Below are 144,179 nucleotides of genomic sequence, written 5' to 3' on the forward strand. Positions count from 1 at the left end.
AGCCCAAACAACCGCGAAACATATCAAAAAATTTATTTGGGAATTTATTATTTGTCGTTTTGGACTTCCACAGAATTTGGTGAGCGATAACGGCACCAACTTTGCTGACAAGAAGCTACAACAGTGGCTGAAAGAACTTCAAATCACCCAAACCTTTACCTCAGTGGCACACCCGCAATGTAATGGTGAGGTGGAAAGAGCAAATAAGAGCATCGTCGAAGGCATAAAGAAGAGACTCTTGGAACACAGATCCGGCTGGGTGGACGAGCTTCCGCACGTCCTTTGGGCAAACAGAAAGCTGAAGAAGGCCAGTACGGGAGAAACCCCGTTCAGTCTCACTTATGGCACTGAAGCCATGGTCCCGGTCGAAATTGGTTTACCCTCACCAAGGATCTTGATTCAGCCAGAAGACAATGATGCTGAAAGACGGTTAGACCTTATGCTAACCGAGGAACGCAGAGACTTAGCCGCAGTGCGTGAAGAGAACTACAAGCGACAAATGCAAAAGTACTACAACACGCGGGTAAAACTCTGCAACTTCAATGTAGGAGACTACATACTGCGTAACAACGAGGCTTCGAACCAAGAACGCCCAGGAAAGCTGGCCCCGGTCTGGGAAGGGCCATACATTATCAAAGAAGTTCTGGGAAAGGGCGCATACCGGCTCGAAAGGCTCGATGGCACTCCCATCCCAAGAACATGGAATGGAGCTCAATTACGCAAATGTTATATGTAGATCAATTCCAAACTTGTAAAGAAAAGGCCTAGAGCCACTTCTAATGAAAATGATTCTCCTTTCACAATGTGTTGATAGCCTTACCTTTATACTTATGAACTTCCCACACTGATGTGCCGGTATTCACCGCATAAATAGGGGAAGAAGTAAGTCGTTACGTGTGGAAGGCGGCAAAACCCGCATAAACATAACGGTAAAAATTTCAAGTTTTAAGGAAAACCTCCACGCAGGTCAGATGTAAGTAAAGTTTAGCCATCCTTGTAAGTGCAAGTGACGGTCTTACCCGCACAATCACGAACAAGGAGGCAAAACTTCAACCTATTATCTACCACGTCCAAAGGTTAACTTATTCTGAACACTTAGAAACTTTCAAAGGAAAAGATGAGGAAAACTTCCACGCAGGTCGGATATAAGTAAAGTTAAGCCATCCTACTAAGTGTAAGTGACGGTCATACCCGCACAATCATGAAAGAGGAAGCGAAACAAACTTATAATTTGCCAAGTTAAAAAGTTAACTTATCTAAGTACTAAAGAAATTGCTAAGTTAGATCAAAACATGCGTAAAATAAACAAGGCAAAGAATTAACACAATCTGTATTCCATCAAAATTCAAATATTACAAAGATTGCTGGGTGCATACCCGCATACAAAAGAAGCTATACAAAAAAATAAAAATCTACGCTAATGGTGGAAAGGGATCTTCAGGATCATGCTTCAGGACCACTTCCACTTGGACCCGCACCATCAGTAGAGCGTGGCGGTTCAAGGAAAACTTTAAGGATAGCTAGCCCATCATCAGCAGCAGCGACTTCGTTTACCTTCTCCACCACCGGATGCGGGAAGGCGGCATACTGATTCACTGCTTGGTTATAAACAGCTTCAGTATCCACATCATACAAAGGGAAGTTGGAAGGCGGGATGTCTTTCTCAACAAACCCTAGACCAAGCAGGAAGCCGGCCTTTTCCTCATCCTTATGAGAAGCGTTAAGGGCTGTGCTCATAGCATCGTCATAAGACGTCTCCGTGAAGACCCGATGCACAACCTACAAAAAGAAAAAAAAATACAAGTATCAAAACCTTTTCTATTTACAAAGAAAAGCGTAAAGACATGAAAAGCTTACCTGAGACAACGCTTCTCGAAGAAGCCATTCCTTGGCAACCAGAGCTTCTTGGAGGGCGGCTTGAGCTTGGTTACAGGCGCGTTCGGCTTCACTTTTATTGAGGTTGGCAAGCAACACTTCCTTTGCAGCAGCCTCTTCGACGCCCTTTAGCTTCCGCTCAGTGTGGTCAAGCACGCCCCTCTGGTCCAGGATCTCTTGGAGCTTCTTCGCGTCCTCCATCGCCAAGGCATCATGAGCCTGTTGGAGCGCCTCTAATTTAGCTTTAAGTTCCTCATTCTCGAGGCGTAGAGGCTCAGCAACAGCTTCAGCCTTGGTGGCCCTTTCAGTTGCGTTCCTAGCAGTTTCCTTAGCCAGCCGAAGCTGTTCGTTAACAGCTTGGGCAGCCTTGGAACGGGCCTCGAGACGGGCCTGAACCTCAACTTCAAGGGCCTTGAACGCCTTCTCCTTCTCCGCAGCCGCGGCGGAGAGCCTCCTATTCTCCTCACGGACAGCCCGCGCCTGAGCTACTTCTTGAATGCGAGCTGCTTTTAACTTGTCGTTTTCACGACAAAGCAGCTCGACGCGCGGCTGCATCCGGGCCAGGAGAACCCGAAGCTCATTGGTTAGCCTACCCTCCTGGTAGCTAGCCATGGTTTCCCCCAACGCACCACTGGGAGCTGCGTGACGAGCCCACTCCACGCACTCCACAGGTGTGCGAAGGGTTGTTCCTCGGCGGATGTTCCATCGTGGAACATACACTTCATTGGAATCCGACACTGCAAGAAACAAAAGGCAGTTAGGAAAAGATGATATATAAAAAAAAATAAATAATAGGCCAAAAGAACCCTACGCACCTGTAGGGTCAATAACAGGCCGATAGCCGCCAAACCCATCACCTGAACCCAAGGGAAATCCGTCCAAGAGGTCAGGTAGATGGGAAGGAGGCAGAGGTTGGCGAGAAGCCCCATGCATACCTGAAGGATCGGCCGTCGTTGCCGATGACGGAGGAGGCATGGTGAAGGCCGCCGCGGTCGCCGCTGCGGAGTCCGCAGCAAAAGTAACCGCCGGCTCAGTAAAAGATGCGGTAAATATGGCACTGACGGCCGGCGGTGATGTCATCACAGCTGGAACAGTTTGCTCAATGGAGTGAGCAACTGAACCAGCGGAAGCAGGCGTAGGCGCAGCCGCCTGGGTCGTTGCCTCAGGTAGGCTGACCAAGCCTACCGTCATGGGCGGGGAGGTACTCCTCCCCGCTCCACCCTGGAATGCGTCAACATCCACGCCTGCACAAAGAAGATAAGTATTAATGATGGAAAGCTATGAAGTTAAAAATAAAGTTTGTACTTACGGGTTTTCTTGAGCCTAAAAGTGCGGACAGGCGGGGATGAACCCGATGGAGCCGGCCTCTTCACGCCGCTCACCGTTGTCATCCTGGGCTCTCCGGAGGTGACAGTCGTCGCAGCCTCCGGAACGGTGGTCTTATCACCACCGGGCTTCCCCGCCACCTCCTCGCTCTCGGCCTCTGAGTCAGACCGAGGCACCGGATCGGCAGTGGAGGCCACCTTCTCCTTCCCCTTCCCGCCGGCAGCCTTCTTCTTCCGCACCAACGGAGGACCATCTGCGGATTCCTCATCAGAACATAAGATTAGAGGAATTCCAGCAGAGGTTTCAGCATTGAGGGGTCGAGGGTTGAATAACGCCTTACCTGGCCGCCTGGCGCTCAGAATTTCGTGGCCTCGCGGGTAGACCTCCACGAACCGATCCGCCGTTTGTTCTAGGATGGGCAACTCGTTCTCATCTAAAGCACGAGTACCCATCCGAGCGGGACTGTCAGCCTCCCGCGGATACAGGAGCGACTGCAAGTCGTTCCCCTCTGAAATAAAAGAAAAGCAGTTAGAAGACAAACCTATATAAACAAAGTAAACAGAGCATACCGTAAGGAACAGAGTTCAAACCGTATTCGAGGACGATCGGGATCTTTTGCGCATCCGCATCTTTCCACACCCGGCTCATCCCGAGCATCACCATCCCGGACTCCGCAAACCGGTAAACCGGAGATTGGACTCGGGAAATCTTTGAAAACCATTCCGCCTCCTGGTAGTTGGAGGCGTGAAGGCTGGGGAGAGCTTGCCCATTCTTAAATTTCATGGCAAGGGGGATGGCGCGAGCGGAGATGAAAAAGAACTCCCGCTTCCACGAACGAAGACTGCGCTCGGTTGCGCAAATCTTCAAACCCTTTATACGGGTTATCAGAGTATACCACCCCTGGATACACCTCCAAGAGTAGAAGGTCATCAGGCGGTCGACGAAGGGCTCAATGCCCAGAATCCGGCACACCCACTCGAAATGGCGAATCTTCGCGATCGCCATCGGGTGCACCTCGGACAGGTGTACACCGTGCCTCTCTAGGACACGGTACACAAACTTTGTCAATGGGAACCTAAGATTCCCATAGACAAAGAATGCAGCATATACCCCGATTTTGCCTCTGGGGGCATCATACACCGTCTGATGGGGTTCAGGAAACTCAGGCTCGAGAGACTCGAGCATGAACTTCCTGACGATGTACTGATATAGATCGACAGGCAGAGCACACTGGCACTCGCCAGCAGTACTCTTGTCATCGGCGTACACCCCAGCCTCCTGGGCTGTAGCCTCAAGATCGTGAGACGACATCTTGCAGATATGAAAGAAGAAAACGATTTCAAGAGAATGCTTGACTGAAAAGATGAGTATTCGCCGGAAATCGTTTTGAAGATGAAGAGAAAAGTGAAAGTGTGGATTACAAAGAACCATCTCCCCCTTTATATACTAATCGCAATTAATGCGATGAATTTAATGCGGAAGAGAGAGAAATCGCAGGTGCAATGAAACTATGACACGTGGCAAAAAGCAAGCTGACAACAGCTGTTGAAAGGACGCGTACCATTAATTTCGTGGCCACGCGCCCGAAAAATCGCGCCCACGCGCCTGAAAAAGCGTCTGGAATGACCAGGTACTGTCACGTCACCATAACTTCCTGCACGTCCTGACACAGTTAGAAGAAACCGTCGCACGACGTTTCAGCAGTTTGGACTGTTCTTATCCTTTCACCAACTCTTCGAATTTCAAAAAATTTCAAAAAGATTCAAAAGTAAGCGGGAAAATACCCCTTACCTTGGCAACCAAGTAACTGTAAGACAGGTGCGGGTACAGTGTTAAAGCAAAACCCTTCACATACTTAGCACCCGCAGGGAATTAACGCCAGGAACACCTTGGAAGTAAAGTAACCGTAAGACGAGTGCGGGTACAGTGTTAAGGCAAAACCCTTCACATACCTAGCGCTCCGTAGGGAATTGAAACCAAGAAGGATCTTCTGGGCAATGCTTGCGGAAACGGGAATAACATCCACGCATAGCGGGAACGTCGAGAACTACATTGTTTGAAGCTCCATGATGGAATTGGTGGTTTTATCATAATTGATCACTATGTTCAAAACTACCAAAACCTCATGGAGAATCCACACGTGGGACTCAACGCTCCTGACTTGCAAGGAGGTTACAGACCTACCCGCATCATACCCAAAGATCAAGCAGGAAAGTCGGGAATTTCTGCAAGTGACAAGGACTTCCGCGGGAAGAATCCCCATGGAAAACCTTAAAACTAAACCCTTTTCAAAACCCTTTGCTTAAGTCCAAAAGTTCACCTCACTTTATTAAACATTCATGAGAAGAACATTGGACTGGGGGGACTTGAAGAGGTAGGTCCCAGCAGAGCCCAGTTGGACCCGCAAGACTCACCCTGAAAAGAGACGTCTGCGCAGAAACCAACTGGATCCGCAGGACCCACCATGCTCAGAGACGTGACGTCCTTACGCGCAGTATGCAAGCTGTTCCCGCAGGAAATGCCTCCCAATGGTGAAGTACTCTGCCTGTTCCCGCAGCTGCGGATACAAGCCATCAGGGAAGGCCACCCGCGCAGCAAGGCTACACGCACAAGGCACTTAGCTATCAAATACAGTTGTCACCTGAAGGAATGAGCAAGGCGGGAATACTCCCGCCCAAATGAGCCAGTCCGTATGCTTCTGGAAGATCTTTTGTACTATACCTACCAAGGTATGGGCAAAACAGACGATCTGACCAGAGCAGCCCATGAACCAATCACAGGGTGACAGCTCACCGACAACAGTACGAGGAGGAGCACCCTCTAGTACTGTTTCACTATTAGCCGCTGCCTACTCACCAACCCTTACTGTGGGACGTGCGCAGCCTACAGTTGGTGGAACAGTGCATAGCCGGCAGTAAAGGAACAGTATACAGCCGACCTTGTCACTGTCGGCCGCAGCCTATCCACCAACCAGCATGGCTCGTGCGTAACCCACTGTTGGTAGAACAGGAATACTATTCAGCCGGCTGTACCTTCTAGGAAACCTACCTTCGGCTATAAATACTCCAACACCTTGGAATGGTAAGGACATCATCTGATATCTCGTTATCTTATCTAGCAATCTCTTGATATACACTTATATTCAGAGCAATCTAGTCTGATTCTCACGCCGGAGGGTGGTCACAAGGAGGAACCCCCCCCCCCCCCTTCTCAGTGACGAGCTTACGGTGTCTGTTTTGCAGGTCACCTGAAGAACAACCTTCTCTGCTGGACCTCATCCTCGTGGGAAACATTACTTAACCCCCAGATTATCCGTAACGATGCTTAGTGATATCTATTTGTAGTGGTAACAATGAGTAATACTAAGAGTTCTAGCGTTGATGTTTCTAGAATACAAGTAAAAAGTTATAACCATCATACCTTTTCATGAAGAGTTGCAATTCTTCAACAAAATGATTGTAACGGTTGAACGCCCCCCCCCCCTTTCTTGCGGGCGCAACCGCGTATAAAAGAGTTCGCTTGATTAGTTAACACGTGAACTTGAATTTTCGATTTCAAAGATAATATATCAAACTTTATGTCTTTTTTGATTATAGATTTCTTACAAACATGAAATACTTTAATCTGAAAGTAAGTCCTATGATTTATAAATTTATTAGGCTATGTGTAGTGCAGGGGCTACAAAATTGGGCGTTTTGCGCTATGTGGCGTCTAGTCGGCAAATGGTGGGTTTTTATTTTTGGGATGTAATGGTGATGTGGTCTAATATATATACACACACATATATATACATAACACAAAATAATAATAATAATAATAATAATAATAATAATAATAAAAAGAAAAGGGAAGAAGCAGATAAACAGTTGCCCCCCCCCCCCCTTTTATCGCCCCTAAAATCGCCGAGGGTGTGGGGCGGTGTTCTTGCCGACCATTGCCTGAATTCGCCCAGAGATCGCACCCACTACGGGTGGCCTTAGGACGTTTAACATTTTAGAAACAAAAAATGTTTTTAAACGAAGTTAGTCCGTTCAAATGTGAGTAAATTTGCCTGTTGCTAAAAGTACTCTATGTTTGTTGGGCCCAGCATCTATAGTTTTGGGCTTGTTACCATCATGAAAATTGAAACGTAGTGGGGTCGGGGTGGGGCCGGTGGGCTGATGAGATCATCTCTTATTGGGCCTAGGACAAACAATTCGAATCGTCTTATATGAAAATCCATATCTAAGTTAATGATATTGCGTAAAAGGTTTAAAACGTGACATTTATATTGCTTAATTAAGCCTTAGTTTAAGTTGATTTTGATTAATAACATAAGACCTTACCAATTTTGGTTATATTATTTAATTTGTTCATTTTTAACTTTATAAACACCATTATTTAAAAATGCTTCGAGTATGTGGCGGTTGGGATTAAATCGTATATTCGTATATCCCTTCTTCAAAAGTTAGTCCAGTATTGATCACATGTATCTTTCTCGAGTATATGCCTCTTCATCGCGGGCATCTTTGTTATGACCCATATACGTTTCGTACATACATTTCTTAGCATGTTGCCTAATGCCTACCATGTGACGATTTTACCCCAAATAACAAAAATGTAACTTACTCTAGATAAGTACAAAACCTCAACTATATCATCTTATTTTAAGTATATATAACATATTAAATCATACAGCATATCCTCCCTGGCTTTCCGAATTGGTAACATACAAATAATGTTAATCAATATATAAGATTTGGTCTGCTAGCTAATGGCCTACTGAGCAAATATATCCCAACATCATTGCAACGATAAGAAAATAAAACTTCTATAAATGGCAATTTATAAAGTTAAAGATACATGATATTCTAATCTTATGTCATCTCTTAATATCAATCTTAATGGTCCTTGTTGTCAAATTTTAAACAAAATCATTGAACAAACAGAATATCCTGATTTCTTTTTTATTAAATAATAATAATATTTGACATGTTTAAAATTGCCAGCCGCCATTCAGGTTTCGAAACTTCTTTAAAACATCTTCATTCATGAGAACATTCGGTTCCTCGTACTCTTCTTCGTTGTTGTCGTATTCGTCTTCCTTAAACGATGTTGTCGGAGAAAAGCTTGAAGTAGAGGCTAGAGAGGAAGAGGAACATGGAGGGTGGTCAATGACTGAGGTGTTGGTGGTAGAGAGAGGTGGTGGGTTGATAGTTATATTATTATCGGTGTTGAATTTATTACTCCTGGTGGTTCCAGCAAGCGAACTCCGGTGAGTAGGACGAGGGTGGATGTGTTCGCCGGAGTACGAAACAATGAAGATGTTTGAATCCATGAGACTTCGTTCCACTTGTTTTTTGGCACCACAAGCCTTTGTTGTGCTACACCTATAATAATTTCTGAAAATATACAAAAACAAAAAAATTAAATTCCAATAAATATATCCTTTTACATTTTTATTTTTAGTGACCTCAATTGTCAATGACAAGTCACATTGCAAGTCTATGTGTTTGAAGAGGTGTGGAATTAAGAGTGTGAGTCGTGTCATATTAATTGTTGAATCCCTAAAGTGAATACGTCTGATTAACTAGTTGAATCCTTAAAATGAATATGATTCATATATCTAGTTAAAAAAGGAAACCGAGTTGTAATCAAGTTGTATTGTGTTAAATGAGTTGGTAATTCGAAATAAATATATGGGTTAAATAAACCATAACTAATTTGAAATAAATGGGTTAATTAGCACAAACTATTTAAATAAAATTGTTAAATATCATGACCCGAAACATAATTATTTTCGTGTCGTTTTTCAAGTCGTATAACACAATTGTCAATCCATAAAAATTGTCAATTTGAATAAGTTCATTTTTTTCAATAAATATTAAACTAACAATAAATACATACGTAAATAGCAAGAAATAAACCTTGGAAAAGGAGAGCCTTTAATGGGTTTTTGCCCATATTTCCTCCATGCCCATAAATCATTATTTAACTGATCTTGTGTCAAGTGAAACACCGTCTTCTCCTGGTTTTTCCTTCATATACAAATTTATTTTGCATTCAATAAATAAACATAAGTAACTAGAAACCAATAATTGTATTTTATATTTATACAAAAATTGTAGTAAATTATATTATTATGTAAATCACTAACTACCTTTTTCTATGGCGTGTGGACTGAGAACTCATAGAAAAAGAATGAGAATCAGTTAACATTGGCAACTGTTGATCGTGACTGAACCCTTCACCATCAATACCCGTCGCAATGGCAGCAGTAGTCTCTCCAGCAGCCGACACTAGTGGCTGACCACACCCCGCTTTGTAAACATCCTCCAATCCACCAGAAACATTTCCAAGACTCGGAAATACAAAAGGGTTGCTTTCATTTCCTGAGGCTAAACTTTCCAAGTTATAAGAACCATCATCATAATCCATGGGGCTCACCGCGGCAGCCGTTGAAGCACTTGTGGCGGCACAACTCCTCACCACCGCATGCAAATCCCATTCATCATCCATGTTTAGTTAAATACAAGTATGTATGAATAATATCTTATTGGCGTTGACTTTGTAGAGAGAAGAGGTGTGAGGTGATGGTGTATTGTGTGTATATTGGGGTATATATAAAAGGGCGTGTGGAGTTATAATAATGCAATTATATTGTAAATAGTTTATGCGATTTGGCGTTGACATTTTGAGAACAAAAGTCAAAAGGGGCCGCTTTCTGCTTGGCTTTTATCAAGCCAACAATGTGATTGTATGTATGTGCTTTGGTGGGCATGGACCATATAACCAATTGCAATATTTTGTTATTTCATATCAAAAGATCTATAGCTTCTTGTTTAAAGCAAGTAATTAAAGGTTTTTTTTTTTTTTTTACAAGAGTAATTAGAGGGACCATGTTAACATAGCACAAGAACTAAAACATAGCACAACAAAGCACAAATATATATATTTAAGAATTACAAGTAAAACAATTATACTTAAACTGTATAACCAAACACTCATTTCTGCTAACTTATTATTTTACTATGACATATTTACCCGTCATAATTTTGTATATTAAACACCTTCTGGAAGATATAAAATTAAATGGATTAGCCATAGACTGATCATTTATCTAAACGTGTGTATATCGATCAGAAACTAACCCAAACTTATGTAGACTAAATATGAACCTATAACTTTTGCGTTAGATTTATGTCTATCAAAAATTAATAAATTATGCCCGTGATTAATTGATATTATTAATCCGTGATGTTTTTTTTCAGTTTTTTAGTCTTCTTGCTTATTGGTTTAAAACTTTAAAGCTTTTCTTTCTTTATTAATTTGTATCATTTTTAAACTTTTCAAATTTTCCAAGAAAAAGTAACACCTAATATAATAATATATGATTAAGCTTGTAAGTTGTTAATATCATTCCTTTCGTCAGTGGCCCGCTAACATGCTTTGTGTTTTAGGGCCCACTTTATATTGCTCTGAACTTTTATAGATTTTTCCGGAACTAAATCCCACCCTATTTGTGACAATCATTTCCTCATTTGTGTAAAAGTCCATATGTATACATGCATCAACTCTACACACATTTAAAATATATATATTAATCCTGAATGCTCCAATAGTTTAAAGTAAGATTGACCACTAACTTTTTTCCAATTTTAAAATTAAACTAAATAATAATAATAATAATAATAAATAGTATGTTGTCATGTAAAGTTGTAAACACTACTATATACTTTTTTTGGTTGATCTTAATCAATAGTTTTACTCTTTAGTTAAATAATTCTCTTTCATATATTTATGTGCTTCATATCCCCCAAAACTTTTTATAGAAACATAAAAAGAGTAATTTAGGATATGCAATATATGAATCAGAGAATTTATCGAATATATGAGATTTGAGAATAAAAGTTAAAAATAAAAAGAAGAAAATTTAGAAAACAATGATGATAATATTTAAGTATCTATCTGGAAAATTTAAATATGTAAGGTTTCAAATTGACTGGGATTAAATCACCAGTTCATCATTCCCTTTTTTTTAGTTGGTATCCTTGACCTATTTAAATACTATTACTGATTTTGGACATCAAATATAATATACTTAATGGTTATCTTTGATTCTTCATGTTCTGTTCTTATCAAGTTCTTGAAATGAGCTATTTCAATTCATACATACATGGTTTACATACATGCCGTCTCAATCTTTTAAAAGACGTAAAGCGCATAGTAATTTTTGGGTTTTTTCTCGTGATAAATTGATTTATATCATGCGATCCCTATATCATCAATGCATATGTATAATTATAGACAACAAACTATTGTTAAAACAAATTTAAACTAATAATTATCTACATATAATTTGTTACCTTTTAAAATTTGAAGGACTTAAAGAAGTTTTTTTAATGGGTGGGTGGGTGGTGGTGGGTTTTTTGTTTTTTTTTTTTGGGAGGGGAGGGGGGTGGCAGGCGGCGGAAAGTCCTAGTTTTAATCACTCCCCCAAGACGCATGTATACATATATGAACTAAACCAACATAGGTCAAATGAAGAGGAGAAAGAAGGGACATACCATTTTGCACCTCTAGTTTTTAGGCTATTTAAATTAAGATGAAAATTAAGGTTAATAGACGAAGAAAAAGTGGTTCTATTGAAAAAAAACTAAAAGGAAAAGATTATGTGTTTCTTCAAATTCAGCAATTGAGATGTACATGAATTTCACAACATGGGGACTACATGACTTGGTTGACTCTTTCGTTTCAAAGGCTCCTAGTCTTGTCAAGGATCGGAGGGATAAGATGGGGTTGGGCCACGTTTAGTGGTAAAGGGGTTGTGTCAGGGTAGAGACCACTTCATGGGTAATTGGCGTGCACTGACTAAGTGAGGTTTCTTAGTTGGTCACTAACAAAAGTTGAATTTTATAAATTAAATATATATATTAAACATGCTTTAATATATATAATAGTAACATTTATAATTTATCAACAAACAGTTTTTTTTAAGTTGGATTATATTCATTTATACCTTTAATTTCTTATAATTTGGGTTCCAATATGTAGAAACATAGATATTACATCAATATAGCAGGTAGGCGGGCAACAAGCTACGCCGCCACCCATTTCTGAATTGCAAACCCTAACCTGCTAAAGACATACCCCTGCCTCTTTGGAGTCGACACATTGCTATGCACAACCTGAATTGCCCCTTTTTTTAAATAAATATTTAATACTTTTAAGAAAAAAGATATTTTAAGAAGAGAACAAAAGGCTTAACTACAAGTCTACAAATCTACAATATAACTATCAAATCAAATAAAATTAATGCAATTTTCCATTCCTTTTCTTGTAAAGTTTTATACTCTACTCTAAAGAAAAAATATATATATTTTTATCTCTATGTGAAATATAAATTGATGTGCAATTGACACAATATTCTTCTGCCCAATAATAAAAGGCACTACTTAATTGTTTGTTTTAAAAAATGTCATAACATTTACCATGATAATATTTGATGAACCTATATTAAACTAACTATTTTAAGGGTTTCATATGTATGTTTTATAGCTTATAAGTTGATATCAGATAACATCAAATTTGCATTAAAAACATAATATATATAATGCCAAATGACTTCTAGCCCAATGATACTAATGGCGTGTTCGTTTCACGGTCGTGGGAATTCAAAGTAATTGGAATTAAAATTCCATGACATGGCGTGTTCGTTTCATTGAAATTAGAATCTTAATTCCATTTTGGTGTATTCGGTTCAAAGAATTGGAATTGGAATTGGAATTGGAATTGGAATTCAATTCCTTCAAATTCCTTTAAATAAAGGAATTTCAAATCCTTCCAAAATGTGGAGGAATTCAAGGAAATTCATTGGAATTTTATATCGATTTTTTTTAACAAGGACAACGAACAAAACATTTTAGTTTTTTTAGATTTTTTTTCTTTTATTTATATTTTGAGTTATGAATTTTTTTATTATTATTTTTGAATATTTTTTTGAGGGTTTTTAATCTTAATGAAAACCCATAAAAAATTCAAAAAAAATAATAAAAAAGTCATAATACAAAATATAATTAAAAGAAAAAAAATCTAAAAAAATAAAATGTTTTCGCCGTTATCATTGTTATTAAAAAAACCTCGATTTCTATTCATTTGTCAAACGAACACATTAAGAATGTATTTGGATTTCAATTCCTCCCAATTCCAATTCCTATTGGAATGTTCATATTCCAATTCCAATTCCTAATTCTAAATCCTATGCAAATTCCAATTTCAATTTCATTCCATTCCATTCCGTAAAACGAACGAGCCCTAAGGTGTTTGATAAAGTGGAATCCTTTGTAAATATATATAAGGGCTGTCCCATTATGGATACAAATGGTGTAAATTTAAGTCGTTCAGTATATATCATCAAACAATGCCCACAACAAAAATACACAAATCTATATCATAGTTGGTGAAAATCAAAGCATGATAGCAGATTATAAAAATATGAAACTATAACTTATTGAGTTATTTGGTCCTAACAATTTTTAAATCTATAATCTAAGTATTTAACTATAAGTCTATAACTTATTGAGTTACAAGGTCTAGGTAATGTTTTGATCCATAATTCAAGTATCCAATTATAATTTATTGAACTATTGGACCCAAATTAAAAGTAAATAGAATACAAAATATATATAAAAAGAAACAGAGTAGCGACGAGCAAGGGTGAAGATGAGTAGTAGACTGTCGAGTAATCAACCACCTAGTCCGCCACCAAACTACCATTAGCCACCGTCTCCACCAGTAGACCACAATTAACCATCAATAGGCCAACGATGGCCACCAATATTATATTTTAATTAATTAATTTTTTTAAATTCTTGATGTGGTCAGTTTGGCCATAATTTACAATTTTCAATTTAGTCGTATTGGGTGTTTTGTTCATTGTTGAGCCCCTAAATTAGATGTATTGTTATAGCTGTTTAAAAAATTAGGTTATACAATTCATTACTCGTTAGGGCTAACGGATCTTTTTTATTTTTGCTCGACCGATGCATTCAAATCCTTGGGACCGACCCTGCATGGGAGGGGGTTGGCGACGGTGTACCCCGATCAAGTTCTTGCTAATCAATTCCAAACCTAGGAATTGCCCTAAGGGTGGCGGGGTAGTAGTGGGTACAATGCTTCGGGTAGTTCGGGTATAACAGCAACCCCCCCCCCCCAAAGACACACACACACACACATTTTCCTTTCTTGGGTAGAAAATGCGGGGGATACAATCCGATAGTTAATAATTAGTATGTTTGTGATAAATAGTATGCGATTGGTTGTAATTTGACTAATTGAGTATAGATGGAACACCACCTTCATCAATTTCAGTAGCTTAGAGTAGTTTTGACTTGTCATCGTGTGAATGGTTGAAAGCTTAGGATAATTTGTTTATTTCGGGTTGGGTTGTGCCCCTACCCTTAAAAGCAATATCTAATTAAATTAAAATGAGGGTCTTGCTAACCACACCCTACACCTCTCAAACCGCCGCTTATAGCTCTATCCGCGGCATATAAGGATACTTTCTAAAAAGGTTTTTTTTGTCTTTTTTTGTTAATTTTATTTTACTTTTAATTTAATTTTATTTATTTTAATTATTGTTTTTCTTTTTGTTGTTTTATTAAAAATAGATTTTGTTTTATTTTCTTTATCAACAATTATAAAAATTATAACGAAACTATGTAAATAAACGATATATACATACGAGTTTGTACAAATAATAATAAAAATCTATCTTAATGGCAGTGTCACGAATGGCATCGTTGCCGTCGTGCTATCAAACCTACATCTGAATCCCGGTCTATCGTCGTCCTCGCGGCCACGCCTGACGCCCGATGTGCTCGCTTGATGGTCAGAACGTGATGGTGGTTTCTGTGCTTTTTATTGTCACGTAAATCCTAAGATTTAATTATATTTCGTTAATACGCAAATGGCGTTGTCATATATATATATATATATATATATATATATTTCTACATTTCGTTATTATTTGTACAAACTAGTTGTAATGGTGGTGGTTTTCGTGTTTTTTATCGTACAACGTCGTCGTTGTGCTCGCGCCACACCTAATGCTTGATGTGCTCGCTTCATGGTCAGAACGAAGTGGTGGTTTTTTGTGTTTTTTATCGTCACATAATCCTACGATTTAAGCATTGCCTGCTAACACACCAGTGACGCTGTCATTTAGATAGATTTCTACATTTTGTTATTATTTGTACAAATTTGTTGTAATGGTTGTGTGTGTGTATCGTTTATTTACATTGCTTCGTTATAATTGGTGTAATTCTTGATAAAGAAATTCAATATTTTTAATAAAACAACAAAATAAAAAATAATAATCAATTAAATTAAATTAAAACTAATATACATTAAACATAAAAAAGACAAAAAAACACGTTTTTTAAAAAACACATATGCCACATATAAAGCTATAAGCCGTGGTTAAACAAAAGACAAAAAACACATATTTTTAGAAAACACCTATAAGCCGTGGATAGAGTTATAAGCAACGGTTTAAGCGGTCCGGATTTAGAAAAGCCCTTAAAATAAATTGAATTTGTACGTTGAACTTAATGCCCCCTGGACATATTTAGTATTAACAAAGGAAAAGACATAACATAAGACTTGATTTCCCTAAGGACGTCAAAAGTCAAACAATAAACACACGACTTCAAATGAAAAAGTCAGCCTTTATAAACCAACCACAATCATTACATCATTATCATGCAATTGTGCATCAACGGCTGTCAATTACATAATTTCTTGTAAGAAACTCAACTTATAAAACCAAGTTAAGAGTGTGTGATTTGTTAATAAAAAAAAAAAGGTTTTTATTATTATCTTATCTTTAAACTCTCGTATAAAGGGCTTTCAACTATTTACTAGAGTTTAAATTGATAAAAAAATTAATAAATACCTAAAAAACAATGATTTTCTAATATTTTAATATTCGTCTTTTATATCCTAATAAATACTTTTAACAATAAAATTGAGATAAAAAAAATATGAACGATTAAAACTTTAATAAACCAACCTTTGTACAACTCGTTTTTTGGCGTGGACTAGTCGTTATTTATCAATTTAAAAGAACGTTTTGTTTACCTAACATCCATGTTCTTGTAATCTTTATAACTAACTTAGGGGTGATAAGTGTGCCACATAATCATATTGGCGGGTTAATTTGATAAAGAACATGACCTATACATTTATTCATATCAAAGTTATCAACCATATTTTTTCTAGAATTTCTTTCTTGCAACGGCTACACACATACAATAATAATAAAGATGGTCCAAAGCATACTCCCTTCTACCAGAGCAAATTTTTAATGAAATAATAAGATATGTATATGATGCACGCCTGCACGGTATATGATAAATGTACGTATTAAAGCGCTATAAACGTACCTAAAAATACAACTAACAAATGACACCATCAGCTACAAATTTGATTGGTCTAACATACCCTATATCGCAAGATCATATGATACAATGATACTAATACTAATCACACATAAAAGTCTTGACACCAGTGTAGAAAAGAAGATATTTCATATTTCAACAACTTCATCCACATCAGATTCATCTGAATTTGAGCCCTCATCATCCTTTCTAACCTCATTCATCTCTTTGTTAGCATTCTCAGGTTGTTTAAGATTTTGTGACCGAATTTTAACACGTTTTCCTTTAATGTACCTATACTCCCATTTAGGCGGCGGGTATTTCTTCTTCAACTTCTGGTACTTATCCAGCATACCCAACTTCTGAAATACATCTCCAACCATATTAACTATCGAAACAGTTGGTCGTATACCAAGTTCTTCCATGTCAGCAAAAACCTAAACAAATACCGGTGTCAGATGAATATAAAACATATTCGGTGTTGATTCTAAATTAATGATACAACTACAAAAGTACCTCAAACATTTTGTCATGCATCTCTCTCTTGTAATAAATGGAAATCATTCTATCGAAGAATATTCGAGGCATACTTTGTAAATTATCAGAAAATAGCTTTGTCCATAGCTCTTCAGCTTCATCAATTCTTCCGTCTTCAGCTAAAGCGTATAGTAATAAATAATAGCTCCCCATTGTTTTTCCTTGGCCTTTACTTAGCATCCACTTGGTTACCTTTAATCCGTGTGATCAAGAAACTAATTTGAGATACACTCAAAAGGTTTAAAAAAATGAAAAAGATTACAATTTTTTTTACCTGAATTATTCTTTTCCATTCTTTCTCATATTCAAGTGATTTTAAAGCCTTTTTCACAGTAATTAGAGGAAATTCCAAATCCCATGCAATGAACGAATCAAGAGCCCCGTAGACTTCCTCTTTGACATTCGATAATCCCTTTATCTGACACGCGATGGAGAACATGATAATACGATATCACTCAACAGATTATGAAATCATTTACTCTGAAACTGACAGGAATACTGAAGTAAATAACTTACACATTCGACAAGTTTTAAAGATTTAGAAACCGTTCCTATTTTTGTTCTTGTTTTCCAAACTCGTGGATATCTTGGTCGAGGACCTTTGGCTGCACATACCTGGAAATTTTTGCAGCTGATGTGAGAAAAGAGAGAAGAGGTTAAGAAGATCAAAAGTAGCAACTATTGGACATAGTTATTAAAAGCCCTCGCTTCTTGCACCTAGGCCCATGTTTAGGCGAGGCTCAATAAATGCGCTTCTAGTTCCTAGTCGAGCGCTTCAGCATTGTCTACGCCAAGAACATGAGAAAATAAAAGCCAAGCAAAAGAAACACAAGGAGTGCTAATGTGCCATTGAAACTAAGATCTAGGAGAGGTCAAAGACATTATATCGATACATATTGTTATTCAAGTTCTGGAATTACATTTAAATCTTGACTATTTTAGAACTTTTGGTACTAATTAGATGATATTAAATGTTATATAATAGCTTTTGTTTATTTTTATTTGAAGAATAGTATTATTTTTCATATACATAATATATTTAAAAAAATTTTATCTAAGTGCGCTTTTTTTCCTCAGACCCTCACTTTTTTTGCACCTAGACCTTAGGCAAGGTCTAAGCGCCTTGAGTGCGCCTAGCGCATTTGATAACTATGCTATTAGATGCTTCACTCAAGGATACATCCTTTCAAAGTTTACGTTAACAATCAAAATAATTAAATGACATTTAAGCGTGCGACCATTTAGCTTTTCTAAATAAAAACATAAAGAAAAAAGTAAACATTTTTATTTTCGTCTCTTCTTCTATCAACTCAAACTGTTCTACCATGACACGCAAATGACTAAAGAAAACACAACTTCAAAACAAAGTTCACAAAAAAACATGCCATACTACAAGGACTATGACAAACTACCATGGTTCACCATAAGCATCACCTAAACTATTTAGTAATATGTAAACCGATGCGGCAATCAATCGTGTAGTTTGAATGGCTTACGAGTGACAACAAAATAATCAATTTGCACAGAAACACTCTTAAATTCATTGGCAAAGTCATGAATACAGTTAAGGTTAGCTTACCACAAAGTTGCAAACTTTCTTTGGGGGTTGAAAACATGGCAATCTTCCAAAGACATCCAGTGGAGAGTAATGCCTTAACATAAGCATCCTAATAAGAAAACTGAAAGAAAAAATATAAAAGTATTGAAATTTTTTCTCAGAGGCAATACGTCGAACACTTGATGTGCATAACCATTTTGCACAGCAAAGCTTTGAAACCCATTACTTAAAACAACAATTAAAGTCCTAAATTGGTTGAATCTTGAAGCAATTGAATGGAATTACAATATTATACCTCTGAACAGATGAAAAACGGAGCTTCAGTCGGCAACCATTAAAGTGTTTTAGCTTTAAGTTTACAAAACCGAATAAAGGGTAAGCTTTTATCGCTCTGAATTCAGGGATATAACCGAAGAATTGAGCCGGTGAAAATGTTAAGGGTTTGGTTTGTTGGATGGTGGTATATCGTTTGGTAGTGTAACTTGTATCAGTTTTTTGGAAAGTTGGGATAGGAAAACTCGGGATCGTTAAATTTATCGAATTTTACTTACGGTATCGGTACTGAACCAAACATTTTCGTGTTTTTGGTACCAGTATCAGGTTTTTGAGAAATTCGAAATCTGTATCCCGGTATTATACCGAGCTCATCACTGTTTCGTGCAATCGACAAGTTTTATGGTTTGAATATGAGATAACCAAAAGTAAATAAGTATTGTATCAAAATTTGTATTTATTTTAGAAGCTTAATTTAAATAAATATTTAAACATGCTCCTAAATCTACATCAATGTAAATTATATATTAGAATTCTTCTTAATAGTTAAGGGACTGATATGTTTACTACATTTATTATACCGTTAGGCTATAAGTACTTTCTAAACGTTAGTTGTATGATTATGAAAGGTGAGGGGTCAACTGTTTTAATCTTGAAACTTTGTACTTATAAAAGTTGAGGGATAAAGAAGTGTAAACGAATCACGCTGCTATATATATATCGACCAGTTTAAATATAATTTATTTAAAAGTTGTTGTGATGTGATTTGTTAATTATTTTTGCATTCATCTTTAAGTTGTATCTTCCTACATACCAAAAACTGTGAATACAATTTCGTCACATTACATGTATATCTGTATATGATATGTTGCACTTCACACCTATTGAAGATTGGTGTGGGGAATTTGGGTTTCTATAGAAATGATGATGGTGTAGGGTTTGTGTTTTGTCAAACCCCAGTTTTGAAGGGGTGATTTTTGCTTTGGATTCATATAAATCTTTGCTTGGAACATATATTTTACTAACATACAAAATACGCATACACTACGTTAAAATTCAATGTTGCGGATATTCAAAACCTTGTTAACACGTAATCATATCAAAATAATATTTTGGTGTTCAAAATCCACAAACTTATAGCGTTTCGCGAGAAACAAACATCAAATTCTTTATTCTTAAGGAATTTCAACATACACAACACTATTAGACGGCCGCTACCGGATGGATGTTACCGGACATTCATAACCTCTTAATGGTTAAAAGGTAGCCTTAAGTCTGAATGGTTAAGAGATTACCTCTTAATGGTTACCTCTTACTCATTTAAACTTAAGACTACCTAGAGGTTATGAATCATTAAAATGTTATCTTTTAATAGCCATTAAGAAGCCACCAAACAACTCTTAAACTTAAACTTGCAGACTTACTTCGTCAGGACTTATTTTCTCCATCAAACTTGATTATAGTTAAGTAGCACCATGATCACTTAAAAATTCAAAATAAACATACACAACAATTTAAGGTATCTAGACATCCTTAAAATAAATTTAAAAAAATTATTAAAGAAACTAAGGGTGTGTTCGTTTAACGGAATTGAATTGGAATTGGAATTTGCATATGATTTGGAATTTGAAGGAATAAGATTTAGAATCTGAACATTCCAATAGAAATTGGAATTGGAGGGAATTGAAATTCAAATACATTCTTAATGTGTTCATTTAACAAATGAATAGAAATCAAGAAGTTTTTTTAACAATGATAATGGCGAAAACATTTTAGTCTTTTTAGATTTTTTGTTTTCTATGTATATTTTGCGTTATGATTTTTTTATTATTTTTTTGAATTTATTAATGGGTTTTCTATTAAGATCAAAAACCCCTCAGAAAATATTCAAAAATAATAATACAAAATTCATAACTTAAAATATAAATTAAAATTAAAAAAACTAAAATGTTTTATTCGTTGTCCTCGTTTAAAAAAAAACTCGAGATAAGATTCCAATGAATTTCCTTGAACTCCTCCACATTTTGGAAGGGATTGAAATCCTTGTATTTAAAGGAATTTGAAGGAATTGAATTTCAATTCCAATTCAAATTCTTTAAACCGAACACACAAAAATAGAATTAAGATTCCAATTTCAACGAAACGAACACGTCATATCATGGGATTTTAATTACAATTCCTTTGAGTTCTCATGAATCTATGAAACGAACACACCCTAAAGGTAATTATAGAAACATCAAAAGAGGCTTAGCCAAGCAATAGATTCGGCCTATATTTTGAATAAGTAGTAAAAGAAAATGCACGTTAATAAATTGTTAAAAACTATCTATTATTCTATTAGCCCACTGCCGTTATATTCAGCCCAATCGATAAAAAATCCAAAATTTCTTTATGGTCCACAAGAATTAAAAGGTGGCCCAACAGAAACAATCACGCATTATATTGGAAGAAAATTTGATAAGTTACCCTACATTATTTAGATCAATGTTTTTGAAATGTTGGTCGACTACCAATGTCTAATGAAATATATATTTACTTTGCTTTGTGTGTCACATGGATGTTTAGAGTGAGTACTGTAATGGGGTGACAAACCCCCATTTTTGGGCGATGTCGGTAGGGCCGCTTAAAAAGCCCATGGCTCGCGGCTCGCTCGAAAATAGCTCGGCTCGAAAAAGCTCGATTCTAAATTAGCTCGGCTCGACTCGGCTCGTGGCTCGGTTTTGGCTCAACTCGTTAGCTCGGCTCGTTTAGATTAAACCCTAAATTTTAATATCTATATATAATATCATACTTATACATACATTATGTCACTCGATACCTAAAACCTTATAAATTTATAAATCCTCTAATTTGTAAATTTTATATAATATGTATGTTAAAATTATATTTTTCGTCTTTTATATATCAAAATTTGTAAAAAATCCTCTGTATTTTATAGTCCTCCAATACACATGGCCTAGTAGTTACAAAATTTGTATTGAATTCAAGTGCTTACTAGCAAAAATGAAAAACATTTTACCATTTCGTGTGACAATTTATTTGACGCAGGGTTTCAATCATCATAAATAAAATCTGAGGAGAAGAACCGTATTTATTATCAAATCTAAAAGAAGGATTCAGTTTTATGTTATCTTGTTTTGGTTGGTAGCATTAAATTCAAAACTCTAATGATATATGCAAAACCTTATATTCAAACTTTATATTGTATAAGGGATTTTAAATTACGGTACTTATAACTTATAAGGGATGTTATATTCAGAAACCATTTTCATTTTCCAAATACCAGTTTGTCAAGGTCTATACGGCCCGTATAGGCATATTCGAGTCGTATAGATAACTCATACGAGTGTTTACATGACTCGTATATGTGCATTTTGTATGGTGCCTATATGACTCACTACTCATGTAGGGTATATGACTCATATATGTGCATATATGACTCGCATAGGTGCCTGTGTGAGTCATATAGGGCTATATCACTCATATAAGCATATACAAGACGTACATTTTACTGGTCAACGTGTTCTCACACACTTTGTCATCTACATGATTCGTGTAGATACCAGGCAGTGTCCTAGATATAACATCTTGATGTATGAATATCGCATGCCTTAATCAACCGATGATGTTCAGTTGTTCACAATGATAATTGCAAACATGAGGTGTTACATGCGACTAGATCACACGATCTCATATAGTTCCAATTTCCAAACCATGTTTGTTTTTCCTCTTATTTTTATAACAATCATTTGAAGAAAGAAAACAGGACGTTGCATGTGATAACTCTTACCATGTGACAAGAACTTGTTAAAACTTTAAACTACCAAACCGGGTAAAGTTGTTTTTTTAACATTTCTTTTGTCTCTTTCCCTATATATCACTCACTTTACACTTTTTGGTATTTTAAAATGAATAAAAAATTTAAACTTGCACATTAAATAATATTATTCACTGATAGTAATTAGAAACTACTACTAAACAAATTTATTATGAATTATTATTGTATAATGGAATCAATTTGGAGAATTCAAAAGTGAGTTTATTATATTACAATAATATCAAGGATGTTATTCTCTACAAGTAAATGACATAATAAATGTAAACAACTGCCTTTTATGAAGACTTGATTTCCTGCATGATTTAAGGTTAAAATTAATTCAAAATATATGATTTAAATGATATTATTCTCAACACTTGTTATTGATATTGATAATGACTAAAACTCTAAAAGCGTGAAAAGATTCAAATAAAGAGCATTCTTCGTAATTATCTTATCTTAAGTACGCAACACGCATGCAATTTTATTTGAAGTATACTTCAATTTTTAAAGTTATATTTGGCTAGTATTTGTACATTAAGTCAAGCAACAGAGTTTAACAAGTTACCTAGTTGTCAGGAGGTCATGAATCACACCACATTTTTTGTGAATTCTGTTGTGACTCTCAAAAACCACGCCATCTTTGAACAATATAAATAAATAAATACCTATACCTTCGGTTATATATTATCTACAATTACTGTCATTTTCTCAGGATTTCATCTAACAATGAGAAACATCAGTTTTACAGTTTTACTCATCACTGTCTTAACATGCATTGTTCTTCCATGTTATCATGGTGGTGGTTTAACCATGGCTATAGGCACCAAAGATGGATCAGAGCATTGGGGTTATGTTGAAGTTAGACCAGGTAAGATTTAACTGTCTTTTTTATATATATAATAAAGTTTTTTTTAATGGATTTATATTTTTGGAAAATAGGAGCACACATGTTCTGGTGGCATTACAAAAGTCCATACAGAGTTCATGATCCAAAGAAGCCATGGCCAATTATACTTTGGTTGCAAGGTGGACCAGTAAGTGGTTTTCTGGTTATTTAAAAATTTAGTTCTTTAATAAACTATAGAACTCATGTACATGTATAAAAAAAGATTATAGAACTCATGTTTATGATAAAAAAAAAAAAAGGTTAAATGATTCTTGATAAGTTATAGAAGTTATGTTTATACAAAAGGTTAAAGAGTCTTTATTGTAAATAAAGGTGAAAGATTTTTAAAGTTATAGAACTCATGCTTGCTAATACAAAAAAGGTTAAAGTTTTTTTTTCATTTTTTTCTTCTTTTTTCTTTTCTTTTTGTAAATTATGGGATTCATATTTATACTAAAGATTAAGGATTCATATCAGACAATAAGGTTAAAGATTTCTGGAATTCATGTTTATAGAAAAAAAGGTTAACGATTCTTTCTAAGTTAGAGAAATCATGTTTATACAAAAGGTTTAAAGATTCTTTTGTAACTTATACAACTCATGTTTAACCCAAAAAAAGGTTCAAGATTCTTTATAAGTTACAGAATTCATGTGTATAAAAAAAGGTTCAAGATTCTTAATAAATTATAGTAAATTTTATTTTGTGCTCAATGAAATGCAGGGTGGTTCAGGGGTTGGAATAGGAAACTTTAAAGAGGTGGGGCCATTGGATGCTGACTTGAAACCAAGAAACTATACATGGCTCAAAAAGGGAGATCTTTTATTTGTGGTAAATTTACAAGATTTAATGTATTTTTCTTGAATTTTTTTCATTTATCTATTATTTTTGTGGGATTTTAGGATAATCCAGTTGGGACAGGTTACAGTTTTGTAAAGGATAAAGATTTATTAGTGAAAACTGATGATGAAGCCGCAACGGATTTAACGACGTTGTTAATAAAGTTATTTAACCGAAATAAAACCCTACAAAGAAGCCCTCTTTATATTGTGGCGGAATCGTATGGTGGGAAATATGCTGCCACTCTTGGATTATCGACTCTCAAAGCGATTAAAGCCGGGAAGTTAAAGCTCAAACTTGGAGGTTTAGATTTTTACAAATCTTAAAATATATAATGCCAAAAATCCAAAAAGTTAAAAACTTGACATTTGATATGTGGGTGTGTAGGAGTTGCATTGGGAAATAGCTGGATGTCACCTATAGATTTTGTGGTGAGTATAAGTTTATATTTTTTTTACTTTTGAAATTATCTTTATTCACATATTTCTTGAATTTGATAGGCTTCATGGGCTCCTCTTCTAAAAGATTTTTCAAGGATAGACAAAGACATCAGAAAGGTTAATTTATGATGTTGTGTGTGTGTATTTAAGCTGATGATTGGGCTAGATTTTGTTTGGCCTGACAAACACTTTTCAGGAAACAGACTAGTTGAAGACATAAAGAAACAAATAGCAAATGGACAAATGAAAGAGGCCACTAAAACATGGAATGATCTTGAAATGGTGATCATGAACACCAGTAACTATATTGTATGCATCTTTTCATGTTTTTATATATTTTAATTTGATTTTTGTAAAAAAGTAAATAGCTTTGTTTGATCATAGGATTTCTACAACATTATGAGGGATTCCAGGAGTCCTGAAGAGGCAACGACAACAAACGAGCTATCAACAAAAACTATAATGAATAAAGTGTTGAAAAATCTTGATTCTTTGAGTGCAGTTTTACCAGGTTTAGTTCGTGATTTAAAGACTTTAATGAATGGTGCAGTGAAAAAGAAATTAAGGATTCCAAAAAATGTTATGTGAGTCTTTACGCTTTTTTGGGTTACTTTCGCAAATATTTTTGTTAATCCGAATTTGGTTTTTGCAGGTGGGGGTCTCAGGGGGATCTTGTTTTCGACGCCTTATCAGGCGATTTCATGAGACCGAGGCTTAAAGAGGCGAGTGTTAAGAATTGACAATTGTGTTGAATTGTGATATGGTTTTCAACTTTTTACTAACATTATTTTTAATTCTTTGCTTGTAGGTTGATCAACTCTTGGATGCTGGAGTTCATGTGACAGTATATAGTGGTCAAGTAAGATGCTTTGTTTATAATATTTTTTAGATATTTTAGAGTAGTACTAGAATGGAATACGAACCGTGAAAGCGTGGAAGCGTAGTTATGATTTTAAATTCTGGTTGGTTGGTTTGTAGCTTGATCTCATATGCTCAACAAAGGGAGCTGAAGTATGGGTTGAAAAGCTAAAGTAAAATTACTTCTCCTTTTCTCTTTTAATTTTTTTCATAATATGAAAGGAAGTGAGTCAGGTGGCTAAAAATATGTACATAATATATCTAAGAATGAGAGAATGAAAATGAGAAAAAATATTAATTGTTTGGAACCTTAAATTCAACATAGTGTTAGATTACTATATTGTTCTTATGATATGTGTGTTTTATATTTGATAAAAGGTGGAAAGGGCTAAAGACATTCTTGAACATGGATAGAACTCCTGCGTATTGTGGTGATGACATGGAAACGGAAGCGTTTGTGAAGTCCTACAAAAATTTTCATTTTTATTGGATTCTTAAAGCCGGTCATTTTGTAAGTATTCGCTTCGCTATGGCTTTGGACTAACGCTTATGAATCTTATAAATTATTGTCATCTTTAGGTCCCGGTGGATCAACCATGTGTATCATTGGACATGATAGGCAACATTACTCGGTCCCCAGCCTGATAGACGGACGAAGAGGGAAAGAAGAAAACGAATAATGATAAGATTTAATAAGAAAGAAGATGTTATTAGGAGCAATATAGCAGAATTCTCATTTTAAAAAATTTCTAGTTAAATAATTAGAAATTTAGTTATTAATATTTATTGAAATTTGAGCATATACTTGAAGGTTTTATTAGGATGCTATATACATATATGTCATTAAATTGTTCAACTCTATATATGGGCAAGAAAAGCTTTATGACCCAATCACCCATCATTTTTGGTAGTTGGAAACTTTAAGAGCTAGTATGTGAGACTCTGAAAGGTAGAAAAAAGATAGGATACCAGAATGGAGAGTAATTTGACTAGCACTGCCACTGTCAGTTAACTTGGGCGAGTCACCCATCTGCCACTTCACGATATGTGATTTTTTTTAACGACCAACAAAAGTTTGCTTTATTGAATAGAAAGGTGAATCGATTCTCAACTTTAGTTACTACTGAACGTAAAAGTGTAACTTCTAATGATACCATTAATTCATTAAGAGGCTATCTCTAAATCAGTTAGAGGTGGTCCCAGCATGCAACCCACTTTTGCATGAACCTCATGATCATTTGGTGGCACACATCATGAAACCGATTCTCACAGTCATACTTACAACCTTAATGCCGCCATATCTTAATACGTATTTTAACATTCCAATTAGCTAAACATAAATCAAGAAAAAATGATTTATTCTTTAGTTATCTCCACTCAAAATGTTGTAATTATCAGTAATTCAAATGTATTAGGATATACATTTTGAACATATAAACAACATAAAATCACAATTCCGCGAGCCCATAACAGGGAAGCTATTATTATATTACCACCCTTGACTTATGGGCTTCAATTTACACAAACAATTTGACTTATAAAACGGGCCATTTGAAACCTAATTACATGAATGGACTAATGGGCTTCTATCTTTTCCAACACTTCCAATCTGTTTTTCCTTTTCCAACCTTTCATTGTTGCCACAAGGTTAATTAACCCAACCATTTGACTTTTTGTGTATTCCTGCAACAATAATATTGTAAAAAGATAAATTACATTTTAAGAATTATATGACTTAAAAGATTAAGTGGATTAAAACTAGATTAATGAAAGTTACCGGATGGGCACGGGCCCAGTGTACATATTCGGTTTCTGGAAGATAATATGCCTGTAATGGAAACTTTTCTTAATCAAATTTCATAATAATTAAGTGGAAAATTTAAAATTTCCAAGGTGAATTTTGTAACACCTTGATAAAAGTTTCGACAGTTTGTAACTTTGGTTTAACATTCACGGTGACAAAATGCTGAAGGCCATTGATCAAAACCTGAAATTTTATTTAAATAAACAATAATCTTTTAGCATGCCAAAAAGAATATGAAGAAGCTTAATCTATAAAATAATATTTAAAAAATAATAATAAACCTGAAGATCTAATAGCATCAGGGCTCGGCCCTCATCAGAACACCGTTTCACTCTTGACAATCCTTCAACAGTATTTCAGAAATATTTTCAAGTCCATATTCTACTAAGAGATCTTGAACCTGTATTACAATAATATAAATGTAACGCTTTGGTTAGTTTTTATTCACAAAGGGTTAGATTAGATGTTTGACTGATGGTCAAACCACTTAGAGCAGAAAAGATTAGGTGGCAGTTATACCTCGGGCCGAATGCCACCATGAGCTAATCTTGTTTTGTAGTGCTTGAATTCCCCCAATAACAGGTCAACATACCTATCAACCACAAGGATTTATAACAGTTTTGACACCGACATATAAAAAAATAACGATAATGTGCCTAGATAAGTTGTTGAAAAAGCGTTTACCCATTATGTTCCATTCCAAGCTCTTTAACTTCCCATTTAGCACTAGCAATTCTATCAGCATACCTGACATTAAGTCAAAGTAAAGCACACAGCATAAAAAACTGAGGTGTGTAAATTGTTTAAAAAGCAACCGTTAAGATGTGTTCGTCATTTTACCCACTAATATGAAGAAGTAACTTTGCAGTCGTTCTATGTATTTGCTCTGTGAGATCTGGCACTGCATCCACCTGACAAAATAAAATAATAATATATTAAAAAAACTGAAAATACTAATTAATCCTATAGCTACCATTTTGTTCTTAGATTTTCACTGCTTTTTGGAAGCACGAATTTAGTGTAGGCATTTTAATTTTGTCATCAAATTTAAAATCAATATATTATTATACCAAATGCAAATAAAATTCTTCGACGATTGTTGCATTATTCGTCATGAGTACTGATTGAAGATGAGCCTTAGATTTATACAATAATCGAGCAACAAGAGAGATCGTATCAGCTCCTGCACATCTTTCCTGCACCATCACCACAGCCACAAGTAATTTTGGTTATATCAGTAAACAGAATGATACAGATAATAAAGCTAAAAAGGGTAGGTTTACCTTGAGGCCAAATGATGTGGTGAGCAAATGAGCGGGTGGACTAGTGGGTGTTATATCCATATGAGAATATGTCACGTTTAAAGGCGTGTGTGAAGAGTAGGATTCTGAAGAAGATGCAGTCTTTATCCACTGATTGCAATCTTACAATATTCTAGATAAAGCTGTTTTCAGTCGATCTGAGTGCCAAACAAAGCAAAATTATATATCAAACTAAAGATAAGAGTCATAAACGCCCACAAGCAAAGTCAAGGATCTCACAACTATTAACATCATTATTTGCTTTTCCACTAGGATTGGTGTTCAGATGGCCAAAGCTTTCAAACACAAAATGGAAAAAGATTCCAAACAACTGGCGTATCCCCTGTATATGCAACAAGTTAAAGATTTAATAAAATGGAAAAAGTAAATAAAAAAGTGTGTGAAGAAAATGATGTCAACAGAAGCATACCTTAAAAAATTCAACATTGATTATCTCTAACTTTTGCATTAGCCTTGCGTATTTATCCATCAGCCTAATTTGCATACAAGTAAAAACCGATTCAATATACTCAAGACAGTTATTAATTAGGAGTTTATTGAAATAACTCACCTTAGCACACAGATTGATGATCCTGTGTGAGCTGTCATATCTTCAGTACTCAAAGATAAAGAGCGGTTTACTACATGTTTAGGCTTAACAATACGGCTAGGTAGTTGACTATCTTCATCAATAAAGTCAGCAAGCAGATCTTCATTTTCATCATCCGAAATAACAGCATGATTATTATTATTATTAGTATTATTATTACTGTTTGCATCACCATTATGTGATACCCCATTAATTTTTTCGTTAGGGGAACTGTCACATTCCTTTGAATCATATTTTGTAGAAAATGGATTCCCAGTTTTAACCCAATGGGAGAATCCACCTTGTTTAGTGCTAGTTTTTGCTGAGTCGGATAACTTGTGGGAACCGTCTGTTTGACTTATCAATGCAGCTCCATCACCGACAAGGCCAGCAAAACTCACTGTCTGTATTGTCTCTGGTGGCATCATGAACCAACTCTCTTTTTCCAAAACCATTTTCAAAGCCTGCAAAAAGAAATATGGTTACTCGTTCATTATTAATGGGCTACAATGACGTATGGTTTAACAATTTATTAGCCAACTTACGTGTATATTTTGTTTGTGAAAAGCAAGATAATAATTTTCACAAATGGATTTAACTTTCTGTCTAAAGTCAAACGCTTCAGCTCCACAAAAAACCTCACCAGCCAAGATGAAGACATTGAGATCTTCATATATTTTTAAAAACTGATGAATGCTAGTAGAAGAAACTGCAGCAGAAGAAAGCAATACCGACACACGGCTTGTTGTAAGTTGCCAAAGATTCCTGCGGCCTCTTTGTAATGTTTGCGAAACACATACTGTGGCATCGTTTCTCAGCTGAAACCATGGGGACCCACTGCTTGAAGCTCCAGTGCTATCATCCCTTGATTCTGAAGGAAACTGATCATCAGGGACAAAACTGTCAATTTCCTTCTCATCGGCACCTTGTTTCTGCACCTCAGGTGACAATTGACCCATTGAAGCCTGACAAAGATGATGTAGTTAATGATGGAGACTTAGTATAAAAAGAATCAAGAAAATGACAGAATGTATGAACCAAACCTTATACTCTGAATGAAAACTCATAATTGAGTGATATGAGCACATTAACTTGAAAAGGAACGAAAGAGTTGCCAATAAACACTTTCTAAACTCAGATTCAGGTATTTGAGTGCAAAGATCACTGTATGTAAGTCTGAGATATAGGATAAAGAAAAATCAATAAATACGGAAGATACTTAAAGGCAGGACATATAATTATGAAAAATACAAGAAAAGGGCACCTGCTACTTTGAATTTCAGCTGCTTCCAGGTCCTGCCACATTTTATTAGTCAAAGAATTCCAAATCAACAACTTTCAACAAAATTATAACTGATATATTATATCATTAGCAATCTATTTTAATAGAAATATATAAGTAGCAGTAACATACCCCTAGCACAATGCTTTTAAGGACTGCATGGGTTTCAGATATAACCTCCTGCATAAAAAAACTTTGTATCTTTTCAGCAAGACCAGAAACATCACCAATCAATGCATAAGCATCTACCACCTGCAAGTGTAGCAACAAGTTTCATATTTCAAAGAATTACTTAACAATGAAGTAACAGAGTTATTAACAACGGGTCAACATACTCACAGTCAGAAAGCTCGTTTCTTTAAAATCTTGGCACACTCCCAATAAAAGCAAATCCAGCTTCTGTAGAGTTCTTCCCAGCCAAATCTACAACGTAACAATAAACAGTTGAAGTAAACATCAAAGTAAACTGCCAGCTGTCAATGAAATCCATACCTCTACACCACGACTCATTTCTTGTATAGCCAAAAGATCTGATAAGCTATCCAGAAGTTGAAGATACTCAGATAGGACTTGGAATGCCTGTACAGTCAACCAGTCCAGCATAAAGATGCAGACTCAAGAATCGGCTAAACTGAATGACATAAAAATGATTCTAGAAAAAAGGTGCACCTTAAAGAAGTTTTCTTCATTGACGTGTGTTTCAAGTTCTACTTGCATTTCCTTTGCACGTCGAAGAGCTGTTAAGATTTGTAAAATGTCATGCAAATTTATTTTACATTTTCTGTGAGATGTCAATAGTGTCCAGCAAAGTAACATTATAAATGGTCCCAGAGGATGAGGAATACCATAAGACTTTGTTTCCTTTTAGAACTTTTGTTAACAACAAGGTCCCTTGATACCTCGTTTCTTGAAGAAGTGAGGTGTCGTCGTCCATTCTGCGCAAAACAAACATGGGTAACGAACTTTTAGCAAAAAATACCCTGCCCAAATCATAACTAATTATTTATATAGCTAGACTATTTCTAGCTACCTTTCGAATTATTTATTATTCAACAAACACCATCACATGCTTACCATACAAATGACATTTGCAACCTTCAAGTCTTTTTCCAACTCGCCTACCAAATCCATTCCTTTCACTAAACAAAAAATAAATATTAACTTTCATCACCATCTATAAAATCAACTGATAAAAATATACTCAACCACAAGAACACAGAAATAAAGACACACTTTCGAAATGAACCACATACATAAATACAGACAAAAAGAACTACAACATAATGAAAACTAATAAATATGATAAACATTCCTTACCCATTACTTCATGGTGCTCCATCACTTGGCGTGACAAATTTTCTGTTACTCTATCCAGTTGTAATAATCTAAGAGCAGCCTGCAGACAATGAATAGCAATTAACAATTTAACATTGTAATTATTTTTATTCAATCTGAACATATGCAAAGTATAAAATAAATTTGCATCCGAACCAAAAATCCTTATGCTACAAAGTATGAAAAATAAGGGATCAAATTACCTTCCCCTCAAAAAATGCGAGATCACTCTCTTCATATGGAAGATTCTCTAAGGTGTGTCGAACAGGATCAAACTCCTAGGAACAGAAACCAATAATCTTTTAGCAATTGCAGCACAATATAACATAAATTGATGAAACTGTTCACGCGCATAACTATTTACATTACAAGTAATAATTCTATAGAGAAAATAGATGCTGAACCTCTTCATAGAATTCTCCCTCTAGTTCTTCCAGTGCTTGATTAGACGGCTCACTTCCATAAATGGAACTAAGCTCTTCAGAGCTTGATGAAATATTTTGCCTTTGATGTGGAGGAATTGAAGCTAGTGCACGGGCTATTGTTGCCGCAGCTGCAGCACGCTCTGGAACCTATTAGATGCATACTTTCATGAGAAAGTTATACGGTTTATTAACTACCACTTCACGAAGAGGTTGTTAAAACTTAAAACCAGTTCAGCAAGTTTCACTAACAAACTACACACCATTCCGGTTATAACTAACTATAAGCAACCAATGCCCAATCCCCTTACTTCCAAAACATCAACTAAGAACATAGCAAAACCTAATTACTATCTTAAGGATGTTACTTTAACCTACTTGTCCAGATGAATAGCTCACTAACAATAAGCATACCTAACAGTTAAACATCCATAAATTGTCACTGGGAATCTTGATCTGTTACAATGAGCTAATTAAGTTGGAATAGATACAGTTTACAATAACAATATCAAACCAGTGAAAACATGTAGAACATTTCCATAAGAAAGTTATACGGTTCATTAACTACCACTTCAATAAGATGTTGTTAAAACTTAAAACCAGTTCAGCAAGTTTCACTAACAAAATATACGCAGTAACGGTTAATGTTGGGTTCGTAGGCCTTTTGTATAGGCTCGGGTTTCTAGTTGAAGTCAAAGAAAGGAGACAGGTCCCGTTTGAAATTTCCTCTTCGCCAAGCTATGTACGTGTAAATTGTAATTATTATCACTAAATAAGCGAACACCTAGTTGCCATCCGTGGACGTAGGTCAGTTTAGACTGAACCACGTTAAATCCTTGTGTTCATTTATTTGTTATCGAGTTTGCGTTCAGTTCGTGTGTGTGCAATTCCAAACAGTTATAACTAACTATAAGCCACCAATGCCCAATCCTCTAATCTCCAAAGTATCAATTAAGTACATAATAAAACCAAACTATCATCTTACATATGTTACTTTGACCTACTTGTCCAGACAAATGGCTCACTAACAATAAGCATATAGTCTAGTTACAGGAGTAAACCTAACAGTTAAACATCCATAAATTTTCACTGGAAACCATGATCTGTTACAATGAGCTGATTAAGTTGAAATAGAATCAGTTTACAATAACTAACTATAAGCAACCAATGCCCAATCCTCTTATATACAAACTATCAATTAAGTACAGAATAAAAAAACCTAATTATTATTTAACCTACTTATCCAGAAGAATAGCTAGCTCACTAACAATAATCATTAGTTAACTGGTGTTTAGTTTCACTAACAATAATTATTATTTAACCTACTTATCCAGAAGAATAGCTAGCTCACTAACAATAATCATTAGTTAACTGGTGTTTAGTTTCACTAACAAAATATACACAGTTACGGTTAATCGATCATAACTAACTATAGCTCTATAAGCAACCAACGCCCAATCCTCTTATATCCAAACTATCAATTAAGTACATCATAAACCCTAACTATTACCTACAAATCCAGACAAATGGCTCACTAACAATTAAGCATATAATTTACTTAGAGCAGTAAACCTAACAGTTAAACATCCATAACTTATCACTGCAAATCATGATCTGTTACAGTTACAATAATAATCTGTTAATAACATAAATAACCTCAGGGCGATCGGAAGTGGAAGGAAGGAAGCCGAGAGATCTGGCGGACCGGACTGAACTCAGAAGCTTCTCACCGACCTTTGAGAAATCCATACCGCCGTAGTCACCGTCGCCGTCACCGCCGGTGGCTGTTGCAGGTGATAATAGAAGGGAACCTAAGAAGAAAAACCTAGAAATCTCGAAACCCTCGGGAGTCAAATTGCCGTGATTTAGAGCAAGTGGAATAAGAGCAAATGGAGGAGGTGTTGAGAAACTGCTTGGATGCATCTCAATTCGGGGATCCGAAATCCAGCAATTGAACCTCCATTTCTGAAGAAGAAATTGGAGATGAGGGTTTATTGATTGACAATGTGAGATCATGATTCAGAAAGATGAGTAGAGTCGTTATTATTGATTGACCTTGACTTCTATGTCACTTCTCTTAGTTAATACAGACTAATCTATTTTTGTTTATGATTACTATTTTATAAAACAAAATGTTTGTTATTACACCGTTTTCAGCTAATTTTGGGATATATTGTCCCCCGTTTTTTTTTAATATTTGTTGAAGGTAGTTATGAGTATAGGAGAAGAAAACTGTAATAATAACAATAAAAAAAAATTATTTAATTGAACATGAGAGAAATTTAATCTTTGTTATTGTAATTATAGAGAAGATGTTGAGAGACGGGCTGAGAATGCTCTTATTTAAATTTAAGATTTTAAAGCACAAACATAGAAATATACTAAAGGAATAAAGGGAGATAAACTTATAAACGGTGAGGGTATACACACATTGGCTGGTCCACTAATTAACATCTCTATTGATTTAATTACTTTTTAGGGTTTGTATGATTGTTTACAATTATTTGTCAAGAGCTAAACGGCTATTTACAACAAAAACAACATGGGCTAAATGCGATTCAAAATGAATCACTAGCCTAAACATCCGTCACCAAAAATGCGTATTTACCGAAAATAATCAAAACCTTAAATATTTGTGTAAATTTTGAAACGGCTAACATGATAAGGATTTGGGCATGCATGTAGGGCATCACTTTGGAGGTGGTGTCTGTGCAGAAACACGCTTATTAACTTTTAACATGTAGGTTTAAGTAGTGGCGGTTGAATGTTTACATGAGTCATTGACGAATTTTTATAAGATAAAACAAAATATAATGATGTTTTGTTGTTTTAGGTATTAGATGTAAGTTGTTTTAGGTAATATATGTAAGATTAAAGACAAATTATTTTAATATCATTTTGGGTTAATGAAAAAACACAAAAGAGCTTACGCAACTTGTGCCTTCTTTGTGTGTTCTCCTTGGTAACTTTGCAAAACTATTAATATGCTTAGTGCTAACATTTATGTTTGTTTAAAGGTGAATTTATACTATATTTACTGCAATTTATTGGTGTTGCGTGTTATTTTGCCTACTTAGTAAGTACTATCTTAACATAAATGCCTTGATATATATTACAATGATGGCAACTAGGATTCATGCTACATTTTTTTAAAAGTGTTTTGGTATTCCTTCTAGTTCACCAATCACCACCATGGGTAGAATTGTTATATATATATTAATTTACAACTTCTTTGTGCATAAGCTGTTGTATTTTTTGCTTATAATATTGTACATTTTTTATACAATTGTGCATGCTCCACCTGTTCATGAGGCTTTACACGTGTGATTCAAAATCACTACCTGTTGGGTTCCTTTCAAAGTGCAGAGCTACAACAAATCAGCCTCTATTTCATATGGTAAATTGGTAATAATCGTTTTCCTATAATTTCCGTTCGAACGCAACCTTCGATTCTACGTTTCCGGCGACCGCCTCTGTCTTCATATGGTGGTGGTTGGAGGTCTTTCCGGTCAATGGTTATTGCCCTACTGTTGCCGGCGGCTTCACGGCCGTCATGGCGGCGGCGGATGGCGATGGTCATTGGTGTTGTGAGGGGTTTTCACTCTTCCTTTTAGATACTGCTTTACGCGTAACTCCCGGCGATGACTTTGTTGCCTACGATTGCTTTGTTTCGGTGGTGCAAGGTAACACTTTCTTTATGAAATGTTCTATTATCCGTCTAATTTGGGCTACGATTGAGACAATGATGATATCTCTTCCGATGATGTTAGTCATTGTCGGTTTCCATTTTTAAATCCTAGGAAGCGACGCTAACTGAGGTAAGACAGTGATGTTTCACAGCCTCTGGCCGTTGCCGGGTTCCCTTTTGGAACCCTAGGCGATGGTGGAGGTATGGCGACGGATGTGATGGCAGTTTTGGAAGCACAGGCAGCGGCAGTGGGGGAATGAAGACGTGATTTTTCGCCCGCTTCCATTTTGGAACCTAACCGACGATGGTGGGGTTGATTGGGATGGTTATTGGTGTTCTTAGTTGTGTCTTTTCTTCTTTGATTTGTTCTGATATTTTGTAGGGTTTATGGACTCGGTGTCGATTTGCTTTTGCTTACCATGTTTCGGTGGTCACCCGCTTTCGAATCTGTTCGTTTGGCTTTGCTTCAGCCGACAGGTGAATCTTGACCTGTTGTTGTGAACCCACCTCTATATATACTTCTGATTGCCCCTACTTCCATCATGAAAACAAAATCTAAAACTAAAAATAAAAGAACCAAACCAGAGTGTTACAATTCAAGATTATGAATCTTGAAACCTGGAAGTAAGAAACACCGTAAAGAATATCAAACTTTCAATTGAAATAAAGAGTTTAAAACCAAAGCTTGATGAATAACTTTTTGTTGTGAACCCACCTCTAAAAACAACTTATTGTGCCTACTTCACCACTAACTTATTGCATAATAATTGGGTTTCTTTGTTTGTTTTTGTTGTAGAACACTGAGGGATGGTGAATTCGTTATTATGTGGCAATTTCAGTGGTTTGAACTGTTCTTTCTCTCTCTCTCTCTCTTTTTCTTTTGAGAGAGGAGACGATCGGTCATTTCCGATTGTCTATTGTGGAGGTAGTCACGTGGTGTTGTGCTACCACGTTTGTGGCTTCAAGGCGACTGTTGTGGCTCCAAATCGACTGTTGCCGGGTTATATTTTGGAAACCCTAGGCGACAACGATGTGGTGCTGCCAGTTCCGATTCGACTGTTGTCGGGTACTGTTTAGATGGCGATCGTAGAGGCACATAGTGGTATGAAATTTTTTTGACAGTGAAAGAAACGTAGTTCTGCTGCCCTGCTGTTGCCGGAGGATTTCCGGCCGGTTATGGTGGCGAAGACGGCGGATGGCGACTAATATATTATTTATTTTTATTATTTATTATTGATATACACTATCTAATTTTTGTTCTGATAGTTATTATAGTGGAAAGAAATCACATGTCAACTTCAATTTGATACTGGATGTGAGCTATAAAACACAGGTAAACACGATTTAAACTACCGAGTATTTATTACCTTTTGTTTGCGCAACTACTAAAGCACTCGACAATGACTATGATGCGCTGCGTGATTGGCAGCAAATTTACGTTCCTAAAGCTTTGGTTTTGGTTCTGGTTTTGGTTTGGGTTCACAGTTTGAGCTCATAGAGCTTATAAAAACATTTAACGAGAAAGTCAAAACTTTTTCGAGTGATCATTGGTTATGTTTTGTGTGGGTAATCAAGTAATGTTTATGGGATATGAGGGCTGAACAAAGTATTCAGACATCAATTTATAGTTCAAAGAATTTACAAAAACTAAATTACATTATTTAATTTGCAAAAACTAATTAACATGTAAGTTCAACTTCATATTAAATATTTAGTTTAATGGTTTGGTTGAAGTTGGTACATCATGAAACTATACAACCAATCTTTGCAGCCTTAAAGAAAATAATTAAATTTATAAAGTGGTTATTCGTGTAGAAATATGTGAAATCTAGAGTGCAGTTAATCTTTCAATTGATTATAGAATTTAGCTCATTGAATGGTATATAGGTCAGCTGATTGGTATCTCACTTTTTGTTGTTAACATGTTTCGGTGGGACTGATTCAGAGGGTGCGCCTTAGGGGTTTGCAGAAGTAGTTCAGATCGAACTAGAGAAAACAGAATGGTGAGTTAATTGGAATGAGGCGGATAGTATACTGATGGTTATACTTGTACTGTATTTAATATGGAAAAAGAAATGCTTATTGATTCTTTGAAGGTGCCATTTTTTTCTGCAGTTGTCTTCAACTGTTCTCTCAAGTTGAATCTGAGAGGTGGTCTACACGACCATTTACGCCTTTATAATTTACTATACCCTCATGGCCTCATCTGTATTGTTGACAGTTGCTTGGGTTAGGTGACAAGGAGACATCTTAGTTTACTTTTGGGTTTCAATTCCATATGAAAGAATAAGATTTGCTTGGCTACAGGGACACTGAGGTATGTTTTAATGGATAATGGATAGTCAGCATGATATAAAAGTAACAAGTACCAATTTGTGTGTGTGGGTGTCGCGACTAACCTGCTGCCGAACGGTTCATTTTGGAAACACTAGGTAATGCTGGTGTTTAATTACGGGCAGAGTGATGAGATTATTCTCATTATAGTGGCGATTTTGAATGTTAATGGCTTGAATGGTGTATTGTTTTTTTGGCTTTGTAATTTTATCATAATTTGTTGTAATTGTTTCTCTTTTAAAAGTTCAGTAACCTTTTGTATGAGTCGAAGTAGGAGGAACCTGTCTCTTTGTGTTTGTATTTGGAACCGATGTAAACAGCTTTACATTTTAATCATGTAGCCTGACATTTCATTCATTGGCACGTAGACTAGAGCCTTATGATGCTAGAAGTATGGTATAGGGTTTTTTTGTTTGGCAAAGCTTAGACCATTTTGGAGTTTGTTTACAAGTTTTAGGCGAGACAATATTACTAGCCTTTCTAAAGTATTATTAGGAAATATTAATACACACCAGATATTTTAAATAGAGCTACAAGTTTTAAAGGGTTCACTTTGTCTTTCCGTAACATAAAGTTGTATATCCTTTTTCCAACTTTATATCCATGCTGCAACGCGGCGGGGTCTAGATACTAGTTTATTTGCTTAAATTTTATAAACAAAGAGAGCTCACATGTGCCTAAATTGAGCATAAATTAACAAAATGACAATTGAATGATTGATGAATGGAAACAATGAAACACAAAATGACAAAACCTCCAATGCAGACAAATCGTTCATTGTAAACATAAATTAACAAATTGTATACACAAAGGTTAAGAGGATGAAAACACAAAATCAAGTTTTGATCGATGCATGTTAACCAAATACTTAACAAATTGTATGATGACACCGGTGGCGGACCAGAATTTTTTTTCTGCGGGTCCTATATTTTTCGGTTTTCAGATTTTTCACAACCCAACGCTAAAATGTTCGGGTCGGTCGCCTTTTGGGTCGGGTCGGGATGATGAACTAATAACAAAACACAATATCATACAACAATATATAGTCATAACTCATTCAAGTTGTAAGAAAATAGGTCACAAATTCTAAATTAGTCAAAAAATTCAAGTTTTAAACTTTATTTTCAATGTAATTAGCCATAAAAATCAAGTTTTAAGAAACTAAGTCACAAATTCTGAATTTAAATTCATATTACACAAAGAATACATGGCACCATTTGAACATGCATGAATATATTTCAAACTTAAATTTTTTCTATTGACCATAAAGAACATAAGAGAAGAATGACAAGAAAAAAATTCAATTCAATATAATGCATATGCAAGAACAAAAATGCATATGAACATATTTCAAACTTAATTTTCTCTGTTGACCATAAAAAACATAAGAAAAGAATCACAACAAAAAATGCATAATAATGCATATACTGCAAGAACAATTAGCTTGTCATGAGTTGCTTTGTTAAACAAAAAATGCAAATAATGTAGGAAGAATTAGGAAAAAAAATACATTATCAATTACCATAAAAAAAACAAGAGCTAAGCAATTATATTTTACTAAACTACCCAATAAACAAGCATAATATGTAGTTTTCATTTTGATTAAAAATAAGCTGAAAAACAAGTTCTATAAGACTTGTACTTGTGACCACTTTGTTGGCAAGTAAGAGGATTTACCACTACACCAACCTTGCCATTAACAATATGGGGTTCCACTAATAATTTTTATGGGGCCCTTACAAAATTTAATATACCAGATGTACTAAATTTGTTAAAAAATTAGGATCTGGGGACCTCAACCCACTCTACGTGGGTCCGCCCCTGGATGACACAAACGGAGTCATGGGCCTTAATGGCTATGTCTTGCGCTAGTGACTTGTTTTAGACTGTAAAGTCATGCTAAGTCATAACAAGTCATTAGGTGTTAAATTAAAATTTAAAATGATCAGTACATTAATGAGCCTTTTGTAACGTGTTAGTGAATTTGTTAACTTTACACGATCATATGATGTCAGATCATTTTGTGTTAAATTACACAAGTATGATGATCGATTGATCGATACGCTTATGGCCTTAATTAGCATATCATGTGTTAATGACTTGTTTTAGGTTACACAAAGCACATTAAATGATAACAAGTATTTCCAAAACAATATTTAGAACTAGTATTATAAGGTCTTGGTTCTACGCGTGGCAAAACACAATATTAGTTCATTTTGTTGAATTAAATGATTTAGGAGATGGTTTAGCTTTATATCAGAAATAGATTTCAGTCACATGATTAAGCATGTTAACCGTTGAGGTTTGCTTAAAAATAGATCTATTCATACATAATTTGTTTGTAGTTACTAATTCCTCAGATTCATTAGATGTCATTGTATGATCCATTTAATTCATTAGTGGGCTGTTTGGGCCATGGGGCTCATATGTTTTTTCGTTTATTTATGTTTCATGTTGGGTCAGATACGAGAAGTTATGTTTCAGGGCCAGATGAGTAAAAGAAATGGGTCAAATAAATAAATTTTTAAATGTTACTCCAGGATTTGAACACAAAACTTTTGTTTATAGAGACAAAACACTGTTTTTATTATTGAAGTACCATTTTATAAGCTTTTATTTTAAAATATATAATATTTTATATTTTTGTCTGTAAATGTCTTACCCGAAATACAGAAGTCGACGGCTTTGAATACGACATATGAAGTTAGTTGAAGATGACTCTTTCTGTTACACTCAAGTTATTTAAACTACTTCCAGGTAACATATTTAGAGTTGCACTTACCGGCACAAGCAAGCCAACTCATTTTTGTGGCGTCGTTTAATTGGAGAAGATAACTCAATTTGAGCTAGCCGGTTTTCATTAGACTAAAGGAAATCCAGCCGACTTAGATAGAAAGCCAACGTTCTCTTTTCTTTGCACCCTAGGCAATGTCTTTTTCTTTTTTTTTTTAACGGCTACACATACCAGCATCTACTCCTACTTCTATTTCTAAACTACTTTAAGAAAATTTACTTTAATGTCAAAGTTTAAACCTGCTCTTCACTTCTAAATATAAGAGTATTTACCCCCACCAAAAGTTGAAATGAAAACGTGTCTCGTATTATTAGTTTAAAGTGGTGAACCCTACTTGTGCCCATGGTTCAAGCAAGATGTTAACTTCTCATTGGATGCAAATATGGGTCAGATGTTTAAAAACGTGAAGACTAAATAATTCCATGTTTATTATAATGCAAAACTTTGTTTAAACTTGATAAATTTCCCACAAAAGTAAAGATGCACATCATGACCAGGGACCCACCTTACCTTTCAAGACCTCTTCATATATAAACTCACTATTGCTTCCTGATGTGGGGTTGACGACATTAAAGTATGTTGATCAAAACTATTATATTTAGTTGTCACCCAAAACATGTAGCCCGACTTGCTCCCTCAATCATTTGTCTTTTTTTATGTATTTTCTAACTATATGTACAAGTGTATATATATTAATAAAATACTAATCTAGTATTAAATAGAACAGCACGCTAAACTTTTTGTTATAGTTTTTAAGTATTTGTTATTTAACAACCCTTTTAGTTTGTTTCTTTCATACCTATCTTTGGTATATTATATTTTGACCATTTATCATGTAACCCATATCAATTTCCCATTAAATTGTTTAGCTTGCCATCTAGTTGAGAATCAAATTTAAAGGATTATGTAACAGTATACAAAAGGCTGAGTGCCGGGTATCCTAATAGCTAGGGCGCTCGTTCCCTAACATAGGGTTGTGGATTTGACCTATGGAAGGGCATGAATTTTGTCGTTAAAAAAATGTGATCGTTTCTTAACGTACCCAATCCTACAAATATATGTAACCTGATTTCTTTTTAAACTATTGGTATTAGCCAAAACGACATGCACTATCAATTAATTAATAGCATGTTTCCCCAAAAGACAATCCACCAAATAAAGCTAAAGTTTTGTAACAAAAATTTGGTACTTTGCCTTTTGCACTTCATAATTTGCTCAATAATCCCTTTCAAACCACATACCATTCATTGAAGAATATGAATCTCCTTAAAAGAAATTTAAGAATTTGATATAAATTTATATCTTTTTTTAAAGTAACATTAATTGATTAAATTCTTTAAATTGATTTCCAGTTTTATATCTTTTTATTAAAAAAAAAAAAAAGAACTCAATAATGTTTGTGGTGAGCCTTCGCTCATATACAACTAGTTTAAAAAATAAGTATTTGTATAATATCTGTAACTAGTGTGTATAATTTTTTATGTTAAATTACTTCGGCTAATACTAAAATATTGAAAAGTATCCCGGTAACAATGTTAAAAGGGTAAAAGATGGAACAAATGCTAAAAGTTTCAAATTATTACATGATAAATGAATATTGGTACTTTGGTATTGGATCATTTTCACTGCAGTTTGTGGGGACAACCCACCACACTAAGAAAAGTAATAAAAGAACGTGGAGGTTCATATTTGTTTTGTAAAAAATGTTATGATTTTGGTTTATATCATAAGTAGTTCTACATTTTTTTTAAATGATAGCAATTTGAAAAAAGATGGTTAATTAGTTTTTTTAGAAAGCGTGAATGGAGAGGCTTCGATGTGACTGCTCTTATATGCTTAAGATATGCTATTGTATGTAGTTTTTAATTCTGTTACGCATCATCTTATTTTGTTTTATAGCATATTATAACTTGTTATCACAAATGATATTATCATCCTACTGTATACTACAATAATTGCGATAGGTATTAATAACGACATAGAACATAAAAGGTAAGCAACTCAATATGATAAAGTTTTCATCAATAGTTTTCAAATTTACACGTGGCGTTATTACACAATAATATACAATGTCCAATAGCACGACAACGACATCTAATAGATTTTGAATTCAGATGTAATGTTTTATTAGGCATTATCAGGCAGGGAAGCGAGTGCGGACTTAGCATAGGTTGAACGGTAACTCGCAACTTTTTTGGCGAAATACATTTTTAACGTAGAAAAATTTGATTTTTATTCATTTGATGTATCGGATACCTTTGAACAACATTTTTTAGCCCGCATTATCCCTTAGTTTTTCTTCCATATCTGTCACTGTCTGTCTGATGGTTATTTACTTATTTTGTTACACTTAGTTTTCTAAAGAACTTTAAGACCACATTTTCTAATGATTGTAGTCTAACACAAAAGTATACCATTTTTACGGTTCAACATACAAAGGGTATCATTTTATTAAAATGTCATTTTTATGAGGTCTCATATGAAATAATTCTAGATCACTACAATGTTATAATATTTATTTTATGTTAGCAAGTCGTCCTTGATATTAGATTGCCCACAATGGTGCTCATTTTCTTCGCTTGTGGTCTAGGTGGAAACCCCGTTGGAACAGAGAGAGAGAGAGAGAAGTCAGATGTCCGGCAGATTAGATGAGATTATTTGGCTGGTGTGTGTGTATGTGTGTGTGTGAGAGAGAGAGAAGATGAAAGAGATGGGGCGGGGGGATGAGGAGTGAGACAGCGATGGCGGTGACCTGATGGTTTAGCTGCGTCCAACCATTGTGGATGCTCTTAGCTCCAAACGATTCATCAAAATCCCAAACAAACTTCGAAAGTTACGATATTCAATAGCTATATTAATTGACCTAAGTTGAATCATTTGACCATATAAAAACTAAAACTCATAATTAAGTCAAGTTTCATGAAAAGATACAAAAAATAGTATGATATAGGATTGTTTTCAAAATCGGATCAATCATTGACGAGTAGTCTTACTATCTCACTAGTCGGACCGACCATATTGATTGAACCAGCTTCAAAACTCGAACGATGTAATAAGTAATTTAGAAATTTAACATATAAATATTTATAGAACAATACCTTAGTTTTTATGTGAATTTTCAATACCAACAATTATGAAGCCTTAAATAGCCAAAATATATATATTTTAAAGTGATCACCAAATATTGTTGGCCCAGACGGATCAAACAATCGAATCAAACGAACTTATCAAACAAACGAACACGAGATATTGGGATAACAACCCGCGACTCTTTTCATATAATCAAACGAACTTAACAAACGAACTTATCAAACGTACATGGAGTAGAGACCTCTCTTTACGCTCTCTTGGCTCTCTCTCAACCCTCTCTTAACTCTCACCAATAAAACTAATAAACTAGACCCTATTTATAGACCGACTACACTTGCTATCCAAGACATACCTTTCCTAAACCTACTGCAATTCAATTAAGTAAAATAAATATAACATAATAAACTCTTAACTTTATTAATCATTCAAGATTAATCTTTCAAATATTATTTTGTAAGTAATAGAAATTTAAAAACTGGTGTGACCACCTGGTCTGATTCTCGGTTATACAGTCAGACCCGTAATGTGTATAGTTCCCGGTCTAACCGATTATGAAACACTATTTAGCACGTAAACCATTAGCAAAAATAATACTATTAACATATAGAATTCATAAATATGTTATCATTAAAAATAAAAAAGGTTTATATGGTTATATTAAATAGGTTCATTCTCTGTTTATATCTCACGTATAATGCGTATTAAAATAGGTTATGATATATTTCAATTTATAAGACACCCGAAAGAAAATCTTACTTGGGTCAAAATTGCCAAATTGGAAATAGATAGGTGTATGCAATTGTGCAAAGAAAAGGGCGGTGTGTTCGTACACGTATCTAGATGATATGCACGCAGCTCAAGGGCCAACTTTTATTTAATGATGCTTTCAACCCCTTTAACTTACAAAAGGTATATAAGTCTTCACTTTATTGTTTCACACTTTGATAGTTTGATTGATATCTATAACCTATGGTGTATGCATGTATGTTGTATTGTAAGTTGTAACTCGAAACACATTACACAAGAAGGGCTATAGGCGAACATATAGAATTTTAATTATTATAAATATTGTTCTTTTACATCGAAATAGAAGGTAACCATGTAACAAACTATAATGCAAGAAAAACTATGGATGATATTTGTAAAAAGAATTATAAATGTGATATGTACTCTCCCTATAATTTAGAATAATACTCGTAATTGTTTCATGGGTTATTTTCTAGTTTAGTAAATATCTTAATGTTCATATTTGAGTTGAAATGTTGAATCATCTTAGTTATTAATAGTTACAACTCCCAATATGTGATCGTAGTTGGATATATGCCAGTTATTATCACATTCATTTTTTTTTTAACAAAACTTAGACTATTAATGGTTTTATGATCTTAAGCATGAGATTGTTATTTAGATGTTTTAAAACTCCATTTTTTTAATTAATAAGATAAAGTCCAATAGAGATTGCAAATCATGACTAAATGATCAAACGATATTTTAGTTCTACGTTATTTTAAGAACTCAAAGATAAAATGGCACATTTTTATTCTTAAGAAGAAGCCACAACATTACTAGACACGCGAACTCAATAACTAAAACTTTAGATACACGTTTCATGAGATTTGTTTATTGCAATACATGCATGAACTATGTGAGTTTTATATTTGTATCTAACTTGGGTTGGTTTCTAATGCATGGATCTCAGTGGCTCGAGTTTAACCATCAACATTCTAAAGTATTGAAAAATAAAAAATATTTTTCAGGTCTTAAGTGAGTCATCTTGATGATTTTGATTTAACTTTAAGTGAGCCTAATATGACTTGGTATGAGTATATCAGTGTTGTCATTATTCAAATATCTCAATGCATATTTTATTTAATCATTCGCGAAGGATTGATTTTCTTCTCATTATTTTACTTTAAAAGATATTTATGAGATTTAGTTACGGAGATGGTGGTAAGAGGTACTACCGTCTACGATGAGGGACATATGTAGTTAGTTATCTTGTAGCTTATTCCAAGAAAGGTGAAAAACCATAGGAAAATACATAAAGTTTCCTACTCTTTACATCAAAACTCCATTTTTCGAATTCCATCAAAGTGTTTTAATTTAGTAACTTTTATATATAATCTTTTAAAAAGAAAATGACTATCATGTCGCTACATGTTTGTTTTTATTTACATTCCGATATTATTTTTGCCAAATGTTACAAAAAATGAACCCATATCAAATATAAAATGTTTATCAACGTTACGATGTGATACATCTCTGTCTTTTGAAAAAATCATAGTAAAATGAATTAAAACTTTAAAAGAAAACAAAATATCAATATTTTTATAAATATTCAAAAAAAAAAATACATAGTTGATCTAGTGGTAAGATGTATGTCATTCTTACCTGGAGACACATGTTCGATTCCTACTCGGGCTAGTTCGAAGGACAAAGCTTTAATCCCGGATTCGAACCCAACAAAAAGCGAGGGTTTACAGATTCTATCTGGTTCCCGCGCATAAGGGGATACGGTTTCGCGTCTATCAAGGGTTCTCCAAAAAAATTGGTTTACACGTGAGATTATCTACCGTTAAAACAAATTAACCAAATCAATCAATCGTTGAAAATAAATTGGATGTGGCTCAATGGTAAAGCACTCACTTTACAAGTGAGAGGTAAGGGATTCAAACCTCGCTATCACCAATTTATATGGGAGATATGAGGGATGACACTGGCTTGCCAGGGTTCGAGTCCTGATCTCACCCGGTTTTACCGACTCCTCGCTGTCGTGCCATATGACGGGCGTGGGGTTGGTTTTTATCAGGTGAATCTCTCAACAGGTAGACCGCTATGGACTCCGTTTGTTCGGACTAGCGGCCAGCTCGGCTACCAATGTGAGCCGCGTACAAAATACCCAGGGTTACTTAGTTGGTCGTTAAAAAAAATCAATGGTTGAAATTGAAATGAATAAACAAAATAAAGTTTGGTAGAACTAGAAGAAATCAAATCACTATTTAATTGACGGTATTATTATCTTTATCTTTCATTCAATCAATATTCCATTCCAGCAAAACAGTGAAACACACACTTTACAGTTTAAGTTTGCTTCTCTGTTCTGTTTCTGTTTCTGTTTCTGTTTCTATCTCATTCTCTTCAACTTCCGCCGTCAATCGAATCAAACCCATATAAAAATGTCGGTGGTTTCTTTTCATTCCGGCAATCCGGTAACCTCAACATTAATCTGCACCGTCGTATTCGTTCTCTCTCTGACGGCGTTTGCTTTCCCGTCCACTCTCGTATTGGAAAGAGCCTTTCCGGTTAACCACCGAATTGAACTGAGTCAACTCAGAAACCTAGATAGTTTACGACACCGTCGGATATTACAGCAGCAACAGTCTTCTTCTTCTGGTGCCGTTGATTTTCCTGTCAAAGGAAATTATGATCCTAGTGTTGTTGGGTAATTCAATTTCCTTCATCTTCTTTATTCGTTCTATTAGGTCCGTAAACACGAACACAAACCTGTTTAGAAACATGTTACATGACATGACTTGTGCAATGAAACAGAAGTTGTCTAAAGTTTATAAACGTTTTTATTAATACATAATTCATAACATATTTGAAACGGGGCCTAAGGTAACTAAGGCATAAGTCATATATTTTATTTCACAAAAAATAAAATAAAAATTGAAATCAGGTTAAGTTAAGCTCATTTCTGAAACTTTCTAGTTTAAAATTTTAACGATTCTTGTAGGCTTTATTATACCAAAGTCCAATTAGGATCTCCTCCAAAGGAATATTATGTGCAAATCGATACGGGAAGCGATGTGTTATGGGTCGCTTGCACACCCTGCGATGGCTGCCCGACTTCAAGCAGTCTGCAAGTATGCTTATTATTTGTTATGATTAAATAAAGTGTTATGGAATTTGTTATAAAACAGATAAGATGTTTATGTTTTCTTTTATTTAACAGATTCCAATGGAGTTCTATGATCCATCAAGCTCGTCAACGAGCTCTGCAATTAGTTGTTCAGATAAACGGTGCTATCAAGCGGCCCAGTTATCTGATTCGGGATGTTCTAACAACCGGTGCGGTTACCAGTTTCATTATGGAGATGGTAGTGGGAGTTCCGGTTATTATGTATCTGATGTAATGCATTTGGACACGGTTGGTGTTGGTTTGACCTCGGCTAATGTTGTATTTGGGTGAGCTAGTTATAACATAAGTTTTGTAGTTTTATAATTTTAGTTGATGAATAAAAATGTTGTTAATTTGGTATTGTACTGGTTTATGTAACAGATGTACCACGTCTCAAACCGGGCTTTTAACTAAATCCGATAGAGCGGTTAACGGGATCTTTGGATTTGGTCAAAGCGGGTTGTCGGTAATTTCACAGCTTTCTGCACAAGGAACCGCTCCTGATGCATTTTCTCATTGTCTTATTGGAGGTGATAATGGCGGGGGTATTTTGGTCATTGGTCAAATAGTGGAGCCACATATGGTCTATACTCCAATTGTCCAATCGCAGTAAGTTTTCTTCGGTTATAGTGGCGTTTTTGTATATGAATTGATATCGTTTGAATAATATAAACTTGCATGTTTTCAGGCCACATTATAATGTGAACTTGGAGAGTATTTCTGTCAATGGTCAAACATTGTCCATTGACCCGTCACTTTTCGCCTTATCGGATGACGACCATGGTGGAACAATAATCGACTCGGGAACGACTCTGGCATACCTTGCTAAAGATGCTCTTAAACCGTTTGTGGATGCTGTAAGTTGAATAGGTCAAAGTCGGGTTTTGGAGTTGACTAATGGTCAAACCTTAATGTTGGTATCAATTTGTTTCTGCAGATCTCACAATCGGTTTCACAATCTGCACAGCCGCTTATAAATAAGGAAGAGAAGTGTTATATAATCACCTCAAGGTTTCTCTTTTATACCCATTATATCTCAGCTATATAATATAATCATTTAACTAATAATCAGTTAATAAGACCACTGATATAATCAATCTTTTAATGTTATTTTAAGTGTCTCGGACTTATTCCCGCCTGTAAGCTTCCACTTTGCGGGCGGCGCTTCAATGCATTTAAAACCTCAGGACTACCTTATTCGGCGGAGTTCTATGGTATATTACACGAAACTATGTTAATTACTAATAACTAGAATAAGTTATCTTTTTTTTTTTGTTAATTTTTTTAATAATTGAGTGTAATAATCTATTCACGTATATGAACTGAAAGAATGTGTTTGTAGAGTGCGGCTGAGGTGTGGTGCATTGGCTTTGGGTCAATGCCAAATCAACAAATTACAATTTTGGGAGGTATAATAATTATACAAATTTAAAATTATTTTAAATATCTGACCACTTTTCATTCTTTTGATCTGTGTTTTACCTGGTGATGCAGACCTTGTTCTTAAAGACAAGATTATTGTTTATGATTTAGGCGGACAAAGGATTGGATGGTCGGATTATGACTGTAAGTTCTCGTCATTTTCTGTAGTGTTTTGATGCACATTTTGAAAGTTATCATGTCATATAATCAACTCTTTTTGTTGCATTTGCTTAATCTGAAACTAATTATATGCTTAAATGATGTTGTTAGGTTCATCTTCTGTAAACGTGTCTGTCACCTCGAGTGGCGGCAGAAGTGAAGTTGTAAATGCTGGTCAGGTTGGTGGCACCACTTCATTGCAGATAACTTGCTATGAACTGATTATTCGGATATTTATTCTTGCTTCTATAATACACTTGGCGGTCATACGCAGCTAGTATTCACATCATGTGTTTTGTTATGACGCGTAGATTATACATCGTACAAGCGTATAGAAAGAAATAGAGTTGACTGTTGATATTCATCTATATTTATGACCAATTTTGTTCTACATTTCTGTGTTTTTTGTTCTATACTTCTATGTTTTCGGGTCAAATATTTATTCTATGACTTTGATAGACATAAAAGCTGGTCAACCCCGGTTACGTGGGTTTGAAAGCTGGACTTTTGACAATATTGTTTACAGTTTACACTATTTAGTACATAGACTGATAGACCATTAGCTAAGTAATACTGTTAACATATTAAATTCATGGATATGTTATTTTTAAAAATTAAAAGCTTTATATAAATGATATGAAACAGGTTCATTCTCTATTTATATCTCACGTGTCAAAATATGTTATGCTATCATAATGTTTTCAAGCTATAAGACACCTGCAAGAGAAATTCATTGATATCTATATATCCTATGTTGTATGTATGCGGTATTGTAAGTTGCAAGTTGAAACACAATGTTCTTTTATACCGAAATAGCAGGCAACAAGTTTTGTCGCTAGAAAAACTATGAATATTGTTCGTAAAACAAACTATGAATGTAAGGTGTACTCCTCCTATAATTTAGAATAATAATTGTTTCATGGGTTATTTTAAAGTCTAGTAAATATCTTAATGTTCGTATTTGAGTTGAAATGCTGAATCATCTTAGTTATTAATAGTTACAATATGTGATCGTAGTTGGTTATATACCAGTTATTAGCACGTTCGTTTTAAATAAAACCTGACTATGTTGGTATCTTTACAGTTTATCATTATACGCAAATAGAGATCGGTTGAAAATTTACATTATACCAAATTTTTTGTACCAAAAGACAATCGACTCTCGAACCACAACTATAGGTTCTCCCTCAAAAAAATATGATATAAAAACGGAAAAATATAAAAATATAAAATGTTTATCCACGTTTCTATGTGAAACTATCTCCAAGTTTTGCGAAACTCAGTATTCACTTTTTTTTTTTTACATAAACTCTATACAAAAATTTAAAAAGAAACACAAAATATATATTTATTAATTAACTAAAATCAGTCAATTGGTTGACATTGACATTGACATTGACATTGAAATGAATAAACAAAAGAAAGTTTGGTAGAACTAGAAGCAGCCAAATCAGTATTAAATTGACAGCAAGGTAGTGAATGAAACACGTACAGCAATCGAACAGAAACAATAAATAAAAAAGTATGTCGGTGGTTTCTTTTCATGCCGGCAATCCGTTAGCTTTACCATGATTAATATGCGCCGTCGTATTTGTTTTGTCTTTAACGGCGTTTGCTTTTCCGTCGACTCTCATACTGGAAAGAGCCTTTCCGCTTAACCACCAAATTGAACTGAGTCAACTCAGACACCGAGATACTTTACGACACAGTCGGATATTAAAACAGCAGTCTTCTTCTTCTTCCGGTGCCGTTGATTTTCCTGTCAACGGAACTTATGATCCGTTAGTTGCTGGGTAATTCAGTTTCCTTTTATTTATTCATTCGATCTTCTAAACACGAACACAAACCTGTCTAGAAACATGTTACACGGCATGAGTATAATATAGCATGTACAGTGAAACAAAAGTTGTCAAAAAGTTTATAAAAGTTTTTATTAATACATAATTTGTCAGGTAACTAAGGCATCCACTATATATTTTATTTTAGAAAAATGTAAACAGCTGTTTGACACGAAAGCTGTTAAGCTCAAACTCATGTTTGTGCATCTCCATGTCCAAAACTAATTTATTTTAGTTTCAAAATTTTGCAGGCTTTATTATACAAAAGTCCAGTTAGGATCTCCTCCAAAAGATTATTACGTGCAAATCGATACGAGAAGCGATGCGTTATGGGTCTCTTGCGCCCCCTGTTATAGCTGCCCGACTTCAAGCAGTGTGAATGTATGTTTATTACTCTATTTGTTATGATTAAATAAAGTGTAATGGAATATGTTATAAAGCAGACTTGTATATGTATGTATGTTGTTTAATAGATATCTATGAAGTTGTATGATCCATCGAGCTCATCAACGAGCTCTGCAATTAGTTGTTCAGATAAACGGTGTCATACATCGGAGCATTTATATAATTCGGTCTGCTCAAACAACCAGTGCGGTTACCAGTTTCATTATGAAGATGGTAGTGTGACCCTGGATTATTATGTATCTGATGTAATGCATTTGGACACGGTTGGTGTTGGTTCAACCTCGGCTAATGCTGTATTTGGGTGAGTTAGTTATTAGTTATTAGTAAGCGTTACAGTTTTATAATATTATAATTGAATAATAGAAATGTTGTTAATTTGGTATTATTGTATTGGTTTATGCAACAGTTGTAGCACGTTTCAAACTGATGCATTGATTAACGGGATCTTTGGATTTGGTCAAAACGGGTTGTCGGTGATTTCACAGCTTTTTGCACAAGGAATCGCTCCTGATTCATTCTCTCATTGTCTTAGTGGAAGTGATAATGGCGGAGGTATTTTGGTCATTGGCCAAATTATGGAGCCGCATATGGTCTATACTCCAATTATCCAATCACAGTAAGTTGTCTTCGATTATAGTGGCGGTTTTGTATATGGATTGATATGGTTTGAATAATATAAATTTGCATGTTTACAGGACACATTATAATGTGAACTTGGAGAGTATTTCTGTCAATGGTCAAACATTGCCCATTGACCCGTCACTTTTCGACTTATCGGATAACCATCGTGGAACAATAATAGACTCGGGAACGGCTCTGTCATACCTTGCTGAAGATGCTCTTAAACCGTTTGTGGATGCTGTAAGTTAAATTGGTCAAAGTCAAGCTTCGTGTGATTGTCTTATTTATGTGTTATTCGTGTTGATATACAAAATCCCTTGAGAGTTTGAGGTTTTGGATTTTGACTTATGGCCAAACTGTAATGTTTGTGTAACGCTTGTTTCTGCAGATCTCACAATCGCTTTCACAGTCTGCAAATCAAGATCATTGTTATGTAATCACCTCAAGGTTTTTCTTCCATACCCATTAATTCTTAGCTATGTAATATGATCAGCTAACAAGACAGCTAGTAACATCAATTTTTAATGTTATTTTCAGCGTCTCGGACGCATTCCCGCCTGTAAGCTTCCACTTTGCGGGCGGCGCTTCAATGCATTTAAAACCTCAGGACTACCTTGTATTCAAAGGTTCTACGGTAAATTACACAAAATTATGTTAATTACTAGTAACTAGAATAAGTTATCTTTTTTATTTTTTATTATTTAGTGTAATCGTTATTCACATATAAGAACCGAGAGTGTGTGTTTGTAGTATTATGCTCAGGTGTGGTGCATTGGCTTTCAGTCAATGCCAAATGAACAAGTAACTATTTAAGGAGGTATAGTTACACAAATTTAAAATCCCCTTGAAATTCTGACCATTTTTCATCTTTGTTGATTCTTGTTTCATTGTTTGTACTTGGTGATGCAGAACTTGTTCTCAAAGACAAGATTATTGTTTATGATTTGGGTCGTCAACGGATTGGATGGTCAGATTATAACTGTAAGTTTTCATCACCATTTGACTATTTTCTACATAATAATCATGAACATATAACTTGTTGCTTTTGGTTAATCCAAAACTAATTATATGCCCCTCAAATGATGGTGTTAGGTTCATCGTCTGTAAACGTGTCTGCCATTTCGAGTGGCGGCAAAAGGCACTGCTGCATTGCAGATTACTCGTTATGAACTGATCATACGGATCGTTATTCTTGCTTCTATAATACACTTGGCGGTCACATACAACTAGTATTCACATCATGAGAGATGAGTTATGGCATATATAGATTATAAATTATATGCATAGTACAAGTATAAAGAAATAAATAGAGTTGACTGTTGTTATTCATCTATATTAATTATTTATGACCAATTTTCTTCTATGTTTTCTGTTCAAATATTTACTATGCCTTTGAAAGCCATATCACCCGGGTGATAGCTCAAGCTCGATTTTGCAGTGTGATAGCTGGACTTTGACAATTTTGTTGTCACAAATATATCTCAACAAATTTAAAATGAAAACATTGCTTAAGAATTCACATGTTAATATTAATTTGTTAGCAAGTGATGGTTGCTTTTTCCATGTTCTCCAAACAACGTTAATTCTTTGTTGTGTTAGAATAACTAATCTCCTTCGAGTTGCGGCTAGTTTCATGTATGATATCTAATCTAACACCCATTTCGATTTAGAATTTAGGGAAGTGATTAGTTAGTAAAGTAACGTTATCATATTATACATAAATTTGTTTTAATAATACATTTATATGTGCATTGTTTTTTTTGAACGGTAAAAATAAACTTTTATAAACATACGGCACACAAGGCCAATAAACAACACACAATCCAAAACCAGGAGCAGAGCCACCAAACAAAAACCAACAACACTATTGCATCAATTTTTTTAAAAAATAAGAATATCTAATAGAATAGTAACCAAGTTTTAAAATTGTTTCAATTAGGTCACTCATACATAATATTCCCAAATCGGGTCACTAAATCTTCAAATCAAGTCTCACAAACTTTTTTGTGCGTTAAGAAAGAAATGGAAGATAAGATGCGGGGGTCGGAATTTGCAATATATGTAGTTAAGTTTGGAAAATTTTAAAAACGTTAATTATATTAAAATTCAAAAATAAAAAATAAAATTCACGTCGCCACTAAACGTCAATATAAAAAAAAAGATAAAAAGATTTCTCATGTGAAACAAAAAAGAAAAAGGCTAAAAAACCATGTTAAAACCTTTAATTTAATAAAATATGAAAATTGAGTGACTTAATTAGAACACTTTTAAAAAGTTGAGTGACCTAATTGAAACACTTTTGAAACTTTGTTACTATTCTATGAAGTTAAAAACACCAATTTGACCACCTTATCCGTCTATCGATTTTCTTTTGGCTCTATGTTTAAACCAAATGAAATCTAGGGACTTAATATCGCTAATAATCTCTTCTAACTTTACCTCTTTGCCCCCGAATAATTTGTCGTTTCTTGCTTTCCATATTCTCCATAACGCTATGTCACGATACCATGAAAAGCCTCCTGCTCTTGGTCTCTAACCCCCACCGAGCAATGCATATCTAGTAAGTCTCTAACCGAGAGTCAAAGACCATAGGAACTTTGCAATATATAAAAATATGCTCATTGAATTCTAACTCACTAGATTTATAATATATATCTTTTTTTGTCTAATTTTCATGTGACTCCACAATAATCTCGATCAATAATGCAAAATGCCGACGCCATTATTTGACCTAATGGTTGCTATATCTTAGCACCAAATTTTGAAAAAGAAACATTTTTTAATAACAAAATTCAAAATCTACTTTGTACATTTTTAATAGTAAAATTCCATATTTACTCTCAGTTTTATAATAAGTTTGGGTATTAAGGTTAACTTCCATTAAGTTCAGGAGGTGTAAACAAGCCGAGCTACTCGAGCCCGAGTAAAAAAAAACTCGTCTAGTTATCGAGCCCAAACTGAGCTTAGACTTGTTTAAGGTTTTTCTAAAAGTATATAAAAATAATTGTATGTATACACATTAATTTATAAATAATAAACTAGCCGAGTCTGAGCCAAGCGCTTTTTAATAAATCAGCGTGAACCTTCTAAAATACCCTTAAAAAACTAGCTAATCTTATCTATGACTAAAGGGGTGACCAAGCTTATAGCTTTTTATAGTTTTTTTTACAAAATAAGCTTAACTTGGTGTTTGGCTTAGCTTTTTAATCTTATGCTTATATAAGCTTATTTGAAGATGGTTTTTTAGCTTATTTGATAGAAACTTATTTGTTTAAAGGTGTAAATTACTCATTCGTCCTCAAATGGTGGTGGATCAGTAATTATTACTCTAACAAATTAAAGAATGTTAGATTCAACAACTTATTATGACACATAATTAACTTGTAGAATATAAGCTAATCCAAACACTTAAAAAGAGTTTATATGGGGTATGTTTGGCAAAACTAGCTGGTAGCTGTAAGCTGGAAGCTGAAGGCTGGTAGCTGGTAGCTGTAACTTTTTAAATATATTTAGTTGTTTGGCAGAGTAACAGAAGCTTTTAATAAAACTAGTTCGGTGCCCGCATGGTGCGGCGGAATGGGCGCAGAACCTAACATCAACCGCATAATCAGTGTCGGTACATGATTCACCTGATGACAGTGCATACCAAGGTTGCAAAAGTCGTTAGGCGGACCCTAGGCGGCCGACTAGGGAGTTTGGTGTACTCGGAGTACTCGGACATGGTAAATAACTACATACATAACCTTAATGTAGACGTGTAATTCATTGGGAAAAGCAGTAAGCGTGTAACTGATAGCGAGAATTAAGAAACAAAGCTGAAATATACAGTAATTTTAAATAGATAATTTTTTAAACCAACCTATTTTGATATGAATCCCTTTCTCAACATGCACTGTTCTAATCTGAAATATGTTCTGACTTGACCCCTTTTGACTCAAAAGCATACCGACACGTATCGAACTAATTTAGCCCTTTTTGTATCGACTCGTTCTGACCCTAATTTGGTCTTACACATGACTCAAGTTCATCTGACTCGAATACTAATTTGGTCTTACACATGGCTCGAGCTCACCTGACTCGACTTGTTGCCGATCCTAACCGATAATCATGTAGTACGTTAATTTTTTAAAGTTAAAAAAGTATAACAATATCATACTCAAATTAAAGAGAATAAAATGCTCGTTTTTATGATGTAATTTGTTTAAAAAACTATTAACGTATGAAAAAGTTGTGGTTCCTAAAAAAGGCGTGGGATAGTTAGTTTTGAATAAGGGGTAATTATGTAACTATTATATAAATTAACAAAACTTAATTTAGTGTCAAACTTGTAAATTCAAATGTAAAAGTTTGTAATATAAACCCCGTAAGCTTAAAAATAAAAGCAAATGCCAAACACCCCTAAACGTGTTCAAACTTCAAAGTTGAAACAGAAAAACCAAGAGCAGAGCAAGTACAAAACCCTAGTATAATGGCTGAAGATAATAATAATAATAATAATAATAATAATAATAATAATAATAGAAGAAGAAACGGAGAGGATGGAAGCGAAACGAGTGATTACACATCAGAGGACGAAGGAACAGAGGATTACAGGCGTGGAGGTTATCATGCAGTTCGCATTGGTGATAAGTTTAAGCATTCTAGATATGTTGTTCAGAGTAAGCTAGGCTGGGGCCATTTTTCCACTGTTTGGCTCGCTTGGGACACTCACAAATCGGTACGGTTTCTGTTTACCAGAGCTCGAGGTTTTTAAAAGCTTGGACTTGACTTGTTTATTGTTTATTAATTAGTTTATATAGGTTTTTAATTATTTTTTTGTGTATTGAGAATAACCTTAAAACTAGGGGTGTGCATGATTCGTGAAGAGGTATGTACCCGCCTCAACATCGAGCGGGGCGGGTCAACCCACAAGATATATACAAGACATTAGAAATCAAAGATATTATCAAGGCACAAAGCCAAAACTTATGCGCACAGCGCATATCGCATATGCTCAAGCATCACATGCTTGCACATATCACATATGCTCACGCATCACATATGCTCATGCATCACATATGCTCGCGCGTATCACATGCTCACGCATCATATATGCTTATGCATATCACATCGTGCGTGGCGCATCCGCGCGCGGCGCATATCACATGCTCGCGCATCATACATGCCCACCCATATCACAGTTGCGCGTGGGGCATCCGCGCGTGACGCGTATTACATGCTTATGCGTATCACATCTGCGCATGAAATATCTGCGCGTGAGAATAAAGAGAAGACCTCGCGCATCCTCAGGATGGGCGCATATCACACATGCACATAATCAACCTCGTCCTTATCCAAATCAGGATTAGGGCAACCTTGATTGTGCACGTCAGACAACCTTCCAGAAGGCATCTTTTTAAGGAATAAGGATATGCTGATGTTGACAGCTGCTAAATGAAAGGTGGACAGCTCAGCATGACTCATGGGTTACCACGTGATTATAACCAATGAAAAAGCACCAGGTGTCTCCAAGGACACGTGGCGCAAATCGATTGGAGGAGGCCAACAAAACCCTAATTTGGTCTCAGCTCAATCAGTGGAAACCCTAGCACTATAAATACAGCATCAACTCCACAAGGAAAGATATACAAAAACACAGTCACACAATCATACAGTATTCAGCTATTAAGCAATACTCTCCAGATTCCCTTATTCTCACATTATTATCTTCTCCTACATATACTTATTCTCACGCCGGAGGGTTACCCCAAAGAGGACCCATCTGTCCCTTTCTGAGGGGTAAGTTAACGGCGTTTGTTCATTTTGTAGGTGGAAGAACACAGATCCAGAAGAACCATCGGTGAAATAGTACAATCAAAACCCGAGGAAAGTAGATCTGCTACCAGTGAGTAGATCCACGTTTCTTCATTGGCGCCATCCACTGTTACAAACGGCAATCAGATCTCATCAGATCTACATAAAAAAAATCAATCACCATGGTTTCTGGCGTTCATAACGCTGATCAAGCTCTGGAGGATATTGAACGTGAGGGTGTCAATGAGGGACAGCAGTTTCTGAGGGTGCCGCGTGATTCTACGCGCACCACCAGTAACAGTCCCTTCATCACAACCCCTCACGGCCAGACTGAAACTCCTCCAGACGATCTCACGTTACAAAATCTTGCCGGCGCGAAACTGAAAGGACTAATGGGTCCAGAAGAAGAAACAAATGATCCGAATGAATGGCTCATAAACGAGCAGCGGCGTCTAATTGGAAAGTACAATGAAATGGTCAAACAGAAAAAGCTAGCCGACCAAACACAAAGGCAAGCGTTTGATAAGCAGACTACAAAAGGCCGCGCGCGCCGGAAGAAGGACATTCTGTTCACACTGCACACACTGAGTTCAGTGATGAAGAAGTGCATAGCATGAGGAAGACGCGAGATACTCATGCAGGAGGCTCACAACTCCGCGCGCCTGTGAACATGGCGCCTGGAGCCAGAGCAGATCTGGATCTGCACATGCCGTACAGCCCGCCGGTGAGGGGGCAAGTGGACGTAACCACGCCGTATAGGCCGGCCATCTTAGTGAAGCACTCAAAATTTACTGAGCGCATCGCTAAGGCCCCCATCCAGCACAAGACCAAGATGCCAAGTGGTCTGGGCAAATATGATGGCACAACAGATCCAGATGACTTTTTGCAAGGTTTCTATAACACGGGAAACCTAGAGAGCTGGACGATGCCAACATGGTGTCACATGTTTGCCCGCTGCCTTACGGGCGCGGCGCGTGTCTGGTTCGAGAGCTTGCCGACTGGGCAAATTGATGGGTTCGAGGAACTATTGGAAAAGTTCCAAGCCCACTTCGTACAGCAGCGCAGACACACGCGCGATCCTGATGACATTATGCACTGCGTGCGCAGGAATGATGAAACGATTGAGGATTACATCACTCGTTTCAATCAGGAGTCTCTGGCAATCGGGGGTATAACTGAGCAACTCCTGCGCGTGGCTTTTATACAAGGCGCGCGCAGTGATCAACTCCGCCGAGCTCTTGTAAGCAGAGATGGTATGCCCACCACTTGGGCAAAACTAATGGAAGCATCGCGAGTCTTCGCGAGAAATGAAAAACAGATTGCCCAAGATAGGGCAAGAGAAAGAGCGCATCAGGCTGAAGCACCGCGCAGCAAAGAGAAGAGGGCCAAACAGAACTCTGTATGGTCCAGGTTGCAACCAACAAATTTTTCTTCCGCAGAAAAACAAACGCAACCAAGCTCACCACAGCCCCAAAAAGATGTTCGTAATCGCGGGGAGGGTGACAAGAGGGAGGGCGGCAGAGATCCTAGCAGACCTCTGCCAAGAATATGGACTCCCCTCACTAAAACACCTTCACAGGTGTTAAGTACTGAGAATGTCCAATTCAAGCCCCCCAAGCAACTACACTACAAGGGACCGCAAAACAGTGGCAAATATTGTGAATTTCACAGGTCACCGGGCCACAACACCGACGCATGCCATCATTTAAAGGATGCGATCGAGAAGGATGTAAAATCAGGCAGGCTGGCTCACTTGGTGAAAAACCCAAGAATAGAAGATGAGCAACCGGAAGGAGCCTCTGCCAGCAAGAAATACAAAAGAATCTGTGTGGCTGAGGGGGGACGACAAGGGCAGACGTCAAAAAAGAGAAGCGCGCAAATCCACGGAGATTGGCGCGAGCAGCAAGTTATCTTCCCAAGAATCAGGGGAGGCCCTTCAATCAGCAGCCCTCTCGTCATCACCACACACATTGCTCATTACGAAGTGTCAAAGGTCCTGGTGGACACTGGAAGCGAATCTGACATTATGTATGAGCAATGTTTCAGAAAGTTAGACCCGGCAGACCAAGCGCGGCTCGAGATGGTGAACGCACCAATCTGTGGTGTTTCAAATGAAATCATCCATCCCCTAGGTCAAATTCAGTTTGAACTAACTATGGGGGATGATGAGCACAAGCGAGCCGAAGTTGTCAACTTCTTGGTCTTGCCCACCACGTCATGCCACAATATGATCCTGGGTAGGGGAACGATTGCCCAATTTAATGCTATACCGTCGCCAGCGCACGGCGCATTGGGGTTCCCTACACCAACAGGCGTAACATTTGTTTACCGCGATCATTTGTGCGCAGTGACAAGTACGCCGCGGGAAGGGAGAATGAAACTTCCAATGGCGGACAATGCGCCAGAGAAGTGGATTTTAAACCCAAAATTCCCAGAGCAAACGGTCACAATTGGCGCTACCATTTCAGACGAAACGAGATTGAGAATGAAAAGGTTGCTCACAAAATACACGTCGGTCTTCGCGTGGCAACACTCCGATATGACTGGGGTCCCGCGAGACTTGGCGCAACATTCTCTTAACACGTTCAAGTCGGTGGAGCCAATTGCTCAGAAAAAGAGAATCATGGGGGATGAAAAGGCGAAGGCCATGAATGAGCAAGTTGAGGACCTGTTGCGCGCAAACATCATCCGCCCGATCCGATACCAGACGTGGGTAGCCAATCCTGTGATGGTAAAGAAAAGCAACGGGTCATGGAGGATGTGTATTGACTTCAAGGACCTCAACAAAGCATGTCCGAAAGACTGTTACCCCCTCCCAAACATCGACGCAAAGGTGGACTCCGTGGCGCCATTCAAGCTCAAATGTTTCCTGGATGCCTACAAAGGCTATCACCAGATTCAAATGGCACCACAAGACGAAGACAAGACTGCCTTCAGAACCGACAAGGGTGTTTTTTGTTACACAAAAATGCCCTTTGGTTTAAAGAATGCGGGCGCCACCTATCAGAGACTTATGGATTCGGTTTTCAGTGAACAAATCGGAAGAAATCTAGAAGTCTACGTTGATGATTTGGTGATCAAGAGCAGGGAGGAGAGACAAATGCTCAAAGACATCGAGAAAACTCTTCAGCGCTTAACGGAAGTCAACATGAAGCTCAACCCGAGCAAATGTACTTTCGGCGCGGAAGAGGGGAAATTTCTTGGTGTAATGGTCACTAAGGATGGTTTCAAGGTGAACCCTGAAAAGGTGGAAGCCATCCTTGACATGCCTTCACCATCCACCATGAAAGAGGTTCAGAAGCTGAATGGTAGATTGGTGTCAATCAACAGGTTCCTAGCGAACCACGCCACCAAATCTACTCCATTCGTTAACACTTTGAGGAACTGCTTGAAGAAGAGCCAATTCAAGTGGACGCCTGAGGCTGAGCAAGCTTTCAGTGAGATAAAAGAATGTCTCATAAAGCTGCCCGCGCTCACAGCTCCACTTCCTGGCGAAACCCTTACATTGTACTTGTCAGCTGGAGACCGCGCCATCGGCGCAGTATTATTGGTGGATCGCAAGGGGATCCAAACGCCAATATACTATGTGAGTCGGGTTCTGACAGACCCTGAGACGCGCTATTCCATCATGGAAAAGTTAGTTTTGTCACTAACACACGCGTCGCGCAAGCTTCATAGATACTTCAATGGTCATCCTATTGAAGTTTTGACAGGTTACAACATCCAGCAAGTCTTGCGACGCCCCGCGCTCTCCGGAAGGCTGACAAAGTGGGCGCTGGAATTAGGTGAACACACGATCACGTATAAGCCTCGTCCAGCAATAAAGGGTCAAGTTTTAGCGGATTTCATCACGGAAATCCCAGAGGGAAAGATTGAAGAAGCTCAGCGCGAGGTAGACCCTCCGCGAGCAAATGATGAAGAAGATGTTTGGAGGCTATTCACTGATGGAGCCTCCAACAGCGAAGGGTCCGGCGCAGGCCTCAAACTGGTGGACCCTGATAATCATGAATATACTTATGCTATTAGGTTGGACTTCAAGAGTACCAACAATGAGGCTGAGTATGAAGCCCTGCTGGCTGGTCTGCGCATTGCGCGCAAGTTTGGAGTTAAAAGGCTAGAGGCACATGTTGATTCTTACTTGGTAGCTGCACAGGTCAATGGCCTTTATGATGCCAAGGAGAACACCATGCCTCTATATCTAGAGCAGGCAAAAAAGCTCGTTGAGCAGTTTGACTTCTTCAAAATCATACACATCTCGCGCAGCGAAAACAAGTCCGCTGACGCGTTGAGTTAGATGGCATCAACTAATTTTGATCACTTTGGCAAAGATGTCAGGGTGGAAGTGATGAGCAACCCGTCAGTGCAAACACAATCTGTCCTTGTAATTCATACAACCCCTTCATCCTGGATAACTCCAATAATGGAATTCCTGAAGGAGGGGAAGTTACCGGACGATCGCGCACAGGCAAGAAAGATAAGACACAAGGCGCAGAACTATGAACTACTTGATGGTACATTATATCGACGCTCTTATCTTGGACCGCTCATGAAATGCCTGGATGCTGAAGAAGCAAGCTATGTGATTAGAGAGATTCACGAAGGAATCTGCGGAATACACGCTGGCCCGCGCATGGTGGTTGCCAAGGCAATGAGCTCAGGCTACTATTGGCCAGGCATGTACTTGGATGCGCTAAAAGAAATCCAAAAATGCAAGGCATGTCAGAGCTACGCGCCAAACACCATGCGGCCAAAGAACAACTTGATTCCAGTGACCTCCGCATGGCCTTTCCACAAATGGGCCATTGATATTGTGGGGCCCTTGCCGCAAGCGCAAGGGCGAGTGAAATTTTTGGTAGTGGCGGTAGACTATTTCACAAAATGGGTTGAGGCCAAGCCACTAGCAAAAATCACAGCTGAGGCGATGAAGCAATTTATATGGAGCCACATCATTTGCCGTTTTGGCCTTCCTATGGAAATTGTGAGCGATAATGGCAAACAATTCACTGACAGGAAGATATCCAGCTGGCTCAAAGAATTGCACATCAACCAAATCTTCACTTCGGTCTACCACCCTCAGGGGAATGGCCAAGTGGAGCGCGCAAATCAAAGTTTGTTAAATGGGCTGAAGAAAAGGTTGGAGGGAGAATCCCATTCTTGGATCGAAGAGTTACCTAATGTCCTGTGGGCGCACAGGACATTAAGCAAAACTAGCAATGGCGAATCCCCGTTCAGCCTAACCTATGGGACAGAGGCTATGATCCCAGCAGAAATTGGATGCCCATCCCATAGGGTACTCATGATGAGCAAGACTGATAACGAGCGCGAAAGAAGATTGGACCTCAACTTGCTTGAAGGGCGCAGAGAAGCGGCTATCATCAATGAAGCCAAATACAAGAAAAAGCTGGAAAAATATTATAATCAGCGCGTTAAAGAATGCCACTTCAAGAAAAATGATTTTGTCCTTCGAAACAATGAAGCTAGCCGCGCAATACCCTCAGGAAAAATGTCCCCCAATTGGGAAGGACCTTATCAAATCTCAGAAGAATTGGGGAAAGGCGCGTACACTTTAAAAGATTTGAATGGAAAAAAGATACCGCGCGCGTGGAACGCAGCACAGCTTAGAAAATGCTTCATGTAAAAATTCAAATATGTAATCAAGGCTTTTAAGCCATCATGAATGATGATTCGCGCTATCTTTCAATATTTGTTCTATTACCTTTGCATACATGTTTCACACTTCCTTTATTAATTTGGAGCAACATGACAACACTATATTGACTTCAAAACAAAATAAAACGAAGTAAAACATACATGCGCGAGCCTTAGCTCAAACGCGTTAACGAGTCTTAACTCTAAAACGTCAGGGCCTTAGCCCAAACCTACGAGCCTTAGCTCAAACACGTTAACGAGTCTTAACTCTAAAAACGTCAGGGCCTTAGCCCAAAACAAAGAGCCTTAGCTCAAAACACTCACAAACATCCATCTTACATCCCGCGCAGCCTGATCATAAAAATCCCTAAACACAACTAAGGCAAAGTACATGCCAATTCATAGTTGTTAAGGTCTCAGGTCGAGGTCGCGCGCGGAATCATAGTGGATATCTGAGTAACACATGCTGACATGTAATGGCTAAAACTCATAATTCCATATAAAAAAAAAAGCGCGACAACGACGCGCAAAAAAGGAATAGTGAAAAGTCATCGCGCGTGTCAGCATAAACAAGATACTGCGAAACCACTTACAAAATAGGACTATGGTTAAGTAAATAATTTCCTTACAACCTTGTTCTTATTTTAACGTGCAAAGCATATCTTATATCTATACAAGCAAACATGAAGAGATGAATGGAAATGCGCAAGATGTGAAAAAGGGAAAACAAATTTCATTCCATAGCATTGAAATTTACAAGTGTGATGAGTTACAAATTACAAGTATAACAAAAAAACAAAAAAAAAAAAAAATTAGAAAGATGAAGGGCTTCTCAAGTCTCCACGTCGACGTCAGGCACTTCATTACCCTCATCATCTCCCGCAGCATCTGGCCCAGCCCGCTCCTCATCTCCAAACTGACCATAGTCAAGTTCTTCCTCCTCAATGGAGTCTTCTATCACGACGGTGTCAGGAGCAGATTCTTTCGCCGCGCCAGAGCCGCTGGCAGGGGCAACATCCCCCGCGCCACCATCATCGCCACCAGCCCTCTCGCATTCATCGAGTAACTTCTTTAGCGCGCCGAGGTCGGGCTGGTCAGCAAGCGCAGCTATCTGCAAATCATTAGAAAAGTATTGAGTACAAAACACTTGGAAAATTAATCAAGAAAAACTCATTAAGGTCAAGGTACCTGCACAAGGATGGGGATGGGAGTATTCATATACTTCTCCCCCACCGCGGCCATGTCCGCGCAGGCCGCGTCGCTCTTGTAAGGGTACTCGGATGGGTTCTTCTTCAACATGCCATATTCATAGCCATCCGTAAACCCTTCAGCTCGACCCACCAAGAGCGCGGGCAGCATTGCAGTCCATCACAAGGGCCTGAAACTCGGCAGAATATTTCATCGCCAAAGCGCAACGAGTCATGCCCTGTGACACCAGCCATTGGCGATCCTGCGCTGAGGCCAGCAACAGACGTCTCGAGGGCAGGAACCTGGGAGTTTAATAACTCAACAGTTTCCTTGGTCTTTTTTAGCTCCTCTTTATCAGACGCTGCTGCCGCCAAAATTTTTTCTTTCTCCGCCTGCGCAGCATCAAGTGCTTCCTGGCTAGACGCTGCCGTCGCCAAGGCCTCATCTCTATCGGCCTGCGCGGCCGCCAACTCCTTCTTCAGGCGCGCAACCTCACTCTCCAGTGATGATTTCTCAGTGATACTCTGGACGATAGCTTGGTCACGCGCCTCCGCCTGCAGTTCCAAGACACGCACTCTCCGCGCGTACTTGGCAACTTCGGCCTCCGCCACCTGCTGCTTCTCCCGCGCAGCTTGGAGCTCATGCCCGCGCTTAATAAAGGCGGTGTTGGCACTTGCTCGGTTTTCGCTGAGCTCCGCCTGGAGTTTCTCAGCTCGTGCGCGAGCATCAGAAAGGTTCCAGGCAGCCACCTTAGCCTCATGCTGGGCTTCCACAAGAGCATCGCGTACCTTAATATAATCACGACGAAGCTCTTGGGAGGCAGCAAAGAAAGCCGACCCAGCGAAAATGTGATCGTTGAGCAAGTCAGCGCGGGTGCGCCCCTCCTGATACCTCCTTTCACTAGGAGGCACGGCATGAGCCCAGAAGTCCTCGCATACACCCATGGATTGAAAGGAACTGTCTTCGTTAATATTCCATCTCGGGCGGTAAACGTGGTCACCATCCTGCAAAACACAAGAAATGTTCTAAGTCATAAAAACATACTTATATGGAAGTACGCGCAGCGGAGCAACAAATTAAAACATACCTGCGGCGATGAAGCAGAAAAGTCAGCGCCAGCCTGACCAGAAGTCTGCGCTGCGAAGTCTTGTGGCATCGCAGGGCTGGCACGGACTCCGAAGGAGTCTTCAGCTTGAGCTCCCTCATCCTCCTCATCTTCTTCAATCGGCCTCTTCTCCTGCGACCTGGAGGGCTCCAAACCAGTCTCGCGGAGAGGGCTGCGCGTAGGAGGAGGCGAGGGAGGTCTCGACGCCGCCAGTTCGGCGCGCAATACGGCTTCCTGCTCCTTTGTAATCCCAATAAGGGGAGACTCAGCACTAGCAGGAGCAGTACGCCAGCTACAACTCCTATGAACAAATCAACAACAAAAAATGGTTTATGACTTGATCAAAACAAAAGATTCAGAAGACAAATGCGCAAAACATACCTTGGCGCAATTCTGTTCGCGCGGCGAACATCGCCATAAAGTTCATTCTACCCTTTTCTGAGGGTAGAACAGGGGACTTCGAAGCAGCCCCCGGCGCAGCCTCAGCACCTTGTTGCGCCTGCGGCTGATCTGCTACCGTCGCCGGTCCTGCAAACATTCAAATGCGAAAAGGTTTAATAATAATTCAATCAGAATCGCCCTCATCGAACCATTATGGGTAAGCAAAGTATACCTGTCGCAGGCGCGGCACTGCTTCTCTCTTCAGCCGCGCGAAGGGAGGAGGTGACGCCACCATACCTCAAGTGGACAGGAGGTCTGCCCACTTTCACAGGCAGGGAAGCTAAAGAAACCTTGGTGGTAAACACCTGGGTTTCCTCATGTCCCTTCGTTTGAGCATGGGGATGAGCGACAGGGGTGTCATCTTTCTTCTGTTTCTTACTGGCCCCTGCGCCAGATTTCCCCTTAGCTTTGCGTTTTAATAGGGGCGCCTCCTCTTCCTCCTCCTCCTCTTCCGCGAGCTCCAGCTCGTAGTTTTCGAGCGCATCTGCAAATACAAGTAACAGAACTGTTAATAAACTTTGGTATTCTAAAGGAATAAGCATAAGTGCGAAGGCTTACCAGGCGCGTCGCTATCAAAGTCAAATTCCAGATCCACAGGGATGAACATGTCATCGAAGCGATCTGGGAAGCCCACCTCCCCAGCGCCCAGCGGGACGGAGCCACCCTCCACTTGATCGTCGTATGTGGCGTGGACAAACTCCTTGGTTACTGCGCAAAAACAAGACAAATAATATCAGCAAGGGCAAATTTTATTAGCGCGGAAATAAAGCAATGCGATAACTTACGCAAGCCGTCAACTTGGATGACAGGCTCCGCCGCGCTGTCGGCCCACAGCTTACTCATGCCGACCCCCACCAGCGCCTCCGCTGGGTTCTTAATAACATCCGCATCCGCGGGCGCGGAATCAATCGCGCGCATCGTCATGCGGATGGGGATTACACCAGCCCTGATGTAAAAGAACCTCTCAGACCAGTCATGAAGGCTCTTGAATGACACGGTGCTGCACTTAACCTTCTGACTGCGAGGAATAAAGGAGATCCAAGAATCTTGGATCTTGGGCTTGTAAAAAAATTGAAAGCGCCGAGGGGTGGGCTCCTCGCGCTGTGATTTGCACATGAACTCGAAATGAGTCATGCGCACAAGTCCAAACGGATGGACTTGGGATATATGAATCCCGAAAAACCGTAACACCACGCCTACAAACCTTGTCATCGGAAGACGAAGGTTGCAGTGGGTGAAAAAATGGGTGTACAGTGAAATATAGCCGGGAGGCGGGTCCGCCGCCGTTTGCCCGGCCACAGGCAACATGCAGCCAAACACAGGGAGAAAACCCTGTGACGAGATGAGGCTGTCGAGATCGGCCTGCCTCAGTTTGCAGGGGATTTCATTCCACCTTTTCGTGGCCTTGGTCCTCCCTACTTCCTCCGATGTGGTCTCAACAACCCTCTTCCCCTTGCCCTTTTGCTTCAATGTCGACATCACCACAGATTTCACACGGCGTCTTCGGGAGGCAATAGAGGTGATGGAGGGGTTAGAGGAGTCTGAACTATCAGACATACAACTGCAGCAGCAGATAATCGAAGATTTGAAAACGATGAATACACTCAAATCAGAATATGAAAGGCAGAAATTCGAAAATTAGCAACAATGAAGATAAAGATAAAAAATTTCCTAAGGGCCTGCTTTTATAGGCCCAGGAGAGAGAAATTTGGCAACTGATCGGATTTCACGCGCCCCCACTCGCAGCTGTAAGCCAACGTGGCCGCGGCACGTGTCCTTGACACTGTTTGAGGGAACATAAAAACGTAACGGAACAGCCACGGAGCAGAGACGCGCCCCCACTCACAGGTGCAAACCAATGCGAGCGCGACACGTGTTCCAGACAGCTGTGCGAGGGGACATGAAAGGCAACTGTAGCACCTCGAGCACACGATACGTCTGACACGTTTCCGGCGCACGTCACCACCAACCAACCACGTGTTTGGACCCGTCGTTTCAACCAAATGGATAGAACTTCGCGCAACGATGGAAACAACCAAGAAAACGACAAAACCAAAATTAAAAGACCAAATCAGTAAGTCTAATATCTATCTTACCGTGCTCGCGCGAGATAAGACACACATTAGACTGGGGGGGCTTGAAGAGGTATGTACCCGCCTCAACATCGAGCGGGGCGGGTCAACCCACAAGATATATACAAGACATTAGAAATCAAAGATATTATCAAGGCACAAAGCCAAAACTTATGCGCACAGCGCATATCGCATATGCTCAAGCATCACATGCTTGCACATATCACATATGCTCACGCATCACATATGCTCATGCATCACATATGCTCGCGCGTATCACATGCTCACGCATCATATATGCTTATGCATATCACATCGTGCGTGGCGCATCCGCGCGCGGCGCATATCACATGCTCGCGCATCATACATGCCCACCCATATCACAGTTGCGCGTGGGGCATCCGCGCGTGACGCGTATTACATGCTTATGCGTATCACATCTGCGCATGAAATATCTGCGCGTGAGAATAAAGAGAAGACCTCGCGCATCCTCAGGATGGGCGCATATCACACATGCACATAATCAACCTCGTCCTTATCCAAATCAGGATTAGGGCAACCTTGATTGTGCACGTCAGACAACCTTCCAGAAGGCATCTTTTTAAGGAATAAGGATATGCTGATGTTGACAGCTGCTAAATGAAAGGTGGACAGCTCAGCATGACTCATGGGTTACCACGTGATTATAACCAATGAAAAAGCACCAGGTGTCTCCAAGGACACGTGGCGCAAATCGATTGGAGGAGGCCAACAAAACCCTAATTTGGTCTCAGCTCAATCAGTGGAAACCCTAGCACTATAAATACAGCATCAACTCCACAAGGAAAGATATACAAAAACACAGTCACACAATCATACAGTATTCAGCTATTAAGCAATACTCTCCAGATTCCCTTATTCTCACATTATTATCTTCTCCTACATATACTTATTCTCACGCCGGAGGGTTACCCCAAAGAGGACCCCTCTGTCCCTTTCTGAGGGGTAAGTTAACGGCGTTTGTTCATTTTGTAGGTGGAAGAACACAGATCCAGAAGAACCATCGGTGAAATAGTACAATCAAAACCCGAGGAAAGTAGATCTGCTACCAGTGAGTAGATCCACGTTTCTTCAATTCGGTTTGGTATTTGCTTAAACCATATTAACCCATCGGTTTTCAGTTTATCGTTATGTTTATTCCGTTAGTTTTTCAGTTAATAACCAATATCAAATTTGGGCTAAAATGGAGGTACAAAAGCTAGAAATATATGAAAACATGAATGGTTCGGTTTGGTTAACAGGTGGTACAAAAAATAACCGATAACTGATTTTCAGTTAATTTCGGTTCAGTTTCATCGATTTTCGGTTCTGTTCGGTTATTGATCACCCCTACAGCTTAAACAAGCCTAAGTTGTGGTCGAACTTGTGTAGTACCTTAAACGAGCCATAGCTCGGCTCGAGCTCGGTTTTGTGGTGTGAAATTAATACATAGAAGTCCAAAGGAGGTAAAACTTAAAAATACACTAGGCTCGTAAAGGCTCAACGACCCTAAACGAACTTCCCATACAAGGCTCAAGCTCAGGCTCTATAACTAAACAAACTTTATATGAGGCTCGAGCTCGGGCTCAATAACTAAACAAGCTTTATATGAGGTCGAGCTCAAAAAAGCTTGGACTGTTAAAAGGTTTTTATCGATCTGATCTCGAGCTCGCAACTCGGCTTGTTTGTACTCCTAGCGTTGTCTGTTTAGTTTGACTGGACATAAGACATAACGATTGTAACTGTTTGGTTATTTGTTCTTATGAGTTAGAGGCATTAGTATGCATTAGTGTATACATTTACCTGTTAATCTGTAGTTTCTGATCATTTGATGTTTGAGCACAAGATTTAAAACACCAGTTTGGATTTGGTTGGTAGAAATATGTAACATTAAAAGTTCAGAAGAGTGCTCAACACTACACCGAGGCAGCAATTGATGAAATTACTATCTTGAAGCAGATAGCTGAGGGGGATCCGGATGACCAAAAATGTGTGGTGAAGCTTTTGGATAATTTCAAACATCCTGGACCAAATGGGAATCATGTTTGTATGGTTTTTGAATATTTGGGTGATAATTTGTTGACGTTAATAAAGTATTCAAATTACCGAGGGATCCCTCTTCACAAGGTTAAGGAAATCTGCTTCCATATTTTAGGCGGTTTGGATTACTTGCATCGTCAGCTTTCCATTATAATCACACGGATCTTTAGCCAGAAAACATTCTACTTATGTCCATGATTGATCCAGCAAGAGATAGAACAAAAACAGGTGAACCCCTTATTCTATCATCAAGCAAAGATAATAATTTGACCGAATCTGGTGTTTCTAAAGAAGTCAAAACTTATAATGGCGATCTTACCAAGAACCAAAAAAGGAAAATCAGAAAGAAAGCTAAAAAGGCTGCACAAAATGGTTCTGGAAAGGAGGACGTTGAAGCCGATAATGATGCAACTGGTTCTGGGGATTCCCTTGAAGAACGTGCCACATCAGCAGATGTAAAAGCTGATTCCCGCCATGGAAACCAACTTCGAGGAAGAGGCAGTCGGTCAACAAGGCAGAGGCTGTTAGCAGAGGTTGATGTGAAATGCAAGTTGGTTGATTTTGGTAATGCATGTTGGACTTATAAACAGTTTACCGGTGATATTTAAACGAGACAGTACAGGTGTCCTGAGGTTTTACTGGGATCTAAATACTCAACTTCTGCTGATCTATGGTCATTTGCTTGCATATGCTTTGAGCTGGCGACTGGTGATGTTCTCTTTGATCCTCACAGTGGTGACAACTATGACAGAGATGAGGTTTAGTGGGTCCCAAATTTTATATTTTTCATGTTCAAAACTCAATACAAGATTACAAGTTAATGTGATTGGTATATGGTTATCACTTTACAGGATCATTTGGGTCTAATGATGGAGCTTCTTGGAATGATGCCTCGAAAGGTTAGTCATTTTCGATGTTTTTGATAATACTTGCATATGCTTGTTTATATATAATTCAACAATTATGTTAATGTTTTGCAGATAGCGTTAGGTGGGCGTCACTCTCGTGAACTGTTTTAACAAACATGGTGATTTAAGGCATATTCGGAGACTGTGTTTTTGGCCTCTGCATAAAGTGCTTAAGGAGAAATATGAGTTTAGTGAGCAAGATGCAAATGATTTGGCTGGTTTTCTTGTGCAACTACTTGATTTTGTGCCTGAAAAAAGGCCTACAGCTGCAGAATGCCTTAGTCACCCATGGTTGACCGGGGGTATGCCTCGGAGTTTGACTTCTAGTGCTCCAGAAGCTAGTGATAATAAGACTTGCGAGAAAAATAAAGAGAAAGATGAGAGGGAAGCTATGGAGGCTGGAGTGGGAAACATAGCCATTGATGGTGTTACAAAGACATCATCAAAACAATATTTCTGAGTTTTATAGGTAAGTTTTTATTGTTGTTTTATTTCTTGATTTAAAGGATGAATTTTTGTTGACAGTGAAAAACGCAACACTGGCCTTATTACGACTTGATTGACTAAAAAGTTTTAATCTTAATGTCATATAATGCTACTTTCTAAATCATACACATGTTTTTTGATACGTTTTAGTAATGAAGTGCCATTTTTGACCGTGGGCTCTTTCGAAACTTAAATAGACTTTACAAGTCTATTTTGCATATACTTATTTATGACAGAAACATGGATGCTTATCCGGTACACATTTTTTAGAGCGAACGAAAACTTTATAGTTCAAAAGTGGAGACTACTGGGTTGATTTCGTCTATTTATTAGATTTGTCAACACTCGAGGTTTCTACCAAATTTATTTAAAAGCTCAAAGACACCCTACAACAACAAATGGCAACAACCAAAACTTCTACGCCTTATGTAGAGGGATTATCTTGCTAAAATCCTGTATGCTTGACCTCATTTTGCACCTGATCTGAGGACAAATATCTATGCTAATAAAAAAAACGTATCTCCATCTATAATCTAGTCACACAATTATATATCTGTGGTGTGCGGCCGTATACGGTTGGATTTGGGTTGATACCTAAAGAATTTTCCTCGCTCTTAGGTAGGAATACATGAGAAAAAATGCCACCACCGCTCCGAAAACAATTCCTCCGGTTGCCAGGTAAAATGCAAACTGCACATATAATTATCATATCATCATTATAAAGTTATATGAAACAAACACTATTAGCACCTTTTAACAAGATAGTAGGTTACCACATGTTCTTCCAGATATGATTTTAGATTCATGCCAAATATACCTACAAAAACCAAACGAAAAATGAGCTCTCTGGGAGAGGATGATAACTTTATATTGAATTACTAGAAAAATCAGTCAAATAATCAAGAGAAAGAGGAAGTTAACCCGCAACTAGAGCACCGACTGCAACGCAAAAGGTCCCAACTTGAAGCAACAATTCAAATCTGCTCACCTCAAGCCGTCGAGAGCTGAAAACAAAACACATCACATTTTGAAAACCAATTAAAATTATTATGTCCAACTCGGTAAAAAAACTAAAAACACTAGCATACAAACCTTAAATTCACAGATATCGAGTCCTCCATTTCTCTTGCAGACTCAAGAAGCCTTTCTGCTTGATTATGACATGACTCACATCTGCAATTATAATCCAAACACAAAATCACAATCCACACATGCTTCACATCTCATTTTCAAATGCCTCATGAATCATTAAATTACCTTTGAAGATAATTTTCCAGTAGCATTTCAATTTCTTCCTCTTCTTCTGCATATGATAACAACTCCAAAAATTAGCATAATAACAATTCATCTTTAATTTACGCTCTCAAGTAACATCATAATTTAGTTATTTACCCTCAGCAATCTGCTTCTCTTGTGGAACAGAACATTCTAGATCATCATTTCTACTCAAGATGCAGTTTCTACCCACAATACAGAGGCGCCGTATTTCATGAGAATCCTCAAGTATATCAAGCAACATTTGTTTCAGTGCTCCTGCTTTTGATCCTAACTCAACCTATTTAATATAAAAATAAATAAATACATCAAGGGGTTACTTATTAATTCAGTTTACTGTAGATTGAGGTGATATAATGGATGATACCAATGTTTGCTTGCTAATACGAAGCTGTTCCAATATGCCAGCTGTCAATCGGTTTGGCAAAACCTCTAGTAAAGCTTGAACCTGAACATGTGTGATGCAATATGGACTCTTAATATTGCATTTAAGACTCACAAAAGAAATTTATATATTATATATACTCACTATGGTTCCATACTCACACGTGGTTCTAAATCCATTAGTTTTTCTTCAAATCGCTGTATTCGTGAATGCAGGGCAGCTTCAACTACCTGAAATATTAAGTTCGAATTTACTATAAGTCCTGATTTTTTAATCTAGATATGGAAACTTAAGAAACTGGAGAAATTAGCCGCTAAACAAAATTACATATGCCAGAACAAACCTCAAGTTCAAAAGGCATTACAGGACCTCCTTGCATGTTCTTAGGGTTTAATCGAGGTAATAATGCGTCAATAAACACTTTTCCTGCCCTCCTAAGAAAGAAACCAAGAAATGAGCATTTATGCTAATTAGCTTTTTTTTCTAATCAAATAGAAAGGATGTTACAATGAAAAGGAGAAAGAAAAAAGATCTTCAAATATTAATATTTACCGGTTGTAATTGAATATAAAGACACTTTCTAGCATTGCAATCGCACGTAGCTGGCCTAAATTCAGTAGTATAGCATTCTCACGAACTTGTAAACAGACAAAACTTTTGTATAAGAAGCGTGGCTGTTAGTGAAGGTGCTTATGCTTCTGGCATCTAAACTAAAGAATTACAACCCTAAAACCTTGTTTGCAATCAAAGATCCTAATGCTTGTAGTACGAGTAAGTTGTTCTTGAGTTTATTCATGACTAAATTCTTACCTAAAAACTTCATATGCAAGATATCAAACAACAAAAAACAGTAAGTTGACTCGGTGGCATACCAGTAATGAGGGCATTGTGTTGGTCAACCACAGTGAAGGATCAACACTCCGAATGTCTCGGGGGCGAAGACCTGATATAAAAAATTAAATTATGAAGTGGCAATGCACGTAAAGTAACAGCCATAATCTCCTAATTAAGTTGTTGTGGATGTATATACAGAAAGATACCAGGAATAAAAAAAAGGAAAGTTACAAATAGAATAGCCTGATAAAGTGCTAAGTTGAATACAGAGAAGCAAGTAGCAGATTAAATTTTCTTCAGCAGACTAACAAAAGTAAGCTACACAGAGAGCAGATAATTATATTATCAAAACATTCCACTCACCACTTGACTTGAGCAGATGTCGCCTACTAATTTTTCTCGTTGATACCTTTCCGCTTGAGCTTACTTCTACAACCTTTAAAAGATACAAATATATAACAACATATAAGGATCTTCAAAATTCTGAAAGTCGCAAACTATAAACAGTTTGAAAAATTATCACATGAATTACAAATATTTCTATTGAATTGTGCTATAAGTGATTTTAGGTATTTCAGTAGACCTGTAAACAAACCGTACCAACACGAACAAGGACATGTTCGTGTTTGTTCATTTAACTTTAAACGAACACAAACACTTAATTGGACAAATATTTATGTTCATGTTCGTTCGTTTAAAAAATGAACATACTCGTGTTCGTTTAAAATCTAAACGAACAGTTGACAAACACAAATGAACATATATGAACAAACGTAAATGAACACAGATAAAGATAAACGAACGTAAATGATCACTTAAATAAACACAAACAAAGATAAACGGACGTAAGTGATCACTTAAATGAACACAAATGAACTAATACAACATCAGACGAACATAAAAAAACGGACAAAAGCGAACATAAACAAACTTCCTGGTTCATGAAAAGCTAGTTCACTGAACGTCTGGTTCGTTTACTTACATGCCTATATATAAACAACCTGATCTGCAATTTAACTTTACAAAAGTAGAATCATATTATAATTATACCTCATAAACCGGTTCACGAATCCCTAGGTTAAGAGTATCAGACGCATTCCTCCGAGAACCACTATTATCCTGATCATCATCGTCAGAACTCTGCTGAGTATCCTCACGATATACCTCATCATTATCACCATCGGTTAACGTCTCCGCCTCCGTTGATTTCACATAATTCCTTCTTCTGAACCTCCTAACAGTCGACGATAGAACCGGAAGCAACAGAATATCGGTGGTGGTTGTGTTACTACGCAGAGAGATGAGGAGATTTGGATTGGATCAAGGCACATGATGCCGGATGAATCACTGGTAAATGATACAATTGTGATGATGATGATGATGAAATTGAAGTTGTTGCAGTTAACGCCATTTTTAATTAGTTTGTTGCGATTACAGACATTTGGAGAATCCGAATAATTTTGAATAAATGTGTTTGTTGTGGTGGTTATTAACAGGAGGAAGAAGAGGATGACAGTTGTCTTCTGGTTATCTTCTGTCCACGTCCACACAATTCCTTCGTTGCCTTTTCTTCAAATTAAAAAAACAAAAACATATTAATATTAGCTTGTTTACGAGATAGTGAATAGCTAACCGGCTAACTTGCTACTTTAGTTGATTATCAATGAAGATAATAATTAGACTTTGTTCGAGAAGTCGTCAGTCTGCATCTGGAGCTAAAACGAGGGTTTTATTTTGTTTGAGTTAAACCAGAGGGTTTTAGACTCTTGTGACGGCGTAACTTGTGTCAATTAGTGGCATAAGCAGAGAATGTTCTCCCAAAGATGCGAGGATGACCAATGAAACTCTCTAAGGGTTTCAAACCGGGTCGACCGCAAGCCGACCTATGACAATTCAGTCATACTGAAGATTGTCATCGTTCTAAAAAAATAGCTAATTGGCTTCTTGTTAATCTTAGAGCACTTGCATCTTGTTTTTCTTATCTATTTTAACTAATCATTTTATATCCTAGTTTGTTACTCTTGTCTTAGAAACATTTATTTTGTTATTTTTTCTATTTCATACTTAATTATATGAATAGAAACCCTTTATAAATAGAAATTTAATATAATTCTCAATTATATTCTAAAGAATTAAATGTGGGATACTGGGATGTGAAGCCTACTAAGTGAAAAACTATATTTTTTTTCATATTTTTAAAGTAAAGGGTATATTTTTGTTTATGATTAGAAGTTTAGAACAATGATGTAAAACAAAGTGTACATCTTTTAGTATTAAATTATCCTCTTATTTTGGTAAAACTCCATGTAAATTCGTTGTATTCGGTACTTATTTGAGTTATTTATGAATTTGCAGGTCCGGGCGCCCGCCCGACGAAGATACGATGAAAAGATGGCGTTTTTCGGACAAAAATCAAGAATCTGCCAAAAGTGCATGACCATGCTAGGAAAGTGCATGACTATGCTCTGAAATGGCACCATCATGCGCTTTATGTGCATGACGGTGCACCTTTATCGGAACCCGTGCACATCTACTATCGTGCCAAAAGTGAAACTGTACCATCATGCACTTTTGTGCACCATCATGCACTTCCGAGGGCACGATCCCGTGCACTATCCGATGCCGAGGACAAGACACATTAATTTTGAAAGTACACTAGCTGGTGCCGGAAATGCACGACCATGCACTTTTTGTGCATGACCGTGCACTTTTTTGGAACCTGCAACTCTGAGCCGCTGAAAGTGAAAGTTTGACTTACCCAAAATAGTGCACGACCATGCACTTTTTGTGCATGACCATGCACTTTGACCAGAAGCTTATAAACACTTGTTTTCACTTCATTTTGGTGAGTGGAGTCTTGGGGATTCTCTCCCAACCAAGTGCATCTATTTTTGGGGATTCTTAGAAGCATCCATCAACACAAGATCCATCATTCCATCCTTCAATCCTTGCTTGATCTTAGTTTGCATTCCTTTGTTCTTGAACATGTTTTGTAAGCTTATTTCTAGTTTGATTGTAGTTGTATTAAGCCTTATGGGCTAATTACTTTTGCTATCTAGACAATGTTGAAACTCTTATTAATGTGATAGATTATCTATGCATGATGTTGGTAAAATGGTTTTCTTTCAAGAATATGGTTGAATTTATAAGTTGATATTGATGGTGTTCATGTTTGTTATGTTACATAACATTGTTAGTTTTGCAAATGTTTAGGCATTCATGTTGGAAAACTATGTTCTAGATGTTTGTTTGTAAACTTTGAATGTTCATGAAATCTTTGTTTACATTACTAAGTTAGGAATGACTAGTAAAAATTAACTTGGTTATATAATTATTGATGAGTATGAAACCCTACACTTAATATTGGAAAATTGATGGGTATTGTTATGATTCTTGACTTGGTGATGACTTGCTAGTTAAAGTTTCATAAGTTTATATTAATTTCATGAATTTGGCTACTTTAGTGTAATCTTAGGTGGTTAGAATGTTGTTCATGCTAGCTTTCCTTTGATTATGAGACGTTGTTGTTTTGAAAAACAAGTTAGTCTATGTTTATCTCTTGATTGAAGACCCATCATGATGATTATTTGCTAGTATTAGGTTGCTTTATTGAAATCTAGTATTTAGTTTAGATTCATGATGTCTTGTCATATCATTGCTATTTTATCATGTTAGTAGAGTGGATTCTTGTCTAGGTAGTTTGTTGGATTGATTGTTTTTCTTGTATTTTTACTTGCTTTGTTTTCATTGTATGCTAGTTTAATTAGTTAAATATCCAAATCAAGATTTATTTGTTCGGTTGGTCATTTACAAAGATTTAGTATTAGAAAGTTGCCGTGTCCATGGATTGATACTCGGTTCTTACCGACACTTTATTACAAACGATAGGTACACTTTCCTTTCGTGTGTGGTTTAGTTGTAGGTGAAAACCTATTTTAAAACCCGATTTGTGTGGAAGTTTTACTTAAATTTTTATATATATATTCACACACGTCAAACAACCTCATAATCAGTGTTGCAAAAATCCCGACTAGTCACCGATTAATCCCCGATTAATCGCTAGTCCCCACTTCACTTATTAGTTTTGGGCTAGTCGGCCAATTAATCGGTTAACGGTCAAATCCGGCCAAAATCGACGACTTTCGGCGAGATTCCGACCAAAATCAGTGGTTTCCGGCGAGATTCCGACCCATATCAACTATTTTCGGCGAGATTACAGCAAAAACCTAGTGGTTTCCAGCGAGATTCCAGCCAATTTCCGGCCAAAATATGTTTGTGTATGTATAAAACTGAAAATTATATATAAAAATGTGTGTGCGTATGTATAAAACTGAAAAACATACATTAAAGTCCGATCCGATTAATCCCGATTAATCTCGACTAATCCCGGTTAATCGCTAGCCCCCACCCCACCGCCCGACCACCGACTAGCGATTTTTGCAACACTGCTCATAATAACATTTTCAACAAAACATGCTTGTGCATCAAGTAGTTAGGGTCTGTTTGGTATGGAGTAATGGAATGGACGACGGAATGGAATGGACGTGGTAATGGAATGGACAAAGGAATGGAATGGGTTATTACCATTCTAATGAAATGTTTGGTTACCACATGAGAATGAAATAAATCATTACTTTGTATTGTTGGTAGGTAAGGAAAAAATAGTAATAAAATTAAAATGGTAGTGAGTGGTTGTGGTGGGAGCGGTGGCGGTAACGGTACGGTGGTGGTGGCGGTAACAGTGGAGGTGGTGGTGGGCAGCAGTGACAATGGGCGGCGTGTGTGATGGTGGGACGATGATTGATGAATGTGACAGGCGGTTGGATGTGGTAGGTGGCTGGCACTGATGGCGATGGTTTGTGGAGGTGGGTGGTGGTGGCGGTGGACGCCGATGGTGGTGATTGGTGACAGTGGCGGCGGTGGTGGGCAGCGGTGACGGTGGGCGGCATGTGTGATGGTGGGGCGATGGTTGATATATGCTGCGGGCGGCTGGCGGTGCTGGGTGGCTGGCACCGATGGCGATGGTTGGTGGAGGTGGGTGGTAGCGGCGGTGGTGGCGGTGGACGGCGATGGTGGTGGTAGTGGCGGCAGCGGTTGGTGGTGGTGGTGGGTGTTGATGTTGGGTGGTGGTGGTGATGTAGGGTGAAGGAGGGAATGAAATGAAAAAAAAAACACGGGGTATGGATGGAATGAAATTGGGGTATTTTAGAGAGAATGGAATGGACTAGGTAATGAGTCATTCATTCATTTGTTCAACCAAACACACTATTTTTCATTACTTCACAATGGGTCATTCCATTCCGTTCTCTATTCCTGCATACCAAACGCTACCTTATTGTGTACAAATTGTATACAAAAAAATTGAGTTTGCCGGGAGTCGAACCCGGGTCTTAACAGTTAGAACAAATCATGCTTGTGCATAAAGTAGTTATTGTGTAAAATTGTGTACAACAAAAATTACTTCACTTGCGTTTTCCGGGAGTCGAACCCGGGTCTTAACAGTTAGAACAAATCATGCTTGTGCATAAAGTAGTTATTGTGTAAAATTGTGTACAACAAAAATTACTTCACTTGCGTTTTCCGGGAGTCGAACCCGGGTCTATTGCTTGGAAGGCAATTATCCTAACCGTTGGACCACAAACGCCTGTTGTGAAGTTGCTATGTTTTAGTTTCTATTATCCGCAGTTTTCCCAGAGCTTGATACAGATAATTTTGTATAGATTTTTGCACCGGTTTTTATTCTATGGTCTCTAACTGAATCATATGGAATTTTGGGTATGAAACCAATACTGGCACGAGCAAGAACAGCATGTATTTTGTGATTTTTTTTCTTGTTTGAAAGTCATAACATGTTTTACTTGTTTTAGCTAGTTTTTAATACTTTACATACCTTTATGATTAGATTTCTTTTCCAGTTTGATGACTTCCAAGCATTGATTATGAGGACATTCTATGTCTAAACAAGGTTAAGTATATTAATGAGTTGTAAGTTTTGTAATTCGTAAGAGGTATGGAATTATGGATAACAATCATTGTTTAGCTTTCTTTTGTTAGTAATCGGTAGTTGTAAAAGTCACGGTCATCATACACGCCCTATGATATGGCGGAAATTGACACGTATATATCAGTGGTCGCATTCGTCACTTTTGTATCAATATACCACATCATAGAAGCTAATAGTCAGACTACAACAACTCACCACATTATGGCTTCTACAACCCTATATGTATATGATCATTTTCTTCAAGTTATGCAACCCTTATGACACGTCAGTAATGTCTATATATTATATGCTCTCAGTAGTATTCATATACATTTTTTACTTCTTTTTACATCTTATTCATTATTCACTTATAATATATTAATACAATAACCTAATCTGTTTAATTGCATTTAAACCTACCTAATCATTTTGGGTCTGTAGACTTATAGATATTTGATATTCCTACAAAACATTTTTTATTTGAAATACTATTTACATAGCATGCTCGACCACTTTATTTGCAACCTCATCTAAAACAAACCAAGTTTAGGATATAGTTGAGTTCCACGGCTCCGGTCAACATTGTTCTGTTAGAATAAATATATTTTATATATATTTATATATGGCCCTTATAATTATTTATCTTATTATTGATCATTGACCTAAATAACCTTATGTTTATAACTGGTAAATCCTTGATGGACGGAATTACCCTTACTAACATTAATAGGGTTTCCCCTTGGGTGTATATATAGAGAGCTTATTAGAGAGGTTAATAACTAATGATGAATAATAACACCATAAGAATCATCCCCTACCTCTCTCCCTCAAATCGTGTTCATCAAGAACACCTAATCTCCATCCTAACCATACACCCTAAAGGGGAACTCGATCAGATTAAGAAGATGTCAATCTCAAACATCACTGGATTAACAGGTATTACATATTTCCTTGTTTACATTATATCATCGATTATAGAAACTGATCAACATGTGGTATCAGAGCATGATGTTGATTAATCAGTTTCTTCGATGTCCATAAAAACTGGAATTAAAATAGGAAACGAGTTTTTGATTAAAACCCTTATGTTTACGGTTTTGATCATCATCATAAAACTGATTGGATCTGATGTTCGTATTACTTCTAACGAATTGTTAGGTCTGATTAAAACCTGTTCATTATAAAAACCTGATTATTTTCGAAATCTGTTTTACAAAACTTTCAGATTTCGATTCCAGTATTAAATCTGATAATATAATCGAAAACAGTTTCATAAAATTCTTGAAACTGTTCTTGTTTTTTTTCGAAGATGTTCTTGAAGAACATCATTATTTTCGAAAACTAACCTTAATTAGGATTAACTTGGGAAAATGAAATCTGTTAAAGAGATAATATTATCTCTAAGTTTAATTTCAAAATCTTTTAAATAAAATAAAAGATATAATTTTGAAATCTTATTAAAATTAGAGATAATCTAAAACTTTAAAGAAATAATATTATCTCTAAGTTTAATTTCAAAATCTTTAATATAAAATAAAAGATATAATTTTGAAATCTTATTAAAATTAGAGATAATCTAAAACTTTAAATAGATAATATTATCTCTAAGTTTAATTTCAAAATCTTTTAAATAAGATAAAAGATATAATTTTGAAATCTTATTAAATTTTGAGATAATCTAAAACTTTATAACAGAATCTCCCAAATCCCTTAAAATTAGGAAAAGGTTATCAGGTTGACTATTCTTTTCGAATTCTGCTAATGTTGCGAATCAAGACATCTATTCACAACAACTGGACTCTAATCGCAACAAATGAAATGTTGCGAAATCGCATGATGTTGCGAGAATTACATATTATCTTGCGAGTAACATGTTGCGAATGTCCACTAATTATGTTGCGATCAGAACCTAGCATCACAGAATGTTGCGAAGGGACATATGTTGCGAAAAGTCACTAATGTTGCGAACCTTAAGATGTTGCGACGAGCTAATTTTGCAAGATGTTGCGAGTATTACCTATTGATGTTGCGATCAGCCCATAAAATCACAGGATGTTGCGAGTACTCTTAATCGCAACAATTATGTTGCGAGTGCTTTAAATCGCAACAATGCTGATTACATCACAACAACTCCATTCGCAACATCTCTCATAACAACATCATTCGCAACATCTCTTATAAAACATCAATCGCAACATTACTTATGACTGCACTGTTCGCAACATCTAAAATCCCCTAACCAAATTCGCAACATCACTTCGAAGAAATCGCAACTTTACTTATATCTTACATGTTGCGAAATGATCAGAAACCCTTATATATAACCTAACTGATTAAGGGGCCCTGCTCCGTTAAATTACTTAACTTAAATAACACTTATAGTTCACTTCTGCCCAACGGTGATGTGTAACCTAATATTGTTATTTAAGTCTAATTAAGTATGTCACTTAAAAGTGTATGTCCTAACATTATCAGACATTCGCATGACTTTAGTTTTGCTTAACTTAAACAACACTTCATGAGTTCACTTCTGCCCAATGGTGATGTGGTAGCTTAACAAAGTTGTTTTAGTCTAACTAAGCATAGTCATCTAAAAGATGAGTATCCTAAAATTGCTAGATACTCAAATGACATTAACTTTGCCTTAAATACCTTAAATGTCTCAATTCTGCCCAACGGTGATTTGTTACATTTATGTATTGCAAACTTACCTTGTGCATAACAACTTGATTGTTCCAATTCTGCCCAACGGTGATTTGTTACAATTATTTTCGCACAAGAATTTTATACTTAAATAATACATTTTCTGCCCAACGGTGATCTATTTTATTTAAGTATAATAAAATTAATTTTGGTGTTATACTTAAAATTATCACATCTTCATAATGATCCTTACATTAATGATCATAATTTCAGTCTGCCTTATTAGATTACCCATAACATAAATCACTCTAAAATTCTTCTATAAAGTTTGAATCTCAAACCTAAATCATCCACTCTTATTACAAAACCTAAGAAGAGTTTTGCTTCTAAAAGGGTCTTATAAAATTTGCCCTTTTGAGTCTTGATTATCCTTAAAGACTTGAAATTCTTACTGCTCATTCTGATAAAAGTATTACAGAAAAACACTTGAGCATAATCAGTGGGATAAATAAATATGTCTCTTATGATAATCAAGAACTCCTTACATGATTCCTATCAGGTGAGCAATTACGGATTCTAAAATTCCTAAGACTAACGTTTTTTTTTTCTATGGAAATAATAGAATCAAAACAATTCCTAAGATGCATGCAAAACACTCTAATTCTAAATAAAAAGGTTAATTGGCATTTGTGAATACATCCTAATATTTAATTCCATGACCCATAAACTGAGAGCTTATACATGGAACTTAATGAAGTCTTTTCAGTGTATTACTTTTCCACCAGTATAATTAGATGCCTTAAGAATCAACTATAACACTCAGAAGTACTAAAGAAAACTGAGTGTGTTGCTAGCAATATATGTACAGGAAAAGGAATGCCTAAAATTGAAAATCAAATGTTATTCACCTTACTACCACTAAACCTTAAAAGAGGATAGTTCTAAAGTCTTGAAACAAAATACAAGTACTGCTTCCAGCTCTAAGTTCTCAAAGGGAAAGTCTCACTGCAAAATCATGCCATTAGACTAGGCACGAGCAAAGAGACTATCCATACCTCAAGGGAACAGTTGGCTAAGAAAGGTAGTTACCAATTAATGATATTTAACTCCACTAATATTAATATCCCTATTAACACATGTTAGTTGAGTTTAGTTTTATACGTTTCCTTATCAGAAATCGATAATAATTAAGATGAGAGTCAGTGACTCATTTAGTGTTAAGGTTGTAAGAACCATAAAAGCTGTTTTGTATTAAGCTTTATGATACCTTAAACATTCTAGAGTTTACTCAGAATTTAGTATCAATACTAAAGCTACATTTTGACAGTTATAAGGTTTTAAATGACCAAAACAAAGTCACTACTAACTAAAACTATCATATTATCGGTCGTTATTATTTGAATAGAAACCTTATAAGATAAAACTAAGCGATGCTACAAATTTCACAACCTTTTGTTATCATAGAAATGAGAATTTAACAAAAGATAAATGAGACTTACGTACTTCATCCATTAAGACCAAAATTTTCATGAGAAATCATGACTCGGTTGACAAAGGATGAATTGCCATTAAATCTCATTCTTAGTGATTTGAAAGCATGTGTTAAATGCCCTAAATATAAACTGGATAAAGGGAGTAAGTGAGGTCCACCATAAGTTATAATTCACTGCTATTAGTGGAGCTTAGAAGAATATCAACTTGTATCTAATCTGTTTCCTACTGGACAAGTTCTTTAAAGAAATCAATTCATATATACTTATCAGTATTCCTTCTAAATATGTCCTTAAAATTTCTTATGAAATATGGACAATAAGGAAATCAAGTATAAAATGTATGAAAGTTTCCTATGACATGAATCGCCAAAACTTGTATGGAGTTTTAGAGGCCTAAAAGATCAGTGGGAGCACTGAGTGTCCTTATATGCAAGAGATGGGGGAGAAACAACTTAATCTACCTCATAAAACATCCCTTGTATAAGACACTGCTCCATTATATCTTGTCTTCTTAACATTTAATGCTACTCCTAACAAATTTTGTTGGATACCTAAATATGGGAAAACTTAGATTTCTTACCAAGACTAATTAATATAATCCTCAATTAGAATTTATTGGTCTTCTGATGTTGACCCTAAGCATGCTGAATTCTTACATATTTCTAAGGTCAGTAGGAGCAGTAAAAGTCCTTATCATAACTTGGCTAAATACAAGACGCGGGGGGAGAGTTGTCGCTTACTTTAACTCCGATTACACCTCTTGTACACCATACTGCACCAACTCTTACATACTTAGAAACTAATATTGCTCCTAATATACCTGAAAATATGAAACTCCTTATAAACCCAATAATCAACTCAGGAGGTCATCTAGGTCTCAAATGCCTACTAACTTTGATGATTATGTACCCTACCTGACTAAAGATTAAATGGATTTTGGAAGGTTTAATGATCCTACCTCTTCTAATTAAACCATTAGTATCAATCAATCTTCTAAAATAGTATAACGTTTGGGATTTGGTTGAATTACCTAAAAGGTAGTCATTACTAAACTAAATCTGAATGAATAACGTTAATACACTAAAGGTATGATTGATTGATAAAGGTATACTCAAGAGGGAATAAATTATCAAAGAACCTAGTTCCTTGTCTTACAAAAGGTTACTTTGAGGATCATCACTGTTCTAGTAGCTTATAATAATTTAGAGCTACATTACATGAACATTAAAACAACTTTCCCTAACACTGGCCTACATGTTCGTAAAATAACCTGTAAGTTCTAAACTGAAGGTTAAGAACACTTAGTTTGTAAGTCAATAAAATCCATGTATGGGTTGATGCAAGAATCAATAATGAAATCATAATGCAACTCTCTTCATCAAGAACTAAGTGGATTGATTTACCTACCTCAAGATGAGTGGGAGCAACTAATGTAAACTTGTCCTTATATAGATGACATTCTTTTGACAAGTATATGTTACATGAGTCAAAGTATTGTTAACGCATATCTTGACCTAATCAATCTCGGAGATACCTCTTATTTAATAGTTATCAAAATACACCGAGATAGACTCATTAGTTTTATATGTTTTACATGAAACGGGTCCTTACAATTGTAACATACAATATTGCTCTCCTTTAGAGGCTAATAGGATAAATGAGATTATTTCCTTATGCATCATTAATTAGATGCCTTAAGAAGGTTCAAATCTATACTCGTTTAGATATTGGTCACATTGCTAAACACTAGACTAATTATTTCTATTGTGAAGCATCTGATAAAATATCACAATATCTCTAAGAAACGAGACACAATAATTTAAAGAAGAAGAAGTGAGAACTAAAAAAAAAAAAAACGGTTGACTACTAATATTCTAACTTTGTCAACTTCTGGGTATATCCTTATGTCAGCAGACATTACTATCTCATGAAGGAGTCCTAACTAACTGATAACAACGACCTAAGTTATAATGACATAATATGTTGCTGATCATAACGCAACGTGTCACTAAATGTTGTTGGAAAACTTTATCAGTTGACTCATAATTTATTAACTTCATATAAATCCAATATTGAAGACTTATTGTGATAAAGTCAGCTACCCTTATTTCTTGAACAGTAACAGTTCAAGCGGAGCTGCATTAGAATTCGATACAAGTCTAAATTATTGTTCGCTTATGACTTAAGAACAAATAGAGGAAACTAAACTTTTGTATCGAATGCATTCATGATATGCTTATGGATCCACTAATTAAAGGTCTGTCACCCATAAGTCTCCTAAATGGCCAATAATAGAGACGGGTTTTACCAATGACCAAGCGCAACTGCGTATCGTACTATGAATGATTAATTATTAATTTTTCCTCATACGTTGAAAATTTGTTTTGTCTCTAAATACGTTCATGCATGCCTAAAGACGTATAGACACTAATTATACAAATCAACGGTAAGGGCTTATTTGTCAATTTGATCCTAAAGTTAGGTTTTAAATTTGAGTTGTAGTATGATTAATGGGGGTCCTGAGTCGAATATTGATTCAACGACTGTATTTCTCTGCTGCAATTTGGGTTTAGAACTAAAATGAGTATTAACCTCTGATCAGACTAATCTAATGCTCATAATAAATAATTACTAGGCCAAGTGGGAGAATGTTAGAATAAATATATTTTATATATATTTATATATGGCCCTTATAATTATTTATCTTATTATTGATCATTGACCTAAATAACCTTATGTTTATAACTGGTAAATCCTTGATGGACGGAATTACCCTTACTAACATTAATAGGGTTTCCCCTTGGGTGTATATATAGAGAGCTTATTAGAGAGGTTAATAACTAATGATGAATAATAACACCATAAGAATCATCCCCTACCTCTCTCCCTCAAATCGTGTTCATCAAGAACACCTAATCTCCATCCTAACCATACACCCTAAAGGGGAACTCGATCAGATTAAGAAGATGTCAATCTCAAACATCACTGGATTAACAGGTATTACATATTTCCTTGTTTACATTATATCATCGATTATAGAAACTGATCAACATGTTCATCCCTTAGCACACGGCTATATATTCTTGCAAATAACACCAGTTCAGTTCGGTTCGGTTCTGAAAACATTTGCTTTGGCTTCATAGCTCAATCTTTACTCTATCCGACATCTTTAATATATCAGAATAGATCCGATCACCTAGCGCTGATTCTCCTGCAGCCACCCTCAAAACGTCCTCAATCAACGCAACGTTACCCATGATATCAACATGGCCCCCGCATTCTAAACCCTTGCCTTGTAGCAAACTCGGTGTTTTGTGTTGATATTCACGTACATAAGTAGCGCTACCCGACGGATTAAACCTCGTCTTCCCTCTCCACCCTTTTGCACACATATAACCCGCACTTATTACTGGTATACTTTCATCACCATCCGCATAGTAAATCCCGCCACGTAAGCATTGTCCCTTTGCTGAGCTGTCAATCCTGAATGGGATACTGTTACATCTCTCTGACGGCGACAACTTATAAACATATGATCTTTCGGTTGGGATCCCCACCCCGTATAAACTGTAAATCTCCATATCCGGAGCATCTGGCAACCTGTGTAAGGTACATTTTGACTTTTTAAGTCAAACATGGTCAAACTATACTCACTTGGTTTCTAATGGATTGGACCAGTATTTGTAATGTGCATACTTCGGGTCATCAAGATCCTTTGCTATGCCAAAGGAAAACTGGGCCTCGCCCCGTTGCATTGTCTTTGGAGCTATAAATCGCAAAAGATCGATAAACGTCTCAGTGGTGTAAGCTTTGTTATCTGCTAATTTCTGGATATTATTCCAGTTAATTTCACCGTACTCGGTCCAAACCTCCCCGCAAGTTGCACTCTTTATCGCCTGCATAACTTCCTGTAGACGTCACGCTTGTTTAGTCATTACTCCAAAAATAAATCTTTTGGAATTGAAAACAAAAAGTGTTACCATTGGAGAATTTTTATGAAGCTTTGAAGAATTCTGCTCGGAAGCGGTTTTCCCAAACGAGATCATTCTCCCATATTTTGTTCGGTGCTTGCTCGAGTTCGATTGAAAATAACTTTTTCTTTCAAAAAGACACTCGTGACCGTCATCTGGTGATGAATCTAGATCGCCCCAAACGGCCTCACCGCCTTTAGGAAGCAAAGAAATAACAGAATCCCACGTCCGAGACATGCCCATAATGTGTTCCATGGTTTTAAGCCCGAGAATTCGGAGTCTAAAAGACCAGGATCCATGGCCCTGATGGAAGCAATTTCTCTGCCTTCAGCTGAAAACATGGTACTAACAGCCTTTGGAATACCAAGAAACGCGGGGCCGATGTTCATGATTGACTTGATGTATTTGGCACACCACCCTGGACCGCCACCACCGCCCATCGGGGGCGGGGCTTCCACCCATTTAAGGAAGTGTATAAAGTAGTTAACGCCCATCGAATGTGGGACGACCACCACTTTCTTGTTACAGTTGGTTGCATACATCAATTCGATGTTGAGCTTTAATCGACTAAGCGATCGATCCCTTATCTAGGTATGTAAATTAATAATGAAGTAAGCATAATATAGTAATATGAATATATGATTAAGCATAACAAAGAAAAGAAATATTAATATTGAAGTACTTACCTCTGTGTTTTGAAAGGAAAGCCTCCAATCATAAGTAGCTAAATACATATTTTTGCCTTCATAACCAATACTAGCCAAATTCTCAATGAGAACAGCCCAAACAAAATAGCCAGTGACAAAATAGTCAGCTCCAATAAGTCCATGAATTGGCCTGACCCGAATGCCCGGCGGGTCAAGCCCGGTTTCATTGTCCAGTGCCAAATGTTCAAACCAACACAATGGCCTAAAACAAACACATTATTATGTACACAAATAACTTATCAACAAATTAATACTACCATTTACCTGAATATCTTATGCTGTTGCATGTTGTCAAATATTTAATATTTAATGGTTTATAAATAGTAATTTTAAAATGGGAAAAGTACAAAAGTAGACATTTTCACTTTGCATTTTGCAAAAATAGACTTTTAGTATTTTAATTAGATTGAGTCTACAAAATTAACCAAAATCTTTGCAAAGAACAGTGAGTCTACAAATTAAACCAATAATTGCATAACACGTGTAAAAAGTGTCGGCCATGAAAAGCTCCGGTTGATTTCAGCTGGCGATAAACTTTAGCCGTAGGCCAGAAATCAGCCGGCACTTTACATGCGTTATGTTGTTATAGATTTAACTTATTATTATTATTCAAAGATCTTATGGACTACAAAAAAAATTAGTGAAACTTTTCACAAGTGAGACTAGTAAATATTCTTATAATACTATTTGTATAATATATTGTGGCATATGCTTCGTGATTTTCCCTTTTAAAATTACTACTTGTCACTGATTTTAACGCTTCATGAATTTAATAAAAAAAAAACATTGGTTTTGCCGTTCAAAAATATAAATAAAATAAAATAAAAAGTGTTGTTTTTTTCCAACAAAGATTGAAGGTCAAACTATGGTAAAACAAACCTCTTTACGGCTTCAGCAAAGCTACCTCCCCAAAGTCGTTTCCGGAAAAGCCCTCGCGAACAAGGCTTTCCTTCCCAAAGCTCAAGCCCACCCGTGATCATCCCAGGGACCAAAACCACCGGTGCACCGCAGTTAACCCTTCATTCTTTAACCGTACACCCGGTGGTTCTGGTCCTTTCATCCCACCCAGGCTCACCGGCCAACAATTGTACAAAAACAAAAGCACCCACCACGTCGAACACATACACCCTATGAACCAACAACACGAATTCACACACCCCCACCTTTGTCTTCCAATTGTCTTACTTTTCCCTTGTTGTTTCTTAACCACTTTTGATGTTTCATAGCTTCTGAATACTGGCTCGTTATTCGAACATGACTTTCGGAACCGGAACCGAAGAACTGAAGTCATGATCGGAAATTAGTAATTACTTGCAAACTGAAACATGGAGATTGGAATTTATGAGAAGGGGTTGAGTACATGTGTTAGATAGGAGGAAATAAATGATGATCTAATTGTCAACATATACATGCATTAGCATTACACAGCTTTTTTATGTGACAAAGACACCTTTGCAAAAATGGGTAACATTTCACCGTATAATCTTGTAACACCCACAGAAAATATAAGAAAGTATATGTGGGTTATTTCTGACATTTCTGGAACAACAGAAAAGATGACCAACTGCTACATTCGATGGTTTTAAGAACAAGACACGTTAACATAGTGCCAATGAGGTTTTTACACACACATGGAGAAGAGGTATGTGTGTTTCGCCAGGTGTGTGTGTTTTTTAAGGGCACACTAATCAATAATTCATCTATATATTCTTTCTATGTTGGCAATTATGTTCACCTCTTTAGATTTATCGTTTGTGCACGGAAATATCTAAACATTTCATGCAATTTTTAACTAAATAATAATTTAAATTTGGTTTAATGTTTGTCTATAATGTTTTAGATTATTCTATGTTTCCGGATCTTACAAGGTGTGTGGCATGGAGAGAAGAATTTACTTGGGTTAAATATGTGTAAGGTGACATAGCTGGTTATATATAAGATATTAAATTAAATAATGGTAAAATTAATGATAAAATTTGGTTATAGGTGGCCATCAGGCAAAAGTACTTTGTGTATATGGATTCATTTAGATCGCATATATTAGTTAGCGAGTAAATTTAGGTTTATTTTAATTAACGTGTCAATACAGATAACTCCTTATAAGATTCAACTAAAATAAATGTGTAAATGAGTTATTCATTATCGTTGTTTGGCTCTGGCACCTGTTTGTTATTGCCGACACCGCCACTGCGCCACCTTTATATTTATCACCGACGCCACCAACGGGCCGCCTTCACTAAATCCAGATAATAACATTTAATTCAATTTTACACAAGTTATGAAAATCAAGTATATGATTTTGAACTACTTAATCTGAAGGGAGAATATTTCTCATTAAATGAATCCAGACACCCCTACAGCTTTATTTAATTTCATACACCTTTTTTTTTAACGCATTTAATTTCATACACCCAAACTAGCTTTACCTCCCAACCCTCCATTGCACAACTACTCATTTTCTTTTACTCATAAGATGACGCGTAGTCATAATCCTTTTTTTGTAGGGCGTTACGCATCACATGTCGGTCACACTAGTAAAAAAGGGGTTATAAGAAAAATGATATACGTAGTGGTATAACCCCTCATAATTAACATCTTTACTCGTATTTGACCATAGACAAACACACACCATGGGAGCCATCTACAGAGCGCCTGGAGTAGGAAAAAGAATGCCCATAGTATCCCGGTGGCGGTGTGCGGGGCGCTATAGGGTTTATCGCGCCCCACTACACATGGTCTAACAATTTAACTATTTTAACATAATTTATGGGTGTTGCTAAACGTACATCTCTTAATACTATTTTACCAGTTGTACCCCCTTTAAACTTTTCAGATAAATTATTATTTTCTTTTAACATTTTTACTTACATATTAGTTACTTCAACTTTTTTCACTGTATCAAATAAAAATATTAAATTTTAATTCTTTATTTTGTTTTTGACTTCTTCTTCTATTATTATTATTATTATTATTATTATTAACAGTATTATTTATATGTTTTAATATTATCAATATTAATATTATTATTGTTTACACACACAAATTAAACAAATTATTGTTATACATACGTCTAGCGGCAATGTTGTGTGTTCAAAATCCTTGCAAATGCAAGGTAAATGGGGAGATTTGTTATTTAAAAAGGAATCATTTTAATACACATAAAAGTAAATGAACTTTTAATAAGATAAAGTAATAAAAATAATAAAAAAGACCAAAATAATAATAAAATTTTAATAGTTTTTTATTTGATAATTTAAGATAAGCATAAAAGAAGAAAAAAGTGTTAAATGGACTAATATGTCTAGTAAAGATATTTTAGGAAATGAAAGTTTAGAAGGGACGTGTTTAGCAAGAGATAAGGTATATTTAGCTTAACCAATAATTTATCTCTAGAAGAACATCATTTATTTCATACTTATATATAAATCTTAAACATTATGCCCAAAAATGTAAACTTATCTGACAAAATTTAGCTTGGAACCAGGAAGTGTTAGGATTTACAAAGGCTTTGGGCCGGATTTTAGATTCGGGCTGAAATTGGCGACAAGGAGAAAAAAGGCCCGGGCCTATATTTATTTCTTGTTTGTTACGTTGTTAACCGTAGATTTATTAAACAACTTAGTTGTAGCCCGTGGATTTAGGTCTCTCATCGGAATCGAACCACGTTAAAAGTTTTGTGTCGTATATATATTTTTTGTATTGCGTGTTTATCATGTGTGTGCTCGGTTATGTGTTTGTATTTCTGCTATGTGTCACTCTGTTCCAAATAGGAAGAATATCTATTCATCCATGACAATATGACATGAATGATAACCTAGACGAAATCCACCATTTTTACACTTTCTTCAAATTTCTTTGGCTAGAATGCTCCCTTTCTATTACTATTCACCTCCGCCAACGTTTGCTTCCAATTTTAGTTCTAAGGAGTTTATGGAAATTATAGATGGAAGAGCATTTTCAGCCCGTTCTCTATACATATTTATATAATTACAATAGAAATCATTGCATTTACAATATCCTACTCAATTAAATAATATCTTTTACACACTTATCATTATTTTTTGTCTCCCCTTTTCTTGCAACTGTTTTAAGAAAATATTAAAACATTATACGGTGTGAATAGTGTAACCCCACATTTAGTTGTATATAACATTTTTTCTTTCCTCCACCCTCACTCGCATCTTTTTAAAAAACGGGATGAGAATACTCGAAGAAACCTATTTATATAAAAGATTCAACTTTTCCTGTAAGTGGGGGCCTTTCCCTCCATTCGCAAAGCAATAGATCTGTCCACATAAAAACGTGAAGAGAAAAATATATGAAAGCCATGCATGAAATTATAATCGATAGACGTATTAGAGGCAACTTTAGATATTGTAGTTAGCCAAGCATTTGCGTATCCATCGTGAAATTATATTTAATAAATGCTTATAAGTATTTAAAGTTGTTAAATAAAGTGTACTGTATTTTCTTTTAACTGTTAACACACACCATTGTCCACTTGTCTATCACAAGACTCGAACCCTTGTCAACTTAGAAAGGGGTCGATGCTTACACACCATGATAACGCTAAATAAACGACCCTTTGGTAAAACTAGTGATGAATGACGAACCCAGTTGCATGCATACGTAAAACCAGGCATGAGTGACCTAGTCTTGTATAGTAAATGTACAGTATATTGACTCCTCCAATATACAAACCCTTGCTTCCGGACTCCTCCTCGTAATAATGCATCACGTCCGCTTTCAACTCGTCTGGAAAATCCGGACCATGCCACGCATGCAACATTGTCCACGCATGCAACACTGTGCATGCTCTGAGCGTTAAGAAGGGAGCATTGCCACGTAAGCGCCGCATAAACATAAAAGTTATTCATTCAGCATGCATTATGCTGAGCGAATAAATTCTTTAACATGATTTATTAATTATTTTTAAACAATTAATGTTAAATATTTCTAAACAACTACTTAATAATTATAATGCAAATAAAACATTTTAATATTTACATTTTTAAAACTTTAGACGGTAAAATCACTAAATAAATAACCGTAATAAAATTACTGATCGAGTCCATATTCCCCCTATCGCCACTCATGATATTCATAACGTACGGGCTAATGAGACTATAATTATAGCTTGCATATATAGGTAAGTAATTAATCTTGAGTATACAATGAACGACTTCGGTGCATGATTTATTGGACGAACAACATAATGTAATTAGGATGAGTTGAGTGTATTAAAAGGATTGTGGGTGCATTTTGACTTGCTAGATTGAGTTTCATATAGCTATAGCTGTGTTTAGATATCTTCCTGATTTTGAGCTGCTGACTTAATGAACTTGATTTATAATATGTAAATCAGCTCACATTATTATTGAGATTAAATTAGACAGTTGTGTTTCTCTTAAAAGATTATAACACTTGTCATATTTATTACCTAAGTTTGAGTTCTTCTTACAGTGATGCTTCCCATATTTCAGAATGCCCACACGAATCAAGATTCGAACATGGAATCCTCTAGAAGATAATTTAATAAAAATCTCCAAATCACCGTACCAAAGTGGTCATGGCAGGACTTATGCACAAGTAGTTTGGTAGTGCATGCATCAACCCCACCCACCCACCCACAGCCACACATTTTCTTAAATATTGTTCTTTTAACATCAACGGGGTTTTCATGGATTATTTGTTGGATAAACACGAATGTAAGACATATATCCAACATAATTATTTGTAACATGCCGCATTATAAATTTTCAAACACATGGGATTGAATTCGTAATTTTCTCATAGTTATACAAATAATCCAAAAGGTGATCCTGCTAAATAAACCACAATGTAATTTAGTCTCTAAATTATTATTGTCCTTTCAGCAAATACTACTAATAGTACTGACTATTAATTGTAGTATATTTTAGCATTTTAGATTTTTAGTATTGTACATTTCATTTGTACTATATTTTCTTTATTTGAACCTTGGGCCCCAAATTACTTTTCCTTGAGTTTTGGGTCTGACATAGGGACTAGGACCACATATAAACATCTGTCGACTGTCGGGTTGTTCGTTCTTTCTATTTTGGGCCTCAGCTTGTGGACCCTTTTGATGTGCAAGTAGGGCTGTTCACGAGCCGAGCCGAACCGAGCGAAGGCTTGCTCGTTGCTTGGCTCGTTTACAACCGAACCGAACCGAACAGCTGAAATTCGAACCGAGCGAAAATCGAATCGAACATTTTTCGATCTAACATCGAGCGATTTTGAGCATTATTTATTACTTTTTCACTTTCAAATTTTCAATAAGAAACAAATTTAAAGGTTGTAAATAGCATATTTTATAAATAAATTAGTAGTTTTTAGACAAACGTGTAATAGATTATAAATTTTTATTAATAATAAGTTTGAAGTGAGATATAATGATCATGTAAATAAATTCTAGTATTCTAAAAACTTGAAGCGAACAAATAAAACTATAAAATTAACGGAATATGAAAAATTTAAAGAAGTAAAAATAATTGTAAGCTTATATTTATGTGTATTATATATATATATATATATATATATATATATATATATATATATATATATATATTTGTTCATATATAATTATATATAAAATAAATTAAAAATATTCGAGCCGAACCGAACCGACCAGACCTTTGCTCGTTGCTTGGCTCATTTACAAACCGAACCAAGCAGAGCGGCTCGTTTTCAATCGAGTGATAAAACGAGCGACGAACGGTTTGAACAGCCCTACAGCAAGGCATTTAAGTCAAATAAGGATTTTGGGCCCATATGTGGACTATGCAAGTAATGCAACTACTTGTGAAATTAAGAATTTAGATGCAATATGCTTGAAAGTTAAACAAGCTGTTGGTTAGTCAAAGACTCAAATTCCTTCCTCTACACAAATTTAATAGATTAGTTAACAATGTCTGGTAACTTAAGTGCATGACAACATTTATGCCTAACTAATTATGCTCCGTAACACATAATCCTAAGAATTCTTTCTCCAGCTCGATCTTTCACGTTAAGATCCGCAAGGATGAGGCTCGAACTTTTGAGATAAGTTCGTCTTCGTTTATTCCCGGTCGGTCGTTACCCGTCAAAAACCGACCGGTTTTTTTATAAGAGAAAATCCTATTTATCTCGGACAATAATATTAGGAAGAAAAAGAAAACATGTTTTAAGAGTCTAGTTTGTCGATTAAGATAAACACATCCCACGTGTAGATGTCATCCACAACTTCCGTGTTCTATTCCAACTAATATTAATAGTAACCCCTTCTATATCTACACACCACAACTACTTCAACTTCACAAACCCAACCCAAACAATCCAAAATGGGTACGGAAGCTAACACCACCTTCACCGGAGAACAACAACAATCCACCCAAGCCTTCAAACTCGTCGGCTTCAAAAACTTCATCCGTACCAACCCCAAGTCCGACAAGTTCACCGTCAAACGGTTCCACCACGTCGAGTTCTGGTGCTCCGACGCCACCAACACCTCTCGCCGCTTCTCTTGGGGCCTCGGTATGCCTATTATCCTCAAATCAGACTTATCCACCGGTAACACCGTCCACGCCTCTTACTTACTCCGTTCCGGCCACCTCAACTTCCTATTCACCGCACCTTATTCACCTTCAATCACCACCACCGGTTCCAGTTCCAGTTCTATACCGTCTTTCTCACACACCGTCTGCCGTGACTTCACCGGAAAGCACGGACTTGCCGTCCGTGCTATCGCCGTTGAAGTCGAGGACGCCGAGACTGCGTTCGCCGTTAGTGTTGCTAACGGCGCTAAACCCTCATGTACTCCCGTAACTATTAGTAACAACAACAACAACAATAATAATAATAATAATAACCAAAACGACGTCGTCGTATTGTCTGAGGTAAAACTCTACGGCGACGTCGTTTTGCGTTACGTTAGTTATAAAAATCCCAATCTTGAGAATAATTTAAAATTTTTACCCGGGTTTGAACCTGTCGAAACGACGTCGTCGTTTCCGGACTTGGATTATGGTATTCGTAGGCTCGATCACGCGGTAGGGAATGTTCCGGAGCTAGCTCCGGCTGTAAAGTATGTGAAATCATTCACTGGGTTTCATGAATTTGCTGAATTTACGGCGGAGGATGTCGGGACGAGCGAAAGCGGGTTGAATTCGGTGGTTTTGGCGTGTAATAGTGAGGAGGTATTGATACCGATGAATGAGCCGGTGTATGGGACGAAGAGGAAGAGTCAGATACAGACGTATTTGGAGCATAATGAGGGTGCGGGAGTGCAGCATTTGGCGTTGGCGAGTGAGGATATATTTAGGACGTTGCGGGAGATGAGGAAGCGGAGTGGGGTTGGGGGTTTTGAGTTTATGCCATCGCCCCCGCCGACTTATTATCGGAATTTGAAGAATAGGGCGGGGGATGTTTTGAGTGATGAGCAGATTAAGGAGTGTGAGGAATTGGGGATATTGGTGGATAGAGATGATCAGGGGACTCTTCTTCAGATTTTTACTAAGCCGGTCGGTGACAGGTATGCCGATTTTAAACATTATGTTCTTTTAATTGTTTGGCCTTAGCATCTTGCTTGAATCATCGTGAAATTATCGAAATCGGTTTAGGGTTGTAGCAATGAATATAGCATATGTTTAAACTTGAAGTCATTTTGCTAACATACATTGAAAGTTGAAAGAATGACAAACATAAAGTGAAGTGATAGGTTGCAATTCTATAATTTGCTAGCTAGAGTTGTATTATATGTTTCTTTTTTTTAACTTTATTGAAGTATAAATACATGAAACTGCTTGATAAAAGAATAATAGATGGTAAAAGATGAGATATTGAGGTATTTGGATGTGTGATTTGAAATGGATCATATGATTCCTGGTGTCACAAACTCACAATTATCATACATTTTGTTGACCGAGTCGACAGTTGGTGAAACCTCACAGCGCCCTATTGGAACCAAGTAAAATGCAGTTGAGCTCGGCTCGTTTAACTTAAAAGAGCTCGAGCTTGACTCGTTTTGAGCTATATTTCTAGAGCTCAACGTTTTGATTTATATTTCTAGAGCTAGAGCTTGGCTCGTTTTGAGCTATATTACTAGAGCTCGAGCTTGGCTCGTTTTGAGCTATATTTCTAGAGCTCAGCGTTTTGATTTATATTGCTAGAGCTAGAGCTTGGCTAGTTTTGAGCTATATTTGTCGAGCTCGAGCTTAGCTCGTTTTGATTTATATTTCTAGAACTCGAGCTCAGCTCGTTTAGAGCTATATTTCTGAAGTTCTAGCTCTGTTTGTTTAGAGCTCTAATTCTATAGCTCTAGCTCGGCTTGTGAGTAGTTTTTCAAACTTGAGCTCAGCTAGGGAGTAGTTTTTCAAGCTTGAGCTTTGCTTGTGGGTAGTTTCATAATTTTTATGTGTATCATTTAATTATTTATCTTAGTTTTATACAAGATAATAATAACTGTTACATAAAAATATTTAGTATCTTAAATAAAAATTATATAAGTAAAAGACTCGTTTAGTGAAGTTTGGCTCGAGCTCGGATGGAATGGAGTTTTTAGTTAGCCGATCTCAAGTAGCTCACATCCCTAACAAAAGCTAACGGATGTTGTATTCATACATTAGAGACCTCTGTTAGATGGAACTCAAAGTAAGCGTGTTAATATCCATGATAAATGTTGTAAATTGGTATGTACAGGCCAACGATATTCATCGAGATAATTCAGAGAGTGGGGTGTATGATGAAAGACGACGAAGGAAAGGTGCAGCAGAAGGCAGGGTGTGGAGGATTTGGCAAAGGAAATTTCTCGGAGCTTTTTAAATCTATTGAAGAGTATGAGAAGACGCTGGAAGCGAGAGCCACCACCGCTACTGCATAATTTTAAAATCTCATATTGTGTAATGAATCTGTGGATTGTGTAGAAACAGATCTTGAAATATATGATATCAAACTTCACAATAAGATATGTAACACGTCGTCGTTATGAACATACGTATCTCATGATTATGTTGCTGTGTTTCGTTTGGTTTTCGTCGGCTGGTATTGTACTTTATTTAGCTAGACGCTAGTCATTTTACATAAAAGCTTTCATATTGAATTTGTTTTAAGCTTAAAAAAATTGACTGCCCGTTTATAAACCATGAATGCAGTTCTTTCATGGATATTTTTCTCTTTATTCAAAAATCATTTTTTTTATATTTTATTTTAACGTATTTTTAAATGAGACAAGTGAACACACCTGTAGCACCAGGCCACGTACACCATCAACCAGTATGAAAAACCTAGCTGGATTCAGTATGGCTCCTCACATGATTGGATCAGGTATAATTATTTTTTGAATGTTAATGCCTATCTCCTACTATTTACATTATACCACCATTGCCAGGAATTGAACCCTGGACCTCTTACCCAAAGGCCAAAGCCTTTACCATCCCACCAAAGTGGAGATGGCGAAAGGGGTAATATAATACCAATTAGTACTAATTGCTCTTTTTTTTTTTTTTGAATGTTCAAGCTTTCCTCCTACTATTTACATTATACCGTCAATGCCAGGAATCGAACCCTGGACCTCTCACCCAAAGGCAAAGCCTTTACCATCCCACCAAAGTGGTGATGACATAGGTATAATGGTATATAATCGTAGACTCCGCTCACCTTTCCCAATAAGCTTATAATATTTTTTTTTATGAAAATAAAATATAATCAATAATCATACCGGGGCTTTTACATAGTAACATCTAAAGTTCTGACATTTGAGTTAATTCCATATGTAGTCCTTCAATGGGTATTTATATCATTTCATAAAAATTAACACAAAACATACGTATTTTATTTTAACTCTAAACTTGTTACAAAAGTAATACTACATATACCCCCATACATGCACTTTTAAAGCTTATTAGCAATTGAGTACCTGCTTAAAACACGATAAGACCTCTTAATAAAAAAAGTGTGGTATGTGATTTTTTTATGTTCTTAAATAATTGAAATTAGTAGGCTAGACTTCATTATTTTCCTTTATTGGTATATGAATCTTAAAATTGTCATATAGACATGCCATATAGTGTAGTTAGATAAGTCGTATGTTAAACCTGCTAAGACACGAATTATCAGCCCTAAGCTTATACCCTGCATACGTAACCAGTGCCAATGATGAGTAATAGGGTGATTTGTGAGATAAGGAGGAGAGAGGAACGAGACTGGTTTGTGAGAGGTCAATGACTCAGTGAGTGAGCGAGTTGGTTCATGGTAAAAAATATCCATCCTGGCGATATGTGAGTTCCGATGCCCTACAAATGCTCTAGTTATTAAATTTGGTTTTAAACACTTTGGGTTGCTTCTCAAATATGGAGTGAATCAAGTGTTTGAACGCAACACCAGATGAATTAAGAAAAGAAGAGTAAAGTGTCATTTTCGTCTCTGTGATTTGGCAAATAATGCGAATTTAGTCCAAAAACTTTATTTTTTGCATATGGACTCTTCACGTTTTCCAGTTCTTACCAATTACATCCAAATTACTAACCCCGTTAAATTTAATCGTTAAGTCAGGGGTAGACATGTATTTTCACCCTTTCTTTATTATAATACTTATTTTAGTGAACTGCGGTTTCGTCCCTTTAGTTTGTCCAAATTTGCAGTTTTAGTCCAGTAGTTTCAAATTTGCAATTTTCGTCCCTATGTTTCATTTCACTTGCAATTAAACCCGAATTGCCTAATATCGTTAAGTCTGTTGTTAAACCCGTCAGTGTGCCTTTCACGTGAGGGCAGTTTTGTTCCTTGTTTTTTTCTTTTTCCCCAAATACACCCCCGCCCCTCACGTGAGGGGGCTTGCGAATTATGACTGAAGTTTATTTAGGGAGAGAAACGACAAAACTGGTCGTCACGTGAGGGGTGCACAAATGGATTAACGACCAAAATTAACGAGGTTACTAAATTCGTGTTTGATTGCTAGTGAAATTGATACAGGATATCTCCTTATTTGAATATCAGATTTTTAATATATTTTATTATTCGTTTAAAATTCAAGTTTCCTAATATTTATCTTTCTTGTTTAGTAAGATAGTCTTTACTCTTTAGTATAAATTGGATGTTATGGTTTATTGTTTTAATTAGTTTTTTGATTAAGTTTATATAAAAGAACATTGTTCTTGGAACCTATGGTTCAGTTTATCGGTCTTTGATTAACTAAAGTGTCATGAGCCATTTGAATGATTCCGTTCCCGCATCAATTGGTATCAGAGCTTTTGGTTCTCAAATGGCTCGACGTGAGGAAGAATACTTGTTTGCTCGTAGATTCGCCGCCCGAGGCAACCTGTCACACCCCCGTCTAGGGCCTAGGAGCGTGACCAACAGTTGGTATCGTAAATTGTAAATAAATCAGAGTTGCGTTAATTTGCGGAAGACTTATAAAACTTTAAGGATCGAAAGTGTAATTTATATATACATTCAAAAGACGGGATTATAAAATACCCGCTTAAGTTGTTAACAAAAGATGTTACTTGTTTATGTTTTACAAACCACCATATATATTAAGTTTACAAAATAAATCTGAGCCATCGGATTTCATAGTACTTCGTCATTCCAAGCTCTAACTTTGTTCACCTGCAAAATGTAAGAAAATACGTCAGCAGCGAATGCTGGTGAACACGCTGACGCAAAATAACTTCTTTTACTTTATTACCCCTCGAGACTACGCCTGCCTCGGCCCAACGTGGCTTAGGAATAACAAAGTCAAATAACACATTATAAACTAGAGCCTCTACACTAGGTCATCTCAGCAAACACCACAGCGTTCGACTTAGTTAAGTACCCGTAAATATACACATACGGTCGTACTTTCTGCAGGAGAGCGTCCTACGACCAAGGGTAGTGCGATCATGCCCATACATCGCATAGTACCAATCGGTATGCAACTGTGCCGATTCTACGAATTTTAAATTTTTGTTTATTATACGTCTTTCAATGGCATAGCCAAGGATTCATCAGTCAAACACTTACGCAGATTCGAAACATGGAATACATCATGTATCCCTTGCATTTCCTCGGACAGTCGCAATCGGTATGCAACTGTGCCGATTCGTTCAAGTACCTCAAAAGGTCCAACGAATCGAGGACTTAACTTTCCTTTCTTACCGAAGCGAACAACGCCTTTCCAAGGCGAGACTTTCAATAAAACTTTGTCACCGAAATTAAATTCTAACGGCTTACGACGGACATCGGCGTAACTCTTTTGACGATCACGTGCCGTCTTAAGTCGTTCTTGGATTTGAAGAACCTTGTCGGTTGTTTCTTGGACTATCTCGGGTCCAGACAATTGATTGTCTCCGGTTTTAGACCAACACACGGGCGTTCTACATTTTCGGCCATATAACGCCTCAAATGGTGCGGTTTGAATACTCACGTGATAGCTATTATTGTATGAGAATTCCATTAGGGGTAACTGGTCGTCCCAACTTCCACCTAAGTCGATCACACAAGCGCGGAGCATATCTTCCAACGTTTGAATAGTTCTTTCGCTTTGCCCATCAGTTTGTGGATGATAGGCAGTGCTAAGGTTCAACTTCGTACCAAGAGCTTGTTGGAAGCTCTTCCAGAAATGAGACGTAAAACGACTGTCTCGATCAGAAATGATAGACAGCGGTACTCCATGCAAAGCAACAATGGTGTTTACATAGATACGGGCTAGTCTATCCGTAGAGTACGACTCATTGATAGGTATAAAGTGTGCGGATTTTGTCAAACAATCCACAATTACCCAAATAGCATTGCGTTGTCGAGTCGTCTTCGGGAGTTTGGTAATGAAATCCATAGTTATTAACTCCTACTTCCATAAGGGAAGTTCAGGTTGCTGAAGCAATCCCAAAGGCTTTTGGTGTTCAGCCTTGACTTTCAAACAAGTTAAACATTTCGCAACATGCGAAGCGACATCCCTTTTCATTCCATTCCACCAATAATTTGCCTTTAGATTGTGGTACATCTTATTACTTCCGGGATGCATCATGTATTTCGACTTACGAGCTTCGCTCAAAATTTTCTCACGCAACCCTCCAACGATTGGTACCCAAATCCTATTACCAAGTCTAAGGATACCATCGTCACCTTTGACTAACGAGTCAATGGTGCTGTTGTGTTTTTCATTGGTGATTTGGTTTTCATTGATCGCTTGAGTTTGAGCGGATTTGATTTGTTCAATAAGATCAATTTGAAGCTCTAGACGTAACGCTCGAACTCTTTTCGGCTTCTCGTGCTCTTTACGACTTAAGGCGTCAGCTACTACGTTAGCTTTACCTTCGTGATAAACGATCTCACAGTCGTAGTCAGAGCGTTTCCATCCATCACATTTGGCGCATATTGAGCTCTTTTTGATCAAAGATGTGTTTCAAACTCTTATGATCGGTGTACACGGTAAATCTTACTCCATAGAGATAGTGCCTCCATATCTTAAGTGCAAAGATTATGGCGCCTAACTCTAGATCGTGAGTCGTGTAGTTCTTCTCGTGTACTTTGAGTTGACGAGAGGCATAGGCGATTACTTTCTTGCGTTGCATTAGTACGCATCCCAAACCCGAGTGAGACGCGTCACTAAATACCACAAAATCCTCAGTACCTTCTGGCAAAGCCAAGATAGGTGCTTGGGTGAACTTTTGTTTGAGTATATCGAACGCCTCTTGTTGCTTCGTTCCCCATTCATATTTAATGTTCTTACGAGTTAAGGAAGTTAGAGGAACGGCGATAAGAGAAAAGTTCTCGATAAATCTACGGTAATAGCCGGCCAAACCTAAGAAACTTCGGATCTCGGTTGGCGACTTCGGAACCTCCCACTTAGAGATAGCTTCAATCTTAGCGGGGTCCACTTGAATACCGTTAACGTTTATGATGTGACCAAGAAATTGCACCTCGTGTAACCAGAACTCGCATTTCGAGAACTTGGCGTACAATTTCTCGGTTCTAAGAATTTCAAGCAAAGTTCGAAGATGAATTTCATGATCAACCTTAGACTTAGAGTAAATAAGTATATCGTCGATGAATACGATAACAAATTTATCCAAGTACGGCTTGCAAATACGATTCATCATGTCCATGAACGCGGATGGGGCATTAGTAAGTCCAAACGGCATGACCGTGAACTCATAATGTCCATACCTTGTTCGGAAGGCGGTCTTTGGAATATCTTCAGATTGAACTTTGAGTTGGTGATAGCCGGAACGAAGATCGATTTTAGAAAAATAGCTAGCACCTTGAAGTTGGTCGAAAAGATCATCGATACGTGGGAGTGGATATCGGTTTTTGATTGTGACTTTATTCAACGCACGATAATTGATACACATACGCATGGATCCATCCTTCTTCTTGACGAACAAAATTGGCGCTCCCCAAGGCGACGAACTCGGTCGTATGAACCTTTTTCCAAAAGCTAATCGAGTTGTTTCTTCAACTCCTTCATCTTAGTTGGCGCTAAGCGATACGGTGCTTTGGCGATCGGAGCTGTACCGGGAACAAGATCAATGCTAAACTCTACTTCACGATCGGGAGGGATTCCGGGGAGTTCATCAGGAAAAACGTCAGAAAAGTTAGAAACAATAGGGACGTCTTTGATTTCTTTTGGCTTTGATTCTTCAGTGACGTAGGTCATGAATGCGAGGCATCCTTGATTCAAACACTTGTTAGCCCTAATCATAGAAATTATGCTAACTTAGCCAGCGTCTTTGTCCCCTTCAATTCGAATCGTTCGTTTATCGGGGGCTTGAAGTTCAACAGTTTTGCTATAGCAAATGATACGAGCATGGTTATCGGATAACCAATCCATACCAAGTACAATATCAAAACTAGCCAAACTCATAGGCAACAAACAAATAGGCTGAATATAACCAGCTAAAAGGATTTTTCCATTTTCAAGGGCTTCGGAGATCTTAACGATTTCGCCACTAACAGTCTCGACGCTTAGAGTTTTATCTAATTTTGTTAATGGTTCGTTTAATAGACTACAAAAACTATAATCTAATAAACTTAGATTAGCACCCGAATCAAACAAAACTCTAGCATAGGTGTCGTTGACTAGAAACGTACCGGTTATGGTTTCCGGCATGTCAGCGGCCTTCTTTGTGTCAAGTACGAAGACTCGAGCATTTCCTTTCTTGTTCTGGCCACTTCCACCCGCACCACCAGTAGCAGGCTTGTTCTTTGGGCACTCGAAACTCAAATGGCCCATCTCCTTGCAGTTAAAGCAAGTCATCTTCTTCTTCCAATAATTAGCGGCATCGTGTCCCTTACGATTACAGGACTCACAGACTTTAGTAGACGGGGAGAAATTGCATCTGCCCTTATGATACCTCCTACAGGTCTTGCATGGTGTAGAGTTGTTTCGATTTACGCTCTTGCCTCTAAAGTTGGAACCTCCTCCAGTCCTTCCTTGAGCAGTCGCTGGAGTCACCTTCTTGTCCTCTTCCTTGTTGCGGACCATGCCGCCCATCAAGTACCCAGCCAACTCCATCGCAGAATCGGCGGTTTGAGGCAAATGTGACCTCACCATGTCACGGATTTCCCGCGGCAATCCCCATATGTAACGTGTAACTTTGTGTTGTACTCTCGAAGATTTGTCCCCACGACCTTATGATTAAGAAACTTTGTTTGGACTTGGTCGGTTTCGTGCATGGGACAAAACTTCGCCATCACCATGGCTTTGAACTCTTCCCAACTTAGACTATACATCTTGTCTCTTCCCTTGCTCATTAACAGAGCATTCCACCATTCGTGTGCTTCACCCTTGAACATCAGGGCAGAGTACTGAATCTTCTCCTCCTCGGAGCACTTGCTTGTGATAACGAGAGTCTCCATCTTCTCGAGCCACCTCACAGTTGTGATGGCTCCCTTGTCACCATGGAACTCTTTCGATTCATAGTACTTAAAATCTTTGAACGTACAACCACTCATTTTTAACTTCTTAAACTTTTGCCTAACGCCTTCTTCGGCATTAGACCCATGATCGCTTTCTTCATCACGGAATGGTTTAGGACGAGATTTAACAGATTTCGATGGATGAACGGAAGGGTTAACAGTTCGAGAATGTCTAGATTGAGATCTAAACGCGGATTCTTCCCTAACCGCATCTTTAATCATCTTTTGGATTCTATTCATATATTTCTCGGGAATTTCTTCCTCTCGCTCGTTCTCAGGGCCTTTCCCCTTATCTCTCATCTCTCTTTCTTTTCGAGTGTTGTTATTATTATTGTTACTTTGTTCAGACATTTTTCTCTTTTTTTTCAATTTAGTCTGAAAGTTTTAACAACATTTCTTTATATTAAACACACGTTTATTTATTACACATTAATATATATATATATATATATATATATCCCAAGGATATATATATTTTACAATACATATATATATATATATCATTTTCACGATATATATAACTGGTCCTATCATTGCATTAGAACGTTTCAAACGTTCTTTATTTATACACGTAACATTTAGGATTATTTTACACATAGTTTCCACATGGCCACCATCTTCAGTTCTTCAAGAACATCTTCACAACCTTCGATATCTTGTTGCATTTACGAAGGATTGTTTCTCCAACTTTCTTCTTTTTCTTCTCTTCCTCGTGCACCTTCTTCCTCCAATCGTCGGTTTCATGTAGAGCGCGGTCCAAGTGCTCCTCGAACGATTGTGGGATTACATTGGGGTATCCATACTGCGGAGGTGGTTCACGGTAACCCAATGTCACCATTTCGTAATGGTTCCTCGGTTCTGGATACGGAACATAATCCATGGTGGATGAAAGGTAGAGATAGGTTTTGGCAGCTTGATTCTGTTCACGGATCTCATCAGCTTGTTCTTGAATTGACGGAATCTCACCTTGGAATGGTGGAAAGCTTGATAAAGTCCCAATCCTAAGTTTCTCTAGGCATTGGACATAGGGATCCACAGAACCATAGCTTGGATTTTGGGAAGTGAGTGATCCATCCATTGGGTTTGCCATTTCTTTGGAGTTTTCAGGATTCTCGTCTTCCGGTTCCTCTTTAGTTTCTTCCTCGGGATCCTCCTCTTCTTCAGGATCTTCCTCATTTTCTGATTCCTCTTCCTCCTCTGGTTCTTCTTCTTCTGGTTCATCTTCCTCCATGGGTTGTGTGGGTTCATTGATTATTGGGATCATTTGGAAAGTCTCAGTGGGCATCATTACTCTTATCTTTGGTCTACGGGACGGTCCTTCACCGTGGTTTGGTTGGGAACTAGCTTCATTGAAGGTGGAACTTTCGGCATTCCATTATTGTTGTTCGGAGAGATATTTCATCCACTCGGAAGATGGTTGAGAATTCGGTAGGTATCCGGCTGGATAACATTGTGGTGTCACCGAGGGTTGGTAATTGAAGATTTCTGTTGGATGGTATGTCGGTATTTCGGAAGAATTATACATCGGTAGGGTTGGTGGATGGTAGCTTGAGTGTCTTGGTGGCTCCATTCCCTGTTTTGGTGGACTATCGGGAACATCAATTGGGTATGTCGACTTTCTGGGTAGTACACAGGTTTGGTCAAGTCGTGTTCCACATCTTGGTTGAAGTATTCTTCATAATATCCGTCACTCATGTTGTCTTCGGGGTAAGGTTCAGTTATTCCGGCCTCCTTTGCCTTGCGTAAATAATTCTTCATATGAGCTTTAAACGACATCTAACAATATGGGTGGTTTAGAGTGTAGAGTGGGAAAGAAAGGTTACCAGCCTATCTTATCCCTAAATGTAAGGCCCCGTTCCCGGTAGCCCTACTTTAGCATCGGATTTACTCATAAACACAGTTCTTGCAATCAGAGTTAATTAAAACTTTCGCGGAAACGTTTACTTGAAGCATTCGTTACAAAACATTTAATCTTTTCTTTAAAACCATAACATAAATCATCACATTAAAACATCATTTCTTCCATCTTCAAATGCCAGCCGTTCGATCCATGTCATGTGTCATCCTCATGCCATCTCGATAAACATGTATACCTGCGTGCATACTAAAAGTCAGCTACGCTGAGTGAGTTCTAGTTAATCAGACGAAATACAATACATACACACATACATACATATATACATATCCGAAGATACATATACATACTTAACCAATTACCCTACTACCATACATACATACATATCTACAATCACTAACCCTGGTCTACCGAGAGTACGATCATAGTCCGCTGTCTATACCTATACTCAAGGTTGTGAACACGTAAAAGGTCCGCAGTCCTTACCTATGTTCACCAGTTATGGTACGTGCAAGGTCCGCAGTCCTTCCCTATACCATCCTATATTGACAACACGTACAAGGTCCTCAGTCCTTCCCTATGTTGCAACCTAAACCATAGCACGTACGAAGTCCGCAGTCCTCCCCTATGCTACCACAACACAAATATAGCACGTATAAGGTCCACAGTCCTTTCCTGTGCTGACGCCTATCTACATTACGTATAAGGTCCGCAGTCCTTATCTACGTTGGCGTCTATCTCCTATAACATGTATAAGGCCCACCGTCCCTATCTACGTTTACATCTATCATCTACATCACGTATAAGGCTCGCAGTCCTTAACTACGCCATCACCTGCCAAGTCTACGTCCAACAGAAGTTAGAGGGATTCGCCATCCTAACTTACGATGTCGAACGTAGGACTCACATACCATTAGTGTACCTGTATACACATACTTCACATATACAGTAATTACGTTATAGCATAAGAACACTCTAGGCGTCTTTACATCATTCATTTAATAACCATACCCCTTATCGATACGTGCAATATCCGAAGATCGTTCACGCCCCGACAAGTGTTCATTTGTAATGTTCATACATCTTCCATATATAATATTCGTACATTTATTTATAACCTGACAGTACACGCAATATCCGAAGATCGTTCGCGTACCGACAAGCAATCATTCGTATCTATCACATATATCACATATGGCATACACTTATCACTTAGGATAAATGTATTAACAACACATCGAGTATGCACACAGCCCCGAAAACATAACAAGGAATGGGGCTAGAAACTCACCTGATCTCAGCTACTTCTTCTGTTAACGGTTACTCCTTCTCGAGCTGTGCGCGTCTAACTGTTTAATAATTGAATATCAAATACTACTCTAGCCACTCTCATTGCTACTTAACCAGTCTTACGCGTCTAAGCCGGTTTTGCTTCATTAGATCATTACCTGGTTAGTTAATCGTTACTCATTAACCTTTAAAGGTATCTTCCATAAATTGCTAAACTCCAAGGGCTGTTATGTAATTATATAATTCTTTTCTAAGTCCAGGGACCATTCTGTCTTTATATTAAACTCCTAGTTCATTACTTTGCCCTTAACGAATTGGGTAAAGAATCATCATCTGATTCGCTAAGCTCCCATAACGAACTAGCTAACGAATCACCCTCTGATTCGCTAAGTTCCCAAAACGAACTAGCTAACGAATCACCCTCTGATTCGCTAAGCTCCCATAACAAACTAGCTAACGAATCACCCTCTGATTCGCTAAGCTCCCATAACGAACTAGCTAACGAATCACCCTCTGATTCGCTAAGTTTCCTTAGCGAACTAGCTAAAGAATCACCCTCTAGTTCTCTAAGTTTTCTTAGCGAACTAGCTAAAGAATCACCCTCTAGTTCTCTAAGTTTCCTTAGCGAACTAGGGTTAGGTCAGGGAACATTCCCTGACACCTTTATCTTTTTCGGCGCCGTCATCGCCGGAAAACCGCGTTTTCGCCGGAAAAACGAGATCTCACTCGTTCTTCCACCGTTTTCATCGTTTTTCGTCCCGTTTGATCCATATTTGAGCTAGGGTGATCCCTAAACTCATCTTAGGTCCGGTTTATACCCGATTCCACCCGGATCTTGTGATTTAAACGGTTTAACGGTGTCGGCTCGTCGTTACGCGACTATAACTAACGTTTTAGGCTCGTACAATATTAAACTATCATTACCTCGGGTCGGTGCTCGGTTTCCTTCTTGATTTCGGCTAGAGATAAGGAAGAACTAGAGAGAAATATTAAGTGTGTGTTTTGGTGGTGTATGAAATATGTGAGAATGAGGATTAAATGGTGATTAATGGTATTTATAACTAGGGATCATGGGCTCAAGCCCATGGACTCTCCTTCCTTCTTTCATAACATAAATCCATAACCCATATCCATTACCCAACACTAGCCCGACCCATACCAACTCCTACTCTATTTATTTTATTTCCCGATAACCCGAGTAAACTTTCCCTCTATTATTAAGTAATATAATTAATATTACTTTGGAAATTTCGGGATGTTACACTAAAACACATAAACAATTATTTCCTATACTTGGACGAAGCTTGGGTATTGTTTTATGATACCCAATTCGCTAAGATCGATGGCTCTGATACCAACCTGTCACACCCCCGTCTAGGGCCTAGGAGCGTGACTCAACAGTTGGTATCGTAAATTGTAAATAAATCAGAGTTGCGTTAATTTGCGGAAGACTTATAAAACTTTAAGGATCGAAAGTATAATTTATATATACATTCAAAAGACGGGAATATAAAATATCCGCTTAAGTCGTTAACAAAAGATGTTACTTGTTTATGTTTTACAAACCACCATATATATTAAGTTTACAAAATAAATCCGAGCCATCGAATATCATAGTACTTCGTCATTCCAAGCTCTAACTTTGTTCACCTGCAAAATGTAAGAAAATACGTCAGTAGCGAATGCTGGTGAACACGCTGACGCAAAATAACTTCTTTTACTTTATTACCCCTCGAGACTACGCCTGCCTCGGCCCAACGTGGCTTAGGAATAACAAAGTCAAATAACACATTATAAACTAGAGCCTCTACACTAGGTCACCTCAGCAAACACCGCAGCGTTCGACTTAGTTAAGTACCCGTAAATATACACATACGGTCGTACTCTCTGCAGGAGAGCGTCCTACGACCAAGGGTAGTGCGATCATGCCCATACATCGCATAGTACCACCTATGTAAGGATCCAGACATACCCATAGTTATAACGGTTTTAGGAACACATAGTTCCTTGTAAACAATTTCACATAACAAGTTTGACTCATTTTGAAAACAAGTTTAAAAGTTTGGGGGCGTATTCACCTTATCTATTTAGGATCGGCTTCACTCACCGTCCAAGGGTCTTTCCCTTTTCTTTATCCCGAACCTATAGTTACGAGTATAAATATTTGTTAGTCGGATACACGATCCGGCTTAAGACCTTTAGTCTTATATCTCAATCCTCGATTGAACCTCTAGTTCAATTTATTTTTACTTGAAAACCTCTTGTTTAAAAGTAAATTATAAACCTTTAGTTTATATTCAAAACCCGACGTTTCTTCTTCTCCAAGAAACGTGATCTTTTTCTTTTATTATTCACGAATACTTATTATTCAATAAATAATAAATTCATAACAAAGAATATATACATATATACTTACACACATATATATGTTTATTAATCATATCATTTCTTTATTATTTTCTTTGTTATGTTTGCATTTCTTTTCTTTTATCGAGGTATCGAGTATATCCTCGACTTAAGGCCAAAGCCTTGAATATAATATTAAATTATATTGAATTCGACATTACGCCTAACCTCAAATGGCGTATAGAGACTCCAGGGACTTGAGCAGCACTTCGACGCCGCTTTACTTCTCGACACGCTAATCGAGGAATGCCAAATCTTCAACACTCGTGGACACGATCTTCGAGAACAAACGCCATTCTTGGTTAAATGTGGGTGGAGGGTGGCATGCACTTCGAGGAAACGTCGTTACACAATCGGGAGGTTCGTGGCACGCTTAACGAGGAAACGAGGCACAAATTTCTAGGTGTTCTAGAGAGGGTAGATGTGAGAGCAATTTGATGTATAGATTTGAGATGCTCATGGTCGTTATTTATACGCGATTTTTGGAACCCCATCGCGGTACGCGATGGGTCCCTGGGCTGACCTATCGCGTACCGCGATATAGGTCAGATGACGCGGCGGGTAGGTCTGCCACGTGTCAACACGTGGCAGGCACTGCTCCACGTGGCGGACGTGTTGCCACGTGGTGAAACGTGGCGACAACCGGTGCCACCGTGTGCCACGTGGCACACGTGTCACGTGGCGACAACCGGTGCCACCGTGTGCCACGTGGCACACGCGTCACAAATTGTCAGTAACCCCATCGCGTATCGCGAGGGGTCTCTTTGATGACCCGTCGCGTAGCGTGAAGGGTCAAAAAAATCAGAATTTACATTTTAAACCCTAAGGTTTGGAATTTGGCAATTTCAGTCCCTAGACTTTGGAAAGTTGATACTTTTGAACTCGAAATTTTCACGACGTTACACAACGACACAAGTATGGCTGATTCACGTGCCCACGGTAGATATTGGCATTCTACTAGCAGAGTCGCCGCGAGAGGCAGCAGTGGAATCCATCCCGACCCGCGGGATCTTGAAGAGATCAAACAACTCCGACAACGAGTTCATGATCTTGAAGAAATCAAACGACTCCGACAACGAGCACGTGATCTTGAGTAGATCAAACGGCTTCGAAAACGAGTCCGTGATCTCGAGTTACAACGGGAGATGCGCAAGGCGGAAACCGAGTCGAGCACCGTCGTCTGGGACGAAGGTGGCGACGGAGAGCAACATCCGTTTGGCCGTCACCCACCCCGGTTCTATGAACCGATCTATCCAGAGTGTGTATTAGAAGACGGACCGAGGCTCGATGAAGAGGGGCCGAGGTTTGATGAAGACGAGGTTGATTTTGATGATGATAACTGTTTTTTTGCGTATCCATCCGGTGGTGATTTTAGCTGGGATTCGCCACCCGTGTTTGATAACTACGATGAAGAGGAAGAATATATGGTGGTTCTAGATGGTGCGGCGGCTACTATCGGATCTCAAAGTCCATCCACGATGATGCCTATGGTGTTGTCTGATATCACGGGAATTCAAATAGTAGGTAATTTGACTTTTGCTCCGATTTTAGTGGAAACTCAAAATCAAAGTGAAAAAAGGATTTCAATAATTGGTGATAAGGATTCTGATGTGGGTTTGCATGTCAATAAAATTTGTTTAAATAATACACAAGATATGGTGAGGCATATTACTAAAGTTGCATACATGGAAATAAAATCTAGATTGCATGAAAGTTCTGTACGGGAATTATTAAATGTATAGGGTGTAAGAATAAAGTTGGAGAAAAACCATGGATTCAATATGGGTTCATCACAATAAAAATAACGGAAGTGGGAGCTGAACTATTTGAGCGAGTAACGTCGGCGGTGGATCAGACGCGAATCCACACTCCCTTTGACCCGGGTGGTACAAGTTTAAAGTTAGGCAATGCACTCCATCACGTTGGAATGTTTAAGTGGGTCGTGATAATAATAAAAAATATATGAGAAGCGGGGTGATGTTCCGTTTGACCCTGGAGGCAAAACTCGAGGACGAGTTTTTTCGAAGACGAGTATGATACAGGATATCTCCTTATTTGAATATCAGATTTTTAATATCTTTTGTTATTCGTTTAAAATTCAAGTTTCCTAATATTTATCTTTCTTGTTTAGTAAGATAGTCTTTACTCTTTAGTATAAATTGGATGTTATGGTTTATTGTTTTAATTAGTTTTTTGATTAAGTTTATATAAATGAACATTGTTCTTGGAACCTATGGTTCAGTTTATCGGTCTTTGATTAACTAAAGTGTCATGAGCCATTTGAATGCTTCCGTTCCCGCATCAGAAATTAAACAAGTACGAAAATTGCAAACTTGAAACTATTGGACTAAAACCGTAAATTTTGACAAACCACATGGACGAAAACCGCAATTCACTAAAATAAGTATTATAATAAAGAAATAGTGAAAAGTCATATCTACCCCTGGCTTAACGATTAAATTTAACGGAGTTAGTGATTTGGATGTAATTGGCAAGAACTGAGAAACGTGGAGGGTCCATATGCAAAAAATAAACTTTTTAAACTAAATTCACATTATTTATCAAACCACAAGGACGAAAATGACACTTTACTCAAAGAAGAATGTCATGATTATGATATCACTCAATATTTTCATCTGATCTTACGAACAATGTCTTTTTAATCATATTAAGATTTAAAATCATTATATTCTTCGTCCAACTATATGATATGAAAATAATTGTTGGGTCAATGGGTCATAAAAAAGAAACAAATATAAAAGACAGGTAACATGCATAAAACAACAACCGCACCTAATAAATTTCATAAATAACAAAAAGAAACATCGATAGGATATGTGGGTGAGATGTCCCTATGCAAACTTTACCTCTATTCACATGAATAAAGATGTTGCTTCCAGACAGACCACCAACTTTAAAACAGACAACAAACAAATGTGCATGTACCGATAACAAAACAAATAGTGAAAACTAGAAACACATTACACATATAACATTGTAGGACACATATAGACACAAATTTCAAAAAACAATCAAAAGCAACGTCCACCTAAGGTGCACGAATATATAAGGGCTCGACCCATATACAAAAATATCATACCCTAAATACCCTAAAAATCTTTAATTTTAATCCTACGTGTCCCGAACTCCTATGAAAGATTATCTTAATTCAAATTAAGCAACTATATTATATACAAGGGAGTTTAATACATTCTTTTTTGAATGACAAAGAATCTCACGTGTAAATCTATGTCCAAGGTCGACTTCTAGACCGCCGTGAGATCATACCCCTTGTTGCACGGGACTAGAATGTAGTCCGTATAGCCTTGCCCCCTGTCGGGTTCGAACCTGGGATTAAAGCTATGATTCGTATTTTCACCAAGATATCCTTCAAATTGACCCAATCTTCTCCACTAGGAGGGCAGCCTCAGGGATGAGAGTTAGGGGTGTTTGGCCTAGCTTTTTTAGTGAAGCTTATAGCTTTTTTTTAGTTTTTTTTGCAAAATAAGCTTAATTTAGTGTTTGGTTTAGCTTTTTAAGCTTATATAGGCTAATGTGAAGAAGTTTATTTGAAGATCGTTTTTTAGCTTATTTGTGTAAGGGTGTAAATTACTTGTTTACCCTCAAATAATGGTGGATTAATGATTATTGAAGCAACTTATTAGTGTAACAAATTAAAGAATGGTGAATTTAACAATTTATTAAGATGCATAATTAATAAGAGAGAAATTGTGGATAATTAGTGAGGCAAATGGTAGAATTTCATAAAAGAGACAAGTTGGTAGATACTGATTAATATGTTGGTGGAAGATCAACTCTTACCAATAGGGATGAGATCGGGACTGTACTGGTACCGACCGGTCCCGATCCCGAAAATCGCGAATTTTTGGTACCGGTACCGTTACTGAAATATTCGGTTTGGTAACGGTACCGGGGCGGTACCATTATTGAAGGCAAAAATTCGGGAAATACCGGTTCCGTACTAGTACGAAACTCAAAACTTTGGTACCAATTTCGGAACCGGTACCAGTACCAGTACAAATACCCGAATCACTGTAGCAAACCCTCCCTTTACTTTAAAAAATCCAATATAGAATATTATTTCCAAAGAGCAGGTATAAATCATAGCTTTAGGCTTTTGATTTGCTCATCCATACTTACCATCAATCTACCATTTCTCAAACCATCAACTCTTATCTTATAAAATCCTATTTATCAAACACCCATCTACCATTTATCAAGCATTCAAAAAATTTGCTTGAAGTGGAGTAACACGAACCTATTTTCATATACTGAGGTAATTTGTTCTCTTCATTTGTACTTAATTTGGCCATATGTAATGGGGCTACAGTTTGGGCGATTTTAGGCGCGAAGGGGCTCGAACACCGCCCCCCCCCCCCCGCCGATTTGTGGGCGAAAAGGGGCGGGGGCGAGTTCTTCTCGTCGCCCGGAAGAAGGGCGAATTGCAGGTGGTGGGGCCGGCATGTATGCATATGTGTGTGCTATATATACACATATATATTATTATTATATATATTATTATTATATTACTATTTGTAGCTCCTACACCATTACACTCAAAAACAAATTCTCACCTCTTGTTGACTGGGCGCCACACGGCGTAAAACGCCCCAATTTGTAGCCTTCCACTACGCATAGCCTTATTGAATTGGTTTCTCTTTGTTTTAATTTTCAAATTGTTCTACAAAAATGATGGTATATAACATATAAAAACAAAGTAGATACATATACAATATAAAATATGTGATAATATGTAACGATGCTCTTTTTGGTCATTTTACTAACATAAGCTAAATAAAAAAGCTAACACAAACTCTTAAAAAAAGTTTATCAATTTATAGAATATAAGCTAATCCAAACATTTAAAAAGAGCTTATCAAATGATAGAAAATAAGCTATAAGCTTAAAAATATATATATATATATATAAGCGTAAACACAAAAATATAAACTAGGCCAAACTCTATCGATAAATAAACATAAAGTGAAAAAAGATTATATAATTCTATGACTTACAGTTCAGACGTCATCGAGCCTGGCCCTTGTTGATGGCGTCCACGTGGGTCGCTGAAAAATTGACTCACCACATATCATGATCAGTAACGAACAACAGCGGCTCGTTGAATTCAATTTTGGTAAACGAGCCAGAACATAATCTGTAGTTTGTTAAAGCAAATAAATTTGTACTTTGAAACGGTGTGAAAAGCAAAAGTAAAAAAAGATGGAATATTCCAATAAACAAGCCGAAAGCACTTCTATTCTCTGGTATATGGATCCACACTTTCTCGGTTTTTGCACACAACGTGTTCGACAAAATGTCTCACTATCATTGCCCTTGTCTTTTTGTCTTCATGTCAGTTATTAACTTCGATTCACCTACGAATCTAATGTTCAGTGAATCGTTCCGCTGAAAGCTTATTTATTTAATAACGAATGAAGATGAATAAAAATTTTGTGTTAGTTATATTAAACAAACGAACATGAACACATAGTTCCTTCGTTCATTTATGTTTGTTTATATACATAGTTCCTTCGTTCATTTATGTTTGTTTATATATTAACAGGAAATAGTTTATTTTATATGATGAGTTATCTACTTAATGGTTTTATAATTGTTCGTTTGTGTTCATTTATGTTCGTTTATGTTTGTTTGTGTCCATTTACGTTTGTTCACATATGCCCGTTTATCTTTGTTCGTTTATGTCGTGTATTGTTCGTTTACATTTTAAACAAACGAACACAAACATGTTCATTTTTAAATAAACGAACGAACATGAACGTAAATATTTGTTCGATTAAGTGTCCGTGTTCATTTAAAGTTAAATGAACAAACACAAACATGCCCTTGTTCATGTTCGTTCGGTTTGCTTAGAGGCCTATGAAAAACCATAGAATCATCGTTTGTTGTCAAGGAACAGATGTAGCACTCTCTCCGCTTATTATGGTACCAAATCTTGATACTGGATATATGAAGCATGCAATTGGCAACCAAGATCAATGTAGGGTGTATGTTAAGGTATGCAGGCACAAACAGTTAAAACCACACTCATGGTAGGGTCATTTGTCGTTTTAGCAAACAGTTACAAGACTTGAAAGTAGGAATCTTGAAAGCAATCCAATTTATTCTTCATTTTTATTAGCTTTAGGTGTCTTCTTTTACTTTATGCTTATAGTTTAAAATTATAATGATTAATGGGACCAATTGGTATCTGGTGAGATGGTTGTTGAGTGATAATGGGTTGTCCTGTGGCACTCAAAGATTACCTTTTTATTGGGGCAAAATATAGTATTGAAAGAGACACAATTATCACTTTTATTTTTGTCTATAATCAATCAATGGTCCAAAAAGATGGCCTAACTTCACTCGGTTTATGATATGATTATATATGTAACGAGTTTTTCGTATTTTGAATTGGGAAACACTAACCATCCATGGCTCCTGCAGGGAAAGCTTTGGGATTTTATAACAAAGCCAATGACTGGTAAATTATTTCTGCTTTTGTTTGTTTCGAATTTACGTTTTGTGATTAATTATGTTTATCTTGTTGCAGGTTTTGTAATGCAGGTCTGCCAAGTGATCTCACCGTTGTCATAGATTGAGTTAACTTCCACCTTCACAAGGTAATATTTATTCTAACTTGAAAGTTAAAAGTTAAAACTAGCAAATTTAGTTGAATTTCTGTTATTAATATATACCAGAATTCTGTTACTGCGTATTGCTTCAGTTTCCTTTACTATCGAGATCAGGGAAAATAGAAAAGTTAATCAAAGAAACACAAAATATTGATGAAGGAACTTTCTTTATAACCCTGGAGGAAATCCCAGGTGGTACCGAGGGATTTTTGGTGGCGGTTAAATTCTGTTATGGTGTTCATGTGGAACTTAGTCCCAAGAATGTTGTTATGGTGTATTTTCTGGCAGATTATCTTGAAATGATTGATGTGTATGGAGATGATAACTTATTCTCCAAGGCCGAGCGTTACTTCCACAAGAATGTACTAAAAAACTGGAAAGATTGTATGGTGGCTCTTGAAACTTGTGAGACTTTTGTGAAAAGAGCTGATGATCTTCAAATAATTTGTAAATGTTTGAATGCCATGTCAGCTATGGTTTGTACAGATTCTAGTTTGTTTGGATGGCCAATGATGATGTATGGTCGGTTACAAAGCCCGGGTGGTAGCATTTTGTGGAATGGAATTGATACTGGTGCAAGAATCCAAAGCGTGGAATCTGATTGGTGGTTTGATGACGCGTCACGTCTTGGTGTTGGTTTGTTTGAGAGGTTTATAAAAACATCGGAAGCTAAAGGCATTCAACCTGAAAAACTAACAGGTGTGATTACTGATATTTCCCACTTTGTGATTTAAATTCTTTTCTTGTTTCCGTAAAAGTATATCATTTTTTGTTGCTAGAAATGGGTCGGTTCAGGTTACACTAGAACGCTTTTGCCCAAAATTCCGAATTTTATTAAATTAATTTTCTGTCAGCATTAGAAAATTTTGTTACTGTTATTACAAAAGTGATTTACTTTTCTTTTTTTGTTTTCTGTTTTTTGATAAAATGATTTTAGGAGGCTTTATGATTTTCTGGAAAACTTTCTACTCGATTCCATTTGAGCATATTTTCTCTTTCAATTTTACTTCTTTTCTTCTTTCGCTAACGATTCTTCATTAGAGGTGGCAAAGTGGGTGGGTCAGAGGGGTATGGTGATGGGTCATAATGTTTTTTTTTAATTTCTAAAAAGGTTCCGGTGGAAAAATATTTATGAAAATGAGTTGACCTAGATCACTTTTGTGCAAAAAAGTTTTAATGTTTGTAAAATATGATTATAAACATTACCTTATTTTAATAGTAATCTAGTTTTTTTCTTTTTTATTTTTTTTTTAATAAAGTGGTTCAGGAGGTTTTACATATTGTTAGGCCTGCCAAACTGGGCGGGCTCGAATCACGGCCTTACGGGTCAGCATGGGCTTTAAGCAAATTGATTTCGGGTCAAAAGGGTTTCAAGCAAAATGATATCGGGTCAATATGTGCCATTTTGAAAAACTATCAATTTGGTTGGGGTCAATGGTTTTGACCATAATGGAATCGGGTTAAAATGAGTCGTTTTAGAAAAAAAGTACCCACCCGCCCTCACCCCACCCATGGGTTAAAATGAGTCGTCTTAACCCATTTAGACCTTTTTTAAGTTGAAAGGTTTTATAATAGTTACCCGTTTTGACCCCGTTGACTAATTAAAGGTAATATAATTTGACACGTGACTAATTAAAGGTTATATAATTTGACCCGTGACTAATTTAAGGTGATCCGTTTTGTCCCCTTGACTAGGTTAAGGTAACCCAGTTTAACCCCCTGACTAATTTAAGGTAACCTATTTGGACTCATTGACTAATTTAAGGCTCACAAAATGTACCCATGTACCAATTACTTTTGCCTAAATCAACCCATTATTTGAACAGTCCTAATTGTCGTAATTGCCACCTTTACATATTATAAATACACATTAGCCTGCCTTTGACCCTTTAATCAATATATCTTCAAGCTATTTTCTTAATTTTATTTGCTTAACCCCTTAGAGATAAAACATAAGTAAACGGGTCGAAAGTCAAAACTAAGGGTACACCGTTATTTGTTATCAACAAGCTTCTTGATTAAACATGATTTATAGTAAATGCCATTTCCACCCTATTTTGCAGGAGCTATTATGTACTATTGTGGCAAATTTCTTCATGGTTTAGGCAGATGGCAAGACTGGCCGGTTACAAAAACTAAATCAATTTCAAACTATAACACAAAAAGTGACAAAATCGATCAAAGATTATTACTAGAAACCATTGTACAACTTCTCCCACAAACAAAGGGGAAGTCTGTATGTCGTTTCTTGTTGGGACTTTTATGTTTCGGTTTAATATTGGGTGTTAATGATAAATGTCAAGAGTCGCTCGAAAGGAGGATAGGAATGCAGTTGAATCTTGCTACACTAGATGGTCTAATGATTCCTAGTTATTCTGATTCTGACACATTATACAACACTGATTGTGTTGAAAGGATTATTAGTTATTTTTTAACTTGTGAAGAAACAGGTAGTATAACTATACTATCAAGGGATGTTACTAAGCTTGTTGATAGTTATATGGCGGAGATTGCACCAGATGTGAACTTGAAACCCGAGAAGCTATATTCGCTCGCACAGGCTCTTCCGGAAGTTTCTAGATCTTTAAGCGATGGATTATACAGAGCGTTGGATATATATTTTGAGGCTCATCCGTGGCTGCACGAGAAAGAAAAAGAACAACTTTGCCATGTCATTGACTGCAATAAGCTGTCGGTTGATGCGTGTGCTCATGTTTCTCAAAACAAACGCCTCCCGCTTAGATTTGTCCTTCAAGTGTTGTTTTTTGAGCAGATTCATATGAAAACAGCTCTAACGGATTACCTTAACATGTTGAATACCGAAAATACCACCACCGGTTCTATGACTATTGTTCCGCATGGTTCTACCATGGCTAACCGGATAGACGGGCTGGTGAGTTTGGTTCGTGAAAACGAGGAACTAATAGTTGAGTTGGAACGATTGACTGCTAGAGTGCGCGAACTTGAAGAAGAGTTGGGTAAAATGAGACAAGAGATTAAAAGGATGAGTTAAAATCTTGTGTCTTAAAAACTAGTTAAGACGGTGTTTATGTTCAAGCATTAGCACGTTATAGGGTTAGCATTGTTGTACGGCAGCACGGGTACCAAGAAAATCCATCCAGGAAACATTATTGATCCTGTATGGGTTTTCTTGATTCCTTATATGTTTTTTTTCCATCAATCTTGTTTGTATTCACCTAATTGTCCACTTTAAATAACTAGTCCAACCTTCAGAATATGTATAATATTCATGTTTAGTTAACCTTTTCTTTTAGAATAGTATGTTTTACATTTTTTGAATAATATATTTTCTTTAAGTGAATTACTTAGTGACTTTGATATATCTTGCTTTAATTTTCCATAATAGTAAGAAATATCACACCCTATAACTTATAAGCATATTTAGTTTAGTACAAATATTAGCACAACATAACACTGAGTTTATCTGCCACACGTTATCATTTTTTCTCACTTTATTCGTTGTTCTTAGGTTATATGTAGCATTGAACATGCTTCGGTTCAGTTATTAGTCGAAACTGAAACCGAAGTTATGAGTTTTTTAATATACAAACCGATCGGTTTTTCGGTTATTTTCTGTTTCTGTTTATTTATTATTTTTTTTTTTCAATTTTGTGTACATTGCAAAAAAAAACCAAAAATGTATATGATGTTTTTAAGCTTGTAAGAGCGTATTAGAGTACCCCACACACATATTATACTATAGATTATAATTGCAATGTCGGTGCCACAATTCTGCCATGATAGTGTTAAAAAGGTTATATTTAATAATAGTGAAAAACAAACAATTATTACGCATTGCTCTAGTGGTTAGGAGTAGAATGTGGAAAACCAAGTTTTGACCTCAGCTCAGGTTCAATTCCTGTAAGGACCTTTTTGCACATATTATTTATTTGATTTTTTTTGGTATTCTTTTGCAGCCATATGCTTAATGTGAAGGTGTAACTCACTTATTTCTGATTATTAGTGTCCAATGCTTTCTACAAACATCAAAGTACATTGTACAAGCTAGAGATGCACATGAATTACATTTTTTATTATTATTTATATTTTGTGTGTTCTTGCTATTTTATAACTTGTTGAAACCGTAACGAACGTAACCGACACCAATCAAATTTGTGCTTGTTCGTAGTCGTAACGCGCAAGTTTTTTTCTTCTGCTGCGAGTTTTGTTGTCAATTATTTTTTTATCTTTTTACTTTCGGTACCGTAAATTGATACCGACCAAATTCGTGTTGATATCGGCCGAATTCACATCGGTTAGCGGCCGCTAAACGTTGGTTATTATTATTTGTTGTGTTTCACCCCTTATTAATGTTATCGCCTTCTATATTGACAGAATTTGCGTCGTTACATAGCCGCAACGAGCATGGTGTTTTTTTCTGTTTGCCGCGGGGTTTTGTTGCTGTTTTATTTTAGTTTTAGTATTGTAGTTCGATACCGACTGATTTTTTTACGGTGGCGAATTTATTTTTTTAATTCACTACACCATCAACGGACGTGAAACGTACTTTTCCAAAGCATTTTGTTTTTTCCCGTTCTGATACCGTAACGAGCATAACCGAAGCTTGCTAAATGATAATTTTCTTTTTTCTTTTGTTTTTTTAATTCTGAATCATAACGAATGTGAGGAAAACCAACCTAATTGCATAGACTCAACGTCTCAACGCTCAGTTTTACCAACGACCCAGTTTACCGACCGACACCACCACATTGGTCCACTCAATTTATATATATATATATTTTTTCCTTTCTTTAGCTTCGGTATCATAGTAGCCAAAACCGACCGAATTCGTGTCCAGTTAATGTTTGGGACCTACAACGCTTGCACCGCCTAGGTTTACTGACCAAAAAAATGTCGTTTTAGATATTTTATTTTTGTATGTTAATTTGATGAATATATATTTTTTGGACGCTAATGTTTTACCAATGATGTCTATACCGTAAACAACGCAAACGATACTGACTGAATTCGTGTCAATTCACCGACGTAGTGCTTGGGTTTTGCCAACACCCGGGTTTCAACGTTGAGGTTTTACCAATTGGTTGCGCCAGGTGAAAATCTAGTTGAATTAAAAAACAAAAATCGATGCGTGTTACGTGAAATATACGAATACAAATTTCTATAGTACGTAGTAGAATTTAAAATTCAACAAAGTATTCTTTATCAAAAAATACTAAAAGTTTAGCCAAATATTCATTCATTATCTTATTCATCTTCAATTCATAATCTTCATCACCATCAATTGGTCCGGTTCGTTATTTTTTTTGGGTTTTTTTGAAAATAAATAACCGAAACTGAAAATTCGGTTATTCGAAAAAAAAAAACAAATAATTAACCGTCGGTTATATGTGCTTATCACTTTTGTGGCAACAGGTCTAGTATATTTTGCACTATTTTTAGTAAAATTCTTGTTAAAAATCCGTTTAATAGTTGAAGATCTATATTATCTTTAGAGACTATTATTGTAGAGGTTTCCCATTTGTCTAAGACTCTATTATTCACATAATTGAAGATGAATAAGATAATGAATTGCCTGGCTTTAAATACAGACATGATCTGGTTAGGGATGTTCTGTGTGATGTTCTTAAACGGGCAGGGATTTCTGCTAAAAAGGAGGCCCTGTTAACTTTCTCACGGATCCTATTGAAGGGAGGTCTACTTTACGACCAGCTGATATTCTTGTGTTCGGGTGGGTAGGGGGGAAACACGCCTGTGTGGATCTTACAGGAGTGTCTCCTCTTGTTGGGCTCAGGGACCGTGGGTTTGTTGTGGGTCAGGCTGCGTTGAAGGCTGAATCGGGCAAAGTTGTTAAACACGAGAAAGCTTGTTTAGATAATCAACATGTCTTTCTACCATTTGCCTTTGATACATTTGGTTTTCTGGCTCCAGAGGCTGTGAAATTTTTGAGTAGGGTTCAGCGCGTCATACACGGAACCTCTTCAGCTTCTAGGTCCCAAAGCTTCGTTTTTAGCAGGATTGGCTTTGCTGTTCAAAAGGGGGTTGCGGCGCAGCTTGTTGCCCGTTTGCCTGCCACTTTATTGTAATCGTTTTATAGTAATACAATATAATTGCATTTAAAAGCATATTTTAAAGGCTTTTTTTTTAATTTACAGATGCTGTGATTCCGAAATCTATTCCAAAATAATTAACTGGGACATTTATATGTTTTCATAAGATCTATAATTATATCAAGATAAGAATCTGATTACCAGTAACCTTAAGATACCATTAACAATAAAATTTTGTTCTTTTATAAGGGCATTGTATTAACTATTAACAAAGTTATTATTTATATCCACATTTGGTATCTTTTTTATATTAAGTAAAATCTGAACAAAAAATATTTTTTCAAAATATATTCTCTCATTGTACTAGGCCCATAATGAAGCCCACTTATAATTAGGCCCAACTATAATAAGTTAGGGTTTATGTTTATCGTCCCCAAGACGACAACACAGTATATCACTCATCACCTGTAGCTTTCACCTTTTAATCATCAAATTATTATTCTTATTAATAACTAAAAATCCCACATATTTAAATACAAAAATCTCAATTCAACTATAGCCATTGTTTCCGATCACATTTCCGACCATGGCGTTATCTCCACAAGGTCTCATCGTAATGAAACTCAACGATTCATCATCCCGCAGAACTCAATTACCAAAGCAATTAACATTAAACTCCAAACCCATATTCAAATACAAAGTCTCCATCGTTTTACACAACCGGGTCTCACCAAACCCGGGTCGGAGCTTGCATGTACACAAGCTGAAATCATCCAAATCGGATAGTTTAGATAATTTAGGCAACATGGCCATTGTTACTAGTGTTTTTGAGTCAAACCCAGATCGGAAAACTGATGATAATGATAGTGGAGATGAAAATGATGATGACGGTAACGGAAATGTTCCGCCGCCGGGTAACGGCGGCGGCGGTGGCGGCGGAGATGAAGAGGATCATGATGAGAAGGAGTTTGGAATGTTGATGAAGTTTGATGACGTCATGAAGGTTGCTGAAGCTAATGGTGTGAGTCTTCCGGATGATATGTTGGAGGCTGCGAAGGCTACCGGGCTTCGGGAACTTATCGTTACTCGATATATGGAGTTACAGGTAGTTTATATGTTTTTAACTGTTATGTTAATTGTTAGGTTAGTTTAGGTTAATTGACAATTTGATTATATTTGATTATTAGAAATCAGGTTGGGCATTAAGTTTCTTGACAAAGAATTTCAGTATGCTTCGGAACCGGTTACTTGCTGACCCGTCGTTTTTGTTTAAAGTCGGAACGGAGGTTCGTGTACTGGTTTTTACTTGCATGCAGTAATTGATTGGAGGTTGCGTGTTGTTAACTTGCTATATGTTGATTGTGAATTTTTGATGATGTAGATAGTGATCGATTCTTGTTGTGCGACGTTTGCCGAAGTGCAAAAAAGAGGGAAAGATTTCTGGAATGAGTTCGAGTTGTATGCTGCGGATCTTTTGGTTGGTATAGTGGTTGATATTGCTATGGTTGGTATGTTGGCGCCGTATGCGCGTATAGGGAAGCAAACGGTAGCGAGTGGCGGTTTGTTTAGTGGTTTGAAAAACTCTGTTTTGGCTCTTCCTAGCAGGTTATTGTTATGTTTTTATTTTAAGTTATAGCGCTCGAGAAATTGGCTTGATGTTGGTTTTTTTATTAGTTTTTGAACTTTGTTGGTTGTGTAGTGTGTTTGAGTTTGAGAGACCGGGGTGTAGTTTTTCAGCACAGCAACGACTAGCCTCGTATTTTTACAAGGTATTGCTTCGTGTTTTACGAGCTGTTATTATACGCATAAAAGTGGTTATGGTAATAACTTTGTGTTTTGGTTGTATGGATTCAGGGTATTTTGTATGGTGCAATTGGATTTGGTTGTGGTATTGTCGGCCAAGGAATCGCTAACATGATTATGAATGCCAAACGGTATGCGTTTCGTTATGAAAAAAGAATACAATTGTTGTGATATTAATAACGAAATGCCTTAATGTGAGACTTAACTTTCAGGAGGATGCATTCATCAGAAGATGATGTAAAGGTGCCTCCTTTGGTGCAAAGTGCTGTTCTTTGGGGTATGTTTCGTTATTTGCATATGTAAATGAAGTTAAATAAATAATAAATGGGAGCAAGCGTAGTAACGATGTTTTGGATATTATTGTTTGCAGGTGTTTTCCTTGCGGTTTCTTCAAATACGCGTTACCAAGTTGTCAACGGGTTGGAAAGCTTGGTGGAAGCTTCTCCGTTGGCAAAACAGGTTCCTGTAGTTGCGATGGCGTTTACAGTTGGTGTGCGTTTTGCAAATAACATTTACGGTGGGATGCAGTTTGTAGACTGGGCTAGATTGAGCGGTGTTCAGTAATAAATAATAATAATAATTTGTCGAAGCGTTTCTGTTTCCTTTGAATGTAGAATTTGGATTCTTGGCAATTGGCAGGCACTTGTTTGTTAGCCAGCTTCATCCTTGGCAGCCTACTGCTTGTTTTTGTTGAATATTCAATCAGAAATCTTGTTATATATCATGTACTTGGTATTTACTTGATTATTGCAAGCCAATGAATTATGGACAAAAAGGTTAAAGCACTTGAAAAGATTTTGCAAATTCTATCTTACTTGATTTAGGATGTGGAATAAGAAAGAAAGTGAAAGAGTAAAGAATTCTAAAATGGTTTGAGATAAAAGGTCAAAACACTTGGTGTTCTGGGTACATTTGGATAATATACTCTTTTCTGCTAGAAGGATAATATGGTCTTTTGGCTTATGAGGGAAAGCATAATCAAATAATCAATTGGCTAGTCTGTTACTTTGGAATAGAAAAGATTGTTGGAACAAGGGATGTTTTATTCATACACCCTCTGTAAGTTGTATACTTTGAGCATTTTGGTCATGTTTGACTATTTATAGTCAAACTTGACATTTGGAAGGCCCAGTTGTTTAGGTTCGTCTCTGAATATGTTTGGAGAACCTGATGTGTCAGTAACTCTGCTGCTTCTCATATGAAGAGGTAGGTCCCAGCAGAGCCCAGTTGGACCCGCAAGACTCACCTCAAAGAGGGACGTCTGCGCAGTTGAACCCGCAAGACTCACCTTTAACAGGGACGTCTGCGCAAAGGCTAAACTCGCAAGACTCGCCTTGAAGAGAGACGTCTGCGCAGAAACCAACTGGATCCGCAGGACTCACCATGCTCAGAGACGTGACGTCCTTACGCGCAGTACGCAAGCTGTTCCCGCAGGAAAAGCCTCCCAATGGTCGACGTACTCCGCCTGTTCCCCGCAGCAACGGATACTAGCCATCAGGGAAGGCTACCCGCGCAGCAAGGCTACATGCACAAGGCACTTAACTCTTAAATAATTCAGTAATGTCACCTGAAGAATGAGTGAGCAAGCCGGGAATTTTCCCGCCCAAAGCCGGGAAAACTCCCGCCCAAATGAGCCAGTCCGTACGCTACTGGAGGATCTTTTGTACTGTACCTGACGAGGTATGGACAAAAGATCTGACCAAAGCTGCGACAGCTCACTGACAACAGTACAACGAGCAGCATGCTCTATTACTTAATGTCACTATCAGCCGCTGCCTACTCACCAACCTGTCGTAGCACGTGCATAGCCTGCAGTTGGTGGAAAAGGAATAGTACACAGCCGGCCTGGTCACTATCAGCCGCTGCCTACCCACCAACCACCAGCATGGCATGTGCGTAGCCCACAGTTGGCAGAACAGGAATACTATTCAGCCGGCTGTACCTTCTTGGAAACCTACATTCGGCTATAAATACTCCAACACCTTGGAATGGTATGATTATCTTATCTTCTCTAGCAATCTCTTAATATACACTTATATTCAAGAGCAATCTAGTCTGATTCTCACGCCGGAGGGTGGTCACAAGGAGGTACCCCCCCCTTCTCAGTGACGAGCTCACGGTGTCTGTTTTGCAGGTCATCAGAAGAACCATCTTTGCCGAACCTAACCCCTCGTGGGAAACATCTACTTAACCCCCAGATTATCCGTAATCTGCCCGGGGTCAATTAGTGTTTCTTCATTGGCGCCATCCGTGCATAAAAGCTAGAACTTATTCTCAGTTTTTTCAAACTTCTGGAAAGATGGTTAACGTTACTCCGGTCCCAAGGCCAGCGAGTGACCAAGAAACCCCGGTAACCACAACCCCAACTACTGGGAGGAACACCGGCGAATACACAAATTTTACGAACACTACCCCGGTTACTCAAGCCGGGGCAAGTGCAGTAAATTTTACGAACACTACCCCGGTTACCCAAGCTGGGGCAAGTGCAGTAAACAATCATCCCCTGGGATTCATTGATACCCAGGCGGAAAGACGACAGACGAGGTTCCCCCGCCAAACACTTGATCAAGTTAAAGCGTGGGCGGAAGCACGTCAGAAGGAATTCCAAGCTGAGTTGGACGAACGCTTACGTTCACTCCAACAGGCTGACGAGTTCGGAAGCACTCGACAACAGCTCAACATGAGCAATGAGTGCGAGTCCTCGGACGATGATCGAGAGTCCGACAGTGACGCAAACCCTCGCCATAGGGCGAAAGGGAAGCGTAACGAAACGGACTTCCAACCGAGAAGGAATTTTGGAGAAACCTTCAAACAAAGGAACGCGGGGGAAAACCCACGTGACTTCTCCAAAACCTTCAGACCAACTGCTGCAAACGCGGGAACTTCCAAGTTTGCAAGAGACATTGCGGAAGCAATCGCCCCGAAAAGTGCCAAGCAGATGCCCAGCATCGGCACTTATGATGTTATATCCGATCCAGATGATCACCTGAACAGATTCATAGCGGGGGCAACCGTCAGCAACTGGACGGAACCCACGTGGTGTTATATGTTCCAGATGACGCTGGTTGGAGCGGCTAGAGCGTGGTTTGACCGTCTACCGGTCCACCACATCTACGATTGAGCGGACTTCCAACACAAGTTCAGCCAACACTTCAGTTAACAGAGGAAATATACTGAAGAGTAGTGGACGATCCTCAACTGCGTTAGAGAGGAGGATGAATCTTTACTAGACTTCATCACTCGCTTCAACTCGAAAAAGCTGAGTCTGGGCGTTATAAGCAAAGATCTTGTTCGCGCCGCTTTCATCCAGGGCGCCGAATACCCAGAGCTGATCCGCACGTTGACGGGTAAAGACGGCATGCCATCCACATGGGATGCCATCATGACGGCGGCCAAGCGCTTTGCCGAAACAGAGAAGCAGCTGGGTGGGGATCTGCCCTAGGGTACAAGCCTCTACACGCAGAGGACTAGATAACACAACGTCCGGACCGCCCGGCAAAACAAAAAGAGGAAGCTAGGCATTTGGCAGTCAAGGGTAAACTTTGACACCACATCCAGCTCTCGCTCTTTAGTAGGCGGAAGGGATAACACGCACCCGTCAAGCCGACACCCCCGGTGGACGCCGCTCACCAAAAGCGTCACGGAGATATTTGCCACTGAGAAACTCCCATGGCCAAAAGCTCCAACGGTCCGGCACCGACCGGACGCGGATCAGAGCAAATACTGTGACTTCCACGGGACAAAGGGTCACACCACTGAGAAGTGTACATCCTTGAGGGATATTATTGAAACATTCGTCAATGATGGAAAACTTACACACCTTGTGGCATCAATCAAGAATGGAAGGAAGAATGACAACCAATACAAAAGCAATGGACGAAAGCCCGTTGACATCAGCATCCACATGGTTCACAGTAACGTCAGAGGAAGAAAAAGACGGACGACAGAACCATGCGCATGGAAGGAAGCTGAGGTGCGCTTCCCGCGAGTGCCAGGAGGACCCAGCAAAGAAGGCCCTATCGTCATCAAAAGCCAGTTGGGGCACTACATCACTTCCCGCACTCTTGTTGACAACGGCGCCTCGTCAACGGTTATGTACAGACAGTTCTTAGACAAGCTAGATGACGAAGACAAGGAACGCCTGGAAACGGTCTACGCCTCGATGGAAGGGTTCGACGGCAGCACAAACACCCCTCTGGGTATCCTATCTTTCCCCGTCACTCTCACAGACGGAAAACACTCCCGCACAGAGGACGTGGACTTTGTCGTAATGAGGAAGCCACACCACACATACGACATTCTCTTCGGGAGAGACGGGATGGCAAGATTCAATGCCTCCGCGATTTCTTATGGGCACAGGCATCCCAGGTAATTCAGTCTTATGGTTCTTCATTATCATTCCTCTGGCGTTACGACCTTTACCACAATGATGCTGTCCATAGATCAAATTATTTCGTGGATTGGATTTCACTTGACTGTCTACGGTTCCATTGAACGCAGGCCAAAGTCAAGAAAAGGACTTCCTTACTTTTAGTCTTAATTACTAGTGTGACATCTGCCCTGATCCGACCCGACCCAGGTACCCGTTTCTCTGACCCGATCTCTTTCTTTTATGATTTAATATATTTATACTTATGTTTTATTTTTAATAATAATAATATACTTTTCCTTTCCGCCTCTCTCTCTCTTTCTTTCCGCCGTCCCCTCCCTCTTCCTCTCTTTCCGCCTTCTTTTCCCTCTTGTCGCCGTCCCGCCCTTACGCCTTGTTTCCCTCTTTTTCTTCTAACTCTTTGCTTGTCCTTTGTTCCTTCCCGCCTAAGGTTGTCTGCAGCTCCACGCGCCAGACTCCTTACATGGAAGCCTGCGTGAAGACATCTTGTTCCTGCGATGCGTGAAGAGAACTCTTCTCGCAGCGCGCTAAGAATGCATGTTCTTCCCGCAATGCGCTAAGAATGTATGTTCTTCCCGCGATGCGCTTAGAATTCAAGGTTCTTCACGCAGCGCGCTAAGGAATTGTGATTCTTCCCGCAGCACGCTAAGGATTGTTGTGCCAGCCTTCGCGCTCGCGCACTCAGCCTTCTCGCGCTTGACCCTTTAGTCTAGTCCTGTTTTATCCAGCCTGTATGCTTTTGTGTTGCCTTTTCTTCTGAGCTGTTGACCTAACCTATCTAATGTCTGAATAGTTACTTTCGGCGCAGCATGCGTACCAACCCCATTGGTTGGTAGAAAAAGTGACTGACATTATCTTTTGAGATCTGCTTTTGCCATGCTTGACCAGTACCTTTATCTGAACCGCCCATGCTTTTTTTACTGTTCCCTGACAGCTTTATCTTGCCCCCTGCAGCTGCCATATCTTTTGATATCTTTACTTTTCAGAACTTTTTACCGTTGATATCTTTTCTTTTACTTTTTGAGATCTTTTCCCCTTTTTCTAGGGATTATGTCTCCTAGGGTTTTTCTATAAATAATAGTATTATTTTTCATAACACATCACACACAAACACTTAATCTCTCCTGTTCTCTTGCTCTTTGCTCTCTGCCGTCTTCCTCTCTGCCTCCGTCGTCCTTCCTGTTCTGCCCTGCTTTTCCGGTAATATATATTATATATAATAATTTACTTATTTAATTATGCTAACTTATAATCAAGACTTAAAACAAATCATTAAAACAATAATCTTATTTATAGGTTAACTTGTGCTTGTTTAAAGTTGGTTCTTGCTTTATCTTACACCGCATCGTTTATCAAGTGAGTTATCTCGTATCTAATCCCTTTTTATTTTAAATACTTTGGGATGTTCATGTGTTCATATCAAACTTAGAGTCTTAAACTTGTTTATGAACTTTAGTCGCGCAGTATCCCATGTGTTGAGGACGTAGACTTGGCTGTTTATTTGTATGTGTGGATCATTAACCGTCTTGTCGGTCTATTCCGCAGCTTTCATGGTACCATTAGATGAACACGGGAGAACATTCGTTTATGATTTCTCTTTTACACATGCACAGTTAGTCTTGTTTGTGAGCTCAATTGTGAGCACTGGCAGTCTTGTCTCTTAGAGTTGGTCCCGATCAGATTACACCCTTGTTGAAAACCAGACATACACATGTTGCGCGCAGATTTTATTGTTATCTATGTATTGTATTAAACTTGATTTCTCACCAACACGCAAGTGTTTGACGTTTATTTTAACACATGTTCAGGTTTGCAGTAGCTGTTTTGGAGCTTGTGGACACGTAGGACGTTTTTACTTTTGGACCTAGAATTAAAATGTATCAAGACAAGTTAATGTTGTTTGAATGTTATAATTTATAATATATTGATTTATGTTTGATTTATGTTCTTTATTTTCCCCGCTGCGCGTGCGCGATAAAATGTGTATTAATAAATATTGACACCAATAGTGTCGCGAGTAATGAAGCAATATGTGGCGCCCCGATGTATAATCCGCCTTTGGTCGGGGTGTTACAGATTGGTATCAGAGCTCGTTGACTTTAGGATAGGTGGTTAGACGTAACGGCCTAGAATACCTAAGAGTCCCTCCTCGCGCATGAGAGGAATCTCATGTTTGCGCGCTTATTGTTAATTACTCGTTATTTATGAATATGCTCGCGCTTACGCAGTATATGATTTTATGTTTTATTTCGCGATATTTCGATTTTTGTTGAATTTCGATTTTTATTGATTTTACTTACATATTCGTTTGTTGGATTTGAAAATCCGAAAAGTCATGGTGATACATGAATAGTTGATTTTCAATTTCCATTTACGATTATGTTCTGAGGTTGGAGACTTGAAAAGTCATGGTGATACATGAATTGTCAACCTCCAATACTCATTTTCTTGTATGCTTTATATTGAAGATTGAAAAGTCATGGTGATACATGAATCGTCAATCTCCAATACTCGTTTGCTCGTATATTTTCAATTGGGAATTCGGAAAGTCATGGTGATACACGAATGGTCGATTTCTTGATTCGAATTTGTTACCTTTATTAAGTCTGCATTTAGGATCATTTATTTTACTTTAACTGTTGACTGTAACTGACTCCGTGAAACCAAGCTTTATAAGATTAAAACTTTGTGCTAAAAACCAAGATATTAACTAAAATTAAAACTTTTATAGAATGCCTCCGCTATCTCGCCGATTTCAGAGAAGAGAAGCCTCGCGCATGCGTAGACAGCAACGTTCCCAGGAAATGGCCGCCGCAATAGCCCAAGCCTTAAACCAAAACAATGCTAATACCTCCAGTTACAACATTAAATCCTTCAATGCGGGTAACCCTCCAAAGTTCACAGGTCTTGGAGGAGCCACCGTGATGCTCCAATGGCTCGAGAAGATAGAAAACACTTTCCTCCACACCCAATGCCCCTCAGACAGACGAACCCTGTATGCTTCCAGTGTCCTGGAATCCAGAGCGCTTACATGGTGGAATGGAGTAGCTCATGCGCGTGGCGCAGAGGCTGCTTCTAGCATAACATGGGAGGAATTCAAGGAAATTCTTACGCGAGAATTCTGCCCTCCCAACGAAGTTAAGCGCCTGGAGGAGGAATTTTGGAACCTTAAGCAGTACAGTGGTGAAGCGCGCGAGTACGCGACGCGCTTCCATGAACTAAGCCTGCTTGTCCCTCACCTTGTTACCCCTACCCGCCGAGCCATAGAGAAATTCCTTGGGGGTCTCCCCATGGAAATTCAAGATTCTGTATGGGCCAGAAACCCAGTTACTCTCTCTGACGCCATCGAGTTGGCCGCTGTGCTCAGCGACAACCATGTCAGAGCAGGAACCCTGTTCCTGCGGGGAACTGAGAAGACCAAACCCACCAAGACTGTCCCTGAACCAACAGAAACCAAACCAGAACCCTCAAACCATAACCAGAAACGTAGGCGCAGACAAGCCTATGCGCTTACCAACCCGCCCATTGTCCAGCAACCCATTTATCAACCCCCAGTTTACGCCCCTCAACCCCTGTCAACATACCCAACACCTCCTGTAGTCCACAACTATGCCTTAACCAATCCAGCACTCCCTGCCCCGCCAACTAAGAAACCTTACACAGGAAACCATCCCTTTTGCCCAACCTGTAGATTTCACCACCCAACCCAAACCCCGTGTCGACTTTGCACCCGATGTGGCCGTACTGGTCACACTGCTGAGAACTGTAGAGTCCTTCTCGCCAATCCAATTGCGCCAACCCCACCAGTCTACCCGCAGAATCCACAACCAACCTACCAAAACCCACGACCCAGATCGTGCTTTAACTGCGGTGATCCCAGTCATTTCCGGAACGCGTGCCCAAGGCTACAAGTTCAGATTACGCAAGCGAATCCGGTGAACCAGATTTCAAACCAAGTGACGCGTGGACGAGCTTTTAACATAACCGCGCACCAAGCGCAAGCGAATAATGACGTAGTTAATGGTACATTTTTACTTAACGGATTTTATGCTTCTGTACTTTTTGATACTGGCGCCGATCGAAGTTTTATCTCTCGCGCCTTCGAGCAGAAGCTTGCGCGACCGCGCGATAACTTAAAAGAAGATTTCAGTTGAATTGGCTAATGGCGAAACTGTTTTAATTAACTCAGTGATTAAAGATTGTACGCTTAATCTTAACGAAAACGATTTTCTAATCGACCTCATCCCCATGCCTCTTGGAAGCTTTGATGTTATCATTGGTATGGACTGGCTCTCGAATAATCGCGCCGAAGTTATTTGCGCCAAGAAGATGATTCGCATTCCTCGAGAAAATGGTGATCTTCATATCTACGGCGAGAAACCCTCCAGTGGTCTTAAACTTATGTCTTGCGCCGAAGCCCAAAGACTCATGCGGAAGAAGTGTATTGCATTTCTAGCCCATGTGGTTAAACCCGATGAAGGAAAGAAGCTTCGCGATATCCCGATTGTGCGTGATTTCCCTGAAGTTTTTCCTGATGATCTTCCTGGTATCCCTCCCGCTCGTGAAGTCGAGTTTCGTATTGATCTTGTCCCTGGTGCTTCCCCCGTGGCTAAATCTCCTTATCGTCTTGCACCCGCTGAGATGCAAGAATTGGCTAGCCAACTTCAAGAGTTGACTGCTAAAGGATTCATTCGCCCTAGCTCTTCGCCCTGGGGTGCTCCGGTGTTGTTCGTTAAAAAGAAAGATGGTTCGTGTCGCATGTGTATCGATTACCGCGAGTTGAACAAACTCACCATTAAGAACCGGTATCCCTTACCACGTATTGACGACCTCTTTGATCAACTCCAAGGTGCCTCTTGTTTCTCGAAGATTGATCTCCGCTCTGGTTATCACCAGTTGCGCATCCGCGATGAAGATGTTCCGAAGACTGCTTTTCGAACTCGTTATGGCCATTTTGAATTCTTGGTCATGTCCTTCGGTTTAACCAACGCACCCGCCGTTTTCATGGATCTTATGAATCGAGTGTGTAGGCCTTTCTTGGATAAATTCGTGATTGTGTTTATCGATGACGTTCTGATTTATTCCAAGACTAAGGCCGAGCATGAACAACATCTTCGTTTGGTGTTGCAAAAGCTTAGAGTTGAGCAACTCTATGCTAAGCTTTCCAAGTGTGAATTTTGGTCTGATGAAGTACAGTTTCTTGGTCATGTTGTAAACAAGATGGGTATTCATGTCGACCCATCCAAGATTGAAGCAATCAAGAACTGGATTACGCCATCCTCTCCTTCCGAGATCCGTTCCTTTCTGGGCTTAGCTGGTTACTACCGGCGATTCATTTCGAACTTCTCGAAGATCGCTTTGCCTTTAACAGCTCTGACGCACAAAGGTAAACCGTATATTTGGGGCTCGAAGCAAGAAGAAGCCTTTCTAACGCTCAAGCGTTTGTTGTGTGAAGCTCCTGTTCTTGCGCTACCTGAGGGTAATGATGATTTTGTCGTGTATTGCGATGCATCCAACCAAGGTCTCGGTTGTGTTCTTATGCAACGAGGCAAGGTTATCGCTTACGCATCAAGGCAACTTAAGGTTCATGAAAAGAATTATACAACTCACGATCTCGAACTTGGTGCAGTTGTTTTTGCCTTGAAGATCTGGAGACACTACCTTTATGGTACTAAGTGTATCCTCTACACTGACCATAAAAGCCTTCAGCATATCTTTGATCAAAAGGAACTTAACATGAGACAACGCCGATGGAACGAACTCATCAGCGATTACGATTGTGAGATCCGGTATCATCCTGGTAAGGCTAATGTGGTAGCCGATGCGCTCAGCCGAAAACCCTGCCAGCTTAACTGTATCTTGCCGCGCACCCAGCTTCACTTCGCGCCGATTCAAAGCAACCTTGAATCGCGTATTCGCGACTCGCAGCGCGCATCCATCAGCAATGGCAACCTTCGCGCCGAGTTAGCGTGTGGCGCGGAAGCGCATTTTGTCCCTAATCTGAGTGAAATTCTTTGCTATCTCAATCGCATCTGGATCCCTTGTGATGAGAATCTTCGCGCTGATATCCTGTGTGAAGCGCACAAATCTCGGTATTCTATTCATCCTGGCGCTGATAAGATGTACAAGGATTTGCGCATAACTTATTGGTGGCCCGGTATGAAAAAGGATATTGCTGTGTTCGTAGCTAGATGTCTGACTTGTTCTAAAGTGAAAGCTGAACACCAACGCCCATCTGGTTTGCTCGAACAACCAGAAATTCCTACGTGGAAATGGGAATGTGTAGCAATGGACTTTATTACCAAGTTACCTTTGACAACAAGTAAACATGATAGCATTTGGGTAATAGTGGATCGTTTGACTAAGTCTGCTCACTTCCTGCCCATTCGTGAAAACTACCGTGTTGAGCAACTCGCGCAGCTGTATGTCAAGGAAATTGTTTGCCGTCATGGTACTCCTTTGAGCATCATATCCGATCGCGATGGCCGTTTTATATCTCGCTTTTGGAAATCTCTCCAATCTGCGCTAGGAACTCGCTTGGACATGAGTACGGCATATCATCCCCAGACTGACGGTCAGTCTGAGCGAACTATTCAAACTCTTGAGGATATGCTCCGATCTTGTGCACTTGATTTTGGAGGTAATTGGGATTCACACCTGCCTTTGATTGAGTTCTCTTATAATAACAGCTATCATTCCAGTATCGGTATGGCCCCATTTGAAGCACTTTACGGTCGTAAATGCCGCTCCCCGATCTGTTGGAGCGAAGTGGGTGAAACTCAAATCACAGGACCCGAACTTGTTCAAGAGACAACCGATAAAATCGCCAAGATCCGTGATCATCTGCTGACTGCTAGAAGCCGACAGAAGAGTTACGCAGATCGCAGACGAAAGCCTCTCGAATTTCAAGTTGGTGATCTTGTTCTCCTCAAAGTGTCGCCTTGGAAAGGTGTTGTCCGCTTTGGGAAGAAGGGTAAGCTTGCTCCTCGTTATGTTGGTCCATTCAAGATTCTCGCGCGTGTGGGAAAAGTTGCCTACAGACTTGACCTGCCGCCCGCGCTCAGTAATGTGCATCCAACGTTCCATGTATCCAATCTCAAGAAGTGTTTAGCTGACGAGAACCTTCACATTTCACTCGATGAAGTTCAAGTTGATGAATCTATGCATTTCGTTGAGAAGCCTGTTGAGATTATGGATCGCGAGGTTAAGCAAACCAAGCGCAGTCGTATCCCTATCGTGAAAGTTCGCTGGGAGTCCAAGCGCGGAGCCGAGTTTACATGGGAAAGGGAAGATCAAATGAAGATCAAGTACCCGCACCTGTTCTCTGCGCGACCTACTTCGAGATAAATTTCGGGACGAAATTTCTTAAAGTAGGGGAGACTGTGACATCTGCCCTGATCCGACCCGACCCAGGTACCCGTTTCTCTGACCCGATCTCTTTCTTTTATGATTTAATATATTTATACTTATGTTTTATTTTTAATAATAATAATATACTTTTCCTTTCCGCCTCTCTCTCTCTTTCTTTCCGCCGTCCCCTCCCTCTTCCTCTCTTTCCGCCTTCTTTTCCCTCTTGTCGCCGTCCCGCCCTTACGCCTTGTTTTCCTCTTTTTCTTCTAACTCTTTGCTTGTCCTTTGTTCCTTCCCGCCTAAGGTTGTCTGCAGCTCCACGCGCCAGACTCCTTACATGGAAGCCTGCGTGAAGACATCTTGTTCCTGCGATGCGTGAAGAGAACTCTTCTCGCAGCGCGCTAAGAATGCATGTTCTTCCCGCAATGCGCTAAGAATGTATGTTCTTCCCGCGATGCGCTTAGAATTCAAGGTTCTTCACGCAGCGCGCTAAGGAATTGTGATTCTTCCCGCAGCACGCTAAGGATTGTTGTGCCAGCCTTCGCGCTCGCGCACTCAGCCTTCTCGCGCTTGACCCTTTAGTCTAGTCCTGTTTTATCCAGCCTGTATGCTTTTGTGTTGCCTTTTCTTCTGAGCTGTTGACCTAACCTATCTAATGTCTGAATAGTTACTTTCGGCGCAGCATGCGTACCAACCCCATTGGTTGGTAGAAAAAGTGACTGACATTATCTTTTGAGATCTGCTTTTGCCATGCTTGACCAGTACCTTTATCTGAACCGCCCATGCTTTTTTTACTGTTCCCTGACAGCTTTATCTTGCCCCCTGCAGCTGCCATATCTTTTGATATCTTTACTTTTCAGAACTTTTTACCGTTGATATCTTTTCTTTTACTTTTTGAGATCTTTTCCCCTTTTTCTAGGGATTATGTCTCCTAGGGTTTTTCTATAAATAATAGTATTATTTTTCATAACACATCACACACAAACACTTAATCTCTCCTGTTCTCTTGCTCTTTGCTCTCTGCCGTCTTCCTCTCTGCCTCCGTCGTCCTTCCTGTTCTGCCCTGCTTTTCCGGTAATATATATTATATATAATAATTTACTTATTTAATTATGCTAACTTATAATCAAGACTTAAAACAAATCATTAAAACAATAATCTTATTTATAGGTTAACTTGTGCTTGTTTAAAGTTGGTTCTTGCTTTATCTTACACCGCATCGTTTATCAAGTGAGTTATCTCGTATCTAATCCCTTTTTATTTTAAATACTTTGGGATGTTCATGTGTTCATATCAAACTTAGAGTCTTAAACTTGTTTATGAACTTTAGTCGCGCAGTATCCCATGTGTTGAGGACGTAGACTTGGCTGTTTATTTGTATGTGTGGATCATTAACCGTCTTGTCGGTCTATTCCGCAGCTTTCATGGTACCATTAGATGAACACGGGAGAACATTCGTTTATGATTTCTCTTTTACACATGCACAGTTAGTCTTGTTTGTGAGCTCAATTGTGAGCACTGGCAGTCTTGTCTCTTAGAGTTGGTCCCGATCAGATTACACCCTTGTTGAAAACCAGACATACACATGTTGCGCGCAGATTTTATTGTTATCTATGTATTGTATTAAACTTGATTTCTCACCAACACGCAAGTGTTTGACGTTTATTTTAACACATGTTCAGGTTTGCAGTAGCTGTTTTGGAGCTTGTGGACACGTAGGACGTTTTTACTTTTGGACCTAGAATTAAAATGTATCAAGACAAGTTAATGTTGTTTGAATGTTATAATTTATAATATATTGATTTATGTTTGATTTATGTTCTTTATTTTCCCCGCTGCGCGTGCGCGATAAAATGTGTATTAATAAATATTGACACCAATAGTGTCACGAGTAATGAAGCAATATGTGGCGCCCCGATGTATAATCCGCCTTTGGTCGGGGTGTTACAACTAGTAGTTTGAAGCGAAACCGGTTTTTGTTTTTTTGCACTCGGTTCCGGGATGGCCAACAGCTGAGGGCGTGGCGATGGTCACCGGTATTCCCCAGGTATGCATCGCATCTGTCTCATCAACACCCAAACCAAAGATGGCTAAACCCACCATCACCGAACCAGAAGAATGGGCTTTCAATGGCAAATACCCCGACCAGGCGGTTACCATTGGCCCAACAATCACTGATCCTACGCGCACCTTACTCAAATGCTTACTACAGAAGAACGCTGACATCTTCGCATGGAAACCAGCTGACATGACTGGTGTACCTCGAAGTAAGGCAGAGCATAAGCTCAAGTGTGACCCGGCTTTTACGCCGGTCATACAAAAGCGTAGAGTAATGGGGGCGGAACAAGCTAACGCGTGTAGAACCCAAGTCAAGGAACTCCTTGACGCGGGCATCGTACGCGTTAGCAGATATCAAACTTGGGTTGCAAATCCCGTTATGGTACCGAAGTCTAACAAGCAATGGCGCATGTGCATAGATTTCAAAGACTTGAACAAAGCATGCCCCAAAGATTGTTACCCGTTACCCGAAATTGATCTTAAGGTAGATTCGTTAGCACCGTTTCGCCTTAAATGCTTCCTTGATGCGTATAAAGGGCACCATCAAATCCACATGGCCGTTGACGATCAGGACAAAACCGCATTTCGGACGCCCGATGGCACATTTTGTTATCAAATGATGTCATTCGGACTTAAGAATGCCGGGTCCACATACCAACGCCTGATGGACAAAGTGTTTCATGCCCAAATAGGGAGGAACTTGGAAGTCTACATGGATGACCTGGTCATCAAAAGCCTTGACCCAGAAGCGATGTTGAAAGACATCGAAGAAACATTCAACACACTCAGAAGGATAAACATGAAGCACAACCCGAGCAAGTGTTCCTTTCGGATGGAAGAAGGGAAGTTCTTAGGAGTCATTGTTACAAAAGATGGCTTCAGAGCGAACCCTGAAAAGGTCGAAGCCATTATCAAGATGGAATCACCTACTACCATCAAGCAAGCTCAGACACTGAATGGACGCCTAGTTGCACTTAACCGCTTCTTGGCAAATCATGCGGATAGGTCGTTCCCATTCGTGTCGATGCTGAGAAACTGTTTAAAGAAAACGCACTTCCGCTGGACACCAGAAGCGGAAGCAGCTTTTCAGGAAATTCGGTCACGCTTGATCGAACTCCCAACGCTCACAGCACCAGAAGCGGGAGAGGAATTAATCCTATACCTCTCCGCCACAGATAGAGCAACCGGGGCCGTCCTGCTAGTCGAGCGAAAAGGCATCCAGATGCCAATCTACTATGTTAGCCGTCTCCTAACAGACGTCGAAACCCGGTATTATACCCTGGAAAAATTAGTCTTAGCACTTGTACAGGCTTCACGCAGGCTAAGACGATATTTCCAAGGTCACCCAATCACCATTCTCACCAACTTCAAACTTGCAAACGTTTTAGGCAAACCCGAACTGTCGGGACGCCTAGCCAAATGGGCAATAGAATTGGGAGAATACGCGATAAAGTACAAGCCAAGGCCAGCCATAAAAGGCCAGGTATTGGCCGACTTTATTGCCGAAGTCCCAGCCTCGCGGGAGAAAGAGTGCCAGGACGAGGCTCAACCCTCTCCAGCACAGGACATCGATGATGTCTGGCGACTTTACACTGATGGAGCAGCCAACAACGAGGGCTCAGGCGCAGGATTAAAACTAACCAACCCAGCAGGCCAAGAATACACTTACGCTATTCGACTAGATTTTCCAAGTACGAATAACGAGGCTGAGTATGAAGCATTCTTGGCCGGGTTAAGGATTGCGCGTAAGATGGGAGTAAAGAACTTGGAAGCCCATGTGGATTCCATGTTAGTAGCCAATCAGATAAACGGGGCGTACACGGCCGTAAACGACACAATGGCCTTGTACCTCGCTCAAGCAAAAACCCTCATGAGCGATTTTAACGATTGTAAGGTCATACACGTCAAGCGTAGCGAAAACAAATCTGCGGATGCGTTAAGCAAGCTTGCGTCATTGGCTTTCACCCACTTGGGAAAGGACATCCGCATTGAACTCCTTGGAGCACCATCAGTCCCACACAAAGAAGTCTGTGTCATCCAAACCGGCACGGAAATGTGGATGACACCAATAATAAATTACCTTGCGGCGGGTATACTACCAGAGTCGAAAACACAGGCAAGAAAACTACGCTGTAAAGCACTGAACTATCAACTCATCGATGACATCCTTTACAGACGTAACTTTCTTGGCCCACTCCTCAGATGCGTTGACGACCAAGACGCCGACCACCTCCTAAGGTAAGTACACGAAGGCATCTGTGGGATACACGCAGGTCCACGCGCAGTTGTAGCTAAGCTAAACAACGCGGGATACTTTTGGCCGGGGATGCATACGGATGCACTGGCATACATCAGAAAGTGTAGGTCTTGCCAACTCTACGCACCTAACACGCATCGCCCGAAGAACGAACTTGTTCCAGTCACCTCTTCATGGCCATTTCAGAAGTGGGCCATTGATGTGACAGGCCCATTTCCCACAGTAGCAGGGAACGTTCAATATCTAGTGGTCGCCATCGACTACTTCACCAAGTGGATAGAAGCAAAACCCTTAGCCCAAACAACCGCAAAACATATCAAGAAATTTATTTGGGAATTTATTATTTGTCGTTTCGGGCTTCCACATAATTTGGTGAGCGATAACGGCACCAACTTTGCTGACAAGAAGCTACAACAGTGGCTGAAAGAACTTCAAATCACCCACACCTTTACCTCAGTGGCGCACCCGCAGGGTAATGGTGAGGTGGAAAGAGCGAATAGGAGCATCGTCGATGGCATAAAGAAAAGACTATTGGAACACAGATCCGGCTGGGTGGACGAACTTCCACACGTCCTTTGGGCACACAGAACGATGAAAAAGGCAAGTACGGGAGAAACCCCGGTCAGCCTCACTTATGGCACTAAAGCCATGGTCCGGGTTGAAATTGGTCTACCCTCACCAAGGGTCTTGATTCAACCAGAGGACAATGATGCGGAAAGACGGTTAGACCTTATGCTAACCGAGGAACGCAGAGACTTAGCCGCAGCGCGTGAAGAGAACTACAAACGACAAATGCAAAAGTACTATAACACGCGGGTAAAACTCTGCAGCTACAATGTTGGAGACTACATACTGCGTAACAACGAGGCTTCGAACCAAGAACGCCCAGGAAAGCTGGCCCCCGTCTGGGAAGGGACATACATTATCAAAGAAGTTTTGGGAAAGGGCGCATACCGGCTCGAAAGGCTCGATGGCACCCCCATCCCAAGAACATGGAATGGAGCTCAATTACGCAAATGTTACATGTAGATCAATTCCAAACTTATAAAGAAATGGCCTGGGGCCACTTCTAATGGAAATGATTCTCCTTTATCACATTGTGTTGATCGCTTTACATTTATACTTATAAACTTTCCGGACGGTATGCCGGTATTCACCGCATAAATATGGAAAGAAGTCGTTGCGTGTGGACGGCGGCAAAACCCGCATAAACACAAAAAATGGCAAACCTTCACGCAGGTCAGTTATAGGTGAAGATTGGTCATCCCACTAAATGAAAGTGACGGTCCTACCCGCACAATCATGATAGAGGAAACTGCACTAACCTATTGACAACCGCGCGTCAAACGGTTAACTTATTCAAAACAATTGGAAAATTGCTAAATTAAAC

General features: G+C 38.0%; 7 protein-coding genes, 1 long non-coding RNA gene, 1 other non-coding gene and 5 pseudogenes across 14 annotated transcripts; 8 read left to right on the forward strand and 6 right to left on the reverse strand.

Moving 5' to 3' along the window:
* Positions 1 to 7,836: 7,836 nt before the first annotated feature.
* LOC143633088 (WRKY transcription factor 22-like) lies at positions 7,837 to 9,995 on the reverse strand. Its single transcript, XM_077101442.1, has 3 exons — positions 9,341 to 9,995; positions 9,108 to 9,218; positions 7,837 to 8,582 (listed from the first exon to the last, which is right to left on the reverse strand). The coding sequence occupies exons 1-3, from the start codon at positions 9,697 to 9,699 to the stop codon at positions 8,177 to 8,179; spliced, it is 876 nt and encodes a 291-aa protein (XP_076957557.1). The 5' UTR covers positions 9,700 to 9,995; the 3' UTR covers positions 7,837 to 8,176.
* A 6,696-nt stretch (positions 9,996 to 16,691) lies between these two features.
* Positions 16,692 to 19,049, reverse strand: LOC143633157 (pentatricopeptide repeat-containing protein At4g21190-like). 2 transcript variants are annotated; one of them, XM_077101508.1, is made up of 6 exons: positions 19,010 to 19,049; positions 18,736 to 18,835; positions 17,673 to 17,771; positions 17,431 to 17,574; positions 17,136 to 17,348; positions 16,692 to 17,056 (listed from the first exon to the last, which is right to left on the reverse strand). In XM_077101508.1, the coding sequence occupies exons 2-6, from the start codon at positions 18,820 to 18,822 to the stop codon at positions 16,769 to 16,771; spliced, it is 831 nt and encodes a 276-aa protein (XP_076957623.1). In that variant the 5' UTR covers positions 18,823 to 18,835; positions 19,010 to 19,049; the 3' UTR covers positions 16,692 to 16,768. The 2 variants fall into 2 exon arrangements, with proteins under 2 accessions (XP_076957623.1, XP_076957624.1); XM_077101509.1 differs by having other exon boundaries at positions 18,736 to 18,823; positions 19,010 to 19,044.
* Positions 19,050 to 23,285: 4,236 nt separating this feature from the next.
* LOC143633159 (serine carboxypeptidase-like 51) lies at positions 23,286 to 26,554 on the forward strand. Its single transcript, XM_077101510.1, has 13 exons — positions 23,286 to 23,675; positions 23,747 to 23,841; positions 24,415 to 24,522; positions 24,594 to 24,834; positions 24,919 to 24,962; positions 25,032 to 25,079; positions 25,155 to 25,280; positions 25,356 to 25,555; positions 25,624 to 25,693; positions 25,780 to 25,830; positions 25,950 to 26,002; positions 26,208 to 26,340; positions 26,409 to 26,554. The coding sequence occupies exons 1-13, from the start codon at positions 23,534 to 23,536 to the stop codon at positions 26,472 to 26,474; spliced, it is 1,377 nt and encodes a 458-aa protein (XP_076957625.1). The 5' UTR covers positions 23,286 to 23,533; the 3' UTR covers positions 26,475 to 26,554.
* Positions 26,555 to 27,170: 616 nt separating this feature from the next.
* LOC143633158 (uncharacterized) lies at positions 27,171 to 34,571 on the reverse strand (annotated as a pseudogene). Its single transcript, XR_013153634.1, has 25 exons — positions 34,219 to 34,571; positions 32,545 to 32,712; positions 32,344 to 32,418; positions 32,123 to 32,201; positions 31,880 to 31,944; positions 31,651 to 31,740; positions 31,475 to 31,564; positions 31,298 to 31,384; positions 31,145 to 31,228; positions 30,938 to 31,057; positions 30,788 to 30,819; positions 30,567 to 30,699; positions 30,069 to 30,488; positions 29,506 to 29,987; positions 29,365 to 29,428; positions 29,175 to 29,277; positions 28,917 to 29,092; positions 28,704 to 28,829; positions 28,474 to 28,544; positions 28,318 to 28,380; positions 28,153 to 28,225; positions 27,915 to 28,033; positions 27,739 to 27,816; positions 27,607 to 27,657; positions 27,171 to 27,512 (listed from the first exon to the last, which is right to left on the reverse strand). The product of XR_013153634.1 is annotated as an uncharacterized LOC143633158 (transcript).
* A 12,933-nt stretch (positions 34,572 to 47,504) lies between these two features.
* LOC143633160 (aspartic proteinase 36-like) lies at positions 47,505 to 50,393 on the forward strand. Its single transcript, XM_077101511.1, has 10 exons — positions 47,505 to 47,910; positions 48,205 to 48,334; positions 48,424 to 48,656; positions 48,751 to 48,978; positions 49,058 to 49,226; positions 49,307 to 49,380; positions 49,487 to 49,583; positions 49,712 to 49,778; positions 49,864 to 49,935; positions 50,062 to 50,393. The coding sequence occupies exons 1-10, from the start codon at positions 47,645 to 47,647 to the stop codon at positions 50,226 to 50,228; spliced, it is 1,503 nt and encodes a 500-aa protein (XP_076957626.1). The 5' UTR covers positions 47,505 to 47,644; the 3' UTR covers positions 50,229 to 50,393.
* Positions 50,394 to 51,474: 1,081 nt separating this feature from the next.
* Positions 51,475 to 52,813, forward strand: LOC143633076 (aspartic proteinase 36-like; annotated as a pseudogene).
* Positions 52,814 to 52,896: 83 nt separating this feature from the next.
* Positions 52,897 to 53,252, forward strand: LOC143633162 (uncharacterized). The gene is made up of 2 exons (XR_013153635.1): positions 52,897 to 53,054; positions 53,203 to 53,252. It is a non-coding gene; the product is annotated as an uncharacterized LOC143633162 (long non-coding RNA).
* Positions 53,253 to 57,282: 4,030 nt separating this feature from the next.
* Positions 57,283 to 72,648, forward strand: LOC143633114 (uncharacterized; annotated as a pseudogene). Its single transcript, XR_013153630.1, has 4 exons — positions 57,283 to 57,531; positions 70,959 to 71,878; positions 71,972 to 72,019; positions 72,101 to 72,648. The product of XR_013153630.1 is annotated as an uncharacterized LOC143633114 (transcript).
* An 88-nt stretch (positions 72,649 to 72,736) lies between these two features.
* On the reverse strand, positions 72,737 to 76,434 carry LOC143633089 (magnesium transporter MRS2-11, chloroplastic-like; annotated as a pseudogene). The gene is made up of 14 exons (XR_013153628.1): positions 76,059 to 76,434; positions 75,372 to 75,444; positions 75,047 to 75,117; position 74,900; positions 74,727 to 74,811; positions 74,518 to 74,608; positions 74,336 to 74,404; positions 74,157 to 74,237; positions 73,907 to 74,069; positions 73,772 to 73,817; positions 73,607 to 73,687; positions 73,436 to 73,518; positions 73,288 to 73,331; positions 72,737 to 73,204 (listed from the first exon to the last, which is right to left on the reverse strand). The product of XR_013153628.1 is annotated as a magnesium transporter MRS2-11, chloroplastic-like (transcript).
* A 4,146-nt stretch (positions 76,435 to 80,580) lies between these two features.
* Positions 80,581 to 80,652, reverse strand: TRNAG-UCC (transfer RNA glycine (anticodon UCC)). The gene has a single exon. It is a non-coding gene; the product is annotated as a tRNA-Gly (tRNA).
* Positions 80,653 to 88,185: 7,533 nt separating this feature from the next.
* On the reverse strand, positions 88,186 to 91,452 carry LOC143633163 (putative phospholipid:diacylglycerol acyltransferase 2; annotated as a pseudogene). Its single transcript, XR_013153636.1, has 5 exons — positions 90,685 to 91,452; positions 89,785 to 90,007; positions 89,108 to 89,685; positions 88,782 to 89,035; positions 88,186 to 88,727 (listed from the first exon to the last, which is right to left on the reverse strand). The product of XR_013153636.1 is annotated as a putative phospholipid:diacylglycerol acyltransferase 2 (transcript).
* Positions 91,453 to 97,103: 5,651 nt separating this feature from the next.
* Positions 97,104 to 99,901, forward strand: LOC143633164 (4-hydroxyphenylpyruvate dioxygenase-like). Its single transcript, XM_077101512.1, has 2 exons — positions 97,104 to 98,335; positions 99,502 to 99,901. Exons 1-2 carry the CDS (start codon positions 97,146 to 97,148, stop codon positions 99,680 to 99,682), a joined length of 1,371 nt encoding a protein of 456 aa, XP_076957627.1. The 5' UTR covers positions 97,104 to 97,145; the 3' UTR covers positions 99,683 to 99,901.
* Positions 99,902 to 118,701: 18,800 nt separating this feature from the next.
* LOC143633115 (BTB/POZ domain-containing protein At3g44820-like) lies at positions 118,702 to 122,124 on the forward strand. Its single transcript, XM_077101461.1, has 5 exons — positions 118,702 to 118,751; positions 118,821 to 118,834; positions 118,876 to 118,890; positions 118,969 to 119,601; positions 120,966 to 122,124. Exons 1-5 carry the CDS (start codon positions 118,702 to 118,704, stop codon positions 121,913 to 121,915), a joined length of 1,662 nt encoding a protein of 553 aa, XP_076957576.1. The 3' UTR covers positions 121,916 to 122,124.
* Positions 122,125 to 125,400: 3,276 nt separating this feature from the next.
* Positions 125,401 to 127,458, forward strand: LOC143633165 (protein RETICULATA-RELATED 1, chloroplastic-like). Its single transcript, XM_077101514.1, has 7 exons — positions 125,401 to 126,036; positions 126,119 to 126,217; positions 126,313 to 126,536; positions 126,631 to 126,700; positions 126,786 to 126,865; positions 126,947 to 127,011; positions 127,105 to 127,458. The coding sequence occupies exons 1-7, from the start codon at positions 125,518 to 125,520 to the stop codon at positions 127,296 to 127,298; spliced, it is 1,251 nt and encodes a 416-aa protein (XP_076957629.1). The 5' UTR covers positions 125,401 to 125,517; the 3' UTR covers positions 127,299 to 127,458.
* The last annotated feature ends 16,721 nt before the right edge of the window (positions 127,459 to 144,179 follow it).

This window comes from Bidens hawaiensis, unplaced genomic scaffold (genome assembly GCF_021521415.1).
Source record: "Bidens hawaiensis isolate Kalapana, Puna unplaced genomic scaffold, B.hawaiensis_p1.1 tig00006617_1, whole genome shotgun sequence".
Lineage (NCBI taxonomy): Eukaryota > Viridiplantae > Streptophyta > Magnoliopsida > Asterales > Asteraceae > Bidens > Bidens hawaiensis.

Excerpts from the sequence above, each read along its gene's own strand:
- LOC143633115 (XM_077101461.1), top strand. The coding sequence starts at position 118,702 with ATGGCTCCTGCAGGGAAAGCTTTGGGATTTTATAACAAAGCCAATGAC. Across the intron at positions 119,602-120,965 it reads TCAACCTGAAAAACTAACAG|GAGCTATTATGTACTATTGT; the intron begins GTGTGATTACTG and ends CCTATTTTGCAG.
- LOC143633165 (XM_077101514.1), top strand. The coding sequence starts at position 125,518 with ATGGCGTTATCTCCACAAGGTCTCATCGTAATGAAACTCAACGATTCA. Across the intron at positions 126,701-126,785 it reads TAGCCTCGTATTTTTACAAG|GGTATTTTGTATGGTGCAAT; the intron begins GTATTGCTTCGT and ends GTATGGATTCAG. Across the intron at positions 126,866-126,946 it reads ATGATTATGAATGCCAAACG|GAGGATGCATTCATCAGAAG; the intron begins GTATGCGTTTCG and ends CTTAACTTTCAG.
- LOC143633160 (XM_077101511.1), top strand. The coding sequence starts at position 47,645 with ATGTCGGTGGTTTCTTTTCATTCCGGCAATCCGGTAACCTCAACATTA. Across the intron at positions 49,779-49,863 it reads ACAAATTACAATTTTGGGAG|ACCTTGTTCTTAAAGACAAG; the intron begins GTATAATAATTA and ends CTGGTGATGCAG. Across the intron at positions 49,936-50,061 it reads TGGATGGTCGGATTATGACT|GTTCATCTTCTGTAAACGTG; the intron begins GTAAGTTCTCGT and ends TGATGTTGTTAG.
- LOC143633088 (XM_077101442.1), bottom strand. The coding sequence starts at position 9,699 with ATGGATGATGAATGGGATTTGCATGCGGTGGTGAGGAGTTGTGCCGCC. Across the intron at positions 9,219-9,340 it reads TCCACACGCCATAGAAAAAG|GAAAAACCAGGAGAAGACGG; the intron begins GTAGTTAGTGAT and ends TTGTATATGAAG. Across the intron at positions 8,583-9,107 it reads AAAGGCTCTCCTTTTCCAAG|AAATTATTATAGGTGTAGCA; the intron begins GTTTATTTCTTG and ends GTATATTTTCAG.
- LOC143633159 (XM_077101510.1), top strand. The coding sequence starts at position 23,534 with ATGAGAAACATCAGTTTTACAGTTTTACTCATCACTGTCTTAACATGC. Across the intron at positions 25,694-25,779 it reads TGAGACCGAGGCTTAAAGAG|GTTGATCAACTCTTGGATGC; the intron begins GCGAGTGTTAAG and ends CTTTGCTTGTAG. Across the intron at positions 26,341-26,408 it reads TTCTTAAAGCCGGTCATTTT|GTCCCGGTGGATCAACCATG; the intron begins GTAAGTATTCGC and ends TGTCATCTTTAG.
- LOC143633157 (XM_077101508.1), bottom strand. The coding sequence starts at position 18,822 with ATGCTTATGTTAAGGCATTACTCTCCACTGGATGTCTTTGGAAGATTG. Across the intron at positions 17,772-18,735 it reads AGAAAGTTTGCAACTTTGTG|GTATGTGCAGCCAAAGGTCC; the intron begins GTAAGCTAACCT and ends AAAAATTTCCAG. Across the intron at positions 17,057-17,135 it reads TGCATGACAAAATGTTTGAG|GTTTTTGCTGACATGGAAGA; the intron begins GTACTTTTGTAG and ends GTATTTGTTTAG.
- LOC143633164 (XM_077101512.1), top strand. The coding sequence starts at position 97,146 with ATGGGTACGGAAGCTAACACCACCTTCACCGGAGAACAACAACAATCC. Across the intron at positions 98,336-99,501 it reads ACTAAGCCGGTCGGTGACAG|GCCAACGATATTCATCGAGA; the intron begins GTATGCCGATTT and ends TGGTATGTACAG.